Source organism: Sylvia atricapilla, chromosome 8, assembly GCF_009819655.1.
Source record: "Sylvia atricapilla isolate bSylAtr1 chromosome 8, bSylAtr1.pri, whole genome shotgun sequence".
Classification (NCBI taxonomy): Eukaryota; Metazoa; Chordata; class Aves; order Passeriformes; family Sylviidae; genus Sylvia; species Sylvia atricapilla.
The window spans coordinates 4,930,580-5,074,758 of NC_089147.1; the positions used below are offsets into that span (position 1 = coordinate 4,930,580).

At 42.1% G+C, this 144,179-nt stretch overlaps 1 protein-coding gene across 1 annotated transcript; it reads left to right on the forward strand.

The window, feature by feature from the left end:
• The first annotated feature begins 6,868 nt into the window (after positions 1 to 6,868).
• On the forward strand, positions 6,869 to 85,648 carry FGFR2 (fibroblast growth factor receptor 2). Its single transcript, XM_066323476.1, is given in 21 exon segments — positions 6,869 to 6,919; positions 9,107 to 9,363; positions 25,066 to 25,332; positions 26,034 to 26,108; positions 33,011 to 33,180; positions 39,224 to 39,347; positions 55,672 to 55,752; positions 55,755 to 55,787; positions 55,790 to 55,804; positions 55,807 to 55,858; positions 58,441 to 58,586; positions 60,764 to 60,960; positions 68,847 to 68,998; positions 71,602 to 71,723; positions 72,349 to 72,459; positions 73,274 to 73,464; positions 76,719 to 76,841; positions 78,116 to 78,186; positions 79,926 to 80,063; positions 80,853 to 80,958; positions 84,519 to 85,648. Coding segments are annotated over 20 exon segments (2,514 nt in total). The 5' UTR covers positions 6,869 to 6,919; positions 9,107 to 9,188; the 3' UTR covers positions 84,684 to 85,648.
• The last annotated feature ends 58,531 nt before the right edge of the window (positions 85,649 to 144,179 follow it).

Below are 144,179 nucleotides of genomic sequence, written 5' to 3' on the forward strand. Positions count from 1 at the left end.
GACAGTGTGTGACAAATTCTTTATGAGGGGATACATAATAAATTGAGGATTGTCTTTTATTTTGATTATTTAGTATTCAATATTTGCATTATGGAAGTGCCTGGAGGTTCCAGCTGAGATCAGTGTCCTATTGTTCTAAGCCATGCATAAAAACATGGTCAGAGATGAGGAGCTTACCATCTAAATAGATGAACTAGATAAAGGGTAGGAGACAGGAAGCATCTATTATTCTCATTTCATAGCTGGAGAGCTTGGACGCAGACAAATTAAGTGCCTTTCCCAGGAAAGCCAATGGAGAAGCGCAGAAATCATCAAATGTCCAGAATCCCAGTGTAATACCCCGCTCAAATCGCACCACATTTCCTGTTTAAATATATCTTGCAACACTGTAATGAAAACAACAAATATTTGTTTGGAATATTTTCCTTAAGACACACAAAATGAGAGGAGCAGCAGAAAGGTTACATGGCTACAAGGCATAACAATCCGAGGGGAGTGTTGATACTCAAATGCCATTACAAGACATTGACACAGCAACAGTGAAAATAAGATTGTTTTTCTCAACTGGTTGGCCTCACTGCCTGAAGAATTTCCTAGAATATTCAGCCGTTCATAATGCAGAGGAAGATCAAAAATTGATAGACAAAAGCAATTATTTTGCCCTCTTCTCTAGCTTAACCAAAATGAGGTTTTCTTGTTTGATAAACACCCAGTAAAACTGTCCCTTAATGGGCCAGAAACTGCAGCCCCCCCCTTTCCCATACACATTTTGCTGCAAAAGAACTTAGTAGCCCATCTGCTTCACATTTTCATGGATAATTATTGGATCTATTGGCATTAAAATAATTAATTGTAATCTCAGTGTTTCAGTTTAGCAGCATCTTGAAGTAATACCTGGTGAGAACTAGTGATGGAAGCCTCTCTGTAGTAGCTTTTATTTTAGAACGGGGTTGTTTTTCTATGAAATGACTTTTCCCTAAGACATAGGAAAATCTATAGAGCAACTTCGCTTGTCTTAGAAAAAAAAATTTTTTCAGAAGTGAGATTCTGTGATTCACCCTTTGGTACCCTAAAAAAAAGTTTGAAGCTGCCTGTAAAGAGAGCCATAAACACTTTGGAAACCAGGTAAATATTTTAGTTGCCAAAGTCTAGGTTCAGACACTTAGCTTTGGAAGTACTTTAAAGAAAAAAATAATCAGAAAATAAAAAGAAATCTTAGAAAGCACTTAATCATATCCAGCATGGACAGGAGAAAATTTTGGATGGGAAAGCTGGAATGATGGGGAGGAATTGTTGATTCCCATTGTCTTTCGTGGAGAAAACCCTTGGTGATGTGTGTGGTTGAATTTGGATCTAGAGGATTTCTCCCCATAGGCCTCTAAGAATTGAAAGCGTAGACTTTCATTTTCTTTCCTTTTTCTTTCCTAATTTAACTGCCTGTATTTTAATCCTATTTTCATCAGAGGGAACTGAGGCATGTTAGCAGGTCCTGCACCAGGAGAATAGATCAGTGCTGCAGAACTTCCCCGGGTACCCATGGCCTCCCTTGCCATCTGTGCCAGGAGCTGGGGCTGCTTCCTCCCTGGAATTCCATGGAGGAGCCGGTTCCCGCGGAGCCCTGGCTGCCCTGGTATCTCCAGCACTTAAAAGAAATGTCAGAGAGTCTGCAAGGATTAGAACTGAGAGTGCTCAGAGGCTCTGTGCTGTGCTTTTTGCCGAGGTGACTTTTCCCACAATTACTCGGAGGCATCGCTTGCCCATCTCACCCCATCCCTCCGCGGACACGAGCTGTTTGTCACCTGCTGAACCTTCTGCCTTCATCCCTTCGAGCTGGGCTTTCAGGGATGAGCTGGGCTTTTTTATGGATGAGCTGGGCTTTTTTATGGATGAGTTGGGCTCTGCTGGGTCTAGCCCAGGAGCAGCCTGAAGTCAGGCACGTCTTCTTGCCCCGCCAGGTAAAAGAGATGTCGGGCGGGGATTAATCCATCTCCTCACCTCTGCGTGCCCCTCGCTGGGGATTTGGGCGAGCCCAGCTGTGCCCCGGCTGCAGCTGGAGCGGGGTTTGGACCCTGCCCCTGTTGAACATTAACTGCATCCCTCTGCCTGCGTGCAGAGGGAGGACCGGAGTTCGGCTGACAGCAGCGACAAAGAGCTGGCAGGGCTGAAAGATTCAATTTAACTTTCTTTCTCCTCTCCCGCTTCCATATGCGAGGGCACACAGCGCTGTTCCTGCTTTTGAATCTTGCGGGGCAAAGGAGCATTGGTGTCCTCATTTTCCTTCCTCCCTATTGATGTATCATTGCCAGGATGAAAAAGGACGTCTCAAGAGCTTTTGAAAAAATGGGTGACTACTCAAGACATTTTATAAAGGAGGAAGAATGGGAGAGAAAATAGGACTCGGTAGGGGGTAGAAGGAGCCTGAATGTGTGCCTTGTCTGTCTATTCTTTCGCTTGAAACCTGGAGCTGTTGTTCCTATTTCAGTTCAAACTGTCACCTTTAGTTCATGATGGCTTTACTGCCCTTGCTCCTGAACCTCAACAGATTGGGGCTTATTTACCTATTCACACTCTGCTGTGGAACCTCATTAATAGGCTTATTAGCCACACCATTCACGTGCAGGAGGGCTCACAGAAAAGATCCCAGCCACTTTGAGAGGAGGAGGAAAAAACTGTAAAGAGATTATGCTCTCATTCAGCAGCCTAACTGCTATGAAAGGCTCCCTGGGCCCACTGAGATCTCTTGAAGCCTAAATATGATGACAGAATTGATCTCCCCCCCCCACCCCCACCCCTTTAATTCCAAACATGCTTCTGCTTTTCTCAGATTGAGGAGCTGGGCTGTTGTGGGCCACTTTGGGAGAATGTGGCTCATTTAAGAGAAAAGGCTGCTATTGATAGACTGCTATCTTTTCATCCTCCAAAAGAATAAATTCTGACAAGTGCTTCCAGACCTTGGAAATAGGTGTTCTGATTTGTCATTTTTTTAGTGGAATGCTTCCTTTTCTTTCAGAGTATGCAAAGATATCGATGAATGGGGAAAGGTATTGCAGCTTCCTGTGCCGGACAATAATTTATGTGAGAATGTGTTAACAATGTTTTCAATGGGCGATGGACATGCCCGGTGCTGGGAAAATTGGATCTTGACTGTGACATCTCAGCTTCTCAATTAGAACATTCAGATGTCTGTTGCTTTAGGAGAAAACAACATTAAAAAAAAATACTAAACCTGTGTTTCCAATCAATTACAAATTTGTCTGCCCTCCCTCATAAAGACTGTGGTAGTGGTGGGAAAATACATGCTGGGAGGTAAGTACATATTCTACAGAAAACTTGTTTCCAACTTTTTGGTGTCTAGGTGTGTGCAAACAGAGCTACACTATGTGTGGCCTCAGTCCTTGAAAATCCCCTTGATCAATACCACACACAACATATAAAACGTACAGCTTAAATAAAGTAACATTAAATTGATCAACACTGATTAAATTTGAGGCAACCACCACTTATTGATTTTGTTGTCAAGCTGACTCTACACAGGCAAGCGTTACACAGATTCCATATTCAAAACCTTTTAGTTGATGGTGTCTAAAGCAAATGTTTCATTAAGCAAGGATCAGGCTAAGCAATATTGAATTCTGAATACCCATATTATGCAGTTTTAAATCCGCGTGTCCAAACAAATGATGTTTGCACAACTTTTCGACAACTTTTCCCATTTGGAAAAGTATACACAGACAGGTATTGAAAGCGCAGCGTCAGACCAATTCACGGGGCAGCTGGAATCAGGCTTTGAACTGAGAGGCTCCTGAGGGCGATTTTTGGAGCGGGTGTTATCCAACCATCCTCCCTAGACGGAACTGGCCACAGGCCAGCCATGGCTTCTGAGCCAGAAACACTTCAGGAGAGGTTTCGGCGACCGCTGCTGAGCTGGTACCGTTTTTGTATGAGGATGCAGATGCTGCCCAGCGCCGCGGTGGCGGTGCCGCAGCCCAGGCTCAGCCCCTGCGGTGGTACCCTCCGCTCTCCCCACCTTTCCTTTCCAACCCGCTGGAAAACTCTCAGCGCAGCACCCGCCCGGGAGCCGTGCGGGGCTGTTCCCCGCAGCCCTGCGGCGGCACTGGGATGAGCCGTCCCGCTGCCCCGGGCAGGCAGCGCCCGGAGCGGGGCATCCCCCGCTCCCCTCCCGCTGCCGAGGGGACATGGGCGACCCTGGGGCGGGCCGGGGGCTGCCGGCTCCGCACCTCGGAGGGCCGGGCGGGGGAAGGGGCTCGGCGGCGATTGGCAGAGCCCGGCAGCGCCGTCCAGGAAACGGCTCGGGTTGCAACGGGGGGAGTGACCGGGGGAGGAGGAAGGAGCCGGAGGAGTGCGCCGAGAGGGGGAGAGGGGGGGAGAGAAAACCCACCTCCCACCCGAGGGGGGCCGTCGGCGTGACAAAGCTGCGGCGGCTCGGGGCGGGCGGCTGGATGGAGCGGAGCGGGACCCGCGGCGCGCTGCTCGGCGATGCCCGCGCGGGGGAGGAGGCAGCTGGCGCCGGGCACGGCGGGCTCGCCCCTCTGAGGCGGTAGCCGCTGCGGCCGAGCCAGGGCACGGCACGGGACGGGGCGCCGGGCCGGCTCCCGCCTCGCCTCGCCGCCCTCCTGCCTGCCCCGGGCGCGTCCCGCGGGGGATGCGCGGCTCTGCGCCGCTGCGGGCTCGCCAGCCGGGGCCGCCCGCGCAGTGACCGCGGCCGCTCTGACGGGAGTTTCGCCCCGTCCCGGGAGCCGCCGCCGCCGCTCGGCACCGCGCCCCAGCCCGGGAGCCGCCGCGGAGCGGAGCCCGCCCGGCGATCTCGCCGCAGGTAAAGGCAGCGGGCGGGCCGGGGGAAGGGGCGGCCCCGGGGCAGGGCCGGGGGTCCCGCCGCGATCTGTGCCCGCCGCAGCGCTCCGCGGGGCTCGGGGTGTCCCGGTGCGGGGCTCAGAGTGTCCCGGTGCGGGGCTCCGGGGTGTCCCGGTGCGGGGCTCGGGGTGTCCCGGTGCGGGGCTCCGGGGTGTCCCGGTGCGGGGCTCGGGGTGTCCCGGTGCGGGGCTCGGGATGTCCCGGGCGGGCTGTGCCCATGCGGAGCTCCGTTCTGCTCCCCGGTGGAGCTGCGGTCGGTTTGTGGTCACTCACACGGGGGAAGCCCGAGCGGCGCCGCTGTTCCCCTGCCTTGCCCGCATCCCCGCGGGTGTCTCTGGGGATGGTTCCAGCGGTGACAGCAGGACGGGCAGCTCGGGCTGGGGACGAGGGGCTCGGTCCCGGAGGAGCGGCTCCACCTCGGTACCGGCCCCGGGTCGGAGCCCGGTGCTGCCCCGCCGTGCTGCGGGAGCGGGGCCGGGGGCCACAACCGCCCCGTCTGAGATAAGGGGGGAGAGAAATCGTCAATGAGATATAGATTTAAATGCAAAACGGCCCCTTCAAACTGGGACCCATTATGCGTTCGGTGTGAAACGCTATCAACATTTAAAACTTCATTGTCTCCTTTGTACCAAATCCCTGTAAATCTTCCACTAGCCTTTTCTCATTTTCATCTGAAAAGCCTGTTTGGGCTGAATAGCAGCAATCAGCAGCCTCTGGACTTCTCCCGCTCTCTGGAATGTCAATTAAAATGCAGATTTTTTTTTCTCCCCCCCCCTCCCCGATCTCTTGGTGGCAAAAGACTTGAGAAAAACAGGATAGTCCTGGAAAGCAAATGAAAGAAGTTCAAACAATGAAAAAGTACTGAAGCTGCCAGCCGGTTCCCATTAGTCCTCCAGAATTAATGTTTAATAGCTGTGATGCTCAGATTTGCTAGGAGATTGAACTCTGCTGAAGAGTCTTGTTAGATATACATGTGTATATATATATATATATTTTATAGACGCATGGATATGGCTGGATTTTCTGTCCATACAGGATTTCTCTGTCAGTGGAATTGTGTATATAAAGCTGTTAGCTTTAAAGCTTCATTTACCTGATGAAGCTACTGGGCTTTTAGAGCGCTTGAGGTTTCTTTGTGGAGGGAAGATCCCTGTTTCGCTCAGATTTTGCTATTCCCCGCCTAATGGAGAAAGATGCTGAAAAGTTATACAGTGAGCAATGTATTGATTTGGTTAGTATACTCTACAAATCGTACTGTCCCTGGGGAGTGATAAACATCTTATAAACAACAATGCGAGCAGATTAAAAAGAACACTGAGCATCGAATTTAATTAATGCCACTGCTGAACAAGTACTACTTGTTTGTGTGTGCGAGTGTGTTTAAACTGAAGTACAGCTTGGAGGAATTTGGTTGGGCTCCCAAACCAGTCTGCTTTCCCATGCTTGTCAGTTTGGCAAAGAAAATTTGGGCAGGTATGTGACGAGGTGAAAATTGACTTGATGAGCGAGTGGCAAGGAGAGCCATCAATCATTGGGGGCTGACAACTCCTCCCCAAAGTGTAGGCTGAGAAGAGAGACAGAGTTCCCTTTCAAGGGGAAAAATAAACACTACGTGTGGCTTTCACTGAGTCTGAGACTCCAGGAGGGATTATGGTATTGTAGTCAGGAAGCCAGAATTGTGGAGGCCAAAAAGCATGCTGGGGCTGTGTTCCAAACATTGAGATAGAGGTACATAATTATCCAGCCCAGGAGGTCTTTCCAGGGACTCGTCCCCCAGCAACTGTGGCAATTAAACTATGAAAAGAATTTGGTTTCGTTTCGTCTTCGCTGGACTCCACTTCTTTTGGGAGAGGGCAATCCTTGGAGCGTGTTTGCTGTCCTGGAGGTAAAGAGTGGCTTGGCTCCATGGATGGCTGCAGAGCTTTGATTTTTGCGTTATTGCACCTTCTCGAGCCTGGATTTTGAGTTTGCTGCTGCCCTGTGGGGTGAAGGATCCCTTCTTTCTGCCGTCAGATGTTGAGGTGCAGGAGCCAACAAAAATCTTCAGGTGAGGAGACGCGTGGCCAAGTCCCTTGTGCCACACTTCAGGGTTTAGGATGAGGATAGGAACCACAAATGTGCTTTCAGTGGCATTTAGTGTAGTCTGAAAACCTGAAACTGCAGGAATGTCAGTGGAATTAATGCTCTTGGAGTCTGAAATACACGCTGGCGTTCTGGTATGTTTTCTTTCTGCAAAGCCATGATAGGGTTTTGCGTTTATCAACATAGACTTTAATCGGAGTTTACAGGATGATTTATGGAAATTAAATCAGCATTACACCCAGGCTCTTAATTAGGGGTTTCTACCCACTTTACAGCTGGATAAACTGAGCTGCGGGGCTGTGGCTGCCAGGCAGCGAGGTGGGCAGTGGACCTGGGTGGCAGCATCCAGGGGGGTTTGCTCTGGTCCTGCTCCAGACACAAACTGAGCTCTCTTCAGCTCTACACCTGCTCTGTGCTTGTTTATAAAAGGGCTGGGCAGGCTCTTTGCAAATGTTTGTGCAGTGGTCTGGTGGTGTTTTCAATGGAAATTTAATGGTGGTTGCTAGCTTGTGGTGTGGGATGCTCGAGCCAGGCTGAAATCTCTCCAGGAGGGACAGGGCTTTGAGGTGATACGAGTGGAGTTGAAAAAAGCTTGCCCTGAAGTAGCAGGGATTCACCTGGGATGCCATGTATTAATTGCTCTCCTGAAGTGACTTATTTATTTTGTCCAAAGCTTGTTTCTACGGACTCCAGAAGTTACTGTGTACACTACCCAAGATAAAAGATGCCTCAACACATTTTTCAACTTTGTAGCAGGTAGCACCAGGCTAATGAAAATCAGAATCAACTTTTTTGAATGGTTTGCTTTACGAAAGGAGTATCTGTGTCCCTGTTTCTGCATGCTGAGGTGCCACACCAAATCCCAATGACAAGGAGTTTGGAGAAGTTTATCTCCCCATTCCCTGTTTATTTTTTTTAGATTTTCAAGTATTGAGGGCAGGAGACAAAAAGAGGTTTTGTGCTATTTTTTCCCCTTCCAGACAAGGGCTCTCCAAATTTCAGTTGGGTTTCATCACGTCTAAGATGAATCATTGACCAGATTAGAACAATTGCTGCAGTTACTTGTTTTATCCATTTACTGAGGTTTTAGCGTCTTTTATTTCTGAAGCGGAAAATCAGGTCTAATTTTCTGCTTGAGTGGTTAAATCGCCCTGCAAGGAGGATGCTCTTCTGACCCTCACCTGGCATCTCAGTGTGGAGGCAACAGGGTCCCCTGCAGGGAGTGCCAGTTCCTCAGGTGCCACTTCTCTGTCAGACCATGCCTGGATTACCACTTAACTCCAACCATTTAAATTTGTTTTATTGTGAATAAAATAGACTTAGTTTTCCCCCCCCCCTCACCGCTGAAAAATATATCTCAATAAGCATCATTGAGAGACTGAGAAAAGAAAGGTTTGTGCACACAGCTTGCCATGTGTGGATGGAAAGTAGTGCTGGGCAGGTCTCCTGTGAAACTGCCCTCTGGACCATATTTTGTACAGATTTTAATTGCCTGTAATACAGTGTAGCAAACAAATACCACTGCAAAGACTTGAGCCTTTCACCTGTCCAGGACTCAGGAGCTTCCAAAAAGACACTGAACTGTGTCAGAAGACAGTGCATCCATGGAGGAGCTGGAAGTCCTGGGTTGAAATAGTCTTGCAGATTTTTCCAAGTCTAAGGAGTACATTATTCAGCTGTTTTCCTTGTGGAAAATTACTGAATTCCTGCAAATTCATCTGGCTGCAGAACTGCCTAGGTGAAGGAATGAAAAACAAGGCAAACTTACATAAACCTTCAAACAATAACAAGAATATAATTTGTATAATTGTGGTAATTTTGCAGCATTACAGGTTATGTGCCTGCACATGTGTGTGCCTCTCATTTTTGAAATCCTGTATGTTTTTCTGTCAGTAAAATAGCTCTCAATATGTGCTGAGAAGTGATTTTGTGAAAACAAGGAGGACTTGGTTATGCCTCAGGTGATGATGGAAACTGCTAACAGAAGATGAAAAGTCACTCACTTTTCACATATTCTTGAAGCTGGAAAACTATTTCTCCCATCCTCCTCCTCCCCTCCCTCTCACCTCAGCTCTGTTCGAGGCTTTATGAAGGTTTTTGGTTTGTGTTTGGAGATGTTTGTGCTGACAGTGTTCAATCTCTCTCCCCGCAGCAGCCGCCGTCGTTCCAAGGGAGGAGGCATTACCCTGGCCGAAGGCACGACTTTCTCTCCATGCTTCTCTAGAGGAGTTCAGATGGGATTAAAGTCCACATGGAGATATGGAAATGGACCAGGAATTTACTCTAAAAAGATGGTCAGCTGGGATTCGGGTTGCCTTATCTGCCTGGTGGTGGTCACCATGGCTGGACTTTGCCTGGCTCGACCTTCATTTAATTTAGTCGTTGAAGACACCACGGTGGAACCCGAAGGTAAATCACTCTAGAATACTTAATTCCTTACAAGAAGTTAATTTTAAATGCTTGGACGTCTGAAATAGAAGTCAACATCTTCCCATGTGCTCTGGTAAATCTAAGGCAAGTAACAGACCAGCCCTGGAGAGTTACGGTTTCTGCCTTTCCCTGCTCGCGCCTGGGCTGTGTTTGTACAAGCGTGCGTTTGTTTATTCTTGTGCAAGCCAGTGGTGTCAGTGATTTCACTTGGGACTGTCATCACGTTGTATAATCAAAGTGTACAGATGAAAGTTTTCAGGAACGAGCCTTTAAGGAAACGGGTCTGTGGCACTTTGGTGCTGTTTATGTGTTGCTGTCTCAAGGAATGAAGCGGATGAGTGGCTGCTGCTCTTTGGGGTTGTCTTAACCCGAGGAGTCCAGAGAAGAATGAATCTCAGTAGTTTTTATTTGTGAAGGTTCAGTTTCGCCAGGCACTCTGCAAAGACGCTATTGCAGCTTTGTTGGTGTTTGTACTCAGGACAAACAGTTCCCTGTTGTTAATATCCAAGCACAATCGGTGATGCAGTGTCTGGATCACAAGTTCTGGAGGTGTAAAAGTGGAGTTCTCAATAGAAGGGCTGTAGTTTTTTGCTGTGAGAGCAAAGGCCAGTCTAGACCTTTATGCTGAAAGAGGTGTTTTGATAAAATCTCCTGTTTTGAGCTGCACCTGTTGTTATGTTTTTCTAGGTTTATCTGTTTCTCAAGCTCTCCTTTTCTTCTCTGGAGAGCTCAGGAGGGGTTGCTTTTTTATTGTTGTGAGCTGATTGTATTGCAGAATGGTTATTACTGTGTTGTGCTGGATCAGTCCTGCTCTCTGAGCATCTGGGGGAGGAAGTGAGGCTTCTTTCATAAGGTTGTATCTGTCTTTTGGAGGAGTGAACACGATTCTAATAACTCAGCTGTCAAGCTGATCTAATAGTCCACAGAGCATTTCTGACCTGGCAAGCTTGATGCAGAGAGTTTGGCCTTTACACGTTCTACTACTCATGTCCATGGATGCAGCTTCGTTTTTATTTAATAGTTCTTCATGCAGAACTTTTTTTTGTTTCTATCCACTGCCTCTAAAAATAGACGTCACCAGCTAACACATTTTTAGAATCCGCTCCAAGTACATTTTTATTGATGGCAGGGGATGAACTATTTAGAGATGATGAGCCCTCTTCCCTGGCAAGCATTCCTGAAAAAAAATTGTCAAAGAATAGTGATATTGTCATCTATCAGCCAGAGAGATTGTTGATAGCAAAATTTTTTTCTTTTTTTTTTTTTTCTTTTTTTTTTTTTTTTTCTTTTGAAGGTAACCTGAGATTAAAAAAAAAAATGCCCAACTCTTGTTGCCACTTATTGTATGATTTGTTAATTGAACATCTGGTGCCTTTTTGGCTTTTCAGGGGAATGACAAAATCATGAATAATTCTGGGTTCAGACTAGCTTTGTAGTAAGGTCCTGTAGTTTTAGCGTTAAGTCAGAAAGAATGTGATTGAAGATTGGTGAAGTGTTTTGTGAGAAGAGTAATATTTTTTGAATGGTGACTGATAATTTTTCAACTTTTCGGGGAAAGAATAACTTTTTTAATTTTGGAAAGTGCAGTTTGAGAATATATGTCTCTTACATACGAATATGTAGGGGGTGGAATCTGGGTTTTATCAAAGAGTAAATTGTTAAAAAAGATTTCAAACTTCTTTCCTGGGTAAGAATGTTACTGGCGTGAAACAATTTTAGATGTGAGAACCCAAATCATTACCAGAAACAAGAAAAAAAAACCCAGAAAATGCTTCTAAGTTAATGGCACAATAAGAACTTTTATGCTGCAGAATACAGGGAATTGTGTGGGATTTATATCTGAGATTTGGGAAATAAAACCTCTTTTATGTATTTCATTAAACCCTTTGATAAGGAAAAAAACCAAAACAAAACAAGACCAAGTTTTTACACAATCACCTTCTCTGGGTTCTATCACTGCCACCCACAAGCTTTCCAAGCCCAAACCAAAAAAAAAAAACCAACCCTTCAAAAGATCTCTTCAAAGACAAAGCAGGCTTCTTTTTTTTTAATTTAGTAAATGCCAAAACATTTTGGTCAAAGCTCATTTGGGGGGGCCAGGTGCCCTAATAACGTAAATTTTCAATGGGGCTGCTGACTGCAGTCATTAGAGCTATGACATTTCATGCCAGCTGAGAAGGTCGGCGGGGCCGTGACCTTTGGTGACACTCACTGGTCTGTTCCCGAGTCTTCCTTCATGGACATGCCCTGAATTGTCTGCATTTATTTATTTATTTTCAATACAAGCTGCTTGGATTGTTATTGTTTATTGCCCTAGTGACTCAGACTATTAGAAAAACTGGACACAACATCAACAGGAATTGAGATTTGTTCCTTTGGTCGTAACAGAGAAAATACCTTCTCTCAGCTATATGTAACTTCAGGGACATTTGCAACAGTTTTCTTGAGAGTATCTGGCTGTGTATAAAAATACTAAAGTGTGTGCTGTAGTTCAAGCAGTATTTATCTAACTCTTATTATTTATCTAAACTTTTAGTATTTATCTATCTAATACTATCTAACAGTATTTATTTAACAGGGTAAGATCATGTTGCATGGATTTGTGCAAGATGTCATGCATTATGGTGCTGTGCTCTTTGGCTGTTCTCAGTCAGTCTTGAGTAAATAAATATCCCTCTGTGACCATTGGACACTACTCTGGTCCATAGGAAGGTGTTTACACTGAAAATGGCATTTTGATCCATTGTGAGTGATGGTGTTGGTGCTGATGTTGTGGGTGCTCACTGAGGATCCAGGATGTGAATCTTTTTGGTGCAAACAAGAGGGGGAGATGTTGGAGTCCAGGACATCCCCTTGGATGATCTGGGGCCGAGGAAGGGAATCAGCTGTGGTGCTTTATTCCCAAGCAGAGCCCAAAGCTGTTGAGCTGTGTGAGCAGAAACAGGACCTGTGGGACTTCTGTGGGGACCATCACCTCTCAAATTATTTATCACATCGAGCGTTTGCATACGTGTTTTTTGTCTTAGGGAGCAGAAAGACTTTTTCTGCTTTTAAATATTTAGAAACAAGCCTCCCCCAGCGCGTACAAAGGCACCATTCTCTCAGCCTGTGTGTGCCCAGGCCTTTGATGATGGCCAGCGTTTCACAAGGGCTCTGACCGCACACATGGGTGGAAGGGTTACTTTGTGAACTGAATAATTAGTTTAGACATATATTTGATAAATAGTGAGCTCTCCCTTGACCTCTCCTTGCCCAGGCTGTGTGTTATCATCCTGCTGGGTAGCTAATTTGGTCTCTTACCCACATGCAATGCCTTGACGCCGTCCTTGGAGCACCCACTCGGAGCCCCTGACAACGCGTTTCAGTTCTTTTAATTTAGGTCAGATTTCAAAGGATTAATTTAAGCTTTCCACAAGGGACAGCCTATTTCTGTGTCCTGTGGAAAACACAGTAGTTGAGAATGGTCCTACATTTGGGAGGTTCCCAGGAGTAGCAGGGAAGGGGAGAGACCCCTTTTAGGGGGTGATGTGTGGAAGTGAGTAACGAGTTTTTCTTTGGGATTGAATCAGTCATAGCCACTTACTGACACTAAACAACATCCAAAAAGAAGTGTGTCAGCACGGTACCTTCCTTTCTGTAAAAATGTTGAGTCATGTGAGCAAGGTACCTTCATTTTTGTAAAAATGTTGGCAGTGCTTGAGGATTAATGTCACCTGTGGTCACGGTGATCAGTGCGGTCCACTTGGAGATCCTTCTTTAGCTGCTGTGACCTGCCTGAGTCAGGATGTGGGATTTTCTGAGGTGCTCCAGTGTGTGGAGGATGTGGAGGATGTCCCCTGTCCCACTCCCCAGCCAGGGGTGTCCCCATGGGTCCTCTCCAGCCAGTGCCACCCTGCTGAGAGGTCACACGGCTGGGGGGACCCGGAACATCCATCGCTTTCCTGGGACAGAGGTGGTGTACAAGCACCAGAAGGTTGCTTCTAGTTTGGTAGGAAAAAAATGGAGCAAATTGTTCACCCAGGGCTCCCTTTTGACTGTTTTGTTTTGGCTTTTTCTTTTTCTGAACATGAACAGCGGCTTTAATATCTGCAAGTTAAATTAAGACTTCAAACCAGATTAGTTAAACCAGAGTCGGCTTTATCTTTTTCATTTATTTTCTTTTTAATTTCATTTCCAGGAAGGGCAATTATTAAAGCCCATTATGGAGGAATGTGACATCCCCACAGCTTCGGGTGAGGGCTGGATGCCCTTTCAGGGATCCGGTTCAGTAAGTTGTTTGGCCCAGTACAGGATTTGCTAGCTGAAATTCTGGGGAATTGTACGAGCAGCCAGATTAAATCAGTCTAAATGTGTCCATTCTGTGTTTAAAATCTGCAGCCCTTTAGCAGGGGCATGGTCTTGAGCTTCAAACTAATTGGACGTGGGTAGGGTTGTTATTTACAGTCCCTGTTGATGAGACACTGGGAGTTGGTAGTCTCTCGGTGTGGCTACTATTTTGCAAAGCAGCAGAAATAATTGCATGTTTTAGGCGTATCTGCCGTACAGTTGAAGCTTTTTGAAGGGGTATAATAATTATTAACTTTTAGGAATTCGATTCCTTTAGTGAGGGTTTGTTTTCTGGGATTCTTTTGGGGTTTTGTTTTTTTGAGCCAGAAGATTTTCAAATATGCTGAATTGTGAAGTTTTTATATATATATATTTTTTTTTTTTTTAAAAAAACCACTTGTATAGATAAAACCCCAAACTGGTGGCCGACTCCAATGAATGCATAGTTTCCTAATGTTAAAATAGTTCTTCCTTGGCAGGGAAATAGCAACAAGTTTCAGGCCATAGCAACTTTTTTACAGGCAAGTTTGAAACCTCTGAAAGCGGAATTTACAATGAAAATGCTGACATCTCCAGTTATGCAAGGCTGTGTATGCATGAGACGATGGACTATTGTGGTGTTTTAATAATACCCATAGCATGGCTCCTAATGAGCTTATTTCTATATCCAGCTTCCCAGCTTCACTAGAAACGATCTCTAAATGGCTTTAAACAAAAACATTCAGAGATTGGTGTGTTCTTAAAATGGGTATTTAGTCTAGAATCAGATGGGTATGCTAGAAAAATAATTAATTACGTCTTTTTCTGTCGTTTATTGAGAAAAATTCCTTAGTGGAAGTCTCAGATTTTTAAGTGTTAAACATTTTGAGATTTTTCAAGGTTGAAGCTTTAGACTGAAAGAGACTTTCTTCGAAGCAGCGCTCCTGAGCAGTTTAAATGTTGTGTTTTTAAAAGAACCATCACCCACTTTGGCAAGTCATGTCTTGTCTGTGTGCAATAGCACACCTGGTTTGACGAGAGGAGAAAATTTATTTCGGTGTAGTTAAAGAAGTGCAAAATTCAGACTGAAAAGGGCCCGTGAATCCCAGCTGGACAAGTGGGAGCATCTTCTGCAGAGGACACTGGTTTGTGTTTGTGGTGGCAGTGGGAAACGGGGCAGTATTTGGTTTGGCACGGAGCCTGCCAGTGTAAAATCATCCTCTGAGCAATTTGGGGACTGATTTGGAACTCAGACCTTTGAGTTTAGGCTCAGCACATTGCAGTGTGTGTTTGCAGTGGGGTTTTTTTTCAGGGAGATTTGGCACAGCGTGCTCCCCAAGTCACAGATGCCGTCTCGCAGTACCAGGGACTAAACTGACTTCTAAGCTGATTGAAAGAGAAGTTGGAGCAACTGAGCAACTTTGGAGCGACTTTGTAAGAGTCAGATCTTAAATAAGGACCAGATTTGCAGGAGTGCAGCAGCCAACAGCTCCTGTTATAATTACGAAACGTGCGCTGGGAGTGCCAGGGCTGTTCTGGAAGTTTGGCCCTTCGGGTTTCAGTCGGAGCTGGGAGTGTCAGCAGAACTGCCTTGGCATTTGCTCCTTGGGGACTGTGCTTCCCAGGACAATTGCAAAACAAGAGATTCTGTAAGAGGAGTGGATTTTTTTTTTTAATGTGGATTTTTTTTTTTTTAAACTTTCAAAACCGGCTTATAATTCATAAACCGATTATGTGTGACTCCAGATTGTCCTTTCCCATCTCTTAATTATGGTTTCTTTGTTTTGTTTGTTTGTTTGTTTTCCAAAGAGGCCTTTTTTTATGGGTTTGTTTTTCCTTGGCTTCTGAGTATCAGAGCACCTGACACTGGGATACGTCTTGTGGTCTTTTTTTCTGCTGGTTCAGGTTTTTGTGCCTCTTGTCATCACACAAATGCCATTATCCATATGAAAGAAAAGGACAGAAAGTTGAATTCTACAGTGCTGCTTTGTTCACTTGCTGTGCTATTATTATTTTAATTGTATTTTGAAAGTGACTGTAAGTGAAAGCATTTGGTGAACCCCAGTGAAGCTGAGGAGTTGAGACCTGACCTACTTTCATTCCCCTCCTCACACGTTGCAGGTTGTGTGTAATTATTGCTTTTCCTACCCCACAAAAGAACTGGCTCATCAGTTTGGGACGTTCACCGTGTCAAGCAAAGCCACAAGAACTGGGAAGAGGGGAAAATTCCTTTGTACCAAGGAAATGGCTTGCATTTATGAGGGTTTACTGGAAAGGGAAATGTGTTGAAGGCCAGGAAGGGAATAAAATGAGCATGAGAGGCTGGTTGAGGATGAGAAAATCATAGATAGTTTGGTTGTATTTTTGAATTCTTTTTCCTCCCCCTCTTAGCTTTTCTATTTTGAATAGAGTTTTGTTACATGAAAGGAAGAAAGTTTGGTGACACCTCAGGCTTTCTCCCAGGGGACTTGTGGCTGTTTCTGAGTGGGGTTTGGAGTGGGATGCTGTGGCTGAGGATGCCTTGGTGGGCTGCAGGAGGTTCAGCTGTGGTTGGATGGACAGGAATTGATCAGTACAGCACGCAAGAACTTAGTTTTTAAACTGTAGTAAAAAGTTACGGGGTAGAAAACCTTGGTGAGGTTCATGCTACACTTCCTTTAGGATGGGCTGTGTGGAGAGGTGAGCTGCTGGCAGGACCTGCTGCTGGGCAGGAGCAGAACCTGCTCTCTCTTGGGAAGACTGGCTTTGCAAGTTTGGAAAGCTCAGTGTCTCAGTGTTGCAATATTTAATTTGTTTCAAGGAAAGTAATACTACTTCTAATTCTGAATGCCACCCGACAATTCTTGAAAATAATTTCGAACACTCAGTTCAAATTCTGAGTGCTTCTTGAGCATGGTTCTGTTAAACACTGTTTATTCATGAAAAATAGTGCTGTTGAGATACTACAGTATTGAAGGACGCAGGTTTCCCTGATCTTGTTTACTCAGCAGGGTAGCACAGGTATTTCAGCTGTGCAGAATTAACATGGAGACTCTCTAATAAATCTGCAGTGAACCACAGCTCAGTAATAGCTCTTGTAGCAATCCAGAAGCATTTGAACTCTCTTCCATTAGTATGGCAAAGTGCCCAGGAGCCACTGGCACCGTCAGGAGTGACGGAGGTGTCTGGAGGTTCAAGTGGAGCATTGTGTGAGTGATTTTGTGCCACCTGGAAGGGCAGGTAGCCAGCCTGGCTTTTCACTTCAGGGCTTGTGCTGCTCTTTGTTCCCACTGGAGTCTGTCCTCTGTGTGGAGCTGGAATTAAACAAGCTACGATGCCTCTTGCCTAAATGTTGCTCTCGGTTGAAAGGAAGCCTGGTATGCCTTGAGGCTTTGAAGTGTTTGGGGAATATCCCGTGGTTTGTATCCCTATGAGTTGTGCATGGGACTCTCAGAAGTGCTGAGAGGATGTTTTGGGGTTATTGTTTCCAATGACTATTTTCAAATCCCGCTTTAGGAAGTGGGGGCAGATGAATTTCAGGGGAACAGGCAAGATGAGACTTCCAGATGAGCTGCTAAAATTAAGAGGATTTGTATAGTCAAGTAAAAATGGGACCGTGTACAAAAGAAACAACTGCTGACTTGCTTGTAGGGAATCTGAATAGATGTTCTCTGCCTCCAGAACTAACACTGCAACATTGAATTGTGCAATTTTTAACCTCCCAGTTGTAATTTATTTCTTTTGCACATTGAGCAGTAATAGTCTTGAGCGTGGCCTTTGGCAAACCTGGAAGAAAAAGGTTCTGTTTTTATGTTTGGATCTGTGCTACGTTCTGTTCAGGTTTTATGTTACTCTTGAAATGCAAATAAAGAACCTGAAAAAGAGCTACAGGTTGGAATAGATGGAAGAAAATTCTAAACCCAAGAAAAACCTTTTGCAACCAAATATATGTGCTCGTGTGCTTTCCCAGGGCTGTATATCTTATTATGGAGCTATTCCCAAGCAAACTTTTAAGGCTGGGTTGAACAACAGGGGCTGGTTTAATTGTTCTGCCACTTGGTTACGTGCAGAATTTAGTTGGGGAGATTTGAAGTTCTGCTCTTGCTGAAAGAAGAAACAATAAGAAAATGTTCCTAGTTTCTAATTCTGCTTTTTAAAAAAGAGAAGATTAATTTTTTTTCAGCTTTTCATTTGAGGTTCTGGCAAAACGTGATTAATTTCCCCTTTGTATTGTATAATAGATTACATGAGAAGACTCTTCTGTAATGAGTTGGAAGAGCAGTTAATTATTTTTGAGATTGTGTTACATGCGTGTTAGGTTTGTTGTACTCCTCAGTTCACTTAGCAGAGAGACTCTTGCTCTGTAACTTTAGGTGGATAGTGGAGTTTATGACTTGAACAGAAATGTTCAAGATTTGGTGCCTGGAACCAAACATTCACATCCTGAAAGATGGCCTTTAGTTTCTCATCAAACTGATGAAATTACAAAAGGCAGCACAGTAATTTTCGGGGGTTTGGTGTGGTTTCTCAGGGTTGGGAGTGCTCTTTCCCTCCATGGCTGCCAAGTCTTCATGCAGAAGCCATCCTGGTGCTTTCCTGTTTCTGGCCCTGTCTGGAGATCAGTCCTCTGGTGCTGCTATAAAGAACTCTCCATCCTGCAAGGAGCAGACCGTGAGGACAAACAGGAAGAAAGTGGCAGGGAAGTTCCCAGCAGCAGGAGGTGGCCTCGCTGGTCTCTTTGCTGTTTACTTTGAACCTGGCATGCTCTTGAGTCTTCCCTGGCCTGGCTTCCAGCAGCACAAAGCACAGGCCAAGCCCAGGAGCATGTGATAGTTTGGTGTTCTTGACGCAGGTTGTGAGGTTTTGCAGCCGTAACTCAACAGTCACGTCTATAAACACAGGTAGGAGCAATCAGGCTACGACCTGTAGGGATTTTTAATCTCTACACGAAGCCTAGATGAGTATGTGGGTTTGCTGAGGATTCTCAAAGCCTGACAGAAGGCTCACGTAGCATGTACCTGTGTGCAAGCATCGAGATAGAAAATGAGTTAGAAACGCCGTGGAATAGGACAGACATTGTTGAGAGAGAAATGGAACCAGAAACAAGTTTCAAATGGTGGCCTTACAAATAAGACTGGATACTTTGGAGAAATAGAACTGTGAAAGGTGAATTGTAGTAGGACCCATGAGGGGTGATTTTAGATGATTGGCTTTAAGGCATTAACAGCATTGTGGGGCAAAAGCTGATAGGCCAAGAAACGCTTATAATGTATTGTAATTAGGAAGTAGTTGGCTTCTGATTGTGATGGCGTGAATTGTAACATCTGTATTGTCTCACCCTTCACATGAGACTGAAAATGGAATAAAAACCTTTAAAATGCCTCTCAGTTGCCCCATCTCTGAGTCAGAAAAAGGGCATAATCCGACACAAGTATAATTTCTCTCTCTTTGGGAATGAGTCTTACCCGTGGCGTGAGCGAGACACATCCACCCAACTGCTTAGCAGCCATCAAAGCTGTGATGAAACTTTTCATGTCCCTCAGCCCGTGTCAACCAGCTTAGCAGGGGACCATCCTCACAAGGTTTGGTCCCACTGCTCTATGCTGGGTGTGATGGGGCCTGGTGGCTGTAGCCAGGGCCAGATGCTTCTTGGGGTCTGTTACCTGCTGCCAAGGAGTGTGACCCAAGACAGATGGGATATAATCACATGGGGATCATTTTTGGGTGCCTATGAAGAGACATTTTTTCCTTGTCCAAGGATTCCGGCAAGTGGCAAAACGCTTTGTTGGCCACCAGAATTTTTTATTTTTTCTGAGCTTTCAAAGCTTAAGAAAACAAGATATAGTGCAGTGTAATATTTTCCCTTACCCGTGATGACATTGGCAAGTTACTGCAATTGGAGAAGGTTCACTTTTTTTAGATGGTTTTATTATATGTAGCACTCAATAGCAGTTGACATGGTATGGAGGTCCAAGCTCCAGCAGGTCAGTGTGGCTGGAAGCTCCACACTTGCTGGAGCACCAGCCACGTATGATGTGGCAACTTTATTTTGCAAATGTTCATTTCCAGGACAAGAGGATTATTATTCCTGTTCCTTACGTAAGTTTTTTGGGGTCTGGTTTTGTCTCTTTACCCGTCAGATGATTATGTCCTTATTCTATAAGAACAACAATACTAACGAACATGCCAGGAAAAAATGATTTTGAAGAATCCCGTGCTTTGTTTTGTGCAAGTCTATCAAATACAGCAGCCCAGGAGTTTGTGTTAAAGGAACAAGTAAAGACTTAAAATCTGCCATGTATTTATGTTTGTAACTGTCATAGGTGGCTCTTTCAAGTTTTGTGTTTGAAGCTTTTCTACTAAACCCAGTTCTTTTTCATCAGATTTGAGCAACTAATGTTTTTATACATTAGATGGGGGGAAATTATTCATGCTCTTTGGAGTCTTGTTCAGGGACAAAGGATTTAGAAAAAAGATAAACTGTTAGTGTTTTAAAATTATGGGAGGAACTGTAGCAATTTGGAAAGGAAAGTGTTTTATCAGAACAGAGACTTCCTGATGGTGCCTGGCAGAGGCAGAGCTGGGCAGAGCTGGGCAGAGCTGGCAGCTGGCTGACAGTAACAGTACAAATGGGACAGCAGGAATCCAGTGGCTTTGGAGCAGCTGATGGATGAATTGCAAACACTGTTTTGTGCCCCTTTGTCTAAGGAGCCTTTGTTTTGCTGTTGGCTAATGGGAGGTGGTCACCATGACCAGGAATGACTCTCTGCGTTCTTAAACTGGTGGCCATGTCTTTTGCAGGCTGATTTTATCATCCGTTGTCAGAAGAGGACATGGAGATACTCTGAATGTTGGTCTGCCAACTTAAATTAAGGGAGAATCCCATCATCTTGTCCCTGGGAGGTGGGAGGGAAGGCTGCCAACCTGACTGGTGATACCTGGGCTGCCTCCTGAGGAGAGCCTGAAGCCTTGGGCTTGACTTGCAAAGTCATGAGACCTATTTGACATCCCCATTCCATGCTGTTCGTTCAGTGTGGTCCTGCTGGACTTCCCTCAATGGCAGGAAAAGCATGAGGAGGGGTAGGAGAAGCAGCAGCAGTGGTGGTGGTGGTTGGCAGCCTGGTGTTCCCTGTGGGGACATTCAGTTTTGCAATGAACCTCTTGGATTCTTGACAGGTCAGGTCTGTTGACCCTTCTGGGCACACTGTGGTGAGTGTTTAGTTATTTACTAAAGCCTTTTGAAGTGAAAGTGGCTTGATGGGGTCTGAGGCTTTTGTGTTCTGGAGAGTTGTGTGAGAGTCTTTGCTGGGGTTAGCTATTAGCTGATTGTTTCATTATTTGGCTCTGTAACTAAGTAACTAAATGACTTGGGGTTTAAGATAAGCAGCTCTTTGTTAACATTTTATTAGATGGAGACAATTAATAATAATAATAATGATAATAATAATTTAAAGCCTAAGGAAGTAGAAATCTCTCAGTGACTGAATCTGGAACAGAAACATGACTTGGAATACAATTGCATATCTTAATAATCTGAAATAGAGCAGTCAGAGTGTCCCCAGTCCTCTATTGTGCTCCTGGCTTTTATACAAACAGTCTTTACTCCACTTGATGGCTGGATGGCATAAACCATGCTGTGAGGCTGTATGAGCAGGCAGAGAAAAAAGTTCAGAGCTGTTTATTTAACAGCAGCTTGGTTTTCCATGGCAGTATTGTTCAACAGCTCCACCTATAAAGTCTAAATACATTGTGTGCACCACTGTTACGAATAAGGATGTAGCTGAGAGCAGAAAATAGCAGTGTCTCCTGTCCTGCAGTGTTTAAGAACACCCAGAGTCGTTCTGCACGTGCCTTTGTTGCTTGTTTGATGTTCTAAGGGGTGACAGACAGGTGTAATTCACGTCAGGTAGTGCACCTTTGCAGGAGGAACCAATGCCACAGTTAGAGGATCTGCAGGATTTGCTTGAAAAGGAATCTTGTGCCTCCTTAGAATCAATGGATAGTTTAGATTGGAAGAGACCTTTAAAGATCTTCTTGTCCAACCTCTCTTCAATGAGCTGGGACATCTTCAGCCAGACCAGACTGCTCACAGCCCTGTCCAGCCTGGCCTGAAATGTTTCCAGGGATGGGGCATCCACTGCCTCTCTGGTGCCAGTGTCACCCTCACTGTAAAAACTTCTTTCTATCTAATCTGACAAACCCAGCAAAGGGCTGGTTCACAGGCCTCTGGTGATGGCTGTGGATCCAGTTCCAAGGCAGAGCTTCCAGGAGGGCTGGAGGAGCTGGATGTGAGAGCAGGGAAAGCTGGATGTGATAGCAAGCCTTGTCTGGGGACCAGGGAAGGAATCCTGCTGTCAGCCACAGGGGAGCCTTTGGTTTGATGGTACAGCATGGACCATGAGTTCAAAATTTGTCCTTAAATTTCAGAGCAGTGCAAAATTCCATGTGTAGTGTCCCAGGGAGAGTTAACTTTGCAGGATAGGTTGTTTACGTGCTGATGGGAATTTCTGAACAGTTTGAACTGGTTGATTTTCGCAGTGAAGCTGTTGGGTGGATTCATGCCTCAGAATCCCACCTGTTCTCTGTTTGCTTTTGGGCACCATTTCAAACCCACACTGGAAAAAAGTTTATAGGCAAACATTATAAAAAGTGACAGTCTTAAGTGCTGCTACATTCTAGTTTGGCAACACAAAGGCTTACCTGAAATAACTCACAATTTCCAAACATGACTTCATTATATCATGACAACACTTTGCTTCATCTTCCCTGATACTCTAGAGAAAAAGAAATGGAAAAGGATAATATATACCAAATGCCTGTTTGAAACTTGTTTTTCTTTAGCGTACTAGTGATTTTCTTTGTAAAAGGCATTTTCTTTAAATTGTTATTTTGAAATAAATTGCTGTTCTCAAGTTTGAATTTGGATTTGTGTTCAAAGATGCCATGCAAATTTGGGGTAAATAGTTTAAAAAGAGATGAAATCAGGGATGTGGTGTTAAATTTTTTTTTTTTCATTTTTATTTCCTTTTAATTGTGTGTGGGCTCATCCTGTGAGTTTCCTGGCACTGCTAAACAGAAGGCTCTAATACACTTAAAGAAGGGTTGAGGTATCATCACCCAAGGTGGCTTTTAAAACAGTTAAAACAGAGACATTTTTAGACTCCACTACACTTTTGGCACAGTGTAAACTCTGTAAAAGAAGTTTTCTTTGCAGGTAGAGCATTACAAAGAAGTCTTACTAACTTCAAAGTAAATTAGGTAACTGGCTTCAGGTACCTTTTTTATTTGACAGTGAAATCTAATTAAAAAAAAATTCTCAAGCAGATTCAAACACACTCATTACTGTGATGAAATATATGTAGAAAGGAGCCCATGCTCCTTCTGGAAATTCGATTTCTAAGAGCATAATGTAGCACTCAGTGAAACACCTGCATTGCAGATCTGTGGGTTCGTGACTGTATCAGCGAGACTGAATTAATTTAGAAGGGGTATAAATCTGTATTGGAGCCTGTCCTAGACTCTTAAGATGGAACTCTGCTAGAAAGTTTAGAGACTTTGTTATAAAATCCAAATCCAAGAAGCTTTACAGTCTCTGTAACTGGTTGTGTTGGGTGGGTTTTATGTGCCACCTTGGTGTGATGTGTGTGTCAGCTCTGTTTCTTCGAGAAAACATGTTTGCCTGAATGAAAACGGCAGGAGAGGCTTTGATAGGGCACATTCCTGTAATGACAGGATTGCAGGGAGACAAACTGAGTCTCCGAGTCTATCAGTAGAACCTGATATTTAAAGGCACGAGCCCCCCACCATGCTGGGCCCTTCTGGTGCTCATAGAATCATATTTCCAGTTGGAAGGGACCCATGAGGACCATCAAGTCCTGCTCCCTGTTCCTGGCAGGGCTGCACAAAACTCAGCTACTGACAGAACTTCAGCATTTCCAGACTCCCATCCACAGACCTGGTGCTTGTTTCAGGCAAGCACCCTGTTGAAAGTGTGATACAGCAAATGACAACCCAAATTCCCAAGGATGAGGAACACTGGTTTCAAGGTTTTGGCATTGTTTGAAGGAAGTGTGGACTTCAAAAAGTCACCTTTTAGTATTCCTCAGAGTCCCAAGCAGACAGAGAGGTGTTTTATTTATTCCTGGGTGCACAGTTGGTGCCTGTGCAGGACAGGACGTGTCTGGGGTGCTCGGAGAGCAGCTGTCTGTGCACTCTGACCCTCCCCATGAGCAAACAGAGGATGCCTCTGTGCTTTTTTTCCTTTATTTACCATTCCTGCCGCCCTTGGCGAGGCCCTTGGGAGAGGGATGGTGTGGTGGTGGGGAGAAACCATTTCCAGAAGCAGTGCCTGTAGGTGGTTCAGCCTGAGTTCATCCTAGGTGTGCTGAGCCTTCCCACTGCACTGTGGAGACAGTCTGGAGTGCCCGGGGCTGCAGTTCTTTTTCCCCTGCTGAGAGCTGGCCCTGCGAGGGAGGGATGAAGCTCTAGTAACTATAGGCAGATGTAGTTTCCCAAGGATGTTTTTTTGGAAAAAGGCTGTGGTTTGACATTCTTGTTACTGGGTTACAGAAGGGAGCTGACGGATGAGCCATTTCGTTCTGAACTTCTGTGCATACTTTGACTTTGAAAGCTTCGCTTGTGCTCCTGGGTTTCTGCTGTATTCCACTTGGGAGAGGTTGTGAAATAAGTAATGAAGCAAAAAAGAATTTAAAGGAAAAAGTTGCTGTCATGGAGAGAAATGCTGGTAGTGTAGAAGGGAAATGTAGAGGCTTTGTGATGGGCACAGGGAGAAAGATTAAAGATATCATATATGCTGTGTATAGGAGGAACTCATGTTTATTAGCTTAGTGAGTGAAAGAGTTTTTAGACATCCTTTTTTGTTCAAAACAGCACCACTTCCTAGGTTTTAAAAATTAAAAAGAAACTTATAATAAAATCAGGTGGGGAAAGATAATTATTCCTTTGCATTGTGGACCCAAACACTAAGATTGAAAATGGAATTTGCGTTTTGAACCCCTCCTGATCCTACAAGCCCTTAGAAGCCTCCAGGTTCTGCAACCCTCATTGTCTGTGACTGGTGAGAAGAGTCATGTGTTGGTGTGGCACTGGGGACAAGGGACATGCCAAGACACTGTTCAGTAATGCCTGAGCTTTACCTGTGGTGAACTTCTTGAAAATAAACCTGCATGTGGCTGGTTCAGTTTTACAACACAGCATACTGGGCTAATCTGGATGTGTGAAACCTTTTTTATTTTTTGAACGTAACTACTTTTTTTTTTTTTTTTTGAACATAACTTGATTTCCGTGGATGAAAAGGGACCTTCACTGACCTGTGTTGGAAATTCTCTCCTTTCTCTTTCTTCTATTTTTTTCCCTCCTTTCCTTCCACCTTCGCAGAGCCGCCCACCAAATACCAAATCTCTCAGCCAGATGTTTACTCGGCGCTGCCAGGAGAGCCGCTTGAGTTGCGCTGTCAATTGAGAGACGCCGTCATGATCAGTTGGACTAAGGACGGGCTCCCTTTGGGGCCTGACAATAGGACAGTGATTATTGGGGAGTACTTACAAATTAAGGATGCCACGGCCAGAGATTCGGGCCTCTATGCTTGCACTGCTGTTAGGACCCTAGACAGTGATACCTTGTACTTCATTGTAAATGTTACAGGTGAGTGAGTCCAACGCAGGTTTTTTGCATGCAGAAGATGTGAAAGTTTGATGTTAAGACACGTTGTGACCTAACATGTAACACTCCACTTGGGCACAGCTAGTTAAGATGAGTTCTGTAGCCCTTTGGGGCATTATTCTCCATGTCCTGACCCTGAAATGGGCTCAGTTTATATCTGCTCCTTTTTGCTCCGTGGGCTCTACAGTCATTAACAGCTGCTGTAGAGCTCTCTGTTTTATGCCACTCTGACAGGATTAAATTAGACAGCTGTGATGATGATAAAGCCAGTAGAATGAATACAGGTTTTTGCCCCCTGTATCAGAAGAGGAAAATGTGTGCTTTACAGCCTTCAAATTTAGAGATAAATTGTTCTGGAGATGCTCAGTTCTGTTCAACTGCATTCCTTTAACGGAAGTTAAAATATTAAGTGGAAGGAGATTTTTGCAATTAGCAAACTCCCTTGGGAATCTTTGTAGCACTTCAGGAAGAACTATTAGCTAGATTTTTTTAGGTAGAGTTTTATGTGGAAATAGCACATTTTGTGGCTGGATTTTCTTTTTCTCTAGCTTCTGCACAACTAACACAAGCACTTGTTCTCCTTGATACACTCTGTAGTCTAAATGATGTAGCTTATCGATTTATTTGTCTGTAAAAAAAAAAAGATAGGCTGGTTTAAAGACCTGGTTGTTTTTAATGTGCAGATGCTCTTTCCTCTGGGGATGATGAAGACGACAATGATGGGTCCGAGGACTTTGTGAATGACAGCAACCAGATGAGTAAGTAACAACGAACTGCCAGAAGTCACTAGCAAGATCCACGTGGAAAATTATGTCTCATCTTCTGCACTCCTGTCTTCAGAGCTTCTTGATTGTTAACTGCATGTACTGTCCGATAGTGGTGTCTTTGTCCTTCTCTGTTTTCTGTTTCACGTAGCTCGTAACTTGGAAAAGAAAAACAAAAATAAACTAATATTCTTTTGAACGTGCTTTTCTGGTCTGTACTTTCTTTTTTCCTGTTCTTCCTGGCATTTCTGCAGTTTCCTTTCTTCCTGAATCAAAGTTCGGTCTTTGTCTCTCAATTTAGTCTCTCACAGATGAACTAACTTTTCCTGAACCTGAGCAGAAATTCAACAGAAGAAACAAAAATCCAGTTCGTTTTATTAAAAGGTGGTATGAAAACTTTTTTTAAAAAAAGTTGTTATAAAAAAAATCCTTCAATCCCTAATCTCCGCAGAAACCTCCCCAGGGAGAATGAATTTGGAGGTTCTTTTGTCTGCAGAGGACCTTAGGGTTTGTTGCAAAGGAGGCAATTCAGTGCTAAACCCACATTTTATGTTACTTATGCATGATGAAAATGGGCTAAAAGAGTTCTTAAACCTATCTGAATGCGTTAAACTTCGTCCCCTTTAGAGAATTCATAAAGCTATTAATAAGCTCTAAATAGAGCACTGTTAGACAGGAAAAAAAAGTATATAAAATTCATATTGGCCCCTTATGCCACTGTGCAGTGTTGCAAAACCCCCTTGGTGACTGGTTTGCTATCGCTGGTATCGCTGGTGCCTGGTAAAGTCAATAACAGAGGGAGCACAGAAATCCTTCTGGGGAGATGTCAGTGAGTGGCACCCACAGTGGGCAGGGACTGTGTTTGCTGCCCAGGCTGATCAGGAGCTGGCAGCTGCCCTGCAGCTTGGAACACTTGTTCAGGTGATAAAGCAGGAGCCTGATTTCAGCTCCCCTGGTTAGTGCCTTTTGTGTGCCGCTGCCCCTGGCCTGAAGCTGTGAAACATTAGATGCTATTTAAAGTGATATAAGTTCCTAGCTGCCTGTTTGGCCTCTGCCATCTGTTAATGTGATTAACCCTGGGCTGATGCATAGGTGCCTCTGGAAGGGGCTGAGATCAGGCAGCTGGAGGCTGCCCTGAGAGAGGAATGCAGTGGCAAAGAGAGTTGGAGAGCTTGGAAAAGGGACGCTGCTTTTAAAAGAGGTCGTCTAGGCAAAACCCACCAATCCAGGCAGTGTTAGCATTGCCCTGAGATGGAACCATGGTTAGAAATGCCTTTTAGGAAACATTTCCAATGTTTGCTGGTCCTTAAAATCTTTACTGATGGTGGTCAGAAAAGGGCTTGTGGTATTTTCAGTGATGATTGTGCTTCTGATCTGCACTGATGGCTTAGGTGATGCATTGTGAGTATAAATGGCTTTTGGAATAAGTAAAGGACCTGCTCTCAAGGCAGCTGTGCTCTGTAATGGCCTCAGAAGGATTCCTGCCCTTCCAGCAACAGGGAGCAGTGCCCAGTGCTTGCGCTAATGACGTTCTTGTAAAATGAGCTATCATTTTAAGCTACTGTTAATCAATCTTGATTGGGGAGCTGGTGAAAGGCCCTTGACAGTGTCCATCTGCTGGGACAGGGGTGTGTGCTGCAGCAGGGGCCAGCACACTTTCCCTGCTCTCAGTGAAAGATTCCTCTCAGGCGCCAACGTTTAAACGTCGTGGACAGCGGGGAAAGCGCAGCCACGGAGATGGGAGGGAGGAAACTGCAAGAAAACAGCTTTGGGCCTGAGCAGAGTGTTCCACAGGCAAATCTTTGTTGGATTGCTCTTTAAAAGGTGCCCAGTGTCTGCTGAGGGAGCAGCACAGCCTCCCTGGGTCTGGTCTGGAAGCAGGACAATGACTGAAGGGTCACGGCACAGTGTCCCTCCCAAGTATTCCGTGTTCAGTGAAAACTTGCATCATAGTAACACCCTTGGGTTAATACCAGGCTGGTGAAAGAGGGTTGTGATTTGAGATACGTGTTTAAGTCAGGGCTGGGAGTTGGTGTGGTGTGCCTAGTGCCTTGTAAGCCTTCTTTTCCTCTTCCAAATTTTCTGTCGCACCCAAGATGCCACATCTAATTGAAGATACTGTGTTCCAAGGCAGATGGAAGAGTGAACCAGGAGCTGTGTCTTCCTGTGTGTGCTGTGGGGCAGGCAGTGAAACACCATGGCCAAATGCCCTTTAGCTTCCCTGCCTATGAGATGTTGAGCCTGGGGAAGTCCATGACCTCAAGAGAGTCCCTGGCTGCTGCTCTTTTACAGAAGTCTTTAAGCGTTTCCTCAATCATGGTTTGAGCTTTGCAGATCTCAAATGATTTAACTGATAATTTACATACAAATTACAGCTGCGATCATTAAGGATAAGCAATGGAAATTGGCCTGGTTATGCCTTTACTGATGGAAACAAAAGGCCATGGTCTTCAAAGGTTGTTGCTTTTTGATGAAACAATTCTGATAAAGTCCAGCTGTCTTGGGATGTTAATTATGATGAGATGAGGCAGGAAATGGCTGTAGTGCCTTCAACAGGAAGCTGAACCTTGGCATTCTCATTCCTGCATACTTAAAATTAAAACAAACCTTTTAGAGCTTTAGAGTTTTATTTACACTGCTAAGTATTCTTTTAAGCTGTTTTATTTTCTTTGCCTCTGTTGCAAATACATATTTCGGAGGCCAAGCTTTCCAAATGCAGGTGGAAGAGGCTGTTGAGGAAATCTAGTGTAATTTTCAAAGCTGTCCAGAAAATACAACTGCTCTTGAAGTCAGTGGAGGCTGTAGGTGACTCTGTAGCTGTGAGGAGCAGCTCCTCCTTGGAGGAAGAGGGCACTGGTGTGTACCCATGTGCATTTGACCACTGGCCATCTGTGTATTTTTCAGTAAGAGGCACGCAGAGCAGATTTCACTTTGCGTTTGCTGTCTCTTTAGCTTGACAGATACTTTAACTGTCTGAAAAAACACTATGGTAGATTTGTTCCAGACTGCATCCTGAATAGCTTTTTATTACTTCCAGCTTTTGTTGAATGGATTAGTGCTTGTGGGGAAGGTGCAGGATTGGTTCCACTGCAAAAGTTCCCTTTCTCCACAAAACGGCTTTGTTGGCAACTCGATTTTCCCCTTTGTTACCCTGGAGATGGGCCTTTGCTTGGTTCTTGGAGGGTCATCTCCAAGGATTTGCTTTTACAAACTTGGGTGCTGATCATCATTCTAGCAGCAGGAGAAAAAGACACTGGTGGCACTTCCTGCCTTGTCCTCGTTGTGATTTTGAGAGGTAGCCCTAATTTGAGGGATTTCTATAATCCTGACCTGATGCTGGCAAGGCAGCATGTCGTGGTGGTTGCAATCAAGTCCACCGACTCATTTATTTATTCTGTAGACCTCTGGGTAGCTCTGAAGATGTTGCTGCTCTGCCTTGAATTCTGGTCAGGCAACTGGAAGCTTTATGACTTTTTTTTTTCCTTATCGCCCTTTAAACAATTTCTTCTGGGCCAGGCAATGGTAAATTGGCACCAAGAACAAAAAGTATCTAAATGTAATTCACATGCTGTTCCTTTCATGCTTTGAAGAGTTTCAGAAAGGATGAAACAAGGTTCAAATTCATCAAATCCTGTAGAGTGGAAACCCACTCAGGGGAGCAGCAAAAATTGGATGTTGCCTAGAAGTGTTTTTTAATTAAAGGTCAAATACAATAGTACTGAAAGCCTTGGAGGGGTTTGATGTGGTCACTTATGGCTCTCTATTGCCTGCTTGAGGTGCTTGTCAGGCAGGCTTGGAGCTGACTACTTTTGTATTTCTTTGTATTAGATAAGTCTAAATAAAAACTGAAGAGTCCTGAAGTGAAGTGGTCCCCTGGGCTTCCTAATTTCAATTTCACATGCAGGAGATTTGGCTGATTAGATGTAATGTCTGTGCAGTGGGGGTCAGCAGGATATTTTCTTCACTAATGAGAACTCTGAAGGCAATCAGGAATTCCCACCCGTTCCCCTGCTGCTCCTTGCTGCTCCATGCTGGAGTCTGCCCTGTGCTTACTGTGAACTTTAAACAGTGGTGCCACCTTCTTCTACCTGTCCTGGGAGCAGTGATGGGATGTGATGGACATGACCCGTGAGAGCAGTCAGCACCTGGTGGTATCTGCTCATTAACTCTGTTCATTTATTTTAATGAAGCTTGGTGTTTTTCCTCTCGAGACAAATAGAAGCACTAAAAGGTGTTTTAGGTTATGATGATTTAATCTGTAGAGAAGAATGCTGTGTGTCAATCATATCAATCACTGGATGAAAGCACAATTTGAGGGCAAGTGTGATGGTTTGTGGATGTCGCTGCCTTTTCCTCTTTTCCTTGAACACGCTGAGGAGCTGCCAATAATGAAAAATGTAGGATGTCTTGGAGCATTTTCAGATGGTGTTTTCCATATGTGATGTCTGCATGTTTTTCTCCAAGTTGACCTGTAATTTAGGAGCATTGCAGGTTATGCTGAGAGTTGTGTGAGAGGAAGATTTCCAAACAGACCTTTCTCCCATTCTGGGGTGTTTCCTTTCCCCTCCTGTGGGACAAACCTGAGCCTCTTCTCTTCACTGCTGCCTGCATCTGCCTGGTCTCTTTTCTGCACCCATCTCTGTCAGAGATTTTCCTCTGTGCATTTGTTGTGTTGGAGCTTTTCCAGGAGCAGATTGTTAAAGGAAAGGATAGTCCTTTTCAAGAAAACCAGAGGATGGGCTGCACTACAGCACAGTACAAACCTGGCTGCATGGAGCAGCTTTGTCTGGGGGGCTGCTGGTGATCCTGACTGACTCTGGTCCCAGTCTGCAGCCTGATGGGAGCTTCCCAGAGCTTGGCCCTTCCCGTGGGCTGCAGGGCAGCTGTGCCATGGCTGAGCTGTGCAGCCCGTGGCTCAGAGGCTGTGCTTGCCAGTGGCTGCATGTGAACTCTTCATACGTGTGAGAAAGGTTCATGTGATGGATGTGATGAGAAGTGACCGTGCTGGCTGCTGAGTTGCTGGGTTGGCAGTGCCTGTTTGGAGGCTAAAGTAAGCACTCTGCTCTGGCTGGGATGCTGATACTACTGGTTTGGATGATTGATTGTTTGAAACCTGCCCCAGTTTGCTTTGATTTTGTGGGAGCTTTGTGAGTAGGGCACAGCAGTGGTTGCCTTGTAGAAGACTTTGTAGCAGTCCCGGGAAAACAGATTTTAATCCTTTAGTACCAGCATGTAATTCTGCCTTTGCCTGGTGTATTTGTAATGTAATTTGGCCTTTGCGTGTAGCAGTTAATTCCTCTGGTTGGCTTTGTTTAAAGTCTTCTGTTTTTTAATGTGATCCCGCTTTTAGCAAATAATGTTAACAGTGATTTTCCTTGCATCCCTAATTCACTTTAGTCTGCACAACAAATTCTTAGTGTTGCAGTTAAATTTTCAATAGTTACTTGATTTTCTATTTTGATTACATGCACAAATTTGCTTTGCTTTTCTACTTCATTAATTTTAACACTAATTGCCACTTCGGGGGGGGAGGGGGGGGGAACCCAAGCACTTATCGTTCATAGCATCATTATAGGACTTGCATTTAGAATGTTTTCTTTATACTGAGAGAGACTTTGTTAAAGGATTTATTCCTGTATTTTCTGCCCAGCTGTATTTTTATTTAGAGAGGGGGGTAGCAGGATTTCTGAGTTTGCACTGATTGTAAGAACTGCTATAAATATTTGAGGAACGGAAGAGTTTATTTATAGTGGAGTGTTGGCCTGCTAATGAAGGAAATGAAACAGGGCTGAGTGAAATGGAGTTATTTTTCTGGACCCCTCTAGTCCTAAAAATTCCAGGCTAATCTGATTTGCTTCAGGAAAACTCCATTGTAAAAGAAATTAATGTTTCCTACTATTAAATAGATCTTGAATCTTTAACTTTTTAAAAAAAACCTCTTATGGTGAGATGACTGAAGCAATGCCATCAAGACATTAGGAAATGTAGATGAAGTGGTGCAAGGATCCATTTGAGATAACCTTGTCTTTGGACCTCTGTATCCAAGTTTACTTCTGTGAGGGTAAAAACATAATTGTAAATTTTGTTCTGCTGTGTTTCCTCTGCTGGTACAAGACGAATATGCTTTTCATGATGTTCATGTGGGCACAGGCTGGGCCAGGACATGGCAAGGAGTGAGTGAGAGCCAGGAGAGCCATGTCAGGGTCTGGAAAAACAATCACCTCAGAAAATGTGGGTTGAGGGAGAGACACTCATTTTGTGCGTGTTTTTGGATGTCACTGACCCTTTGGACTTCAAGAGGCTCATTAGTGTGAGAGACCCTGCCAAAATGATAAATGTTTTTTGCTGATCCACATTTATTCATTTGGTTTCCCCTCCCTGGGTTAAGATTTCAGAAATACGTTGCATTTGTAAATACATTTTAATGGTTTCTATGGCAGTAGCAATACAGTTCATCATCTCACACTCAAGCTTTAGCATGCTGTCAGACAGGTGCGTGCTTTTATCCCCCTTCTCACAGAAGGGGAAAGGGGAAGGCTGATGCTTCCAAGCATCTTCTGTTTTGGTCTGTCTGGCTTCACACCGAGGGCCAAAAATTCCGCGTTTGAACCATCACAGTAACTCAGCTCGAGGTCAGAAGTGTCTGATGAGAGCCTGGTCCCCGTGTCTTACTTGATGTACGCTGAACAAAGATTGTGGTTAGTTATTGTGATTTTGTCTCAAATTAAATACCCAGAGCAGCAGCCTGTTTGCAAAGCCCTGGCTGACACTTGCAGCACACTCTCTGCAGTCGTTCACTCACTCTTTTTAAACCGTGTCTAGAACGGGTCCATGGGGCTGGAGATGGGCCTCAGTTTCCAGGTTCTGACGTTTCTGGATGTGTCCCTTTGGAACAGGGGCTCCTTACTGGACACACACGGACAAAATGGAGAAGAGGCTCCACGCTGTGCCGGCCGCCAACACCGTCAAGTTCCGCTGCCCTGCCATGGGGAACCCAACGCCGACCATGCGGTGGCTGAAAAACGGCAAGGAGTTCAAGCAGGAGCATCGCATTGGTGGCTACAAGGTAAGGGCTGACCACGTCGTTTTGTGATTTCTCTTCTTGACCAAAGCTGTAAAAGAAAAAAAAACCCAAAAATGAACAACCCAAAGCCGGCCCTCCTCCCCTTCAAAAAAAAACCCAAACCAAAAACGCGCCGAAAAGTTGCTGAAGTCAACAGAAAATCTTTTAATGGCCTTGGATCAAACGTGGAAGCAAAAAGAGGTGGTTGTTTTCTTCTAGGGAAGGGTGGGTGGTTTCTTTGGCGGTTACTGAGCACTAATTCTATATTTGTTTTTTCTTTCTGAAATTCAAGCTTCTAGCCTAGCAGTACAGCTAAGGATTATTTATAGAGACGTATTTGGAAAACTAAAGACTGACTTAGCAAAGCAGATTAAGACTGTTTTGCTCTGTTCATTTTTGGCTGCTTTGTTAAAAACATGACCATCCGCTTTGGTGAGTGTAAGGCAGTTTAATAAAGGAAGCCTTGGAAGTCAAAAGTTATTATTTTCTATAGAGTTTATGGCCTGTGAAACTGAAATGGGAAGAAGAGAATTTGAGGGAAAGTAACAGCAATTACTTGGAAGGGTTTGTTTGAATTTTAAATAGCTGCAGATTAGATGTCTTATTCCGAGTTGGTGGTTACTGATTAAGAGAGAGTTTTAGGGAGGCCAGCTCTCTCTGTGTGTTAGTGCACGGACCTTTAACCTCACGGTATCTGCCTAGGTCAGGTCAGAAGTCAGGATCCGGTCATCTGATCCCTCTTCTCCAAGGAGCTGGGAATGCGTGACTTCGGTGGCAAATTGCTGTTCAAGCATTGCCATTTCTGACTTCCCTTCAGCTCTCGTGTGAGTCTTCTCTCAGCAGTTTCCTCACATCCCTGACAGCTCAGCAGCTCCTCCCCGAAGAGGAGAAGTTTCTGGGGCGGTCACCTTGTGTTGGAGTTGGAATCCCCAGCTTGGAGTGTGTGCTGAGCTGCTCCAGCAGTTTGCAGTGGTGGTTAGACACAAATTAGCTGTCTTTGCTAGACAGAGCTCAGTTCTGAGTCCTGGGGCTGCCCCCCAGTCCTGCACCACTGCCTTGCCCCGATGGTTGCAGTGTTTTTAGGGGGGCTGCATTGGTTGAGCCATTGCTTTGTGAGCTGTTGATTCAGGTCCTGCTCAGTGCAAAAAATATGTTTTCCAAGGACAAGCCTCACTCTCCTTTCCTCTCTAGCTGGATTTACTGTAGAAAGTGTCAATTTTTCCAACATTTGTGTTAGCAGAGAGCAGAGCCCAGAAAGTCTACCCACATGAGCACTAATTATCTAAGTAGACTTTTCCATCTATGTTTGCTTACACCATAAATTTCTGTTGCTTATGAGTGTACACCTGGCAACACCTTCTGCCTTTCATAACGCTGTGGAGTGTTAACGAATTGGCTCCAATTCAGTGATTTTTGCCCTTCTCAGTGCTTTTTTAAAAACAAAAAAAAGTGCCAATTAAGGAAAAAAAAAACCCCAACCAAACTAATCCTGTCTTGGAAAATAATAGTAACTGTTCTGGTAATAACCAGGCTGTTATTTTGAACACTTTGCATCTGATGAAGGGGAAATGAAGATATCACTCTTGAAGACCATGAAGGAAAATGTGTGTAGAGTGGCAGGATGGAGATACCTGGTGCCTGCTTTGGGAAGGGGATCTTTGGTGGAGTAAATCAGCTCATGTGGGGCTCAGTGCTGGCACTGCTGGTCTGTGTTAGGGAGCTGGGTGAGATCATTTAGATTTGTGCCTGTTTAAGTGGCACAAATTAAACTTTTGGTCATGTGTATTAAACGTATGCAATTTCCTAGGTATGTATGTACTCTGGGAAGGAGCCACAGGTGCCTGTTCCTAAAGCCAGCTGGATATGTGAAATCTATACCCCTGATTCTAAATCATAACTTCTTATATCTCTTTAGTCGAAAGGGAAAAAAGAGGACACACAGTTGAGGGTTTCAGACTTTCCTGTTGCTCAGAAAGACATTAAATTTTAAATTATCTTGTGGGATTTACTTACCATTGTCAAATCAACCAAATCCATGTATATTCTATATTCTGTCATTCTGAATAATCATCTTTGAAGATGGAAGTTTGTTCCCAGTGAATGGGTGTTAAAGACTGAGGAGTTAGAGCTTTTGGAACCTGTGTCCTCATCTTCTTAAAAGGGGCAGGATGAAGTCACTGTGGGCTTAGGCAAAATTACACTAGAACAGAGAGAGAATTGCATTTTCTTGACACCACTATTGCAATGAACTTCAAATGAAGGAGTCCTCAGGAAGGACTGAGTCTATCAGTGTTGGTCTGTGTTCAACCAGGTATCACAGAAGCTCATGGTAAATCTTGTCTAATGGATCTGGGTGTTGCTCTCTGCAAAGTGTTCTTGCTGGAGATATTCACAATAATTTGGGGTAGAATGGCTGGAACCAAACCTGCCCTTATCTGACAGAAGAGACAATCATCCCTTGAAGTCTTAAGGGACAAAGGGAAGGGAGAGAAAACGTGAAGCTTTCCAGTAATCCTTCAGCCACCTCTTTTCCTGCTAAGAGCTGAGAAATCCCTTGGTGTGTATTGTTTTTATCTACATCAGATAGTGGCCTGTAGCACTTTGTCCCTGGGACTGGGGAATGTCTTGAGTCAATTTGCTCTCAGGCAGGCTAGCAGGAGGGTGTATGTGCTGGCCAAGATAGCTTCCAGGGTGGAATTCCTGCCCTATGACTAATTCTGGGTGGTGAATTTCAAAATTGATCCTTTTATGATCTTTCACGATATACCCAACCTCCTTAAAATAAAGAGAACAGGATCAGTTATTGAATATCTAAATCCCTTTTACTCTGATTTTTTGAAGCGATGATAACTCTGGTTTGTACCTTTAGAGGCATTTTATATTTTCTTTGCGTTGATAATCTAAATCCTCTCTGAGACCACAGGAGCCTTTTCTTTCCTGTGCACCACCCAGAAAGCAAATGCACTTCTATCAGCTGTTGCTGTTTAAGCATTAACACATGGGTGTTCTCACCTGTGCATTTGGATAAGCTTCATCACTGCAGTTGTCTTAAACACATTTAAATTCGGCCAGGAAAATACAGAGTAAGAAAATCTCTGATAATAGGAACAACTGCACAAGCCTATGGCCTTTTCCAGGGGTGTTCTGTGCTTGTTCCCTTTGAGTGGTATCATTGTGCCACTGACTGAACTGTGCTGATTTTGTGGAGAGCTGTGTTTTGGTTTCTAATCCTTCTTTCCTTTGAAATTAGTTTAAATTTGATCCACTTTAAGCTAAGTGACAACTTTTCGTGACATTTTCTCTTCAGTGAAGACATATTTTAGGACCGAACTGAACTGTCCACTGTTCTTTATGGGATACTCCAAAAGCAAAAATGAAAGATTCCTATGAAAAGTTCCTTGCCCTTTCCCAGTTCTCTGGCCAATATTTCTTGGCATTTTGATTCCAGTTTGTTTCCTACCTCCAAGCTATAACTTAGGAGTGCAATTTGTATGCGTTTGACACTGATAATTCATTTCAGAAATTGAATCTTTCTGAAGATTGTTTAGAAGAATGGTTAAAACCTTGATGGAGAGGAGAGGATTCCCCCCCCCCCCCCCCCCCCCCCCCCAAAATACTGTCAGTAATTTGCTAGAAGTGTCCATAACTAGTCAGGAAAAACCCTGTACTAAGGGATGTGGCATTTCACTTTAAAAGGCCACATTACCAAAGCTGGTGTTTCAAGCTGTGTGGGTGCAGGGATGTGTCTGGACTGTTGAATGTCTGAGAAGGATATGCTGAATTTGGAAATCTTCAGTGAGAGAAGAGGCAGCTCATCCCCAGCAAAGGGGATTTTCCTGGACTTTGCAATGCTGCACTTGCAGCCACAAAGCACTAAGCCAAGAGTCTCGTTGGATCCAGATCCCTGACATAGATCCTGTTGTCTGACAATGTGTCATAGCTGCTTTGGACCTCTGCAACAGTTGTTTAGCTTAAACCAAAGTGGCTTAAGCTGTTGTTTTGTTATAAAGATATTATCTCTGTCCATGGAGTTGCAAGAAGGGAAATTGCACAAATGCTTTTTAATATTGCTGTCCAGTCTATCCACTTATAGTGGATTAAATAAGTTAGTTATGTTTTCTTGTTGAACAGAAACAATTTCTTGTGTTTTCCTGTCAAATTAATTACCTGCAGCTTGGTTACAATTTTTATTTGTTTTAGCTTCTGTGGAGCTGTGATCTGTTCTTCTTGTTTTGCAGTCAGATTGGTTAAAAACTCTTGCTCTGATTCTGAGAAGTGCTTCAACATGTAATGACAGAAAGTTCAGATCACTTTGCCCAAGTGTCCTTCAAAATAAATCACAAAGAAGTAAAATACTCAGATTATGTAGCTGTTGTATTTGTTATTTACCAACAGTTTATGACCGTGGTTCTTCCTGACCCAAACTTTGACTTTCAGAGTTGTTTAGCAGAATGAGATGTTAAAATAACCTCTTCCTAGTTCTATAAGCTTATTCCTTAGCTCTTCACAGTGTGAAAAAAAAATCAAGATATCATTTTGATGAAATGAATATAATCGTTTGACCATCAACACAAGGGATGAGGAGCCTTAAGTTTGGGGTGGAGATTTTGAGGTTGTGTCACACATTTCTCTGAGATTTGGCTTAGCATCTTCTCTTCTCCCGCTGCTGGAATCTTGCCCACACTTCCTTTGCTTTTCAAAGCCCACATGGGCAGTTGTTAGCTAATATTATTAATCCACAACTGAGCAATAATAGTCATATCCAGCTATTGAGATAGTTACTAGCTGGGGGAACTAGAAGACCCAGGAGCTGCCTATAGAGGGAACTTCTCTTCCAAGCTCTGAACTGAAGGCATTTTTACCTCCAGCAAGTGCTCTTGGCACTGGGATGTGACCCTGTGCAGCTTTTCCTGCTGGATAAAGACCTAGAAAATAGTCAGGCACGATGCAGGATTTCATAGCTATAGTTGTAATGATATTTTAAGAATGTATGGTTTACTGGAAGCATCACTGAATGGTCCATAAATTTTTCTGGTGTACAGCACTGAATTACTGCTTTCCATTTGGCTGATTAAAATGACTGTACCAGATTGTGTTTTATTCCATTTGCTGAAATATGTACTTTGCAGTTGAAGAATTGTATGTTGCAGCTACAGAGAATGTTAAGCTTTCTGAGCACTTTGTCAAAAATGTAATGCTGAAACAAGGAATTAGTCCACAGCCAGCAAAAGGTCATTTTGGGAGCCAATTCTGATGCAGGAAATAAATGTATGTACCGGATGGCTCTGTATCCTTCCAGTACTGGGCTGGATCCTATTTTCTGTGAGACCAATGCCAACACTCCTTTGGAGTTCAAATGGGAACAGAATCAGTACCTTTAATAAATTCTGCCTGAGAGGGATTCTGTGAGATAAGTGTATATCCTTACGTTCATGTTTCCATGAGGGTTTTTTTCAGGCATTTTTCATGAGGCAGCGTGATTCTAGGATTCATTTCTTTCTTGTGCTACCCCAGAGCAGCAGAAGGCCCGGGGGAGGAATCCCAAACACCACCTCTCAGTTTCTCTAAAGCATGAGCTGTGTAATTGAGTTTTTAGGAAGGATGGAGACCTAGATGTTGGGGGATCACATCCATCCTGGTTGCTGATGGGTAGTTATTACCAGGTGGCTGTTTGGAGGCTGGGAATATCCTGAGGGTGTGACTTCACTATAGAGTGGATTGAAAGGTAAAGTCCAGTAAGACAACTGTTGCTAATTTGTGCCATCCTGATCATCCTGGAAGGACTGAGTGTGCACTGACATTTGCCGTGCTTTTGGAGCAGGGTCCAGGTAAATTTATAGCAGGAGGTGTGAAAACTTTCACTGCTGCTGTGCTGTCCTGAATCGAGCATAAATCATTTCAGTGTCCAGAACTGTCAAACAAGTACAGAGGAGGCTTTCAACTGTGGATTACACAAGGCTAATTATTCAGAGAACAGTTCTTTTGGAAGGGGAGAGGGTAAAACTCTGCTTGAGAAGAAGCCAACCTCTCTGGTTCCACCCCCCAGGTCCGTAACCAGCACTGGAGCCTCATCATGGAGAGCGTGGTGCCGTCGGACAAAGGGAACTACACGTGCATAGTGGAGAACCAGTACGGCTCCATCAACCACACCTACCACCTCGACGTGGTTGGTAAGTGAAGCTTCATGGGCAGGACAATGTTTCGCACTAATGACTTTCTCTATTCAAGCCTTTAGAACTGAGCTGATGCATCCCGTGTTTATTTTGGACATGGACTCCAAAGATAAGATTTCACTGCACAGCCAATTGCTTCATAACTTGATGTATTCATCTGTCTCACTCATGTCTGTAGGATTAATCTACCCCTGCCTTGGCAAATAGTATAATATCCATGTGTAATATCCACCCACAAGTTTGCCATGGTGACCAAATAATGAGTGCTGATGCAATTTTAATCATTAGTATTGCAGTTTAATTATTACTTGTACAATTGTAGTAACACAGACTTTAATAACTGCAGTTATGATAACTGTCAAGCAATCCTTTGGAGTCCTGTTATTATAGCTGAAATGATTTTTTTTTTAGTGAAAAGCTAGATATTGACTTTGCAGCTAGAGCAGATCTGGACCTTCAGGAAAGGCAGTTTGCATTCACAGCAGTCTGACAGAGATCTGACTGGAGCCTGTTGGGTGGGCTCTGAGCAGTCTCCAAAACACAGATGATAAAAATTCTGAAGAAATGTTTTACCTGAGGAAAAATTCTAAACAGATGTGTGAATATTTAAGCAGTAGCAAAGCCGTGATTACGCAGGACTATTAAACACAGGCTTAATAATGTTATCTTATTAATACCCAAATCCCGTTGACTTTAATAAGGCTTACAGATATTTATTAAGTGGTTAGATAAATTAGAGCTTGAAATCTCAGGAACTATTTCTGTTCACCTGCTGATTAGCCTGGATGGATGTGAGCAATTTTATTGACTCTGAGGGCATTGCTGTCCAAAATAACCACCGTGGCTTTTCCTGTAGGACCTTTAGGGATCTGAGCCATGTTTTCTGAAGTGTCTCTTGAATGGGCTTTGCTCTCTCCAACTTTGTGATCTGAGCATTATAAGCTCTGTGAATAGAACTTTTGATCAATCACAACTGAAAGCAAAAATTATTTTGATTATTGTATGCTATTTTGGCTGGTGACAGCCATCCCAACCCCATAGATTCTTTGTGCAATATCTTACTGTAAGTGTGGGCTTACATCACTTAAATGGTGACAAAACGTTCATTTCCTTAGTTCTGGATTGGTTTTACATGAGTAAAAATATATCCCTTGCATTGTTTGGATGGTATTTGAAAGCAGGGTCTTGTTTTGTCTGAGACCACCTAAACCTGTGGAAACACCCAAATCCAAGAGAAAAAAGTGCCAATTTCTTGGGTGGCACAAAAGGAAAACATTCCCTGTGAAAATGCCAGGGAGAGCTAGCCTTTGTGGGGCAGAGGAGGAGAGAGATCACTTTGTGATGAGGATACCACCAGACTAAAGCCCCACCACCAGCCCATGTCCTTTTAACTCTTCAGAGCCCACGAACCACCCCTCTCACCCATACCTGAGTTTGGGCAGTCACCACTGGAAGCACTGAGGCTTTCATAGCCTTGGCAATATTTTTATGGTTGAGGTGAGCTGGGTGGATGGCAAAGCCATTTTTTTTTTGTTTGAACACTTGTTTAAACAAAGTTTATGGAGGGTGCAGCAGCAACGGCTGCCGGGGGTGGCTGTCAGTGGTTGTGGTCAGCTGTGCTTCTCTGCTGGCCACCTCACCCAGGGCTCAGGCTGCCTGCAGAGGCTTGCCTCAGGCTCGAAACCTTTCCTTGCTGAAATGAAGCTGGTTCAAAATCCCCCTTCTCTACCCCCTCTTCGTTTTCCTGTCCCAGCCTGGCGTGTTTTGCGTTGACCATAAATTTCTTTGCCCATTTTTTTTTTCCTAGCAAATGTATTCATGGATGATGCGGTCACTTGAGCAAATATTTGTCAGAAGCCCTCTCACCTCCTCTCCTGCTTTGAGGCTTTTGAATGTCTTGCATTGAGGAATATTTTGCAGGAGTTTATTTTTCCTGGCAGTAAATTATAGTGACCTGCATGAATGAATGGAATGGTAGTAAGGATTATGTCATTTATTTAAATGTCTAGTCCTTTCCTATAGAGAGGCAGGAAAGTAAATAATGGGGTTTTCAAAAGTGATGAGAGGTTTGGGGTGCTGGCTACCCAGCTGATGGCACCCAGAGGACCCTGCTTGTGTCCTGTAAGAAATGAAACCAGAAGTCCAAAAATTACTTTTGCAAGTTAAAACCTGCATTTTGGAATCCTGCAAATTAATAATATTACCACTTTTTTTTTCCCATTTCATTTGATGAGTTCAAGGGTATAATTGTGAGCCTGTCTGAAAACCTGTGCATGTGAATGTGCACCTTGGGTTGAGTTTAGTGTGAATCTCTCAAGAGACTGGGATTTTAACCTAAAGGGGGGTTGATGTTGGAGTGCTCAACCATTCCTGTGTGGCTGGAGGCTTGCAGTAATTGTGGAGCATAAAATTGCTGAAGCAGTAAATTAAGGCTGGCCAGAAGGGGAAACTCTGACAGTTTTTCTAGCTGAGACAGTTCTACAGAGTTAACTTTATGCCTTTTTTTTTCTGTTTTCATATGAATTTTCTGTTCCCACAGGGTTGTGGAGAGTTATGAATGTTTGTTTAGAGGCAATTGCGTACGTAGACCGCATCTTACAAACTTCAGGTCGTAATTTTAGGTCGAGTTCTGTGTAGAAAACTGTCAGTTGAAAGCCTCTGAAATTACTTTTCCTATATGCTTTAACTGGTTCCAGAGCTGATTAAGTGTAAGTAATAGCAAATGGTATTAAACATGGTAACATATTACACTAACATGAGCATCTGACTATATGGTGTAATGTAGAGAACCCTCTGATTATGTCACAGAGTTGGGAGGTATCCCAGCAGAAATCGTGCCAAATAGTGACACAATGCTGGTTAGGAATATGCCAATAACTTTCCAAACCTTGAACTCTTTTGACAATTAAAAAGCCTGGAGCCAGCAGGGCTGAGAAATTTTCAGTCAGAATGTAGGTGTGAAGTATTCTCATTTTTACCTTGTAATTACTTGCAAGAACTCTTAAGAGTCAGCTCAGATGGTCTTGTTCAAATTTACAGACCTGGCAAAACCCCTGCACTGATTTTTTTTATTTTACAGTGGGAGTAGAAAATACAGATGAAAAAAGCAGCAAGTCACTGGCAGCCTCTCTGTTGCACAGGATCCTTGTGCACAGTGACTGTGTGAGCAGGGAATGGCCCATTCAAGCTGGCCAGGACAAAGTTATTCCCTGAATGTTTGGGATACCCCAATCAATAGCCTTTTCCTTCCTTCTCCATTTATTTCCAAGTGGGGATTGCAGCAGGGCTTTGCTCAGGGACTCAGATATGTTAGGCTGCAGTAATGGCAAATGGTGGTGATACAAAACTCCACCAGGATGCTGTGAAAGGGAGACGAGTCGATTTTAGCTTTTATTAGAGTAGGACCCAGAGGCTTCAATTAATATCGGATACTTATTGTCCAGGGCAACATGCCAGCACACAGTAATTGCTTACAACAGAAATACAGCAAGGCTGGGAGAGGGAAATGTCACTGTCCATTTTAGAGATGAAAACCCGAGCTGTGGAGTGATGAAATTTCTTGCCCTGGGTCACACAGGAAGCTGGTGACAGAGCCAAGAAGCAAAGCTGGTCTTTGAATCCTAATCCAGTACCTTAATTAAAAGAATGTTCTTTCCCTTGTATAGTTTAGCCCATCAGCTGGTTTTTTTTTTACATGCAGCTAAAGTGCCTTTTCTCCTCCTTTGTATTAACAGTAGGTAGAAACTTGGGTTTTTATGTTAAGCTTACTAATAGACTAACTCTCTTCTCATTAAAGGTATATAAAGTCGTGCAATCTTAAGGGAGAAGGAATGAAAACGATGTGGTTTTTCACTGGAGCTGCATTGTAGTGAATCCGGGTTGTAGGAAGCAACGTGGGAATGCAGCCACTGAGACTTGTATATAATTAGATCACTCTTGGATGGCAATTATTGCTGGAGTACAATTTCAGCAGCAGCAGTTCTGTTTGAGCATGGAGGAACTAATTGAATTTGGGTTTTAACGGCAAAAGGACAAAAAAAAAAAAAAGGTTACTCTTTGAGCAGTCCTGGGCCAGGTAGCTGTTTCTGCCCTAGTTAATGTTGTCATCCAGGGAGACAAAAGATGGTTTGGTTTCAGGTGAAGTTTGCCACATTACCTCATTTTACTGAGGTTTATAAGCAGCTGCTTTAGCACAACATCTCTGCAAAGGATATATGAGGACCCTGCTGTTTGCTGTAACAATGAATATATCACAAATACATTTTTTCCCCCAAAAGAAGCGCTTTTGCAGCCAGGTTAGCAGCACTTTGAGCAGTCCCTAATTTGCCTGATAGCCATACCTTTGGCTCTCTTTGCTGAGGAGTGAGCTCCAGGGGTGGCAGAGCACCATGCAGCTGTCCCTTAACAGTAATTCATATTTCATATAAAATCAGTGTGAGAGTAACTTCTCATCCAGAAAACATTTTAAATGACTCTCAGTTTAAAACTTGTGCCTCAGAAATCTCATTTATGAGTGATTTTACTGATGGCCATGCAGAAAAACACTTTTAGAGTGCTATAGGATAAATTTATTCTTGTTTTTTTTACAGCATGCTGTTAAAAATCTTATTAAAATGGAATCGACATTTTGCTATTGGTACTCCAATGTTTATGTTTCCCTTCATTTAGACAGAAGGAAAAACTTCTGCTTTTATTTCTAGTCAAGTTTTATTTTGGGACTTTCATGTTGCTCTCACAGTCTCTAGCTGCAAACATGTCATGAGCACATATTATTTTTTTTTAAAAGATACGTTTCCATTTGGTCATTCCCAAATTCATAAAAACATATGGATTGTTTGTTTGCTTTTTTTGCCGAGGCTTGTTGAAATCAAGTTCAGAATTAGTTTGACTCAAGTATATTTCTTCCCTTAATTTCCAAAGAGTTGTTTTAGGATTTGGGTTACATACGAAAAAGGAACAGACACCAAAACTCAATAACATGCCTTGGGTGTTGCATCATTAATGTCTGGCAGGAGTTAGGGGGGCAGGTATTACAACCAAGCCTAACTTGCATTTCTGGCAGATATTCCTGTAGTTGTTGACTGGCTCTTGACAAGGACAAGCTTTGGCTTGATGTCTTCACCTTGGCACTCCAGGCTGGGGCAAGATGAGGCAGGGACAGAAAAGCACGAAGGAATCCAGGCTGATGCCTGCCCTCAGGTTAAGCTGAGAGGGAAGATGCTTTTATTTAATGTGCTGATAAGCCCAGAGTGTGGACTTTACACCTGGCACCGGGATTTTGGCAAGGTGTGTGCATCGCAGGAGGAATTACACAAATTGTTTAGTGCTGGGGGCTGTGTGGTTTGCTCCTGAAAACAAAGCCCACACTGTGATGGTTCAGCTCAGGGAAAATGAAAGCTTATGGGTTTCCCCCCCTCCTTCCTTAATAAGGTAAAAAAAAATATTCCAACCCTGTAGTTTTATAGCATTAAAGCTTCTGATTTCATTGGAGTAGTCTGGCTAAATTACATTTTATGGACAAATACTGGTGTCATTACTTCATCTGCTGGGTGAACAGTGAATTTGTCATGTTTGGAACGCTTCCTGCAGAGTCTGCTGGGGAGGACTGGTCTCCCTGTCCCACTTTCTGTCTTATTACAGCCCCAAGGCAGTTATTTCTCTTTCTTTTGATGAGTGATGAACAGGATATTGTTTCAGCTCTGTTATTATCATTTTTAATCATGCCTTCTAATTTGTGCTGTATCCTACTTGTGGAAGTGCAAGTAGGAATTTGCAGGAGTTGTCTGAAGATGCAAACACAAGACTGTTGCCTTGTTAATGTGCAATTGGCATGTGTCTGAAAGCCATATCTGTGCCTGATAAGAGGAGCTTTCTGACCTGATCCAGCCTTTTCTCTCAGTTTTATTAGTGAAAAAATGGCAGTGTAATTGGCAGTAAATTGGTAAAGCTATCTCATAAAAATACAAAAAAAACCCCGACCTAAAAAAATTATTATAAATATAGAAAAGTTGCAAATGAACTGTGATACAGGTTGGATGATGACATATTGAAAACAAACACAAGATTTACAATTCAATAGAAAAAAAAAATTAAGGGGTGTTACCAGGGCGAGAAAGATGAAATGGTGAGGAATCTGGCAGTAGAAATGCATGGACAAATCAGTAAAATGTAAAATTCTGGGTCTAATAAAGAAAAAGGTCACACCTAGAACCTTAGTGCTGGTCTCCACTTCTCTCTCTGCTCTGCAGACCGCTGTGTGACCTGACATCCAGAGGTGGCTGTGATTTACAGTTTTTGAGGATTTTAAGCCATTATGTCATCTTTGGATTGCTACTGTTCCCGTGGTGCAGCTTCCACAGCTGTTGTTCCATTTAAACGTAAAAAGGCACATTAAAAATCAGAGTTTGGTAAACACTTTGGAATATTGAACTGCTCTGTAAATTCAGTATGCAAAAATAAACTGAGTTTATTGTTTTCAGATTGCTCTTTGAAAGGTAGCAGGAATAAGCTGAAATTTTTAACTTCTCATGGAAGTAAACCACTGATACTGTCAGAACTTTAGCAAAGGGAAGAACCCAACATGACAGTGTATTAATTGGAATAAAGTAATTTATCTTTTTTACAAGATGCTTATAGAAGTCTAAAATTACATCTACTTTTAGGGGGTTTTTAATCACCATCACAAATGAGGTGATCAAAGCATCAGGTATCTTGTGTATTCTGCATTTATAAATTAATCTCCATGCATTTATTAGTGTTTGTACCTGCAGCACTGTTTGTGCTATTCAACTGGATCATGTGCAACATCATTTCATTGCAGCAGTTGGTTTGCTTTGATATTTGTGCACCCTGGGGTGTTTGTGAGCACACACCTATGTCTGTATTTGAGTGAATATCCCAGCAAATGGGTTTTATTGCCCCAACTGCTTTTCAGTGACATTTTCTCAGAAAGCAGCTCTGGCACCTGTTGTTGCTGGTGCTCCTGTCTCTGCTGTCCATTTATGCTGAAAGGCAGGAAAATGGGGGTGCAGGAATGTTGTGGATTATCCCCAACAGGGAGCCAAGCCCACACAGCTCTTGCTGCTCTCACTGTGGGATGGGGGAGAGAATCAGAAGGGCAGAACTGAGGACTCTTGGGTTGAGATAAGTGCAGTTTAATATTTAAGTATAATGGTAATAATGAAAAAGAAAATAAGAAATAAAACTCAAGAACGTCAAGTGATGTAAATGACAAACTGTTGCTCACCACTGGCTGACTGGTTCTCAGCCAGTTCTTGAGTGGCTCCTGGCCAGCTCTCCCCACAATTTATACACTGAGTATTTGGTCTGGAATATCTCTTTATCTGTCCTGGCTGTGTCCCCCCCAGGTCCTTGTGTCCCCCAGTGTCCCCCCTGGCAGGGCAGCAGGAGGGAGGTGGCAGGTCCTTGACTGAGTGTGAGAGCTGCTCAGCAACAACCAAACATCAGTGAGTTCTCAACATTATTCTCATCCCTAATCCACACAGGGCACTGTTACCAGTGCTAGGAAGAAAAGTACCTACCCCAGCCAGAACCAGGACAAGAGCTGTAGAAAGTTAACAATCAACTTTGTATTTCTGGAGCACCAAGTGTGTGTCCAGCCTGTGAATGCTGGTGCATCTTGGGAAATTCACTTGGATTTACCCAAATTAATGGAAATCCAATGACAAATGTGTATAATCGGAGTCTTCTCCTGAACGTCTTCTTCAGCAACTGGTCCCAGCTTCAGAACAGTGGGTTTGGTGTTGCAGAAGAGGATGTGGTGCTGATGGAGGGATGTCTCCAAACTTCATCACCAGGGAAAGGAAGCCCAAAGGGCTGAGTGAAGTCCCTTGATTTATCATGAGGCTGAGCCAGGACTGTCCAGCACTGAAATTCTGGGTGCTGGAGCTTCTTTTCTGCCCTGAGACCTGCACAGTCAGTATGGTCAGTCAGCTGCTGGTTGGCTGTGCCTGGCAGGGAGCTGGGGAAGGGGCAATCCTGCAATGCTCCCAATAATTTCACACCTGCATTGCTCAATAGAGCAAGTGTGCTGTGTAAGAAAAAGGGGGAGAAGTGTAAGAAGTGCAAAGGAGTGCTTTTAAAGCTTTACATAATCTTTTCCATTTTACTTTAAAGGCAGAGCTGTTTTCAGGAAAGGAAATTTGGCTGATGAGAAATATGTAGTTGGGTCACAATACCAGCAGAAATAATAACTCCCCCCCCCGTGTGCTTTATGGCATCACTGGGTGCACTGGGGAGTTGAAGCCACTGCAGCTGGGAGAGGACATCATCCCTGTGGGAGGGATGCTGTTTGCCAGGCATGCAGTAAACCTTTGGCAGAGCCTGCTGGAGAGCCCATTGCAGTGATGCTGGACCCAGCATTGTCTCTGGTTATTATACAGCAGCTGAGTGCTGGGAGCTGTGCACAGTTACAAAGGATGATATCTCTGGGTGTAAAAATTAATGCAGTCTCTGGGAACAGCCAGAACAATAAAATTTTACACTTGTCTGTGACGAAGTCACAAGCTGTTTTTCATATTCTCTCGTAGCTTTTTCTTTTAGGGTACACTGAAAAGAATATCAATGAAAATTGTAGCCTCTCATTGTTCTGTTTCCCATATTTTTTTTTCACACTAAAATAAGGCCTCTCTGCCCTTTGTTCAGACCTGTATGAAGCATTTGCTTATGCATGCACTATGAAAGGGGACACTGCCAAGGGAGCTCCAAGATTAGTGCTGTACAACTCTTGCTGCTACGACTTTTTTTGCTCCTTGGGGCTGATGGAAACCCACGCTGTCAGCCTGACAATGGGGCTTTGCCTTTAAGGACAAACTGGTCTTAAAACCCTGTTGATAATTCCATGTTTTAAAACAAGAGCATTCATGTTTCCTGCCTTAGCCTCAGGCTTGCTGGATGTTCCTGTCTCCCTTAACCCTCAGATATGTGTGTGATTTGAAAGGATTGCTTTTAACTAGTTCCGATTCTGATTTTTATTTTTGAGGTGTTGTTTTCATTGACATCAATGGGCTTTGTATCAAGCCAAATAGGTCAATCTTGCTTGCTGTCTTTTCCCCATCTTGCTGCCCTGTGAGGAAGAGTGTGCAGATGCACTTCTGCTGTAAAGGTGTGCAGAGATGGATTTTAAGCTAAAATGCAGATAGGACAGAGAGCTGAAGCTCTGCTGTGGAGCTTTCCAAAGAGACAGATGGGATAACATCAGTGGGAGCTTTACCTGCTTGGGAAACATTACTTAAAATTAGAGGTGAAGGTGGGTTGAAGCCAAGGACAAAGAGTTTGAGTACACCTGCTTAACTTCTGTAAAGCTTTTTAAAATGCACTGCATTTTCTTGGCTGGCCTTGGTGAGTAGAAGGGGCTTGAGTGTCACAAGGAGGTTGGATGGAGTGGCAGAGGCTTTGCTGTGGGTAACAAATGGGTCTGCTTTGATATATGTGACAGAACTTTAATCTTAGCATTAAAATTCTTTAACAGTGTTCAAGTGTTTGACTTCTTGTGAAAGTATTCAGTGACAGCAGGGATATGTGGAGCCTGGTTCTGTGCTGAGTGCCCAAAAACCAGAGCAGAGCTGGGTGGAGAGGCCCAGTTGTTGGCAAGGATGGAGTGAGAGACTCAACAGCAGCAAGAAGTGTCTCAGATTTGTGCAGAAGGCTTCTAAATGAAGGACAGAGGGAGCTTAGATAATGGTGCTGGAGGTTGGCCCCAGGTTCCTGTGCCAGGCTCACTGGAGCTCCAGCTGCAGTGATGCCCCTGTGAGTTTTGGCCACCAAAATGATTTCCTCAAGTCGTGTTGGGCCAGTAGGAATGGAGATTCCTGCTGTACTGGAACGTGGAGCAGCGTGAACCATTTGTTGGCTAATACCTACTGGTTAAAAGATGCCAAAGTTCTGTGAGGTGTGATATCATCAGTACTGCTAATGCTGGGCTGATCCATAAGCTGTTCTGCAAGCCTGCCTGAGAGGCTCCTCTTCTTTATCAAGTGTTCTTGCCAGGGATGGTCTTTATCTCTTACTGTTTTATGACAGTGATGTTAATCCTTCCAAGCTTCAAGCATCTTGTGATTTTGCAGGGTTTAGGGAGGAGAGCATCGCCCCTGACTTGCTGTGGCTCTACCTTGGCATGTGTAAATTACCCAGGAAGTGATGATTGGAGGGTTTGTGTGTGTGTGTCTGTTCAAACAGAACATGACAGTTCAGCAGCACTTCTGAATTGGCCATAAACAACATGCAGTGCTTCATCTTGTGCAGAGAGAAACCCGAACTGACGTGCAGCTGCTGGAGGCTGCTCAGCTCCTGCGTCAGGGACGTCTGCCACGTGACATTAATTAGGAGAGGTGTTCTGCCTACACCTGCTTGGCTCTTTCTGATCTTCTGAATGAGCAGCCAGCAGCTCCTCCACGCCAGGGAGCAAGGGTGGAGCTAGGAGGGTTCTGCTTTCAGGGTTTCAGAGAGCACAGGTTCCCCTAAGTAGTGGCTTTGTGCTGGGGAGAGGAAGCCAAGGTTTGGCTTGGCCCATGAGCAGAGAGCTACCTTGGAGGAGGAAATTCTCTAGAGGCTGGCATCTCTTTGGTTGGACCCCTCTGCACCACTGCACATAGAGGTGTGGGGTGCAAGTGTAGCTCCAAAGGGGGTCCTTTGTATGAACCCAGACAATTCTGGCTTTACAGAGAAACCCAAGGTGCGATTCCTCATGCTGGAGCTGCTCCTGGAGCTCACCTCAGAAAGGCTCTCTAGTCAGAAAACAATATTAATCCAGCCTCTGAGTGCTTATGAATGGATGTGCAGTTAGTGTAGGGTGGGATCTTTCATGAAGGATGGTGACCCTTGTGTTTTTCTTCTTGCAAACTGGTTCCTTTGCAGTCAGCCAGCACAGCATAGAAACCTGAACTCACTGAACAGTAGGGGTTTTAATGATCTTATAATCTCTTATAATCTTGTAATCTTTGAGCCTTTATAATCTTGTAATGGTTGATATTTAGCCCAAATAGATGCTGATTAGGCACTAATATTCCTGTGGCTGTCCCCTTGGCTTTAGTAAATGCTCCAATCCTGTACCCACATCACCAAAACCAGCATCAGAGCCAGCAATAATAGTACCTCCATGTACAGTCTGAGCAGGGATGTCAAAAAGGAGCACAGAGACAGAGTGGTTTGCACAGATGGGGAGTTGTTCTCTCTGACTGTGTCTGACAGAAGTCAGGTTTCTTTGAGGATGTTGTGGGGTGCACTGTGGGAAGCTGAAGCTTCACCTGGGAGGTTTCTGGGAGGTGCTGCTCCCAGACCCCAGCAACCTTCTGAGATCTCCTGGGTTAGGTAGCTGACTGAAAATGGTGGGAAAGTGCTGCTCATTGGTGAGGATGAAACACAGGGGAGGGATGTTTCAGTCCAGCCTGCGATAGAGGCTGTGGTTAATTTTTTTTTTAAGGCTTGCAAGTCAATCTTGCAAGTTTACAATGTGAAGGCAAAGCCAATGCAAAAGGCTGTGATTACAGTCTGGCCTAAAGTGCTGCAGGATGCTTTTGGGACCCATAATTTACAGCATAATTAGTATCTTTCAAAGCAACAGATTGCAGCATCTGAAGGAAGGTGGTTGGGAGTGGAAGTGTTTTCTCCAAGCAGGGTCCAGGCTGCTGCTGATATTTCCCAGTCTTGGAGTCAGGCAAAATAAGCAACTAGAGCTGAGGGTGCTGTGCTGAGCAGGGCAAGGGAAGAAGAGAGGGTATGGCAGGTCTGTGCTTTCAGTCAATACAGTGACAGCTGGAACTACTTCATTTCTCATTTAGTGATGGCTGAATGCACAGAGCCTCTACCAGGGACTATTGATCCAGACCTGGTGCTCAGAGAGACATCATTTGAGGGATCCCTCTGTAGCTGCTCAGTGGCAGCCATCAAGATGAGTCCTTAGAATTCAGTAGCATGTCAAAACTGCAATCAAAGGCTCTGATAAATGTGTCTAACTAAAAATTAGGTAATTTCCCCCTCCCTCTCTTTCCCCCTTAATTGAGGATCCCTCCATTGTCCCAGAACTCAGGCTTGGTGCTTGGTCTTGCATTTGCTATTAAGCTTTTATTTTTCTAGCCCACACTTGAATCACACATTTGCAAGGAGAGGAAACAAGCACATTCAAAAGCAGAAAATAAAATAGTTTTCGTTTTCTCCTTTTTTCCTCAATGAATCGGATGCCTTATGCAAAGCCCATTGAATTCCATGTGAGTTTTCCCCCTGACTTCAATGAGCTTTGGTTCTGGCTTTTAGCTCCTGTGAAAGGTCCTGAACTATCTGTGCTAGGGTGACAAGGAAGCTTGAGAGACAATTCCCAGAGCTCTTCTCAGCCCCTGGCACAGCCAGGTTGCTAAGGAGACTTGGCCTGGCTGGGGGTCATGGAGCTCCCCTTTCCGGGGTTATTGTCTGCTCCCCCTGCCAAGGATCTCTGGTGGCAGCAGTGCCACTCTCTCAGCCACAATCCCTCCCACTGGCCCCTGGCAGCAGCAATTCCTGCCCCACGTCTCCCCTGTGCTGCTTGGACGAGCAGCCTCCCTTCCTGTGGCTGTTCCATCCTGCTCCAGGGCTGGAGGGATGGGGTGGTGTCTTCTTGGGGTCTCCCCTGGCTGTGGGAATTGGGGTTTGGCTCCTGTCACCCACCTCCACTCCCCATCATCTTCACTTGTAGGGTTGCATCTCTCATCTTCTCTCCTCTCTCCTTGCCCTTGGCCAGCAAAAACACCTGGAAATAAAGCCAAGGATGGGGAAAGTGATGAGGGCCCTTTTGTAGGAATCATCTCTTCAGGGGCTTAACTTCCTTGAAGAGCTACTTCTCGGGATTCTTTGGGGTGTGTGTAGGCTCCAGTAGTCATTTCCAGGCTCCCACCATCTCTAGGGGTCCTGCAGTGCTTGGAACTCTCTGGGGAGCTCCTTCCATTGTGCCAGGTTTTTTTTTGGAATTTGGAATTCTTCAGCTTTCCTGGATTCTTTGTAGTTTTATCTCTTGGAGGGAGGTTATTTTCAAGTTTACATTAACAGGCTAAATGATAGTTTACTCTAAGCCTTTTGGGCAAGGCTTCTTTGTCAGTCATCCCTTCAGATAGCCACTCTGTCTGCAGATAAGTGAGCAGAAATGCTCAAGCCCTGGGCACTTTTATGGTGGTGTAAAATTTAGGTGGTTGTGGCCTTGAATCTGATAATTCCTCACGTGAGCAATCATTTTGACTCTGTCTTTTGTAGATAACTGATTCCTCAGATGGGGAGGATGTTGGTTTTGTATCTAAGCTGCAAGCTGGTGTCTGTCTCTTATGGTGGGATCCAGCACGAGGCATGTTGGGGCTGATTTTCTGTATTATAGCATATGGTTTTGACTTGATTTTATAACAAACTGTGTCAGCAGTGAGATTGTAACGCTGAAATTTCAGTGTTCAGGCAGCAAAGATTTATTTCTCAAGGTGGTTCTTCAATATTAATGAACAAGAGGAATAGTGAAATCAGGCTCCAGAGCTATGAGATTTGTTGCCAGCTTGTTTTGTATGAAATTATTGTTAAATAACTAGAGATGTATATGGTCACTATGTTTTAGTGATGATCCTGATTATAATCATTAGGTAATGATAAAATCACTTTCACCACGCCCTTGGAAGATTTTTTCCAAAGGCAGCTTTGACTTTTTGCTGGTGTTCAGTACAGAGGAACATGCTGTTCCCATCTAATATTGGTGCAGCTAGTTGTTTGAGTGATGATATCTGCTTACAAATGTACAACTTGTATTTTTAAATGCTGAATAGTGATGGTGAGATTTATGAATATGGCTTTGACAGTACCTGTGCTTAACAGAGCCCTTAGATGTGTGTGGGTTCACAGAAGAAATAGGAGAACTTCAGGATATTTTTGGATAATTAACTAATACCAAATTAGTATTTCAAGAAAATGCGCTGTGCAAAATTAAGCTTGGTCATTGGTAATTAGTGGAAGTTTCTTTGTAGTTTTTTTCCCCAATCCTGAGTGTATTCTGTGTTTCTTTGGACCCAGGTTTGCCACAAAGCCTGCTAGATTTGGATGGTGATGGGTTTTGTTCTCCTGCGCTGTTTGCCTGTATGGGCACAGGAGTCCCCTCTGCTGAAGTGGGGCAGTGGGTGTGAACACTGATCCATGCGTGGAGGGCAACCAAAGTTTATTTTTACAACATGTGCCTTTAGAGAAGAAATGTCACAAACAGCCATGCATGGACACCCATACATATGCACACACTTGAATTTTTTTTTAAAATGAAATTGGGGACCAAGAATGTGAGAACTCTGCTTTTACTGCTTTGCTTTGCCTCCTCTTCTTTGTTAGAGGAAATGCTTGACAGTCATCAATGAAGATAAACGTGATGGCTATTGGGATAAACTAAACACATCTCATGTGTGGATGCTGGCATAGTAGGAACTTTTCCAAGAGTTTCAGGCCTCATTCTCTGGTTTGTAAAGGGCAGAGCATAAGGTCACAAAGGAATCAAACCCTGATGGGAGAAATGAAACATGAGGCCTACTGACTTCTAAAAACATGTTAAATAACATTCTCTAAGGTTTTCATTTTATACCGAAGGCAGCTGTAATAAGTTTTGGAAGATGGTGTAAGGTTTCTATTAGAGAGAGATTTTGCTTGCTGTTTTTGTACCCAAATGAAGGACATGAGGGAGATGAATTAGAGCTTATTTAGTATAAGGTGAGAAAGGAAAAGTTCTCTCCAGAACTGTAAAATAATAATTTATATGTTCTAATGCAATTACAAATTAAAAATATGAAACTGTTCCTAGATCTTCGAAAATGGCACCCAATAACCGTGGAATAATTTAGTACACTGCAATGCAAATGCACTTTTGCCACAAGTAAAATAAGACTGCTGCTTTGTAGTGTGCTGCCAGCATAGCCTCAGTGAATAAATCCCAGTAGATGTTTGCTGCATGCCAAATATATTGGACTGTCTAAAAGATCCCATTGTTCAATGGCATCATTATTTGCTATTATACTCACAATGTTTGCTTGTGAAACAATTTATTGGAGCCCAGTATGTTTACGAAGGAACGCTTGGTTTGAAATTCAGCTGATTTGGCTCGTAATGTCAGAGCTTTTACAGTATGTAGCCTCTAAAAATAAATATTTAGGTCTGCTATTTTTTACTTATCTTTGAAAGAATTCCTGGAGCAGGAGAGGACAGGGAGCTGAGGCTGGGGATGGGCAGTGAGCATTTCGCTTCTGATTCATGGAATTGTTTAGGCTGGAGAAGTCCTCTAAAATCATTGAGTCCAACCGTTAACCCACCACTAAAGGCCACCACTAAACCACGTCCCCCGATGTCACGCTACACACATGACTTTCAGATGCCCTCTCTGGGCAGCCCGTTCCAAAACTGGGCAACCCTTTTGGTGAGGGAATTTCCCTGATATCCATCTAAACCTCCCCTGGCACAACCTGAGGCCATTTCCTCTCCTCCTGTCACTTGTCACCTGTGAGAAGAGCCTGACTCCCACCTGGCTAAAACCTCCTGTCAGGAGCTGTAGAGAGTGAGAAGGTCCTCCTGAACCTCCTTTTCTCCAGGCTAAACAACCCAAATTCCCTCAGCTGCTCCCCTTGAGAGGCTGACTGAAAACATCTGAGAAATGCTTATGTATGGGCATGGGTTAGAAGCTGAATTGGCTCACATTAAACACACTTCATTTTTCCAGAGAATTCTGTATTTCCCTGTGTCTTGGTGACAATAAGAATGAAGCAGTGTTCTGCTGCTGTGTCTGGGTGAGGTAGGGAGCAGCAGTGGTGGTGGCATTGATGAGAGCATTTTAGGAAGTTGAGCTGACTGCTTTGTGCATCCTGCACTCTGAGGCTTCTGCTGCTACTTTTGGGAAACTCCCTTTGGTTTATTTTAACGCGTTTTTAAAATTAATCAATAATATTTCTTCTTAATGTGTGGAGGCCTAGTTGAATCAAGATGTTTGAGAACTCAGAGGTAACTTTATTACCATAGCTTAAAAAAAAAAACAAAACAAAAGGAGATATTTTACCTAATTAGGGTGAGTTAAACAAATGAGTAAAGTGTTTAAGCAGAGTTTTCCCCCCAAAAAATGTCTATCCTTTAAATTACAAGTGTAGCACTCAAGCCATCTCCTTTGAACCGGGGTTTTGTTACGCGCTTTGGCTGCGGCGTTCTTCGGAGGAGTCAGCCAACAGGCTTACAGGGCTTCTTGGCTGGGGCTCCCTTACAGTTTTCTTGGCAGCCCTGCTTATTTATGCATCTTTATTTCTCTCTCTCCCTCCTTCCCCCCTGTCCCGTGGCGGGGCAGAGCGCTCCCCTCACCGGCCCATCCTGCAGGCTGGGCTCCCGCCAACGCCTCCGCCGTGGTGCGGGGGAGATGTCGAGTTTGTCTCAAGGTCTACAGCGATGCCCCGCCCCACATCCAGGGATCAAGCACGTGGAGAGAATGGCAGTAAATACGGGCCAGATGGGCTGCCCTACCTGCAGGTGTTAAAGTGAGGCCCCGCAGATGCCAGCATGGTGATGCCTTCTTTAGAGTCGCGGCGTTTGTTTGGTGTGAATCTGAGGAGCTCGAGTTCTGGGCTTCTTTTGAAAGTGGAGATGTTTATGTTACAAATAGATAGTGTTTGCTTGTCTGAATGCTAACTTATAGACATTGTTTTGCTCCTTTTTGTTCTCCACAAAAAGTCCGTTAGATCTCAATGTTTTCAGGCGTGACTCGTTCGAAAAAAAATTGAAATCCTTCTAAAGGACATCACTGACATTTTTGTATGGGCAGAAAGCATCCAAAACATACCTGGGACAATCTACTCCATTTCTTTCATGTTTCTTCAGCCTCTTTGATTTCAAAGTAACATGCAGCTGCAGCTAAAAGCTTGCTGAAGGACTGGGCTGTCTGATGCTGAGCCTGCAGAGATGTCTGGTTCGGAGCAGTGTATTGGTACTGTCATTCCTGCTGGTTTGGAGCAAGCCTGACCAGGGAAACCAAAATTGCCTAACTCTGACAGGCAGGACAGACAGATCTGTACCTGCTTGTCCCATGCAGTACCTGCCTAGGTGGATTTCTTTTTCCCCCTCCATGCTGCTGTTTTCTAACCTCCTCGTGCGATGCTTCAGATGTAAGAAAACAAACAACAACAACAAAAGGAGACAGAAAAAAAAACCCCCAAACCCAGCAATATTCCAACCCCAAACCTTCAAGTTTAGAGGCTGATGTGGAATATTCTGGTGACATGTTGGTGGTGGGACCATAGACAGATTGGTGTCCATTCTGGGCAGCAGTGACGTTGTTCTCCTGTGTTATTGTGTCTATTCTAGCACTCGGGATAAATAATTCCAATGCTGAAGTGCTGACACTGTTCAATGTGACAGAGGCGGACGCTGGAGAATATATTTGTAAGGTCTCCAATTATATAGGGGAGGCCAACCAGTCTGCCTGGCTCTCTGTTCTGCCAAGCCTACAGGTACAACGTTTTTAAAGCAAGCTGGAAAAAAAATGGTGCGTTGGGAGACTGCAGGCAGCTTGTAGGATACTCTCTGGCCTTGGTGTATTTGTGTAATCCTCCTTTGGTGATGCAGCTGGTGTTACACTAGCAGCCATGGAAAAATTCCACAATATTCTCTGTGTACCAGAGCACTGCTTTGTTTCTGATGCTGATCTTTATTCTCTTTTTGATGTCTTGGGTCTGTGTGTGTGTCCAGTTTTGTTGTTAATTCTGCATACTCTGCAGTTCACACAGAGGAAACTCATGTAATTACACCCTAGTAGTGTGTATTTATGTATACACATAGGTGTGTGTATATTATGACCTGTTCACATAAATAACCCACTGGAGCATAATAGGTCAGTTTAGTCACTTCAAACTTCCCACCCTTGCCTGTGACTGTGCAGATGGAAGGGTTTTTGCAGGTCTTACTCACCCATTACTGACTGGGTTTTACTCAGCAGTAACAATAAAGACAGGCAACTGTGTGAGTACAGCCCACAACTAAATTTACATCAGAATGGTCCAATAAAAAGGTATTTATTGCCTAATTGATGTGTTTCAAGAGTAACATTTTTGAATGGAACAGAGATCAAAAGTAGCAGAAATTAATTTCTCTAAACTTCCATCACTGAGAGCTTGATGCTGATGCCCTGATGTGCTCATCCTGGGGCAGCTGGGAACTTCCAGGCCTAAGATTTGCTCCATTTGTGTGAATTTGGATAATCACTGATACTTGGATTGGTGCACAGTGTCAAGACAACAAGTCTGGAAGGTGACCAATAAAAACCCAAAACTTGCAGAGCTTTCTTTCCCTCAGTCTTTAAGATACAGGAAAAATATATTTTATTTCCACTCACCTGTTCTCAAACCTTGGAAGTCTTTTCTCTCCCATTTGTGAGTTGTGAGAGCCACAACTGAACAGATCTCTGATTTTGAGCAAGAGTTGGGATACTTTCCAACTGTGCTTCTAAGCAAACACCAAAATAATTCCAGATTTGAGATTTTAAACAAGATTTGGCAACTCTTCACAATGTACAGTAGTATGTTGCTACTTCGAAAATTTAGTGCAGTGGGGGTGATGCAAGGATCATACACAGTCTAGGACAGCTACTAAGTTGTCTTTTGGAGCAGAATTCACCCCTTTTTAAAAATCAGTTAAAAGAGTATGCTTTTATGGTAAATTCTTGCCCTCTGAAAACAGGTATCTACATGTGAAGGATCCCACATTCTGTCCTACTTTGTTTTCTCTTACTTTTTCTTTCCACTTTCTCTTGTTATAAAAGAAGGAGAAAAAAAAAAATCCCAAAACAAACAACATTTGTGGGTGATTTTTCCATGTCTTTCGATTGCATGCATGTTTAGGTGGGTGAGTTAGGTCTGGTGAAGGGTGTTGATTACTTTCTGAGGTGAGCTGGGACCTGTTGGTAAACGCCTTTTGGACGAGGGATTGTGGATGGGGAAAGGAGCTTGCATCTCTCCGCCTCTGCCTTTACCAAGTGCAAAGCCCTGTGGCTCCACCTCCCTATCCACAAGAATTCTTTCAGTGTCTAGCTTTTTTTTTCTCTTGCTTCCCTCTTGTTTTTTTTTAGGCTGCCGGTGGTTAACACCACGGACAAAGAAATTGAGGTTCTCTATATACGGAATGTAACTTTTGAGGATGCTGGGGAGTATACATGCTTGGCGGGTAATTCTATTGGGATATCCTTTCACACTGCATGGTTGACAGTTCTGCCAGGTATACACTGCTCTCTTTCTGTGGTTTTTTCCTCTTTTTTTTCCCCCCTCCCCTCCCTTGTTGATTGCTGCAGGATTAGCACGGCTTCTGTCTCAAAAAACAAGGATGTTTACAATGATATTTGGTTTTTTAAGAGCGGTTGTCTCAAGCCAGTGAGTTGTTCTGTCACGTATTTGCAACTCCAAAAAAAGCCAAACAGCAACAACGTTGAAAAAGGGGAGTGGAGTGTGTGGCTATTGCACTTAATTGAATGTTTTTACATCATCAGAAATGCTAAGGAGCTGCATTCCTAGCACTTCATGAGACACTGAAAACCAGCCCATAAATCATCGTAAACATTTCAAGAGGATGAAATCCGGTTCGTTATGAAGTTTGGAACTAATTTTGGCAATCGTTACATAATGGCTCATTAAAATACCTGAGCTATTCAGTGTACTTCAATTCTGTTCTACCTATCATGCAAATCTCTCATGGAAATTCCAATTTCAATGCCAGAGGATCATGTACAGAAGCAGTGCTTCCATATCTTGGGAATCGGCTGGGTGCATCTTTAAACATTGCATGCTCTAAGGGAACAAGTAGTCATTTGCTTTTACTGCAAAGCATGTCTTGCTGTTCTGGGGTTGATGATGTTTCTGTCCTTAAAAGAAACAAACATCATGTGCTTATTGCTTGAAAATTGTTATCAGCTGTTAGAAGATGTAACCATAGTTGGTTTTGACATTGGTCAAAATTTCTCATTTATAACTGTTGGCAGCTGCCTCAGGAGTTCCTTTGGAAAAAAAAACAAAAAAACCATGAACCACCTGAGGTTTGCTGGGTCATCTTGTGCTTAACATTTATTATTTGTTAATCCTAAGTAAGAGGTACAAAACCTGCATGTGCATATTGCTGAGGTTCACAGTGTGGGAGTTAAACGTTCCCACTGTCTGTGGATAATTTCTTACCTTTTATTGAAGTACCCTGAACAAGGCAGCTTTATTCCATCTCATTCTGAGCTGAGCCCCCAGCCTGTGAGGTGTCACCAAGCAGGCAGAGCAGTGCTTGTGTAGAGCTTGCTTCTGCTGGCAGTGTTTGCATTTTGCAAGTGCTTGAACAGCATTTTTTTTTTTAACCAATTTTCTTGAACAAAGTATTTTTATAAGCCTGGAAAGGCACAAGAAAATTTCAGCTTGAAACGTGCATTGCTTGCGGAGTGACCGCTGATGGCTGTGGAATGCTGTTTATCCGGGGGTTGAATCCCAGATAAGGGATTAGGGACACTGTTTGCACATATAACTGTCTTGAAGATAGCTTCAAAATGGTTTCAATCAGAGTCACAGCCCTGTAGAACCACTCCCTCCAAAATCTAATCTCATAGCCCAGTAACCACTGATGAGGTTACTTGAAAGACCACAGTCCTCACAGAAGAGGGCTCCTTAATTAACGTGTTGCTGACAATTTGGTTTTGTTTTGTTTTGCCTTCTTTTTTTTTTCACTTCAATTACGTTTTTTAATCCAGCACTGACTCCTCAAAGGACCTCAGGCATTAAGCACAGCTGGTTAAGCAGCCAGGTCCTTGAAACCCTTTTGAAACATGGACATGATTGGAGGGCTGATTCATCTTATGTATTTTGAGATCCTACTAAAAATTTTGAATAGACAGACTCAAGCCCAAACATTCATTTTCAAATTTACACACTTTCATTCAGACCAGCTAATTTCACAGTTTTATCTTAAGATGTGCTTTTGTGTGGTTCACAAGAATTGCAGTGCTTTAAAAGTTTTACTCAAGCAACAAAATGAACCCGAGCCTGGTTTGAACAGTTTTTTCTTCCCTCTAAAATTAACCTCGATCATGCAATATTTCAATGTATATGGATGTACTTTGCTAGGCAGTCAGGGGTATATATTTGTAAGTATACGTAGATGCACGAGCTCACACTCAGTGAAATTGTAATTGAGAAATTGTAGTAGAAATCAATTGAAACAGAGAAATTGTAATAGAAATCAAAGCAGTAATCTGGAAAAAAAGAATTCCTCCCAGATTGCAAGATGGCCTAAACATTCAGTGTTCTGAATAGCACACAAGAACTGGTTCTGTTTTACCACAACTTGCTCCAAATGCCGAACGCTGCCCGTTCCCTGTGCTAACCCTGTGGCTTGATTGTTCCCCTCCTGAAACCTTCCCCATCCAGCTCCTGAGAAAGAAAAGGAATTCCCAACCTCTCCAGACTACGTGGAGATCGCCATTTACTGCATCGGGGTGTTCCTGATTGCCTGCATGGTGCTGACGGTGGTGCTGTGCCGCATGAAGAACACCACCAAGAAGCCGGATTTCGGCAGCCAGCCCGCCGTGCACAAGCTCACCAAGCGAATCCCCCTGCGCAGACAGGTAACAGAAAGTAGATAAAGAGTTTCAAAAAACTTTTCTTTTTAACCCCCAACTACCAAGCCAGCACGTCCTTTCGCTGAGAGCTTTGGGAAGGGAAATGCGGAAATCAGTAAATGATATCAGGTTGGGGTAGGGGTGGAGAGAATGTCTTAGCACAGCGATGTGTGTCTCTAGTAAATCAGGGTAGGGATGTTAATGAGGAGAGAAATGTAAAAAACTGTATTAAAAAACTATATTAACAGTCTGTAAATGCAAAAAAAAAAATGTATTTAAAGTATTTTGAGGCCTGATCCCACTGCTTCTTGGAGTCAGTGGAAAAAATGTTACTGCCTAAATGGGCTTTGGAACAGAATCCTATTTAATTGTATATTTATGATGTTTCTAAGGTGATTATTATTGTGGTAACTAGGTACCAGATACAGAGAGGTATTTCTCAGGAAGGCATTTGAAGACCAAGAGGAGGGAGTTTCATAGCCAGGCATCCAGAAAACACCCCAAAATAGAAAAAAGACTGTAGTAAAGTAAAAATAGGGGAGATACTATGTCAGATCTTTGACAGCTTGATTAAGATAATGATGCTTTTGAGCAAGAAACAAAAGCCAGTGCCAGATTTAAAATGCACACAACAGCATCACATGAAATATATTTTACAATTGTTTGTGGCTGGCAATGAGCATTTCTGGAGAAGGGCAATGCTACGAGCAACAAACCAGTTGAACAAGTAACAGGACTTTGGCTTTATCACAGGCCACCACCTGCCAAAACAGCCTCCATTCCCACATATTGTCCTCTCCTGAAGGATTTGTGGTGCTTGTAGAAGCTGGAGTTTAATAGCTTTTGATTTTCTTGCAGTAGGGCTTGAGGGCAGACCTCTGCACCCCCAGGGCTCAGCCCTGCAGGATGGGACGTGTTGGAATCTGAGGCTGTGGTTCACCTCAGCAGCCAAAAAATCACTGTCTAGGGGGGGTTGGATCCAGGCTCTGGCCAGGGAATTGGGATATGAGGGTTTATTTTGTGTCCATCTGCACCATGAGTAAGTGGTGCAGGATTTCTGCAGATTTGTTTTTACAGCCTGTCCAGAATATTGTCACTGTCAGAGTAATGCATGTACCCTAGAAAGGGTTCTTCAGCATGGGTAAGTCTTTGAAATGAGATGCAGGGACACACAGAGTGGGAGATTCTGAACAGCATGACGTTTTTCTGCACCCTTGTTTCATGAATTTCCTTGGGTAAAAGCACCAGGCAGTCAAATGCTTTAGCTGCCTTCCTCTGAATTCAGTATTTTACAGAATCTTGAGGTGGAGCACCTGAACTTTTTCAGTCTGAAAGATACTTGGTTTGTCTTATGAGCAAAAAATGTTAATTCTTATTTTTTTTTTTCTGACTTTCTTTGCCACTTGACATTGTTTTGTTTTGGGCTGTTTGGTTGGTTGGTTGGTTTTGGTTTTGTTTTTTTGCTATTTTATGATCTTACTCATTTGCTCGAGTATCACTGGGACAAAGAGGGACTTTTCAATCTGAGTGTATCAGAAAGAGTGATGAGAAGCCCTCAGCTCAATTCACACATCTCTCTGGCTAGAAATCTGTGCAGCTTTCTGGACAAAGAAAGCCTTTCAGATGTTGTGTGCTCAGCCAGAGAGAGAGGGAGATATCAACTGCTTAGATAGGAGACATTTATTAGATTTCTGCTTAATATAAAAGCCTAATGACTCAGAGATAAGTTGCTGGTATAAAAAATACCTCGGGTTTGGTGCAAGCTCAGTTGTGTCAGCTGGAAATGGCTCCTCAAGGAGAAGAGTGTTATTTCATTGCGTGTGACAGCCGTGCCAACCACTGCCCTCAGTTTGGCGATTTATCCTTAAATGATGCAATATGGACCTTCTCCAAAGCTATTGTTTTCACAGAGGAAAGAAACTGTCTTACAGCATGTTTGTCACGTTGGGTTTTATCAATTTATTTCAGTATTTTAGTGGTTGTTTTTCTTTTTTTTAATTTTATTTTATTTTATTTTAGCCAAAGGGGCATTTTGATTTTAAAACTGGGAATACTTTTTTTGGAAAAAAGATTTATATTTGAAAGTGCAAATGCTGTTTCAACCCCTAAGCAAAGATTCCCACAACTCCCAGTTGTTCCTGGTACTGTTTTGTTAGCAGCAGTTGTTCACTGAAGATCTCTCTGCTTTTGTATCTGCATGGAAGAAAACTACTGTAAGCATTGTCTGAAATCTGTATTTCTGGTTTGGTGATTTCACTGGTCAGCTTGCAAAGGCAGGATGAGACAAGCAGTCCCTGAAGATTTGCTTGTGAATATTCCTGAATTTCTCATTGGTGCTGAGGCTGCAGCAGCTCTTTAGTCTCTGCATCTTTTAAAAAGATGCCTTTGGATTTCAGGGCTGTTGTCACAAGTGAAGAATTGAAAAATAATCCAGATGTTTTATTTAAAGGGGTGTGTGCCTCTGGATCATTCAACCCTGTTTTATTGTGCCCCCAAGCTCACTTTGTTTCAGTTTATTTGTATTTCAGAGGACTGTATTTAAACTTGGTGGGGTTTTGTCACTAAGCCTTTATTTATCTGGGGATGACAGAAGTTCTCCCTTTGTGCTGTGTGTGGGAGGGATGAGGTGGGAGGATGGGAGATGCCCGTGGCAGGTAAGCTGTGAGACTGGGGCAGGCATCCAGGGCTGGGTGATGGGATTTGCTGGAATTCCAGAGAAATGAGGCCACAGATTGGGAAATTCTTGATATTGTTTTCAAAGCTCTGCTGCTGCTGGGTCAGGGTCCCTGAGGGTCTGGGTTGGAAAATAATCCTGGTTCACAGAGAGACGTTTGTACGGCTCTGATGCCATCTTGTCTGAGCAGGAGAAGAGTCTTGCTGAGTAACATATGGTTTGGTTTGGATCCTCCTGCACTGTTCAGCCTGAGCTACCACAGGAGTTTATCATTCCCCACATGCAGGCGTTTTTCTCCTGCCAAAATGTGGCTCTTTTCACATTTGTAGGCAGGGTCAGGGTGAAGTCAGGAATTATCAGCTCCCATCTCCTACAGTCCTCATCCTCACCAGGATCTGGTGCTCAGTTTTCAGCTTTTTCCAGGGAAATGCAGCAGGCTCTTTTCATCAAAGCGGTTCAGGTCTTAGCCATGGTCTGCATGGAGGTACCAGCTTGAGAGGGAGAGGATGAAGAATTTGTGGGGTTGAGCCTCACGAGCTGATTTACAGGACAGGTTTTAAGTGACAGGGCCACTGAACCAAAAGAGTAAAGAGCAGCCTTCAATTGGATGTACACCTCTTTTGTAAAACCTTTATTTTAGCAGATTAATTTTAATTGAAGCAGGGAAAAACACAGTCCTACCTTCTGTGACTTGCTCAAAGTCAAGCACAAATGTTTGTCATCACTAAAGGTTTTTGTTAGGGCTGTCACAGTCCATCTGTCAAATTTGGATCCCCTCAACATGTGTTTTTCTTAAATAGGAGGTAATGGTCTTCTTTATGCTTAGTATTTAAAATACACTCCCATTCATTTATGTCTGTTGTTGTTGTTGTGGAGTCTAATCCTTCATAAAGCTGTAATGGGTGTGTTTGTGATGAACAAAGACCGATGGATTTAAAGCAAGGCTCGAGCTCACCCAGCAGAATAGTCCAAAATGGTAGTTCAATAATCCAAAATGATGATGGCAGCTAGAATGTGAAAAAAACCCAGAAAAGTGATCAGGAAAAAGGAAAGTAATGTAGTATTTCATGTAATATTAAGCAGTAAAATGATAATTTTTTTAAGAGGAATAGACTTAAGTACAAAGGTTAACACACAACTGTCAGTAAAATATTGTTGAATGGAATTTACCTTAAGTATTTATGATATTTTTTCTCTTTCTGCTTGGATTTTTCTATATGGAAATTGCTGTCTTGTCTAGTGGTACTTATTGGATATTATTTGGTGTATAAGTGTTTCCAAATGAGTTTCCAAAAGTGTTTAATGGAGGGGTGGTGCATGTGTTTTAAATGTCAGTACTTAACATTAGGATTACTCAGTTTTGTGTAGTGCATTTAACCTTGGATTTTCCTGCATCTGGTCACTCACACGGGCTGTTTTTACCAGCAGCTAACAGCATTATTTACTAATTATAATATACAAATATGCATATGATTTCAAATTAACTTTTCCAGCAGAGCCTTCAAAAAGGCTGACAGTTATAGGAAATCACTGCATGCCTGCTAAAATGTCCCAGCATGAGTGCCAGAACTGACAGATCTAGGCTCCAGGACATGGTATGAATTATCAGTGGAGGAAAACACCCTTCATAATCAATTACAGACAATTACACACTGCTCTGCAGCTGATTTTGCCACATGGCATTTAAAGATTCCAGCAAAGATTTGTTTGTTTTAAATGCTCCGCTGCTTAGAAATGCTTGTAAAGCATTAACTGAGAGCTGATTAAACACAGTGTGTTGGCCAGAGGAAGAAGATGGAGTTAAAACAGGGATATAATCATGCGCTGATGGGTGAGGTTTGGGTGCAGGGAGCTTTTCTGCTTCTCGAGGGCAGATGTGGAGCTGAAGGTGTGTGTGAGGCTGGTGCTGTTCTCACTCCTGCTCTGCTAAAAGCACAAAGGAAGCACACAGGGAATATTTTCTGGAGGAGCTTTGCCTTCCTCTTGAGGTTAACACGTACCATAATGCTTCTTTCAGTGCTCTGCTCAACTCAAGCTGACTTTCACCTTTCTTTCTTCAATTAAGCCCTCAAAACACTTCCCTAGTGCAGTGTCATCACTTAAAACAGGGTGTCAGCACACTGAGAGGGGACCCCACGATGTTTAATTCACCTGTGTCAGGTGAACCTGCGTGGTGAGGGGTTGGAGAGCAGAGCTGCATGTGGCAAGCTGGAAAAAAAAGAAAATAAAGTATATAGAAAGCTGCCACTTAAATGTAGATTAAAGCTGACCGTGTCTGCTGACCTTGGAACAGGTTGGATTTTCCTCAGTCTTTTCTAGTGTGCTCTAAGGCAGTGAAAAAAAAAAAAAAAGATGCGTGAGGGAGGAGACCAAAGGTTAATTCTTTCTTATTGCAGGAAAGGTGAGAGGCCATTTCAAAACAGAAAATCTCCCCCAACCTCAGGCCAGGCTGGGTTGGCTTCATCTTTTCTGGAGCAGATTTTTATAGCCCTTGAGCTCCTGTAACTCCTTGTACTACTCCAGTTAATCAATCAGGAGAATATTCCCTGGGAGTGCAGCCCATTTGTCTTCTCCCAGACACGGGGTAGCTCCTCTGGATTTCTCATCATTCCTGTTCACATTAATGCACTTTTTGGTTACCTCCAGTGTCTCTGGCCCATCACACAGTTCTGCTGTGAAGTAAACACATGGAGTAGTGTTAAAAGGGAAACTGGCAGAGCCTTTAATCTGCTTTTTTCTATACATTATTGCTATTTAAGCTCTGTGTTTAAAATGCATCACCAGAGTATTTCAGTTTATTGCAAGTTTATATTTATAGGCTTTAACCAGGCTGAGGCTGCTGAATGGTGAGTGTAAAAACCAGTGCAAAGATGAAACTCTGGAAGAGATCCAGACAATGTCTAGTAAAATTATTGTATTCATGAAAAAAAAAAACAAAACAAGACCCCAGAACCCAGAATTCTGGACCATTTCTGATACCAAAGGTATCTAAATTTTGTAGCTTCACTTCTAGGGACTTTCTGTCCCTTGGAAACAATGGCTGTAATAGCATAGACAGACATGAAAGTAAGGGGAATGTTAATGAATAAAGAATTGAAGAATCAAGATCTTGGTAGAACGATGGAGAATAGTAAGTTAATTTTTGAAATATGGAGGAAGTGGTCATAGAGTATTGATAGATTCGTGGTGAGAGATAAAAAACAGAAGCCAGAAATAACAGAGAAGTGGAATTCAGGAAAGTAGGGTTGGGGGCAGAGGAGCTGCCACATTGGAGATTTGCACATTTCTTGGTGCTGAGCTGATTTATTTTCAAACTGTACTGAAAGCATCATTTTCAAACTGTACTGAAATAATGAAAACGACCAAAAAAAGGAGGCAGATCAGATTCCAGTCCTGGTTCTCCTGTTGTCTGGTCCAGCAGGTGAGTTCCTCTCTGCAGGCTGGGCATGGCAGCATCTCTCTCTCAGGACTCCATTCAGTATTCACTCACTGATTTATTTACAGCTCCATGGTCTGCCTTAATAGTACTTTTCTGTTTGCATCCCAAGGGGTCACTGGATTTATTTTCCTGGAGGAATGTGCCAGGTACTTATATTTGCTGAAAGTAAATATTAACATTTGTGATGGTGGGATGAATGAGGCAGAAGCAGTCCACCTTTCTTTTTTGAATGGTGGCCTTGTGTTTGTGCAGTTTCACTCCCTCTTCCCATGGACACATCTTGTGTGCAGCAGCTGCTTCTGATATCAGGAAGGGTCTGTCAGCTGCAAATCTGGTTACCAAGATTAATTTTTTTGATAGCAATCCTTAACCTTTTCTTCCTTATGAAACCTCTTGACCTCTGGTTTTAGAAAGATGCCTTTTTTTAATCTGAGAACAAAACTGGTGCCTGGTGACATTTTACATAAGCCAACCTGGTGGTAAAGTCAATCCTCATCCAGATGATGAGGGTGTGGGTACTCTGCTGCTCCAGATGGTTCCAAGAGAAGAATCTCCTGCTGCCTGGTGTGAGGATGGGTGCCAGTGATGGCTTTGTGACAAAACCTTCATCCCAGCCTGGCCAGGACCAAGATTTGGGCTTGGCCAAGATTGTAGCATGAAGAGAGGAGGAGGATGCACACTTGGGAGGGGAAGTCTGGCAATACAAGCATTTCTATTTTGTGTTAGCATTCACTTGAAACTCTGAGGTCAGCAGATGTCAGGCTGCCGCTTGCAGGCTTGAGGAAAGAGCCTTACAGAAGGTTCACACCAAAATAAATTTTTGTTATGTGGATGGAGAGGCTGCCTCCTTTTTCAAAACATTTATCAATACGTTCCTTTGGTATTCTAAGGAAGATATCAGGGCTGGTGAGAAATCACACTCCAAAGTTTCAAAACTCTGAGTTATTTTTAGGACCTCTTCCCACATTTCCTGTAGAATCTTTAGCTAAGAATGTAGTTAATTGAAAACTGAAGTATTGTGATAGCTTTTTGATGCTTTCAGCATTGAATACTTGGAAAGATAGAAAGTAATAGAATTATATAGGTTGGAAAAGACCTCTGAGATCATTGAGTCCAAATGTAAGCCCTGCCAAGGCAACCAGTGAACCATGTCCCAAGTGCCACATCTACACATATTTTAAATCCCTCCAATGTTGGTGACTCCACCACTGCCCTGTGCAGCCTGAGAGTCCATCCATTGAAGGAGCTGTTCCTAATGTCCAATCCAAACCTCCCCCTGGAGGCCATTTACTCTTGTGCTGTTGCTTTTCCTTGGGAGAAGAGATGGAGCCCCACCTGGGTGTGCTGATTTGGGAAAAAACAGGGTGACATGGACAAGGAGTGGAAGAAGAGAACTTACTGGTCACCTCTGCTCATGGTATTAGCTCCCCACTTGGATATCTGAGAAAAGTGATTTAAATACTGCCAGTTTATTTAAAAAAATATTAATATGATAAACAAAAGTACCTTATGAGGGAATAAATTTAAAACTTATGTGGTTTTTGATTTATGGGACAGACAGCCTTGGCAGCCATTAGACTGAGTATGTGCTTACAGGGGAGGCTAAATGTGAGAACACAGCACTAGAATCAAGACTGTAGATTCAGCCACTTCCTAACACCATGATTCTGAGCTGGCTTGGTATCAGGTGGTTTTATTGGTGGTTTTCAGATTATTGGGCCAAGATTACATCTGCATCTTTCTGTTTTCCTCTTGTTGCATCTTGCATCGCAACCACAGGTGTCGGCCGACTCGAGCTCCTCCATGAACTCCAACACGCCTCTGGTGAGGATCACCACCCGCCTCTCCTCCACTGCTGATGCCCCCATGCTGGCTGGAGTCTCAGAGTATGAACTGCCAGAAGACCCAAAGTGGGAGTTCCCAAGGGATAAGTACGTAGCTTCCTTCCCCTGGCACCACCTCTATACATCTGAGCAACCTCAAAGAGCACGGGAGGAGGAGGCATCTCTCCTCGTGTCTCCCGGGGTTTCTCTAGTTTATAGAAAAAAGTCTCAGTTACCTGAAGCTGCTCTGAAGATCAAGAGTCAGTTCAATTGTCTGAAAGCAGTTTGGTTAAATAGAAACTAAATTTCTTCTGCCTGCAGTCCCGATTATATTTGCAGATTTCTTGCAGGTTTTCAGAGGCTCTGGTCAAATGTAGTTAGGGGCTGAGTTGGGAAAATTCGGTGTGATCTAGACTGGGAAAAGTATCCACATGCAAGCACTGTTAAAAATGCATTGATAATTTCCTCAAGCAATACCTCTGAACATTAAACATGTTTCTTAGTCGACTACTTAATTGACTAATATTTAAAAAAAAAAAACAGGTAATACAATATGTGTGAGGTAGAGAAAGTCTAAATTATGCTACTGGACAATCTTTCTGTCACATTTCTGGGTAGGATTTGGTGTTGAGTTTGTATTGACATGTATGGAGATGATTATTTTTAATTTAGGGGAACATTTTGCATGCTGGGTGCATGTATGTGCAACCTCTGTGGCTTAAAAGTGTTGGGTTTCAAGCAGAGTATACTGAATTTTGATATATTCAAATTCACGTGGCTACATAATATTTTCTTCAAAGCCTGCTGACTAACATGCAAAATGGGCTTTTGGATAATCTAATTAAAACTGTAACTATATTGCTTAATATAAAAAAAGACATGGAAAAGAAAGATAATGTTAACACAGGTAGAGCCGTGAGTATTTCTCAGAATTAGTGCTGGCTTTAAGAAGTCTTTCGGTGGCTTTGAGAATATAACACCTTTTATCATGGACAGTTCTCTTTGGAAGTTCAGGGTTTGTAACTTTTGAATAGACGAACTGTAATTTTGAGCCCTCTGATAACTGTTCTGGAAATTATTTTATTGGTTTGGCTGAAAACTGGAGTAAAAGGCTGTAATTGCCACCTGCAGCATTCTGGTCAACAGTGGGGGCCTGTATATGTGCTCCTGTCAGCCCATGCCCTGGGGGGATTCTCCAAATGCGGAAAATTTTAGAGTTGCTAAACATTTAAACCCAGTGTTCAGCACAAATGGAGGTGGAGCAGATCTGCAATGAAAGGAGGCTATTTAGAGGCAGTTTATTAGGCTGGGGGGCAGCAGGCACACAATGAGGGGTTTGTTACTTTGGTCCTAGCAGGGCAATAGCACATAAATTAACCAGTTTCCAATGCAAATGTTTGTTCTCTGCCAAGACCCTAAATTCAGTTTTAGTCCTGGAGAAAATGCAGGGTGATCTCAGCGTAGCATATGCTGCCCTTCAGTCTTTGCACCTTTTTAAAACTTGCATTTGCTTTAGAAACCAATCCAGAACAGCTCGAGGAATTCTCACCAAGCCAGAGCCCACATGTGACAGAGTGAGCTGGCTGCCCTCGGGAGGAGCCTCCTCACTTCTGCCCTGTGTCCCAGCAGATAAGCAGGGTTTGAAGTCACTGAGCCCTCATCTAACATTTCTGCTGATGGTATGACAGTCTCTCCCTCTATTTCATGGTGGAAGACAGGTGTCTATGTTTTCAAGAATGAGTCCTTATATCTGTGGTATCTGTGAAATCCTCCTGTTGACCGTGGAAAGTCAAGCCCTTAAGAATTTGTTTATAAAAATTATCTTGTCTCAATCTGGCCCCCTGTGTTGGATAACATTATCAGCATCACACTCACTGGGCATCCTCCTTGATTCCTGCCACAGCACTGCTGCTGGATGTCATGTGGTTTTCTCTGCAAGGAGCCTGGGTCTGGCCCTTTAGCACTTAGGCTGTAATCAAAAAGGCTTTCAAGTTTCTTTTTTATTTCATCTCTTTCTCTTCATGGAGACGAGATCGACATCTCTGTCTGTTAGAGATGAAGAACCTGATCTGAGCAGGTTCTGCAACCAGGAATATGCTCCACAAAATGCATTCTGCAGAGCCCACTTAGAGACTGCTCCTTTCAGGAGGGTTTGATGTTGGTGCTGTGATGATTACAACCGAGTTTGTTTTTCCCAGTCTCTGCTTCCCCTCTCTGAGCAGAGCCTGGGCTCTGTGGGCAGGAGGCACCTTCTGCTCCCCTCAGCCAAGACTCTTCTGCCTGCATCCAAGGAACAGCCACTGTGCTGGACCCTCTGTGTCTCTCATCTCCTTGTGGTCAGCCTGAGAACAGAGATCACCAGCAGTGTGACAGTGACAGGAGGAGCTACCCTGTTGCTGGTTGCTCCCCAATTCCAGCCATGCTCTGATGCTCTTTGAAAGCTCTGCCCCTCCACACTGCATCTCCCCAAAAGCCATCAAGTGCAGCCTTGAGGAGAGCTCAGAAGCTGGGTTTAGTGACTGATGTGCCTCTCTGAGATGCTCACTCCACCATCCCCGAGAAAACATAAAAACCGACGCACACCCAGCCCTGATTGGTTCCATATGATAAACTAAAGCTGGTGAAAGGTTTTTTATATTTAGCCCTGGAATTTCACTGGCTGCACCTCTTCACCAGATGCTGTGTTGTTAATCTGCTGTTTGCACCCCCAGGCTGACACTGGGCAAACCCCTGGGAGAAGGTTGCTTTGGGCAAGTGGTCATGGCCGAGGCGGTGGGGATTGACAAAGACAGGCCCAAAGAGGCAGTGACCGTGGCAGTGAAGATGTTGAAAGGTAAGAAAATTGGGTGATTAGGGATCAGAAGGGGCGATATGGCAGCTCTCAGCCACAGGATTTTCTTCTGTGGCATCTGAACTCTGTCATCGTTGTGGGGTGGGTCAAAGAGCGCATAGCTGACCTCAGCCTTCAGCAGTTTGGGGTGTAAATCTGCACCCTTGACAGCCTGTTTATCTTGAGCAGGGGGTTTTTGGGAGCCAGGAGATGTATTAGCATCGTGTGGGTCTCTCTGCTTTCAGTTTATTTCATGTCAGAGGCTATCCTTGTGCAGATCAGAGTCCAGGTGGTTAGTGCCTATTTATTTGGAATTTAATTGTAAGGTTAGTTTGCAGGAAAGGGGCTGTAATTGGAGGTTTGATAGCTAAGGACAGATTTTTTATGTCTGATCTTGCCGTGCTGCCTCTTTACATAATAACACTGAAGGATTGGTCAGTCCACCAAAGAGGCTGAGACTATTTTTTGGTAAGATTGTATGTAAAGTATATGATGTGCAATGTAAACTGGTAAACAAACCCCACATTCTGCATTTTGAGCCACACGTATTTTACACCAGCTGGTGAGCCCTACTGAAGCTCAGGCTTGGCACACTAAAATATATGAACTGAACCTGTGTCTTCTACAGATGATGCCACAGAAAAAGACCTGTCTGACCTGGTGTCAGAGATGGAGATGATGAAGATGATTGGGAAGCATAAAAATATCATCAATCTTCTTGGAGCCTGTACCCAGGATGGTGAGTAGAGAAAAGAAAGTAAACCAGGACTTTCCAACAGGTCTGCGAAAGTCTCATTAATCATAATTTTTCAAGCGGTTTTAAGGAAGCAGTCATGCCGTGATAGGATTTTTAGGTATTTCTTTAGCTTAACAGCAATATTTTAACTTCTGTTTCTCATTATAGTTGCAGCCTTAATATGAGAAAGGATCCTATATCACATGAAAACTCTCTAATCCCTTGCTGTAAGGAACAAATGACCTTTTGCAAGGCCTTTACCCATGTCTGCTGTTCTGAATTGTCAGCCTTGCTTTAGGACAACTTGCACCCCACAAATTTGAAATGAGCACTTCCACTCTTGGAAAAGCTAATTACACCCCATATAGTGATGCAGAATGGCATAACACTCTGTAAATTTAAAAAAAAATTAAACATTTTAGGGGAATGCTTCTTAATTTTAATTCTTCATCTAAGGGGAGAATTTTTCTTTTCCTTTGTTGGAGATCTCAGGATATTTTTTGACTGAAAATACTTGTTTTTCAGTACATGACTTACTCTGAAAGGAGCAGGCACTGGGGCAGGGTTTAGGTACTTTAAGGCACTCATTGTGGCTCTGCCACTCCTGCTGTGGAGCTTTGGGCAGTCACTTCCCCACACCCAAACCTTTTATTCTTTGTTTTAAAGCGGCACTTAGGGCTTTCCCATTTTATTGGTTCAGTTAATTTATTAGAGCGCACCAAAAGCTTTTTTACATTAAAAAAAAAAAAACAAACCATAAAAACCATTTTACCCTGGTACCTGACCCTGCTTTTCCCATGGTTCTTCTCACCCCAAGGCCCTTTGTATGTGATAGTGGAATATGCTTCCAAGGGGAACCTGCGGGAGTACCTGCGAGCGCGCCGCCCGCCCGGCATGGAGTATTCCTTCGACATCAACAGGGTGCCCGAGGAGCAGATGACATTCAAGGACCTGGTGTCCTGCACCTACCAGCTGGCACGAGGCATGGAGTACCTGGCTTCCCAAAAAGTAGGTGGAACTCGGCAGATACAGGATGGAAGACATGGGAAACGAAGATGTGGGGTTTGGACTTGGAATGTTTATTGTATCTCATCTATTTACAGTGTTTGCAGGTTCATGTGCTGTGAGCTTAACTAGCAAGCCGGGGAAACGAGGTGAACTGGAGAGCTTCTAATTCTTTCCAAGGCCTCTTAAGTGATAATTACCCAATACCAAGGTGGCACCTCTATTATTTATGTTTTTAACCCATAGTGAGCACCCAAGGCCTGCAATGCAGACCTTCTTCACCCAAATTAGAGAAAACCACCCAAACCTGTGAAGAAGAAGGAAGAGGAAGGTGAAGAAGAACAAAGACAACGCCCAAAATCCTCCATCTTGACTCTTATGTATTACTCTACACTAAAACCCCAAATTCTAAATTTCTAGGACTCCAAACACTGTCGTGTCTCATTTGTGTTCGAGAATTTTGCTGGGGGAAGGAGCTGCCTCAAGCAGGTTGTGCAATCCACACCCCTGCCAGATCAGTGGGAAAATTCATACACCTAGAGAAGTTTTTCATCTTTGTTTAGCAATATTGCTGAAGTGAGGCCCGGAGTGGATCATTTAAAGTAAACACTGTGCACGTATCTGCAGTTGGAATCCATAAGCACCGGTGGCCACTTGGTTGCACAAGTCACATCACTCCACCCATGAGGCAGCAGGCTGTTTGCCTCCTGTTTCCAGTCAAACCAACCAAATCCTTTCACATTGTGACATAAAACAAATTAATTTAGTGGCTGGAAGGACTTACAGAATAACAACAGGCAGGGTTGAGAAAACCCAAGACACCAGGGCTAAAATAGTGGGCAGAAGAGGCAAAAATATGTGGAGTGTATTAGTCACTTAATTGTGCATTTTACTTAAAACTGATATTTTCAGGAGTGTGGGCTTGTTGGAAGAATTCATTTATCCTGTCATGTCCCCAGACACTTATTTCTAAAACCTGTCTTCAAACATTTCTTTTTAACCAGCATTTTGATTAAATTATAGTTATAAAACCTTAAGTAGCCCTGTATAACTGGCTCTGTAAACACACTGTGGCTTAGTGGATGAGCAATCCTGGATACCCTGGGTGATGTTTAAACCCAAAGGCTAAACCAGAGCAGCAGATACCAATGATAAGTGCTTCCTGCGGGGTGTGGAGTGGTTAGTGGGATTTATACTGATTTCCAGTTATGTCCACTCCCAAGTATGGAGCTGTTTTTTAAACCAAAGACCAGGGCTGAGTGTAACCCTCCATTTCCATTGTGTGGAGTCATGATTTTGTTACTGTTTTTTCTGAACTTGTAGAGGTTGGAGAAGAGAGGGAATCCAGGTTTAATTTTGCCTTTATTTTTTTTTTTTGTTTGTTTGTTTTGAAACAGTAAATCTTAGCCCAGCAGGGTTGGCAGGGTGATGTGTGTGACAGCAAGGCAAAACTCTTCTAATGGAGTAAAGCAGGGGTATTGATTAGGTGACACACCTCAGGATATCTCTTTCTGAGATTAATGCAACTCCTGCCTGGCAGTGAGCCACATCCCAAGAAAACAGAGCTGATGTGAAAGGAAAACATAAATCTTTTCATTGGCCATCTTGAGAGCAAGTGTCCTCCTGAAGAGCTCTGGAGTGCTGCTGTAGGACACTCCCAAGTGCCACTGCAGCCTTTTTTTGTTTGCAGAAGCACTTGATTGGTGCTGTGCTGAGCTGGACAGATTGAGAGGCATTGCCCAAGGCAGAGGGAGAACAGGAGAGTGGAGCTGTGCATTCCTGTGCTCCAGATACCCCACCACTTCTGTTTGTATTTCACCCCTTCTTCCCCCCTTTGGCATCCATTTGCTGAGCTGGAATAATAAGAGAGCTGCTCTTCTCATGGTATTCCCATCATGCACGAGCTGTGGGAAGGGCAGTGTTCTTGTTATTTCAGTCCTATAAGGGGCTCACTGAGATTTCAATAAAGAAAAAGGTGAAGGTGGTGTTTGTTCACCTACCCTTTGCCCCATAAGAGGTTTTTACCTTACAAGCAATTGTCCTCAGAAACAGCATCCCATTTCCAAAGTTGGATGGATGCTTTTAAAAAGTCGGAAGTTTGGCCTGTGTTGTTTCTGCCACCACAGCACTGCTGATGATGGGCTAGAGGACTGATGGGATGCTGAAATCAGGCACTGTTGTCTGGTCCTGTGCTCATGGAGGCATTGCTGGAGCAGGTTTTTCCTGGCAATTCCCCATGGCTAACCCAGTGAGGAGCAGAGACTTCATTTTACCCATGTGGGGTAAGAGATCTCAACAGTTTGCTGGTTATAGAGCAAGAAAAGAACCTGGTTGTTATACAGCTTTTTGTAGTGGGTCTATGCACATACTGAAATAAAACATGCAACTTCAAGAGTTATGCAAAATTAAAGAGGGGGGAAAATATATTTAAGTTGAAAATAAATAAAATATCCTGCTGGGATTCAAAATGCAGTGTTTCTTACCATGTCCCCACTGCACCCTTGTATCAACCCTAATAAAGCCTCTTGAGCACAGGAGTAATACCCAGAGCAATCACAGAGTCCCCACAGTGTCAGGATGATGTTGGCATGAAGGAAGCATCTCTCAGAAGGTAATAGATTTAGTTTCAGTATCAAAGCTCTCTTAAAAACAAACAGTCAAACCCTGATTGTTTGGGGGTTTTCTTCTTTTCCTTTTCATAATTGCGTTTTTATAATCTTGTGGTTGAAGTAATTATACACACCCTAGACATCCTGCTGACAATTATATTAAAATCTTTAATATTAAAAATGATTGCACTGATTCAAACTGGCTGTCAGGTCTTATATAATTTAAGAGAAGCAACACAATAAAAATGTTCATTAACAGTATTTCTGATGAAACTGCAATATCTCTATCTGTGCACATGTAAAGGAGAGTGGATCACAAAATGCGTGGCACAACTTGGGTCACCACCCAGCTTTCAGCCTTAGCAAAAATAGAAGATTTAAGGGGACCAGGACTTTCTAAGACACCTTTTTAGGGTCGTTGTTCAGCTTGGAAACACCAGCTGAGGGTTGGATTGCAATAATTAAGAAAATCATATTTCACATGAATTATTATGAATATTACAATCATTTATGGTGATGTGACTTTCCCACCTGGTCATTTAGGTTAAAATCTGGAAAGGAGATTTAGTTATGGTCTTGAAGCACTTCTACTTTTACAGCAGTTTATTTCACTGGGCTGTTTTTTTTCTTCTTTTTTTTTGTTTCCAGTGCATCCATCGAGACTTGGCCGCAAGAAATGTTTTGGTAACCGAAAACAATGTCATGAAAATAGCAGACTTTGGTTTAGCCAGGGACATCAACAATATAGATTATTATAAAAAGACTACTAATGTAAGTGGATGGTTTTTTAATCTGTGGAAACAAGCGTTTCTTTCAGTGATTCATTTCAGAATTATGGTTGTAAACTTAATGGGTTTCTTGTCCAGCAGCCTCACTTTTCATTCCAGACAAAAAAACCAGGGATCAAGGACATGAGCATTTCTGTCTCCTCTTACAGTGATAGTTAGTTGAAAAGATAAGCAGGAGGCTGTACATTTGAGGATTAGAAATGCTAAAATACAAGACCTATTTTTTTTATTGTGTCCCTGACTCCAGTCAGTTGTAATAAGTGATGTTGGTCCTGTTGATGCCAGCTGGTTTAGCACCCAGCCTAGGATCTTGAAATGACTGTACAAACAATGCCAGCAACAACTACCACAATAAAAATCCTGTTTGCTCGTGGTGATGTCACATTCACCCTTCTGACTGTTCCTGTACTGAGCTTGTCAGGGACAGGGACCTCAAAGTGGGGCTAGAGATAGAGAAAACTTATTTGTGCTCCCCACACTGTCACTGTTTTGCTGCTTAGCCTGTACCAAATCAAGAAGATAAAACATTTGGGATGTAGCATTGATACCTGGTTTGAGCTCCTTACACCTTCTCAGGGGGTCTTTTAATGTCCTGTTGAGCTGCACTTGGGTTTTGATGGGAACTCTGCAGAGCTCATTGAGTTCTACGGATTTTATTTGTAGAAATGTGTCTTCTAATTAACAATCATGTGAAGTGGCTTATTTATGAAAATCTCTAAGTGGCATTTTAATGGTAACATCTGCCTACTTCCAAAAGCCAGAAGCACCATGTACAGCAGCATTGGAAGGGATTGAACCTTCATTCCAGACTCAGGGCAGTTCCTGGGCTCTGTGTGTGCAAAGCAACAGGCAGCTCTGACTGTGAGCTTTGGGTCACTGCAAGAGGAACAGGAACACAAAATTCTTGTTTAGTAATTAATTTATTTTTGCAGGCAGGCCTGCTTTTCAGGAGTTTATTAATTGTGGGGGGGTTTTTTGTCTTTAAAGAGCCACAGAAGAATGATACGATTTTGATTTGCTTATGCTATCATTCTCCTATCAAGCAGTCTGGGAAAATCTTGGGAGCTCTCAATGCTTTTAATTTTATTTTCAATGCTTATATCCATTTTTATAACAGTCTCTGTACTTTAGCCCGTGTTACTATTTTCTCACTGAAAATGCTAAATTACGTGCTGATTTGCATTAGCAGATAACTTTTAGAGAAACCATCCTGTAAACTGCTGCCATTTTAATTTCTCTTCCCCTCCAAACTCACAGGGACGGCTTCCAGTAAAGTGGATGGCTCCAGAAGCTCTGTTTGACAGAGTTTACACACATCAAAGTGATGTGTAAGTGGCCTGATTTCAATGGGGTTTTGGGGGTGGGAAGGAGGGGGGGTTGTTTTGCCTCGTGTTTGTTAAAGTTTGGGGTATTTCATACAAGTTTTGCTGTTGTCCTTTTCCTTTAAGAGTTTTCATTCTGCTTCACATATTAATAGATGGAACAGGACTTGCCCTTAGAAAGTGAGGATTTTATGGTAGACTGCTAACCAGTGCTCTGTTACTAATCTGCCCAGCTTCAAAGCACATGAAAGGTGGAAAATGCTAACCTCCTTCTGTCACTGCGGAAGTTTCCCCCCTTGAACTTATTTACGGATGTGCAGCTACAAAGAGTCTATCTAATTTGCTTGCCTTTTGACATACTCTGGACTTCCTTCAGGTTAAAAAAAAAAAAAAAAGGAGAGAGAGAAAAGAATAAAAAAAAAGAAAGAAAGTTCCTGAAAACTTCTTATAAAAATCTGTGCTAAGATTTGGTGTAATAAAACATAGGCTGGGTATGCTGGAAAAGTTTTCTCTGGTTTTCAGAAGTGCTTCCCAGCAGTACTTCACATGTAATAGGAAATCATTGGACTCTGACACTTCAAAAATCTTTTAATGTGTGCACAGAGCCACTGGCTGATGCAACTGCTCAGGGTTTATTCTGCTTCCTATTACAGTTCTGTGTGCATTGTGCCTGAAGTAGACGTGTATTTCTTATGCAATACAGATGAAGATCCTGGTTTTTATTTCTCCAAGAAAAGCTGTTAACTGTAAAGGGCTGGATGCTTCCCAGCAGAGGTGCAAAAGGTTATGCAAGTCAGTGCAGGGTTAAAAAGGAAAAGGGCAGCATGGAGAGAATAAGAAGTACCTTCTCTTTCTTTAACCTGGGTGCAGTTTCCAAGCTGTTCTCTCCTTAAGAAAACCATTTACTGAGGCGTTTCCTGCAATCTCTACATCATTTACGAAGGAAACTATATACACAGGTTAAGGGTGGATCAAACTTGTGCTTTAAAATAACATCTTGGCAAAATATTTAAGTGAATGTGAAGTAAACCACTTCACTTGGACTGAGAGCCAGCCTGAGCTCCTCAGCAGCCAGGGAGCACGAGGATTTCAGTGCTGAGGCTTGGAGACTCTTGGCCCCATGGTGGCTTTGAAGATGGCTAAAGATAATATTATTGTAAGTTTGTGCAAACAGTTTACTAAAATACTGTGCTGCAGAGCTGGGGGAGCTGCAGAGGAGCTGGGGAGCCAGTGCAGGCTCTGTGCTGGTGCTCACCTGGCAGAGCTGCCTGCCAGAGAGCCCCAGCTTGCCAGGCAGGCAGGATGAGGCAGGAAAACTGGCTTAAAAATTACCCCCCTTCATTTCTTAGCAGAAATTAGCAACAAAAAGGGAAAAAAAAAAAAAAAAAGAAAAAAAGAAAGAAAGGCACGGTGACGCAAAATATTTTTGTTTTGAGCAGTCTGCTTTTTCCAAAATATCCTGCCACATAATTGCCCCCCAGCTGAGCTGGGAGTGCTCTGTAAGTCATTAAGCTGTGAAGATGCAGTGCTGGGCAGCAGCTCAGAGCACACCAGGCAGAGGCAAAGAGGATCTCTGGGGACATGCTGGGGTCAGTCCCCATCCTAAATGCACTTCCCAGGTCCCTGTCCTGTTCTGGGCTGTCAGACCTGGGCAGAGGCTGGTTTAAACATCTCTGGGAGGGATTCTCTTGTTTTTTCCAGCAGCCAGGCAGATCTACTAATGCAATTTTCCCTTTGATTTGCAGCTGGTCATTTGGTGTGTTAATGTGGGAGATCTTCACCTTAGGAGGGTCACCCTACCCAGGAATCCCAGTGGAGGAACTTTTTAAGCTGCTTAAAGAAGGGCACCGGATGGATAAACCTGCCAACTGCACCAATGAACTGTAAGGAGCCTGATGTGCTGTGCCAGGGCTGAAGGGCACAGCTGTACTCAACCCACGTGTTTAATGCTCCTCCAGAAGGATCAAAAACACTTTCAGAAGTTCCCGACTCTAAAAACTGTGGATTTTTGTGAGGGTATAGATGTGTAAGGAAAAGGTGTGGGAAGGATTTCAGGAAACGTTTGGCAGAGGATGCTTCTTTGCACACCCTGCTGGGATCCTGTTGCAGAAAGAAGAAATCATCTACAAGCCAGTCTCAGGCAGTGTTTTTACACACATCTTTGTTTGATTTTGATGTTGCTAACGTAGAAATCCATAAATGTTGTACATACCATTGATTAAATGTGAGGTACATCAGGCTGCTTTTGTACACAACAAAATACATCTGGGAGCTCCTGTGTTAATACAGCATTATCTCTTGGGGATGTGGGGAGTGTGATTTCAGGTGTTTCGATGCAGACTTGAACTATATTTAATTTTTTTTTTTTTTTTTTTGCATTTTAATTTCTTCGCAAAGACTGCAATCCCTAACCTTTAATACCATAGAATTGCTGGGCCATAGAACTGGGCCCACAAAAAGGTAATTTAGACAATGAGCAAGGAAGAGACAGGAGCAGAAAGCCCCTCTGAGGGCAGGGAGTGTTGCCCAGGTTTGGGCATTCAGTGGTCCATGAGCAGAGCTGTGTTTGCTCTCTGCTTCCCCTGCGAAGGGCAGCACTGACTGTGCCTGAAAAGGTTTGTGAGGAGGATCCATGATTTTAATTAAGCCCACCAAATGTGTGTTTCTTCCAGGTATATGATGATGAGAGATTGCTGGCATGCTGTGCCTTCTCACAGACCCACCTTCAAACAGTTGGTGGAGGACTTGGATCGGATTCTCACTCTCACAACTAACGAGGTAGGTAAATTGTCCACCCCCCCATAAGCTGTTGATGGGGGGGAAATGGTTCAGGGGACAGGTGGAATTTATTCAATTATGAAATCAAGTTCACTCCTTGTTCTGTTTGTCATTGTCCTCTGAGGTTTCATGCAGCTAAACTATGTACCCTGTGAAATCCTCAGTCACTTGCCATTATGCCTGGAATTATGTAACTAAAAAGAACCACGTCTTTGAGGAGTTTTTGTTTACTTCTCGCTGCATCTCTGGATGTTTTTGGCATCGAGGGGCTGCGTGTGGCAGGTTGAGGGGCAGTGTTTGTGTTTCAGCAGGAACTGCTGAACGTGAGGGAGGGATGTGGAGCTCGTGGTGGTTCTCATTTGCTGGCTCAGTTTGATTCCCAGCCGTGCCTATGTAGGTCAGGAGAGGAGAAATCGTCAGTGGCAGATTTCAGATGCTGTGTCTGAGAGTGAATTAGGTTCACTGAAATAGCTCTCTGTGGAGGGAACGAGGACCCACGGGGGATGTGCAAACAGCCATCCAATTATCCAAAGGTCCTGCCTAGCTTCAGGTTGAGGTATGTGAATGCAGGAAGGTTTTGTTTGAAGAGTGTTCTTTCAGAGGTCTGAGATATTATTAGTTTTAGCAAGGAACACACTGATTAGGGTATTCACACAGGAATCCATCCTCTTATCACTGAACCACATGCACCTTTGAGGAAAATCACGAGTGATGGAAATGTTGATTCTTTTGGTGGACATTTCTTTTGAGAGAAAATACTTGGTTGTCCCAGAAATATTCTACAAACTCCTGTTACTTCTGACAAATGAAATGTTTAACAGGAGCAAATAGAGAACAAAGCAGTTACACAGGAAAGTTGTAACAACTTGATTTGACTATTTCAAAGCAAGATTTTCCTATTTGTTATTGCTTCTTTGTAGAAGAGAAGAGAAGAAAAAAAAGAGATTTGGATGACTCTATGTGGCTCCTCAACAGTATGTTCTAATTTTTTTAGAATTGTCAGAGAAATAAAAAAATGCATCATGGGGCAGCTTTGGGAGAGCCTTTTCACGGTGGAGATGACAGGAGAACCTGAGTGCAGAGATGGCATTTTTTTGTGATCACAGCTTGCCCACTAGATCTGGGCAAAGATCTTGAAAAAGATTCTTCATGCAGTAGCTGCTGTAAATTGATCTGGGTTCTGTTTTTAAGGCTTACTCTGAAAAAGTGATGCCTTCAGGCTGAGAGATGTGGCAGGAATATCCCTATGGATTCATGGATGTAGCTCTGTGTCCTGTTACCATTTTCACTGTGTCCAGTCCTGCCTACATCTTTTCCTGCCTAAATCATATATGATTTCACAAGACCAGTTGGAGGTGGGCTGGCTGCCACTGCAGAGTTCTGGGTGGCTTGGACTGGATGTGTGTTTGCAAATTCAAGAGGGAGGTTCTGGGCTGCAATTCCAAGCCTGGGAAAGGATATTGCTTTCTTTTTTGCGTGTGTTTAACTGTTGAGCCTTCCCAACTCCGTACTGCTCATAGGCCTGGAATGATCTCAAAGTTAACCTGAAAAGGCCTTTAGGGTTATGTAAATTACTTTAGACTGGAATTACAGCAAAAACGTCTGGAAAAAGCTTAGGAACACATCCAGTCCATCTGATGGGCCTATGGCAGGGCCCACTATACGTTTGTCATTCCTGACAGATGTTTATGTAACTTGTCCTCACAGATCTCCACTGCTGTATTTCGGCATCGCCTCCTGACAGCCTGTTGCTTTGTTTTCCTAATCTCTAATCTTTCAACATCAGATATTGCTTTTGTCCTATTTACCCTGGACATAGAAAGCAAATCATTCCACTTGTCTTCACAGCGCGTTTCATGTTCCCGAACACTTGTCATCATCTTGGTGTCTCCTGAGAGCTCCAACGTGTCCCGTTTTCCTCCACAGCTTTGGAGAGCTCTGGTTCTGTGCAATCTTTGCAGTTTTCCTCCAGACTGGCTCACTTCTGTTTATCCTTTCCCCACTCTGCCTTTCCCCCCAGAATCACACTATTGGCCCAGGCTCAGTCTGCTTTACCCAACAAGTCAGTTTGCTGGGGCAGCCAATAATTCCTTCTGCTTTTGTGCAAGTAATGATTTCTACTTAAATAGTACCATCTCGCTCTTTTTCATGTTCAATCATCACTTGTTGGGTTTTCAGTGTGTCTTCTTGCTGGGTTTTTTCCCCAATAGACTCTCATTCTCATGTTTATGTGACCCACATGAGCAGAAGTCACCAGGACGTGGTTGTGTTGCTTTGTCAACACCAGAAACCAACCTGGTGTTGGTTCTTATGCCCCTTAGTGTGATTCTGGCTGTTGACACTGGATAAGGATCCTATCTTCAGTACTGAATTCATACCTGAGTTACATCCAGTCTTCTGATATGATGAGCCATGTATGATAGCCCCTGGGAAAGCCTTGTTCCTTCAGTCTGGGCTCATTTCTTCTTCTGTGTATTTAGAAAATGTCTGGTTATTTCTGCTCACGTAAGGCTGATTTGCTGACCCATAAATACACATCAAGATTGCCCTTGTGGGTTTTTCAAGAGCCTGGGCAGCCAACATAGTCAGTAATCAATAGATCCAAACTCCCTCCTTTTGCTCCCTATTGAATTTTCCAGCATTTTAAAACTTGCATACCACACCCTCCTTTGAAAATGGTGACCATTTTTTAAGATGGTAATGACTGAATCTCTGACTTAAAAAAGGAATGTTAGCCAAAGGACTAAATCACCCCAAATCTGAGCACAGCAGCATAAAATACTGACTGAGGTGGAAGGCTCGTCTCGTCAGTACGATCATAACTTGTGGTTTAGCAAATGAAGAGATTGCATTTAAATGAATGCAGCTGCCTTTAGAAGTTGAAAGAGAAGGAACATTTCAAGGGGAAAAATAACTTTATTCTCTTGCCAAAACTGTTGTTTCTAGCAAAAGAGCCTTAACCCAAAACTTGGATTCAGCAGATGATATTTCCTTTTTTAATGACTGCTTTGGTCATGGCTACTCTGGGACGCACAACACAAAAATATGTAGTGTAAAAAACCCAAATCGTGTGAATTTGATTTTGTTTTTCTTTCAGATCTTTTTTGCACGTATGCCACTGCATGTTGAAACACAAATTTAATATCACAGAATATAAAACAGAGATTCAAAGTGACCAAAGGAATACAAAGTTGGAAGCGTCTTTCTCTCTCCAAATCACTACCATGTGCTAAAGAAAAATGGTTCTATTTAGGATGAAATTTCATTTTTATCATTGCGAGTGAAAAGCCCTCTTTTGATGTGGTTGCCATGTTTATTCCCACTGACACAGCTAATGCTGGTGATGTTAGACTTCAGAAAATACCGTGTTATTGGCTTGGTTTCTCTTTCCCTAGTCGAGCTCCTTGTTTTATGAGGTATTTAAGCAACAAGGCAGTTTTGAACGCAGTCGATTCGCGGAAGCGAGTGTCACTTCCAAGCTGCTCTTTACCAAAATCAGAGCAGTGGTGACGTGTTGTTCTCCTCACTGATTTAAAATGGGTTTATTCCTCTTGCCACAGGAGTACCTGGACCTCAGTGGACCTCTGGAGCAGTATTCACCCAGCTACCCCGACACGAGGAGCTCGTGTTCCTCGGGGGACGACTCCGTGTTCTCCCCGGACCCGATGCCTTACGAACCTTGTCTCCCCAAGTACCAGCACATGAATGGCAGTGTGAAAACATGAAAAGAGGAGCCAAGAGCTTGCCAGTACATCAAGCTACTTATGCAAAGCAAAAGCTTTTCCTCCAGGACCTTCTGCTTGTACATAGGAAATATGGGAGAAAGTAAAAAGAAGGAAAAGGAAAAGAAATGAACCAGAACCGATTTGGAGGAAAGCAGTCAGAACCTACATAAAAGATTCTCATCACTTGCAGCTTTCAGATGTTCCCAAGAAAGGAGAATGTTTATGAGCTGTGTCTAGATACCCATTGCTATCAATTTTCTGGCTTCCTGTGAGCTGCAACAGACTTTGTTTGTACAATGGACCAGTTGGACTTGAGGCAAACTCTGGGTCTGCCTTTCTTGTTTATTTTGTAATATTTGGAGAAAATATATGTTGGCACACACTTACAGAGCACAAATGCAGTATATAGGTGCTGGATGTATGTAAATATATTCAAAAATATGTATAAATATATATTATATATATTTACAATGAATTATTTTTTGTATTGATTTAAAAAAATGGATGTCCCAGTCCACCTAGCAAATTAGTCTCTTTTTTAACAGCTATTTGCTAAATGCTGTTCTTACACAGAATTTCTTAATTTTCACCATCCAAAGGTGGAAAATACTTTGCTTTCAGGGAAAATGGTATATCATTAATTTATTAACTAATTGGTAATGTACAAAACAGTTAATCGTTTATAGGGTTGTTGTGTTTTTGTAATTTAAATGGCATTTCTATGCAGGCAGCAGAGAGGACTAGTAGATATATTGCTCAGACTTTACTAGTTTTCAGATCTTTAAGAAAAGAAATATTTACAGTATATAACTAATGTGGGGGAATTAAACTTTTGATTTATTTGTGTTTAAAAACTGCAGTGTCAGATGATTATTCTTATCAAAACCAAACCCTTTAACAAGAAAGTCTTTTTCATATAAGGTTCAAAAAGCAGAGTCATTCCACTCCAAAAAAAAAAAAAGAAAGAGCATTTTGAAGAAGGTTCTTAAAGTAGGGAAAGACACGAGTTGGTCTATAACCACAGCAGAACAGACTGCTCTAAAAGGAGCTGAGCTTCTACCCTGAGTTGCACATGCATCAAATTACCTATAATTCTCTTGCCTCAGTTGGATAATAGGTTCCAGACCTTTTGGCCTGGATCTTTTGCCTTTATCCCTCTATTGTAACTTAAGTTAAAAAGGGAGAAGTTGTTTATAATGACAACTTGCCATAGGAATATCAGCCTCTTTTTAGGGGATTAATTCATGCTGACTCCAGTATTTCCTTCTGAACCATTCCATAACAGTAGGTGTAGCACTGGCCTCTGCTAGAATATCACTGTTGTTTGTATCTTTTTTTTTTTTTTTTTTTTTTTTTTTTTTTTTTTTTTTTTTTAACTTTCAGAACATTCACATTGATACGGCCATGGAATATGAATGCAAATTGCAAATTTCACTGTTTTATGTGGTGATGTGTTTGGGTTTTTTTTTTTGTTCTGTTTTTTTGGGTTTTTTTTGGTTTTTTTTAATAATTTTTAATTGGGTGAAAATAAGTATTAAAATCTGTTAACTTTTGTACTGACAATAAAATGTTTCTACAGATATTAATGTTAAAATTACAAAATAAATGTCATGCAGCTTATTTTTCCTAATCCTTTGTGTCATACAAAATGGTTTCCTGAACATCAAGTGATGGAACACGTCCAGGAAAGCTTCCTTTAGACCTTATCATAGATCCTCTATTACAAAGCAATCCTTTCAGGAATAATGCTTTTGCCTCTGCCTTGTGAAATGTCTACTGATGAATAGCATGGGTTATTTGAGTAAACGTATGTACACTCTTTGGTGGAAAATGGCTTGAAGTGTTCATAACGTAGACCCAAAATGTGTTCTCTTTATTTAGGCTGTATCCTTTAATTAGTGAGGTTTCTGATTGGTTCTGGAGAGGCTGGAGGACTATTTGCATGGGAGATTTAAAGAAAAAAATAGAGTAACAGATGGAAAGAGGCATCATGGCAAGAGTATAAAAGTTTTCTGGATATTTTTTTTCTTTTTTTCCTTTTTTCTTTTTTTTTTCTTTATTTAACTTGGAAACAGAAGGAAGACACCCCAAAAGAGCCTGTGCTTGAGGCAGAAGTAGGAACTTTGTGGTCACATTGCTGCAGGTTAGCCTGGAGAGGGATGTTGGCTGTGATCTTCACCACGTGCTGTGGAAGTGCTCCAGACACCAAACTGTTCTTGGGCTCCCTTTTGCCTCTTTCTACTGTGACTGAAAATCCAGTGCCAGCCCTAAGAAACTTCCTAAAAAAGTTCCCATTAAAACCCTGTGGTTTTCAATTAAGAATTATCTGATTGGAAAATTCCCATTGACTTCACTGGAAACCATAAATCCATTTCCCCACAACCTCTATTACCATTCGCAGCAACGGTGGCTACTGTGACAGAAACCAGAGTGTTTGTAATGACACATGTCTGGTTTTAAGAGTGTTTTTAAGGCTCTCAGAAGATCTTCAGTCTTGCTCTGCTTGTTTTGAAATGGATGTAAGTGCACCATTTGATACCTTTTTTTTCTTTGATACATTTTTTAAGTAATGGGACAAAAACATGCAGAAATGTGATGGAAAGGTGCTGTTTATCAATGTAAGCTTATTTGTTGCCCTGATTTTGTTTCAAACAGGTGAATTGGTTTTTCTCTGTTAATTTTTTAGCTCTCAGAGAGTTAGATTTGCACCTTGGAGGTATTCCACAGTTCCACAAATCTTATCTGAAGTCTGTTGCGCCATTTTCCTGATTTTATACTGTAATTCCTGGATAAAGTTTTTATTCTTTCCTACCATTTGAAGACTTACTTCTCCACTGCCTGCTGACTGATTTCCTTTTGTGGAAACCCTGGCTCTAGAGCAGGGCACAGAAGCCTCAGTTTTGGGGGAGAAGCAGAATATCCTCTGTGTGTGGAGTTGCAAGAGGAAGGTAGGCAGCCGAAAATAAAAACTGGCACTGAAATTTCTTCAGAGGGGAGATCCTACCTTTGGATCTTTCATGAACAGAAGGGTTGAGGATTTGGGATGGCTGCCTCATCTGAAAATAAAGTTGCCATTAACAGGAGCAGTAATGGAGAGAGCATTTTGCCAGGAAGTGGGTTTACGTGGATGTGGATAATGAGGAGTGTGTCCCGTGTACAATCTGTTCCCTTTGGCCCTTCCTTATGTCTTGTCCTTCCCTTAGGTGTGGATTTGAATCAACTCGGTGTAATATATAGGAAAATAATGTAGCAATGAGGTTTGTTACAGCTCAAATCCATAAACAAGTTCATATTGCCTCTTCTGGAGGGTTTCCACTTTTTTACTGTAATTTAGCAAGTAGCAGGGGTGATATATATATATATATCCAACAGGGGTGCAGTTTTTTTGCTATAATATACCAAGGAGCTCAGGCTGTATGCATCAGATAAGAATATAGCTTGTTCCTTTTTCTGTTGATGTTGCACCATCCAATATCTGGTTCATTTTGCCTTTACACAAGTAAGAGTTCAGCTGTGCTGTGAGTTTCAAGTAAATTGACTGGTTTATTTCTGGAGGCAAGATGAGCAAAGAAAGCTGTGTGCACGAGGTAGGAATTTTCATAGGAGAAAATTTTTCTAGGAGAAAAAAAACTCCACAGAACCCTGAGGTTTAGAGAGCATCATTTTAATGAAAGAATCAGTGATCTCAAAGTGATAAACCAAGAGAAGGTTAATACCAGTGATGAATTCTATAGATTTTTCTGTAGTCCGGGAAATTTTAAGTTTATGCCTGTTTATTAAAAGCAAAGAATTGTGAGAAGACAAATCCTAGGAACTTTAATATGTTTTGGTTTTACTTGCATTTTTTTAAGCAGCCAAACATACTTGAGGAAAAAAAAGTAAATAGTTGCTATTCATAAAACCCTCCCCCAGCCATAGAAAGGGGAGAAAAAAGCCAACCAGCACCTGTTTTTGAAAGGTCATCTGTCCATTCTGTAATCAGGAAGTTCTGTAGTTGCATAATTTGATCTAACAATTAAAAAAAACTTCATTGATTTTTCCACAGTAAATGTAATAAGTTTGTTGGGATGAAGCATGAGGTACCCCTGACAGTTTGTTCTTGGGAAGACTGTCACTCCTGAACCTATGAAAATGTTTGTACTTCTGAGCTTTCGTTGCTATGAGCCCTGAATGCTACAAGCAGCTTAAATGCAACATTCTGTGGAGCAAGTATTCTTTTTTATCCCCTTTTATCAGATTTACCTGTTAACCAGCTTTTCTGTAGGGCTCCTAGAGGACAGAGAAGATGCAGACAGTGCTGAGAGAGCAAGGGGAAGAGGTACCAGTTGCTTCAGTGTGTTTCTATCTGAATTTTAAAAGCAATTTCTTCATTTTGGGACCACTTGGACACTGGGATGAACTGCCTGGAGAAGCAGGGGAATCTTCCTGGCACTAGATATTCAAGAACTTGGCTTGCCAGGGCCGTGGATAACCTCATCTAAGGCCCTGCTTTCCACACAAGGTTGGCCAAGACAATCCCCAGGGTCCTTTCCAGCTGAAACTTCTCTGTGATTTTGCAAATCTGTGCTGTTGGCCAAAGGTAACCCAAGATCTGCAGCAGAGTCCTGGAAAGCTGTGCTGGCACATGTGGAGGCTGTCAGTGGGAATGTATTGTTCAGTAAATTCAGTTTAGCCATGCATTTAACAAGAAAGATCTCCCCCTATTAAGGATGTTAAATGTCAGGTTTTGGCTCGTTTGGGATTATCACAGCTGGCCAAAGGTTCTGAGATTGGATTTTTGTGCAGTGGAAAGCAGAGTTTTGTCAGAAGCTTTCTAGAGAATCAGTGCCCTGCAGAAGATGTGGAGTGTTTTGGCTTTAGCAGAGTGACATGACCCTATCAGAGTCAGAAGGAAATAAAGTTATTTTATGTTGCAGCTATTTCACAGTAGACAAGAAATCAAAGTAAGAAATGGGACTATTTACATTTTGTCAAACCAGAACAGACTAAGTGATAGCCAGGTACCACAAATAATTTTGCTTTTCAAGTGTTTCGTTTCCAGTTCAGGCTGAAGATGAGGGTTCCTTGACAAATACACTTTGAAGGACCAAAGATGTCCATATTGCTCAGACTGTCAACCAATAGCTTGACATATTTTTTTCCTGATGCTGCAGCATTTGTCCCCTGGAACCAGAAGCTGTGAGCAAGGCCAGGATATTTTGGGATGGTTTGTGAGGGACCTGGTCCCATTTCCCTTGCCCAGCACTGGGTGCTGGGACCAGGTTGTTTTCTTTGAAATGGTGAATTACTGGGAAAGCTTTTCCAAATTCCTCATTTCCAGGGAGGACTAATAATTAATTCTCTGTGGCAGGGAAGCAGCTCATCTCTTCTGCTGAGACATCACACCTTTGAATTGTCTGAGAGGGTGGAGAAGCAGACCAGCACACAGGAGCCCTGGTGCCACTGGCTGGGGAAATCTGTGACCCCTTGTACTGGAACCAATGGGAAATACAATTTATGGGGGGAACAAAAATCAATACTCCCAAGGACTGTTTTAAAGACATCTGAGAGAGGGTAGCCAAGGTGCAAATATTTTGTCTAGATGTGTTTCCCTGGCACAACTATAATTTATTTTAGGGTTTTTCAGCAGTGTGCGGGACCTTCTATTCCAAAACTTTGTTGGCACAGAGATGCACAAATTGCCAGCTGAATACTGCTGTGCTAAATCCAGTGAGTGAGGGATCTGCCATGGGAATGATGCTTTGGGTGTCCAGAAGAGCAGCTACACCCAGGCCTGGACAGAGTGGGTGTGACACTGCTGGAGAAATTGGGATTCCATCTTCTTTTACATGGTCCCAGAGTTTCAAGGGCCAAATCCTGAGTGCCAAAAGCACTTGAGAATAGTTTGCCATCACCATGAAAGCTCCTGGGGAAATCCTGGCCTGCAGTGACAAACTGAAGCTTTGTCTTTCATGAATATCCCCTGTTCTTACCATTTTTCTTGAGTATATTTCATTTTCAGTAAATCTCTTTTTAAAAAGTATTTGCATTTTTCAGGTCAGAGAATTCAGAAAAAACCCCAAACATTTGGGTTTCTGCTGGGAATTGTAAGTAATAGAAATTTGCCGGTATGTTTTTTCAAATTAGTATTTTCTCTCTCCTTTAAAATCTCCAAGACTTGTTCCCTGACAGCTGTTGTAACAAATGGTGGGGCTTCTTCAGCTGATGTAATCCAAGATGTCAGTCATGTCAGAGGAGCTGTAATATTTATTTATCAACTGGTCAATGAAATATAATCTGTGGATTTGTTTTTAGAGTAAAGTAGTAGCCCTTTTGTCATATTTTTCACTAAAAATAGTATATGCATTTCTAATTATGTATGCAAACTAGGGCTGTACAAGAAATTTTGTAAAGAAATTCAAAAACCTGTTTGCAGGTTTTTAAATCAGGAGACTAATCCTCTATAAGGTTCAGTAATCACATGGTAGATTATAAAATGATATAGTCATGACAGGGTTCTGAAAGAGACAATAAAATGTTACTAAGCAGACTAAAATGGTAAAATGGTAAAAAAAGGGAAAATGTTATTATTAGTTCAAAGTAGTGGGGTATTTTGGGGTTTTTTCCCCCTTAGTGTCTGGCAGTGCTTTGCTTGCCCCTCATTTGACTTTTTGCTTCGTTGTTGACAACTACTCTGGATCCTCATCTGGCTTAAAATTTGGGAAACAACCGTTTACATTCAGGATGCTTCCAGCAAGCCTTAAAATCACCGTGGAATTTCATGCCTGGCCTCTCTTGCGTAGCCCTAAACGTGAAGGATGTCACTTGGATGCAGACTGGAATCCTGTAACCTCTGTTTCTGTGCCTGTGTCAGCTGGCTCCTCATTCCCCCAGCGTGTGTGCTGAGCTCCCTTCACCCTTGGTGTTGCAATAAAAAAACAAAAGAGGAAAAACCTGCTGTGGTTTTCCTTCGCCTTTGTTTCACTCCCTGCAGGGAGATGAGGAGGGAAGAGGCAGCAGCCCCTGGTTTTTCCTGGTGCCACATTTGTTGTCTGTATTACTGCAGCCTCCAGCACCTTCTGCCCTCATCCCGGCACCCACCACATCAGTGGTTTAAAAAACACACATCCTCAAACACTCCTTATTTTGTTGAGATTTCTTTTATAACCTGACTGGACAGCCAGTGCCCTGTTAATCAACTCCCTCTGTTTGACACAGAGCAGATTTGTGGCTCTGGGTGGATGGAACCAAAAGGCAATTAAACACAATCAATCAGCTGGGCTGAAGGTTCCAGGTTCTGCTCACAAAATCCTTTTCAGATGTCATTAGTGCTGGGGCTTCGAGAGGCCTGGAGTGAAAACAAAGGAGAGATGGTTGTTTTCCCAGGTTTTTCCAGGGTGTTTTCAGCCTCTCAGGATATACCCTCAAAGGTTCTAAAAGGATTAAAAAAAAATATTAAGAGGCAAGGGGAAAAGATTCTTGTAGGGGGTTTACTTTCAGTCCTGGGGTAGAAGTGGGGGTAAAAGGAGCATCAGATGACAAAGTGGCAGGTCACTAAATCTGTGTGGTTTCTGCAGTCTCCTTCTCTGCTTTAGCTCTGAGAGGCACAGCAGACACGAACAGCGTGTTCCTTTTCGGGGGGAACATTCCCACTTCATTAATTAACAGCAAAGATACGATGCAAACACGACAGAGTTGTCTGCTGGATTTGTAAACCCTTTCTTAAACAGCTCTGCAGTTCTTGATTTCCACTGTGTTTCTATGTACAGCCTTAATCCACCAGCTGACTTCCAGGAAGCTACCATCAACCAGAAGCAGCTTAATTTCATTTTTTCCTTTATTTATTTGTGCTTTGTAGCAATCCTTTTTCTTCTTTTTCTTCAAAGCAGCTGCGATAGACAGGTAATGAAACAAAAAAAACCCAAAAAGTAAATTTTTATTCTTCCACCCATTGTATGTGTTTTGAGGAGAAATGTTTGGTATTCCTTGAGCTTGCACACGTTAACAAATGTAATTTTTTAAAATTTATTACCACTACAAACATATGTGAATTACTATGTGCTCTTCATATAATAGGAAAAGAGAAAGACACCCAAGTATTGGTGCCTGTGCTCCTATGCAGTCCACACATTGGGTTGATTCTTATGAAAAAGGAAAGAATATATTCCTGTATACTCTTGGGAAGCTGCAATGACCCATTGGAAAAAATCCTGACAGTTTTTTGACAATGGGGGAAAAAAAAGGGAATCAACTTTCACAACAAATCAACTTTCACAAAAAAAGCAAACAAATTTTTTTTAAATAAGTTTTTGTCCTTCTGCTTGATCTCTATGTTAGGCTACTTCATAAATCTTTTGGTGTTTCTGGAATCTAGTTCTGTGTTTGCTAGTCAACAAAGGCCAATTCCCATTTTTTGTATATTTATTTTTCCTTATAAACTTATATTTATCTGAACTACTTCTAATTCTGCAATGGAGCCAGTACTCCAGACTCCCCATTAAAAAAGGAACAAGGATCTCTCTCAGCAAAGTCCATGGGCATTTGATGCCATTAAAAGTAGGCCTTTTGCTAGAAGCCATATGATTGAATTTCTTATGGTTTCAGGATAAAGAGGTGGAGAGGTTGTCTCCATCTGTAAATCCCCACTTTATGCTGTGCTTAGAGAGGTGGGGAGGGTTCAGTGCTTGATCCCAAACACACTGCTTTGAAAAAAAACAGCAATATTCTCCTGCTGATGGAATAGCCACAGACATCTGGATCGTGATGGTTTTGCCATAATTGATAGAGAAGTGTTGGAGTCTCTCAATCCTGCAGTAACCCTGTGAGATGGTGAAGCTCACATTGTGATGGGTGGTTTGCTGGTTGGGATCCAAATCTGGACCAGGGTCTTGGACCACGGAGCCCAACAGCTGCTGCTCCTGGTGCTCCATGCCCAGAGCAGTTTGCTGTCTCCAGAAGGGCTCTGGGAGGATTGGGAGAAAGGCCCTGCAACTCCAGATCCAGCTCCTTGACAGGATCGTTGCTTGTAAGGTTTATCTTCTCTCTCTAAACACCTTCTCTGCTTCTTGTTGCAGAACCACCCAGCAGAGCTTCCCTGCCTACAGCAGCAGCACCAGGGGAAGAAGCAGCTGATGGGGGAAAGTGTCCTCTCCTTCATTTGCCCTTTTTTTCCCCAAGGGGAACCCCATCCGTGTGAAAGCTCCCCAAGACACGTATGCCAGACCCACCTCAGCACTACTGACTTCAGCAGCAAGCAGCTCTCATCCTGGTGTTACTGATTCCCGTTTTACCTCCTAAAAAATGCACCCTGCTTTTATTTTAGAGCAAAAAGCCTCACTTCCAGGTGATCTTCTGAAGACAGCTACTGCGTTGACCTGGACATTGCACGTACTCAGCTGGATTTTGGATTGGTTTTAAATTTTCCAATTGTTAATTTTATAATATGTCCCTCAGGTCCCTTATTAATGGACAGCTTATGGAGGAGGTCTGGGTAACAGTTTACCACAGCCCTCAATACTTTGGCATCCTTTGAGTCAAACTGAGCTCTCAGGCCTCTGCCTGCCAAGTTAAATCCTTTTAGCATTTTTATAATCTCCAAACACACGTTTCTTCATCTCTCAGACTCCGTCTCTGCAGCTCAGTAAGCATTTGTTGTTTGAAATCAGATCATGATGAAATCGTTTAATAGTCGGTCTATGAAAATATTTTGCTTAAAAAACACTCAGAACTTAATTGGAATGAAAATACCAGCAGCTGGATTGTAGTTTGGAGTCAGAAGTCTGAGAAGCAGCTGGAGCAGCAGGATTCAGAGGGACACTTCTAATTCTTCCCCTTCCTACAGGAACATTCCAAGGCTGCTCTGTTTTGGCAGGAAATGAAAAGGACCCACTCGTGTTCAGCCTTCTCTGACCAATATCATCTGCTGCTGGTACATCTGTCCCTTGGCTTTGCAGATAGAGCACCAAACCCTCCTGGTCTTCTTTTTTTCCAATGCTTTATGGAGGGTTCTGATGAGCTCCATGTACTACCACAACATCCTTGTCATTACTGGCATATCTGAGCAATGACTTGCTCTAGAAGAGATATTTAATTTCTTCTCAGATTCCCTAAGGAGACTGAAACAAGAATATGTGGTAAAGAAAGATTTTGGGTGACTCACTCAATGGATGAGGGGTTACTCCTTCAATTGCATTGAGTCTGGCTCTGTGATTTGTGAACTTGCTGGACAGCTTTTGTTGTGCTTTATTTACACTTGGTTGGAGGAGTTGTTAAGGTTTAAATAGTTGGAGGCTTGGATATGCACAGTAGTGTCCCTGCTATGAGTTCGTTGGCAAAATACTAGAAGTTTTTAGGCCAGATCTCTGTCCAATTTCTACTAGATAAAATTCCTTCCATCACAAGAGTTAATTGATAAGGGTGGAATTAAGTGGCTGGAGTAATTGCCTTCTTGGGGTAGAAATAATCTCCAAACACAGCCCAGCAGCTTCTTGTTTATATCAGAAAAGACTGGCTCTTCAATTTGCATTTGGTTTTAGATAAAGAGGAAAATGAATGTATAAAAAATGTAGTTTTGACACTGAAGATCTCGAAGGTACATGCGAAATATCCCTAAATGAATGCAAAATTACTGGAGCTGCCTTTAGAGAAATTATTCTCATTGGATGTTTGCTTCCAAATTGCACATATGACCAGCAGGATACCTGGATGGCTAAAACCAATTTTTTTTAAAGTTACAGGATATAGTAATACAAACTTGGCACAGAATGCAGTGAGAATGTCAGCAACCTCAGAAGTCTAAAAGGATCCAGTGGATGAAGCACCCTCCTCTGCCAGCAGCAATAAAGGAACAACTCCAGTGAGGACTTTTGGGGATTTAAAGAGGCATCCAAAGTTATTTAGCCACGACTGCAATCATCACAGTATTGACAAGCTTTTTGATATGTGTTTGTTTTGGTTGGAATATTTTATAACCTGGCATGCAAACTGAGATCAGGGAACATAAATAACAAAGTGTAGTTGCCAAACTCAGTGATTAAGGATATAAACCAGGCTTCTAACTTGAAGGTGTTGTCCTTAGTTTATCTCCTACTGAACAATCTGTTTATCCTAAGGTAATCAAAACCATGAGGATGAGGAGAGGGAGCAAGCATCTTTTAATGCAGAAGGGGAATTATTATCTTCTGTTAACCTTCAATCACCCCTGACCATACTGTAAAATATTTCCTAAAGTGTGCTCCATTTACATATTTTGCTTGTTCTTTCTCAGCAGTATTATTTCAGTGGCTGCAGGCTTCATGAATTTAACACAAAACTAATTTTACATCAGCAGGGTGGGTCTGGGTTACCTGTCTGGGGCACCTTCATGCTGATGCAGACAGTGCTCAAGCCAAACCCATCCCAAGGAGGAGAAAACAAATATAAAGAAATCACTTCTAACCACTGACAACTAATTCTGGAGGGGGTTTTGTTTGTTTAATCCCCTTCCAAATTCTGCATTACAAAAATGTCATTTCTGGACAACACTGTAGACAGCAGGAGTGTCTCACTGGTTTGGCAGTGAGAAATGGACATGGATTAAAAATGTGATGCAGACTAGACCTGGTGAACAGTCACCAAAATATTCCATGAGTATTTGCTTTGGTTTTGAATTGAATTCACTTTGGCCTTTTTCTTCCTTCTTTGGACCTCACACACCAAGAGCATTCCAGTCTTGCCACCCCTGACCACGTATAAAAGCAACCTTTAAAATAATTCGCATCAGCAGAAGCTGAATTTTTTATTTGCCACTTTTGTATTGCAGAGATTTGCCCAACGCTTCAAAAAGAAAGGAGAAAAAAGTGAGTGCAGCACTTGTGTCGGATCACAGCAGCCACTGCAGTGACAACGAGGAAGGGAATAATGCTTGCCTTGGAAGAATAGCAGGAGAATAACTTCGGGAGGGAAAGAAAAAGCATAGAAAATGTATTTGTTCCTGCCTTTTGCTGAAGGTTGCATTTCATCCACAGAATGGTCACGCCAATCCTGAAATCAGTGTAGGATGCCAAAGGAGAGGCACATCTCAGGTGATGTTATGGGGGTGGAAGTGTAGAGCTGGGGCTCTACAGCAGCATTTTTGCTGCCACTGGTGAAAGTTTCTGTGATTTTAGGTGATGTTTTTGCCCTTGAGTGTAAGCTGTGCTCAGGGTCTGCCCCCAGGCTGTCCCACACAGGCTAAATGTGGGTATTGGTGTAAGGGAATGGGGCACAACAACCTGGTAGCAGTGGCTGGAAAAATTTATCTGGGGAGACAGAATTGGACCAGTGTTACAGAAAATGGCTTCAGCCCAAAGAGTTTAGCAGCTCTATGAACAGCTGATTAAAAAAAGGCAATAAAGAAATGAAAGAAAAGTATTCTTGCTGTGGTTTTCCTGAGGAGAGCATCCAAACATGGTGCAATGTGTTCATGGAGTCTCTGCATTCAAGGAAGTGAAGCCTGTCAAACACTTTATTGTCTCTGACCTTCAATTGAGAAATCAGCTTGTTCATTCAACTCCTAAATAAGCACAAAACCCGACAGGTAATCTCCAGTTTCTAGAATAACTGAGTGTCATGAGGAAGAAAGCTGAGATTCCCAACTGCAGCCTGGTAAATCTGTTTTCCTTTATCCTTCTGGAGAAGCCAGAATCCTGAATTGCTAGATTAGGTTTACCTTTCAGACGAGAGTGATTTAAACCAAAATATTTTATCACACATGCCCCAGAGCTCAGCACAAGCCCTCAATTGTGCTCTGCTGAAATTCATTCTGAATGCCATCATTGTATTGATCAGTTGACTATCACTGCAGATGTTTGAGGGTTATGGATTCTTTCCTGAGATCATATTAAATCTTAAATTGGGTTTCTGAATTACCAAAGTAAATGAATAAAAGGGTATAAATGGATAACCAAGGAAGCTGCATCAGTTTACACAGCCCGAGGTTGTGAGCTGTACTTTGTTTTGTGCCAACTCTGTGTTCCTACATCATTAAGTTATTCTTGTGGTATCTGGTTGTGGCATTTGATTACAAAATAATTCTGTCATAAAAAAAAGAAGCTGTCTTCTAATATAAGCCTATGTTTAGTGTTCAGGATTTTCATGTGCTGTGAGGATACGAAGTAAGAAAAGCAAACGTTTTCTTCACGATTTCGAACATACTCTTGAGCATAATGGACTTAAAAATCCACTCTAACCTTTTGCTATTGGCACACAGCATGTGTCTGACCTCCTGACCTCACAGCTGTATTCAGGGAATTGTATACCTCAATGATTTCTTTTGATACAAACCTGTGTTTGGTTAATCTTAAAAATAATCATTCTGAGTTTTCATAGAAAGAGGAGTCAGAGATGCAGCAGCTTCCAGCCTACAAGAGACAGCTACTGAAGCACCATGCTTAAAAACCTTATTTTTACCAGCATAAATGCTATTTACGACTGCCTCTCCTTATCAATGTGAGTATGGATAAATATTCCATTTGTGACTACAGTGCTGCTCTGCTGTTCTTTAAGAGTAATACCCCATGAAACAGAGCTGGAGTGGGTTTTTATTCAGTGATACTGAGTCTCAATTGCTGTAGGGCTGAGAGGATCAGATGAATTATTCTGGATTACAAGGAGCTGTTTTATGCCTTAGTGGGGAATCAGATCAGCTGGCAGAGAGTTCCCTTTGCAATGAGTGGTGTGAAATCCCCTAATCACAGCAAGGGCTCTTTGAGAATCCTGTTCTACAAACAGGTCCGGACAATGGTTGCACCCACATTTTTGCTTCCAGTTTTATAATTTTTATGACTTCACCAATACAATTTGTAGCAGACCACTGCAAAATGCTCTACTGGTGCAAGTGGTGGGCAGTGAACAGTGATGTTGGGATGATCAGGTGTGAGGGTGTGAAAGCAGAAACCTTTAGAATTGGTTTTGTTTTTGGAGGAAGGCTGATGTTGGTACATCCTGATTGCCAGACTCAACCTGCAAACGAAAATGTGAATATTTCAGAACATTGAATAGGAAGACGTATTCAGGGTTATCAGGTTCGTCTGTGTACATAGGCAAACACAAATGTAATTAAAGTACTACTGGTGGACATCTGGAAATAGACACATTTGTTTTGGAATTTGATGTCATAACAAGGCTTCTAACAAGAGCTTTAAGCTATTGGAAACCCTTGGAAAGTAGAGCAATATTCTGAGTTTCATTTTTACCTACATCTCCAAACAAAGCCAGTTTTCCACTGAGTATTGCTGTAAATAAAGCAGGACGAATCTGTTTCCATGTAAACCTTCTCATTCTTTTCTGATTTACAGAATGAAAGCTGCTGTTTCCATCTGTCATCTTTGTTTCTCTCTCCTGAGAATGCAGAAGGACCTTGGCCTCATCCTCTAGGCAGCATCCAAGCAGATCCTTGCTCTATCCCACTCAGAGCACTGCCTTTGCTCTGCCCACCTGATGTGCAAGGTGTGCTCTGCAATTTTTCCAATTATCAGGGTGTTCACAGGTTGTTTTAGAAGGGAACACAATCCAAGAAAAAAAACCCAGCATCCCCATTCATCTTCAGCACTGCCACATACTTGACGTGGTACTTCATACAGTACCGAGTAAAATGAGCCTGTACAAATGGTATGGGTGCAAAAATTAGCATTACATAGTTGATAAATCATGCAAGGAATTTGGTATCTGTGTATTTAATCTAAATTTGTTAACACTGGCAAGATAAAGGTCATTTGGACTCCAGGCTGACTCTAGAAACTGGGACGCTGTTCAGAAATTTGAGGTTTCTCCATCCAGCTGTGTACATGTGCCTTGTTATCTAATACTTTAATTGCTGACAAAACACTGGGTAGTGGAGAATATGCTGGCCTGTGTCAATATTTAAGCAGGACTTTACTTATGGCTGAAGTTTATTCACCTTGGAGAGGGAAAATTTTTTGCCTCACTTGAATAGTTGGGCGAGGAAAAGGCAAGGTTTCAACTTGCTCCTGTGGTTTGTGCTTACTGTAGGCAAAGAGAGAAATATGTCAGCTATTTTTGAGACCTGCATTTTTTAGGTTTTTTTTTTTTTTTCCTTTTCTTTTTTCTTTTTGTTTTTTGGATATTTCAAGGAACTGCTGAGACCTCAGAAGTGTTTGGGACCTTTCTCCTTTACCTTCCTGAATGGTAGAGGTGAAATAAGCTCTCTGGCTCGTTTCTGATTAATATTTGCCCAAATTCTTAAAATTCCTCCACAAAGGAGTTTAGGAGTTGTAATTGTCTCTCCTCTCCTGTCCTTCTCATGACTCCTTGAAAAGCTGAGCCTGGAGATGGGGACTCCTGCAGGCTTCCAGGGAATGGCACCTGAGAAGGGACAGGAGAACCTGCTGAGGTTTAGGTACAGCAACCACCCCCACAGTCCACCTACACCCCATTTCCAGAGGCTTTTCCCCAAAGTCACTTTCCTTTAAGTTTCTAAAACCTAAAAACTTGCGGTTTTTATGTCCATGTCCAAAAGTCTGATTCTTGCTGTGAAGGAAGCTAAAATAAGGGATGTCACCATATTCACATAAAGCCATAAAATTTTGGAATGACGATGAAGGAGGGGGTTATAGAGATGGATATTTTCTTATGCAAACTGGAGCTGCCCACGAGGGAGAAGCAGCCATGTGGAGCTGTGAAGTCTCTGCCATGTGCAGAGGCTCAGTCTGGGTGATTTTTCATGGAATCTGTTCACATGGCTAAAGGAACTGTTTGTTTTTCATGCCTCATGTTCACCAACACGTGGTAACGTTAACAAACCAAGTCCTGAGGAAGTTCCATACTTTGATCATTCCTTTGTGCTTCCTGAAAGCCTCTCCTGGGCTGATCCTGCTTCAAACTTCCCCTTCCATACTGAGAGTTTAATCCTTGCCTCTGCTTTTCCCTATTTCTGTGCTGCACTGGGTCTTGAAATAAATATGTAGCAAAAGGCACAGAGGGTCCATTCAGTCTTTGTGCTGAAATAAGACAATATTGAACCCCAATTGCAGCACAGCTTATGGCTGCTCTGTTCATCACAGGACACTGGAAAACAGGAACCGAGGTACCCGACTGCTGGTTTTAATAGAAATCTCATTATTAGTGTAAGACCTGGCTTATGGCCATAGAAGTGGTGGTTTTGTTTGGTGTGGGGTTTTTTGGGGGGGCTTTTGGTTTCTTTTTTCTCTAAGCAGAGGAAATGTGCAAAGAGCACACGCACCATAAGTCAGAGCTGTGCGCAGATGATTGGAGAGAGGAAGAAGAGGCAACGAGCTTTGAACAAAGAAACTTTTCTGCACAGGAGATGTGCACATGGGCCATGCCTTTAAAAACCTCTGCCAGCTCTGGAGAGGATTCCCAAAGCCTGACTGAAAGCTCACAGAGTCTTGTCCATCTGTGTGCAAACTCTGAGGTAAGGTGACATGGAAAGGTCATGGAATTGAGAAGATGTTGTTGAGAGAGAAACTGAACTGGAAACAAGTTTCAAATGATGGCCTCCCAAATAGACCAGATATTTTGGAGAATTAGAACTGTGAAAGATGCATTGTAGCAAGACCAAGTGGCATAAAATAATAAGTGATTGGTGTTAGAAGTATTAGCAGCATTGTGTGGCAAAAGCTAATGGGCTGAAAAACATTTACAAGGTATTGTAACAAAGAAATAGTTTAGCTTGTGACAAAATGGCTTTTACATCTGTTGTGTCTCACCCTTCTACGAGACTGACAATAAAATAAAATCTTTATAAACACCTCTCAGTTGCCCCATCTCTGTAGGGATGGGTTTTCCAACAAGCTCTGACCAGGCTGCTCAGGGAATGGGCTGGAACTTGTCCGTGTGTCCTGCAGTAGTGGGGATCTGTCTGTCCCTCCAGGGGGACCTGGGAAGGTTCAGAGCAGGGATTCAGGAGTCAAGGCTGATGTTTGTGCTGCATGAATAGCTAAAGAGTTGGAACAAGCTGCATTTAGCAAGTTAACCGACAGTTTTTAGCCTTGTTCTATGACAGTCAGCCCTCCATTGCCTCTCAAGGTAAATTTTGCACATTTTTTGAGCTGGTTTCAAGTGTGGCTCATGTTTGCCAACCAGAATTTTCTTCCACATCCTCTCTCTAATCCAGATTTTTCAGCAAGTCACAGCAATTCTTATTATTGCAAGTCCAAATCCATAATAATTCCAGAACAGTAGATTTAAATATTTAACTGCTTTATAATAACTTCAATTCTCATTCAGATATATATCTTCAGTAGGAATATTATTGGAAGGACACTATTTATTTTGCAAAGTCACTACATTATGGCATGATGAGGATCTAAATTGTGAAGTGTTGAACTTAAAACCAGCATCATCTGCTCTGACAGTAAAAATTAAGTCTGCATCTCACTATTGCTAAACCTGAATATATAAAACCTCTTGTCTGTCCTTCTCATCTCTAATATTTAGCTAGGTTCTAGAACTAAAATCTGCTAAAATCTGAGATATTTTTGAATTAAAAGTCTGGGGTTTGGACTTTTAGAGTTTATCTTTACAAGACCTTTTTTTCTAATGAATCCTGAAGTTCTCATATGATCACTCCAAACATCAATACTTTCAGAAAAAGTGCCAAATAATTTTTAGAATATGGGAGGTCATCCAAAATGATGAAATTAGAAAGAACTAAGTTATTTATGTCAAAGAAATCTCCAACCTCAGCCATGCTGAAATGCTGAGTTTTACAGAGGCGTATTTTCTTTAGGATTTCCTGCCAAGAGTGACAGATCCAACATCTTTTATCGTGTCAATGATTTTTTGGCTTTCTAGGAGAACTGGACTGTGGTGGCAAGAGTCTTCCTACATTGCCCATGATGAATGTTTGGGCACAAACCACGTTTTGTAGTAAGGAAAAAGTAGTTTCCTTCTACTCCCAGTACTTTCCTTCCTGTATTCTCTGTGGTACCTTGCTTCTCAAAGTCAGGTTTTGTCTCAGTCAAGCAGACCTTTGAAACACAGGTTATTAGAAATGTTGTTTCTTCTTACGCAGTTAAATGCATGTCATTTTAGATTTCCTATGCCATTAATTTTAAATAAGCATTTTTGGGTCTTTTCCCCACTTTTGGGTATTGGCAGGCTCTGAAGAGCCAGCTATTCCAGCACGCCAGTTTTTCTCAATTATTCTTGTGACAATATTATCCCTGTGACACGGCCAAAGCAGAGTCTGTGTGGATTATTTGATGCTTAATTATCTGAATTACACAGGCATAAAATGTAATATGTGCAATCCTAAGGCAGGTAACCAAATTATTTGAGCACTTTTGTATTCTCCCCTACTTTATTCTTCTTCAAGGTTTACATTTGTGAACTACCACTTATAAAAACCAGAAAAAAATCCAAACACATGGTTGATGTTTCTGTGCTGATTTGGATTCTGATAACATATAAGGTAAATATAAGAGTCCATTTGAGGGCTCTCACCCTTTTCCATATTGTATTTAAACTCAGGGCAGCACAGTTGCTCTGGACCATTTGACTGTTAATTTTTCACATCTTGAGCCTTCTAATATATGTAATTTTTTTAAAAAAAATCAATGGCCAATGAATTACTTTTGTGAATTCTATGTAATTTCTTGTACGTGGTGTGCAAGATCCAGAGGCCCTAAAACTCTGGAGGTGTTACTGATGATGCTTGATGATGCTGCAGGGGAAATATTTCTGTAGTAATTTTAGAAATCTCTACGTCTGTCATCACTGGATTTGCTGGGAAAATGCTGCACCGTGTGCAGTGCCAACACTGACCTGGGGACAGCTTTGACAGAATCTCTCCAGAGGTTACTTTGGTGTGTTCTTGCCTAAACCCGCCAGATCCTTCAGAGTGGCAATCCTAGCACTGTCCAAATTTTATACTGGGGGAAAAAAACAATGTGGTGAACCCTTTTTTTATTTGTTAGGGCTGCTATATTCACTATAATGCTCACAAATACCCTTAAAGCCAAACTACCCTGACTTTCTGTGCTGTCTTAGCAAGTAATTATTCAGCTGATGGCAAATTATTCTACACAACTTCACAGTAAAGTTCAGTACTAGAACTTCTCTATGATACTTTCTTCTTCCTTTTAAAAAAAGCCCAAGATTTGAAGGCAGCCTTCATAGTTCTTTTCTAAGGCACTGCTCTTAATCTCTGTGTGTTACAAGCTGCTCTTAGGTAGTACATTCCAGATAACAGGATTTTAACAAATGGTTTCACTTGCAGAGACTATCACTTAGAGCTAAAATCATTCCAAACTCTGTGTTGCTTTGAGACTTTAATCAGCCACCTTTTGCAGTTAATTGCTATTTTGGCAGGCTGGAGAAAGGAAATGGAGATTTTTAACAATTTCATATCAACACAAAGCAAAAAGAATTTGATGAGACAAATAAAAGGTCTTTTTCCTGACTCAAAGATGCTCTGCTTGCCAAGTGCCAGAAGCTTTTTGCAAACATCAGAAGTGGGAGAGGATATTTTTGAGAAGAGCTTGCTAGATCCCTCCCTATTGATAGATTTGATGCAACATAGGTAAATTCCATTTGGAGCACGTCCTGCCCAATGCATTTCACCCAGGATGTTCCACCCCAGCGAGGAAGGTTCTTGGGAGGCTTTGTGGAGTCTGATATGTACTGGAAAATAGCAAAGCTGGGTTATTTTCCCTCTCTGTCCATATTCTAGGGGGTATTTGCTCCAGCAGATGTGCACCACAGCGTTTCTGACCTTCCCCTCAGTGACCAACACCACAAACTCAAGAGTTATCAGCAAGCTCTGTCCTCTCCTGATCCACACAGCAAAAAGCCGTGGCAGAGCTGACAAATCATGAAAGTTTGTCATTAATATCCACTTCACTTTAAACTTACTGAAGGGCTGGAAACCTCAGAAGCTGCTGTTCCAGTTGCTCATAATGTGCTCTTTGTTTTGTGCTTGGCTTATCTTTGAGCACAATGCAATCTGAAGGAAGTACACCCACTCCCTGATGTTTTCCTTGGGAGCCAGAAATGTGTGTGCGGCGTATTTTTGGGGGCAGTGGTGAGTAAAAGTGGAGTGTGTGTGTTGGGAAAGGTGAGGGGGATGGTGCTGGGGGGGATGCAGGAAATTGTGCTGGGCTTTAAAGGCTGCACATCCAGGCTAAAAGCAGAGTTCTGACATTTTCTGCTTTAAAATTGTACAGCCCGACTCCAAAAAGCTCAACCAGCAGATGCAGAGCTGTTGCAGCTTGATGGATGGTTTTCCAGGGCTGGTACACCTTGTGCTGTGAGCACACCCAGCCTGTGGAAAGTTCAGCAGCTAAACTGAAACTAACCATTGTTCAAATACTTCTGAAATGAGAGAATCTTGTTTACTTTAATGGTTTCCCTTCCTAAGAGGCAGGCACTTTTCCCAGCCTGAAATGTTTCTCCTCTCCTTAGCACTTCCAAAAGTGACAGTGTCCCTGGATCCTTACCTAACTATTTCTGATCTCTTTGCAAATTATTTGATCATTTTTTTTTAAAAATAAATCTATGTGAAAAGTCCTAGATTTTATTTTAGCTCATGATGAATCCATTAATGTGGAAAGGTTGACTTTACATGTGGCTGGCTTGGGAGGCCTGGATAGTCCAGATTTAGTATATTTAGTGTATGTATATTATTTATATTTATATTTTTGTATTATAAATATATTTCTATTTATATTTTTAATGGGGAGTAGAGAGGACCTAACAGCACAATAAAGTGCTTAAGGAGTCTAAACTTGCAGAAAGCACCATAATCCATATTTGCTACCCATTCTTGTTTATGGACAGTGGTATTGCAGCTCAAATCCTGCTGTTGGTGTGGCTCTAACCTCACACATGTCCCCTTTCATGGCTCAGCTGGGAGAGAAGAGAAGGGCAGTCCACTGCTCTGTTACTTACTGGAGATGCTTTTGATTTGAGATAGTGAATTTTGATCTGAACATCTCCCTGCTCTCCAAAGCTCTGTGGGATTTTCTGCCCCTGCACTCTCAGCCTCTACTGGGTTTTGCCAAATGACTTTTCATTTTCTGCTGCATTTGGATATAGTTCCGAGGCATCAAAGAAAAGATTATAAAAAGTGATTGAATTCAAAATAAAATCATGTGTCCCCCTGCTGCTTCTTTTTTTTTTTCTAAAAATAGGAAGACAAAACCATATACAGACACCAGGTATAAGCCTCATCTTAGAGTTCCTTTAAATTTCTCAAGGACTGAATCTTAAACAGTGAAACTGAAAAGTCATTTGGGGTTTATTTGAGTGACAGGTAAACACCATTGGAGTCCTATTTGCAAAGTGCTAAAAACTCAGTTTAAAAGCTGATCTTGGGAAAAAAAATGATCTAACGAAAAAAAAAATGTTAAGGAGTTTTCTCTTTCTCTGAATAAAATTCAAGCCTTGATTTAGATTTCAATTGTAGCTCTGGGGTTTTAATACAAAATGCAGTTTGTGGATTTTTGCTGATATCTTGCTCTATCTTGAGCAAAGCAAGTTAGAGACCAGGCTGTTTTCCTTTTAAATAAATAAACATTGCTGTTTCATTGATGGTTCCTAACAGAAGAGGTCAGTCCCATTGTTTCTGGAACAGCAGTATATTAATCTGAAACATAAATTATTAGTATCAACAGCAAAACCCATGGTGTAGTCAAGCATTTGTCACAATGAATGAAAAAATAAACAAGTTATTTCCCCAAGATTTCAGTGCTATTTAGAGATGAATGAAAACTTCATTGAAGAAAATAATCAGCTTGAATATTTTTGATTGTTCTGTGATTGTTTGAGAGGTTATATCTTGTTGAGAGATCTACACATAAAATTCTTAACTTAGAAAAATGCTTCAAATTGGAGGTTAACTATTAAATCATGTCATTTCAATTGCACTTTTATACCATCTTAAAGTTTGTAAATTATTTCTAATTAAAAAATCTTAGTGAAATAAAAAAGTTGGGCTTCCTTGTATTTCTAGTATCTCATCATCCCTTCTGGAGAGCGAAAGGAATAACAGAAGGCAGAGGAAAAAACTTAATATGGAGAAAGGAGAATTGAGATTTTTCAGTTTTCAGAACCTGAGATGAAATATTTTGTACTGAATTTGAAGCATTTTATTCAGTGAAACACCTGTTCCTGCAAAAGGGATGACTGCAATTCCTTTGATGTTGTCTTCTACTTAAGTAAGTAAAAACTGATTACTTTTCCTATGTTAATTTTCATGGATTAAGTGAAGACTCTTGTATATGTATAAGTGTAATTTCCATAACTAAATCTCAGACTGGTGAAGGCAATATACTTAAAATGGTATTTCCTCTGCAGCACCTCAGTGCATCAGGGCTTGGCCTGGGGCTTCATTTCTCAGGCTGTTTCACAAGCACAAAGGAGCTGGCCTGAAGTTTATAAACAGCTTTAAGTAGCAGCTCTGTGCCTTGCTGGAGCAGCATCCATCACAGCTACGTCAGGGATGCAGCAGGGAGCTTTGCCTTGTCTCCTCTCTCCCCAGTCGTGTGCTCTCATACCTAGACAGTTGGCTCATCTAAACAAGTGTGCTATTGCTGAGCACAAAAAAAAAAAAAAAAAAAAAAAAAAAAAAAAAAAAAAAAAAAGAGAGAGAAAGAGAAAGAGGAAAAAGGAAAAAGAAAAAGAAAAAGAAAAAGAAAAAGAAAAAGAAAAAGAAAAAGAAAAGAAAAAGAAAAAGAAAAAGAAAAAGAAAAAGAAAAAGAAAAAGAAAAAGAAAAAGAAAAAGAGAGGCTGTTTTTTAAGACTTGGATTAATAGCTCCATGTTGTAATCCGACATCACAGATTCTTTCACAAGAACCGTAAAACAAGTTTGCTCACGAGAAGGAAAAAGGAATAAAAAAAGACAAGGCGCGTTTGCTGTCCCCCATGAAACAATTGTGAAGTTCCAGTTTAGTGCAAGCTTGAGGGGAAAAAGGGGACGTGGCAGTAAATCATCTGTGCAGCCATAAAGTTTCTTGAGCAGTCAAAAATGCCAGGGCTCATTTGGATGACTTATTCCTAGGCAAGGTGGGGGGTTGGAAGAAAGTTTATAATACAACTGCAAACTTCTGCTGTCTCTGGTGTCACCACTGTTTACATTACGTGATAATGTGCTACAGAAATCTCCTTCTATTTCAAAGGTGATGTTTCTCTCGCTGACCTTCTTCTGTGTTGTTTCTCACACACAATTCCTGTGTGTCCTCACAGCAGGAATTTTGGAATTGCCTTGGCCCTGGTGCTCCTGGGTCAGGACTTTTCAGGGAGGTTTGGTGAGGGAGATGCACCAACCAGGTCAGGTCAGGTTGGGCTGGGGCTGAAGAGAGACCTGTGGGTCTGTCTGGTGCCCTTGAGTGCCTGGGTCCCTGTCCTGGGGTGACTTTGTGATGCTTGCATCCCCAATTGTCTGTTCTGTTCTTCCTATATAACTCCAAATGTGTTGTAGTTTAACTTTCCTAGTCTCTTATCATTCCCTCCAGTGCTGGAAAATGCTGGAAAACTAGGGCTGAACCAGGACTGTGTTCCTTTTTCTTCTCCTGAAATTCTTCTCACTTTTTTACTGTGCACTGTTACAAGAAAGACAGCCAGTATCCCAGACCTCTGACTAACGCTTGAGATGAATATCTTTTAAATTAAACAGAACTCAGCCTGACCTGTCTCAGTCTTCAATTTCTTATAACATGAAATGTACCCTTTAAACCATCTTAGACCCGTGGTTCCCCCTTCTCCCCTTAATCTCAGGTATGATTAGTGCTTAATAGACCTTGAAAAGCACCTCTATTTCTAATGGCCACAGGTTGCTCTTGCTTAGATATGATCTCCAATTTTCTGCTTTCTCTTGAAATGAAACCCCAAATGGTGGGACACATACTTGGTTATTATGTTCATATATGCCACTTTCTTTTTTTTTTTTTTTTTTTTTTCCCAGAACCACAGTCTTTGGTGAATGATTTAATCCATATAACATTTTGTAAACCCAAAACAATGGGCTGCTTTGTTCTGAGCAGCACTGATAACATGGTATCTCTTACACAGATACACCAGGGTATCAGGTACCAAGGGGCTCTTTCCATGGAGGACATCTGAATCCAGGACATTTATTCTGCATCTGAGGAGGTGCAGTGAGAGCAAGAGATAGGACTCTCCTATCCACTACATTTTACTGCACAAAACAACCTCAGAATCCCTCAAAAACATCAGTCAAAACTGATTATCTATCCTGTGTTATTTGTTGGAAAACAGGGATAAAATACCCAGGACCCAGTGCTTTAAGGAAATCATCCCAAGCAGGCAAAGACCCAAACTGTGATTCCAGCATCATTTCTTGTGTTGAATAAAACCTTGTGGGTAAAACTGCAGACCCAAACTGTGTCAGTCAACCCTGAACCTCTCCTTACTGAGCACTTTTCCAAGGAGCAATCTCCAAGTCCCACAGCCTTTCCCAGACCTTCCTGACTCCACTCAGACTGGAAAATGAGAGAGGTGAAGCTCTCTGAGCTGGTAGATAATCCTGAGGGATGAGATAAACAGTCATTACCTTTGCTAATGATGGTGAATCCCTGTGATGTGCTAATCACGGAGCAGCAGTGCCCACATCGAGCTGCCTAATTAAATTTCCTAGGAATAGATTACTGTGGGATTACTGCTTTTCTTCATAATGGCATTGGATCTAATACAGCCAGCCAAAGTTCAGATATATTTGCATTGCTAATGTGGCTGGGACTTATTTCTCTTCTATTAACAGTGATGTTGCAGTAATGGCTGGAGTTCTGGGGCTGTACCACTCTCAGGAGTGGGAAAAGACTGGAAAAGTTCATCAAGCCCAGTGAAAAAAAGGAGCCTGTATCAAATCTGGAGAGAGCAGTAACCATCTCCAGAGCCTCTGCCCAGTCAACCAGAAGACAAGTATATTGTTTATTATTTTGTATAATGCACAAGCTTTAACACACAATCCTTGCTCACTCGGATTATGTCATTTTCAGCTATGCTAATTTTCTAGTAATTGGTATCCTCAGGGCTGGGTACCATCTGTTTTCCACAGTTCCTATCACCTGAATATCTAAAGGCAGATTTAAAATATAAAAAGAGCTCCAATGGGACATAAGTGCCTATAAAACATGGGTTTTCATGCTCATCTCGCTACCAGCACATTCAAAGTGGTTTCTTTGATTCCTCTTCTCTCCCCAGCGTCTTTCCAAACACAGCCAGTGTGCTCTCCTTTTCTCCCTGGCCAAATCCTGGAAGGTGACTTAATGTGTGGAGACTCCCCCTCAATCACTGTGTTTTAGGCTTCAGTGCATGACTCAGTGGATAAATATTCAAAAACAGGGCAATTTCTCAGTGCTGTTTCACTGAGCAAGTTAAGGAGGGTGACAAGGCCAGTGAAGTTTTGATTTCAGATGATCAGCAATGGAATGTGGCCCTGCAAAATGAAAGCGGTGAAAAATCACTGGCTGCACAACATACCTAAATTTGCTTAAATGTATTTCCAAATTAGAATAATTTGGATTCTCCATAAGTGAAGGCTGTTTCAAAAGTGCTGTCTATTTTTAGATCATTACTGCTATTTCAGAATGTTCTAATATTACATGATTTAAGTCCTTGCAGCAATTACACTGGTAGGCAAAAATTGCATGGAAAAATGAGGCAATTTAAAATGTGTCATTTGATAAAAATGAGTGGAGAAAATAGAAAATATTCACCCACATATAGTATCTTGTCAAAGGACAGCTAGTCAAGCAACCTGCAGACATTAAAGCAGTCTAAAGGTGAAATAATTAATGGCTGCAGTAGATTGAAAGGTGAAATAATGGTTAAGAAACAAGAACCACAAACAGTAAGACAATAAGAGAAACATGATGGAAAGCTGCAGAATAAGACTCCTTCACTCTCTTCCAATCCTAGAGCCCCTTATACTTAAAAGGGTGCTTTGTTATTCTCAGTTTTCCTCTTCTAAACACTCCTCATGATGATAGCTGCGGGTTTTAACTCTTGGGTAAAATATTTAGAGAGCAATTCTATAGATCTCTCTGATGTTCGGTGATATTTTAAATAAGAGTAGCTCAGTATCTAAAACCTCAGGTCTGAAATCTCAGTGTCTTCACCACTGAAAACAATGCTGTGAAGACTCAATTTTGTATCCTATTTAGTGTTAACTTTTAATAATCCATTAGTTGGGTGTTTCCATGGTAATTTTGTGTATAGATATTTACATTCTGATGGATATGATAAGGAAAAAGTTCTTTTTTTATCGCTGATTCCTGATATTTGAGGTATGTGAAGTATTTTTATGCACTGCTGTTTTTAAAATAATGCCGAAATTATTTGCACATAAATTACTGATAAAGCCCAGGATTTTATTTTCACTGCTCACTGAAAAAAATGTTAAAAATGTCAATCTGATTTTCAGGGCTACCCACATTATCTAGCAAGAGACTAAAAAACCCACAACTCCTCTCCTTTCTTCCCCAAACACATATGAGAACCAGGCCAAGGATGCTGTGGTACAGAGAAATGGACAGATGGGTCCTTATCCGTGCTGTACATCCCAGAAAATAATTTTTATTTCCACGATTCATAAAAAATAAAGTTAAAACAATGAAATCAGCTTCAATAGAGGTTCAGCTTTTGATATTACTGAACTATGCAAAGGGCTCCTCTGCAAGTAACTTAATTCTCCATATGGGATATTGCTGAGGCAGAATGAACCCTAAAAGCCTTAAGAAGAATAGGGCAGGGGTTTTTGAAGGGGATCTGCCCTTGAACACACGATGCTCTCTGTCTGGAGACAAGCTCTGAGCTGGAGGAGGTGTGTTTGAAATGCTCCACCTGAGCTGCTTTACCCCTTTAAGAAGAAAACCCTGAGTTCTGAGGGAATCCAAGCCCTGGTGCAGAGTACAAAGGTTGGGAAAGCTTCACTGTCGTCATTTTTGTTTCGATGCCTAAAGACTGTACCCAATAAATCAGATTTTTTTTTCTGCCTGTTGCACTGTTAATGCTCTGCACTGAGACTCTTCAGCTCAGGTTGCAGACAGAAATGCTCACCATGGGGCTGCTCAGACTCAAAATCGTGGCTTGTATTTGTGATGGAATGAGGGATCTTTAACCCACTGGACACAGAATTTTACTCACTAGTTGTTAACTACTCCAATTAGTGTTTATAATATGAGTTTCTTGATTTCTGTATTCTGATTTCTTTATAGCTTTGTTACTCCCTGAGTCACCTCAGTGCCTTCAGCAGGTACAGTCAGGAGACAAGATACTGTTTTTAAGGGTGTTTCAAGAACTGAGCCACTTATTGAGTAAGAAGCATGGAGGCTGTGACTTAAAACAGTCAGTTGTTTGATATTTATCATGGCAGGGACTGCAGTTACCACAGAAATAAATTCTCCCTTTCCACAAGTCTGTCAGTGATGAATAAACACAAATTACGAGCATCACACCTCACAGAATGCTTTAGTTTTGGGAAACAGCTCTGGGGGCAGAGCAGTTCTTTGGTGGAGTTGTATATTTTTGGGGTTTTTTGTGTTTCATCTGGTGCTGGTTGCTTTCCCAAGTCATACCTCTAAAATAAGACGAGGTCTAATGCTGTCTAAGAGGGGCACAACACCTGATGTGCAGCAGGCTTTCTGTGGTTTTCTGGAGATGGGTTAACACCTGACTTGCTCTTGTTGGAGATTTTGTTCTACACACCCTCCCAACAGTCTGAAAAACCTCCTCCAGGGGATTCTCTGCAGATTTGTGACTAATCCAGGGATGCTGTGCAAGTCCCTGCACCTTGCACGGCTGGGATTGCAGCACTGTTCCTCGCTGACAGATCCTGCTCTGCTGATGCCAGCAGCTCACACCTATCCCTAACTCCCACTTTGCCCCACGAGAGATGATTGAGGCTGAAAAAAACCACCCCATTTGCTCCATTTCTGCTTTCCTCAGATTGTTTTCTCTTTGAGGACAATTTCCTAAACAATCTTGCTGCTTCTAATGAGCAAAGCCCCGAGTGTTTATTGTAACCTGCTTTGAACTGCTGGCAGCTCCAGAGCAGGGAGGGCTTTGAACAGAGCCTGTCTTGTGCCAAAAAGTGAGTCCTGGGCAGAGCAGGGCCGAGGTACAGGAGCAGGGCAGCGTTAATAAAAACACTGCAAATGAAACGTTAGCGCGGGGTGCTGAAAGAGCTCAATTTTATTTTGTTTTCACACATTAGGTTTTGCTTAAAGCAGACAAGTACCAGGGAGAGCGTTCTGAAAAGAGGCTTTGTATAGGAGCTGGGGCTCTATCCATCAGATTTGTCATTTCAGGAATGCAGCCAGATGTATTGACTTACTAGCAATTGCATTGGTGCCATCTGGCCTGCTGGAGGCTGTATTAAAGATGGAAAAAACTGAGCAGAAAGAAATGAAACTTGTTCATCACGCCATTACCCTAGCTGCTTATTTAAAGAGGGAAAAAAATGTAACTTCTTGGCAGGGGGTGTGCTGTTTGGAAATAAAATAGGAGGTCTTAAGGACCACAAGTCTCAGAACTGAGCACTGGTGTTTATACACCGACTTGAAAGTTGGGCCTTGCGCTGTTGTCATTTTGTGTATTTTTTCTTTTTTTTTTTTTAATGCAAAAATGCTTTCAAATCCTACTGTTCCCAGTCATGGAGCAAAATGCTCCCAGAGACCACTGCCTGGTCCACTGCAGCGTTTATCCTGGCTCACTCTCAGTCCTCCCCATATCAGTTGAGCTCTCTGAATCTCCTCCTCTCAGGAGGAATCTCCTCCTCCTCCTCTCAAGAACTGAATTTTTAGGTGCTGCACTTCCTATTGCTGTCTCAGGAATGTCTGCATAGATTTTGGATTGTTTCTTTTCAGACTTATCAGCATCACTATCTGAGCAGAATTCCTGCTCCTAGTACAGCAATAGTAATAATCCATTCCTTAACACTGAAACTCCTAGATGTACTTAATTTAGTTAATAAATCAAATAAATTCATGTCCCAAATGTTTCCTTGCATTTCATGTAGCAAAATAATTTTCTTAATATTTTAAGATCAGGGCTAGTGTAAATATTTTTTGACTTTATAGAACTTTTTCAGTATAGAAATATATTCTGGGTGGAGGGTAAGATATGCTCACCCACCTTGCTGGGCTATGATTTTAAAGATGCCTATATTCATATTTAATTCTACAATTAGTCTTCCTGAATCAGTGCCATCTTCTTGGCAAATTATTCCATTCATTTCACAGAACAAAACTGTGGTCTGAACCACCTCCCACCAGAGCTAATGGAATTTGGACTGACTCCTATAAGAGCCCAGGGAACGATTCCCAGGTATTTTCAACCTTCAGCCTTTGTTGAAGGACAGCAGAAAGATTTTATTACTGAAAAGTAATTGCACATAGTTTTATATATAGTTTTCAGTACTCTCTCATAGACATACTAGTTCATTTAACGTCTCAATAAAAGTTGTTTACAACTACTGACAAAAATGATGAAACAAAGGACCAGAGTCTTTTTTAAAAAGAAATATTTTTGCAGGTCTGCTCTGTTCTCCTTCGCTTCTTTTGTTTTTTGCCATTTAAGATAGAAAGTTCTTGAGGGCAGGGAAGTGGAACTTGGTAAAATGCTGAACTACTTGTGGGTGAAGTCAGTGCTTTAGCACTCTCAAACACATGTGTTAGAAGAATACACGATAGTTTTAGGATTTCTACAACCATGAAACCTCCACTGTAGCACTGCCAGGGTCTTCACTGTGGTTTGTTGGTTTTTTTTCCAACAAGATGAGAAAAGCTGGCACCAATGCTGGAAAAGTCAACAGTGACTAAATACCCTTAAAAGAAGATGTAATGTTCTTACTCATACCAAGTCATGGAGCTGTGTGAAAAAAAGACCCAATTTAGCCCTCATTAAAGGTCAGGATAAAGATTTCTGTCCACTGCAGTGAAATCTGGTTTGTTCTTTCCAAGGGAACAGGGAGCAGCATCCCCTGGGCAGGAGCATCAGCTGGTACCACACTGTGCCCTCGTGTAGCCCCTTTAAAGGTGCTCCTTAATGGGACTGGACTGAAAAATCCCCAGTGCCTGGCCCAACTCCGGTGAACTCCATCTGAGTTTGGGAATGTGCCTGTGATATCTGTGACAAAACCTGTTTGTGTTTTGTGCTGATTTTGCCCCATCATCCTGCATCAGGACAGAACAGAGCCCATAAAGTGGATTTGGGGTTGCCCTGAGCAGCTGCTGCTTCTGAATGCCTGCTGAGGAACACGGAGAGGGTTTGTTGCCACTTAGCTTTTAGGGATTTGCAACGTTCTGAAAATTGTTTTAAACCATGTTGAGGGTTTTTTCTCCCCGTCACAAAAAAATCAGTATCTCTGGTAGCAATGTCTGGATTATTCCCCTCAAGCATTAATTAAAGGACTTAATCTCTGTGCCTTTTATTTTGTAAATTCAGAATGTTGACATTATTATTGTTAGCAGTAATCTCATGATCCCAAGCAGGAAGGAGGGAGGGCTCCAGCATATGACACGTAGGACAAAGTGCTCCTCTGGCCAGGAACCGCACACTGAGCGGAACAGCGAGGGGACACAACATTCTGGGAAAGGGAAAACATTCCCAGTCCTCTGCAGGGAGCCTCTGCCCATGCAGAGCCTGCCTCCAGACACTGGCAGCCCTGCCAGGAACAGAAACAACTCCCAAAAATCGTGGTTAAGTTTTGAGAGAAAGAGGGCAGAGCGCAAGCTGGGAAATTTAAAGAAAAAAAATTGGAAGGGTGGCAAGAGGAGCTGTCAGATTTACGTTGTGGAAGAGGTTGCAAAGACTAAATGTAAGAAGAATAAACAAACTAACAAGAAATGCTAAATAAATAGAGGCAAGTAAATATATTGCTGAGAACAGTGAAAAATGTCAAATCTTCCACCATTTTTATCATGCACTTAACATATTTTAATGTTATATACCTGCACAAATGGAAACATCTTCTCCGTGTTTTTTTAGCAGTATGACATCCATATATATAGTAAGAGTCAAAAAAGGTGTGAGAAGAGGCAGGAAAACTTTATTCCTTAATAATAAGGAATAAAGTCTGGAGTGGTTTATTGTTTGATTGTTTTTTTTAGTGCACTTTTAGCACCCAGCAACAGACAGTGAGAGCTGCTGGTGCTCAGAAGACACAGCTTCCACCTTATCTGCTGAGTTAAGCTTCCACCTTATCAGGGTTGGGAAAGTTCATTGAACACCAGAAATTTAAGAGAAGATCATGTGGAAAATCCCTTTAAAAAGGTCTGGAAAACCTGGAGAAGCACATGGCCATATGTAAATATTTAAACCAAACACAGAGTTTTAGTAGCCTTGGACCACTCCGAAATCAGTGGATATTTTCTCCGTGTATATGAGAGCAGTTTTTGTCAGTCTGCTTTTATTAACATAAAAGGCCAGTGGTAGTGACATAGGTAGTGACAAAAGGTGTATTTATGGTAAATAATGGACTGACAAAGGGGAGAACTGTGCAAGGGACAAACTTTCATGTGTACTTTTTTGGTGATGCATGACCTACCCTTACTCCACAGGTCTTTTATCATCTCTACATGAAAGAAACATGTTTTAACCGAGTTCATGTGGACTTGATAGCTCTATCTTTGTAGCCTTTTCTGCAATACTCCGCAATGGCTGAAAATATATGTGCTTAACCACCTTTAGGCCTCTGTTGACTCAAATTGGAAAAAATACAGTCATTTCCAAAACTTAAAACCCTTGCAAAGGTGACAAGACAAAAAAGGAAGTGTAAATCCAGGTAAAATCCTCGAGGTGGCCAACAGGTTAGTGGCAATCTGAGGGGGATTGAAGGTCTCATTCAAAAAGGGTCCCCACGTAGACTTGCTGACAGCCAGCACCATTTCTGCTTTTCTGGTTTGGAGTTTGCACTTTCAGGGAGAATCCTGCTGCCTGTGGAGGTATGTCCAAGTCAGAAACTTTAAACCATTGTGTAGAGGAAGATAAGACAAAACTCAGCTGCTTTATTCCTTAAACTCCCCTGGAATGAATGCCTTAGGGTCAGTGAGGAGAAGGTCCTGGTGTCACCCTGCTTTATGTGAAAATGGCACCATGACTCCAGCTCACCAAGACTTTGGTCCTTATACCTGTAGATGCAGTCCTTTGACAATATTTCTTTGACAATATTTCTTTTTAAGTCCGGATTTCCAAGATGAAGCATTCACTTTGTGTATTAGGATTAAAATTGATAATTCAGAACTTAAAGAGAAGTAGATCCAAGTCTGTCACATCTGCCAAAACCAGGGTCTCATAACTGAAAGGGCTGCTGTTGTCTTTCTCCTTGATGAAGGTCAAGTTTCTATGCTATTAAGTGGTTTATTGTGCTTAGGTGATGTACTGAATTTATTTTTTAAAGTCATTGTTGCTTCCTTTATTTTTTTCCAATAACTGGCCACGTCTGCTATGTGCATTTAATGCACACTGACAGTAGTACTTCGAATTTCAGGAAATCGAGTTTCTCTTATTCTTATGCTGCTCTTTTTTCCCCACTCCATAATGCCTGAATTAAGCACAAAGGCAACCTGGATTTTGCAATTAAAGGAAGTAATTTGATGATGCACACACGGAGCAGTGGGGCACGTGTGTGTGCACATAAACACCAGAGTATCACATGGAAGCTCTTAATGAAACCCTTATGATATGAATAATGCTCAGGTTACAAATGCTACAGCTTATCTCCTACGTGTGGTAGGTGATAATAACTCTGCAATTCAGTCAGGGTAGGAAAGCAATTTTAGTAAACATAATACCTGAAAGCAATTTTCAAATTATTCCCTGATTCCTAACGCAAAATAATCTCCAAAACAGTTGGGTTATTTTTCAGATCCCATTTCCAGTTTGTGTTGGTGGATTTTAACCATGAGTGCCACATCGCTTGCCACCTGAAATCCTTCAGTTTCAGCATGTGATACTTTCGAGGGCTGCAGTGACAAGATTCTCGTTTTCTGAGCAAAACCCTCAAGCAGAATGCTCCTTACACTGAAAACAAAAACATGATGTGGAAACAGGGATAGAACAATTATGGCATGGATTCAAACGCAGCATAAATCAGCTTCTCTGCACTGAAAGCCTTTAAGAATTTTCTCAATGACAAGAGAACTTCTGAATATGCAAATAGGCTGCTAGTGGAAAACTTGGCCATTTTTGCTTCGCCTTTCCTCCAAAAATTTAGAGCTCCTTGGAAGATGGAGAAATTGCATCTTTCCTACTGCTCATGCTACAATTGTGCTTCTACCTTTTCCAAAAGTTGGTAAGTAGTTGTGTATGCCAGCTGGTAGATGGGTCCGCCGCTTGGGACCCAGAGAGCCACAGCCACCCCAAAGGAAGTCTCACTAGAAACAGCTCCTTGGGGGGTCAGGGCGCTCCTCAGCTGGGTAGAGGGGCTTCTCAGCATCGGGCAGAGCAGTGATTTTTCAGCTTAGTGATTTCAGCTTTCAGTGATTTCAGCTCAGTGCTCTTAGCTTATGGCCTTGCGAGTTAGCCCCTCTTTTAGCCGGTCGTGGTGAGAGAGAGAGAGGTCTCGTATGGAATTTCCGCAGGGTGGTACTTTATTGAGAGGGTACCAGCGAAAGGGGTCCAGGGACGAGAACCTCTGCCGACCAGAGGAAACCCAGGGGTTTTTATGGGACACCAGGGTGGGAGGAAAAGGGTACAGGACCAATAATTGTAACAGATCTACATAAAATCCGAAGGGGCTTGTGGGTCTCCGGACAGGTCGCCGTGGCTAGGAGGTTTGTCTTTGTCTTAGGTGCTCTGGTTGAAGTTGCGAAATTCTTCCTTACCTCCTCAGCTTGGCTCCCTCCAGGGCAGAGCAGCCGGGGCTCCGCCCACCTCCACAGTTGTGAGGAGAAGAATCATGTCTCTGCACCGCTTTACTTTCTCTATCCTCTGTGCCCTTTTTGCCATAGGCAGGGAATAATTGTCCTTCATCCCTAAGTATGGTGAGGAGTGATGCTCAGCTCTTCCCTCCTGCTCAAATACCCACAGGGACAGTCCAGCCTTCCACTGGTGCAATTGCAGAGTTGGACATGAGCAGAGCAGTATCAACAGCATTCTCAAAGACCAGTGTTACTGTCCTGACATAAGGGCCTTACACTATCAAAAATTTTTCTTTAACCATGACAGGAAAATAATTGAAAGCACATTGAGCTGTGTGGATGTAGAAACCTACAGGAATTTCGTTGGTCTTGTGGTTAGTGAAGGAAAGATGTGGAGAGACATTTAAACCAGGAGTTTCTACAAGCCATATATTCATGTTCCTGAAATTTGAGAGAATACACTTGACAGCACACTCACTTTAAAAACTGGGTATGAGGTTCTTTAGGATTGTTCTTGTGTGCCTTTGTCTGCCTCAGTAATGTTTTTGGAGACAAAATTTTGGGTCACTGTTCAGGGTTTGTCCATGGAAGGCAACTTAGACCTATTCAAAGTTGATGCATTTCTAACTTGACCACAATTAGAAGCTTTTCAGGTAATCTTTCAGCTGAGCTGAGACCTTTTTTCCCCAAGTAGAATGTCTCTGAATTTTCAGTTAAAGCAAACTTTCCATTCAGATCAAAGTGCCTAGGCTGGCTCTGTGTTATCACCTGACAACATTATCGTTGGGAATATTAAGCTGTCAGCAGCATATCTGAAGGAATCACTTTCCAGTCTTGCAGTGAATTATAGGAGGATGGGAGCCTATCACACATAAAAGTCTTTCCATTTTCTAAGACTGTATCAAATTCTAATAGTTTCAATCTGACCTCAGACTGGATTTTTCTCTTGTTTTAAATCATGACCAAGAGACCTTCTAAGAGCTTAGCTACAAGATTCGTAACCACTCAGAACATTGTGTATTGCATTTATATTGGTTTTAAGGGCGCATTTAAACCTGCATGTGGCCAAACCTGTGCATGGGAGCCAGTGGTGTTCTTTTTGCTGGAAAACTCCTCCCCGCTGTATTTCTTTCCTTTCCCTGTTGCATTCCTGATTAATATGTTGTTTGCATGGCTTGTGCTAACACACATATTGTGTGGGACTGAGCGTGGGTCAGTGTCAAGTGGGACAGGATTAGGATGTGGGAGGTTGCTGGCATTAATGCTTAGCAGTAGGATTAGGATAAAGCTGTAATTGAACAGTTCAGCTAAGCTGGGATTCATCAAGAGATTTGCAAAAGCACATTATAGTGGCCAGTGAAAGGAAGTTTTAAATACGAGGCAGCATGGTTTTGCAAAGCTGCAATTGCAGAGAGCAGGGTTAGAGCCCTTCTCTTGTCTTGCATGTACAATGTGAGATTCTTTGCTGGTTTTGGCGTCCCAATTTGTGGTTTCTGAATGCTCAGAGATAGTGAGAGGATGAGAAATGAAAAAAAGTGTTTTGTCTAAGAAACTTCAAAAATGGCAAAGGTACCATAGTGTTTAATTGCAATCTTATTAGGGACGCATAATCTGATTTGAAGGGAGTTGGAAGTGATTAAAAAAAAAAAAAAAAAATTCAAAGGAATTTTAAAGAATGACTCCAGCAATTCACTATTTACAGCCCCAAATTTCATGTATTTCTCTAATCCTGCCAGCTTTTGGACTAGGGAGGTGACACTGGCCAGGGCAGGTACCTCAAAATGTACTCACAGAACACAGGCTTTGTGGTGGTGCTTTGGGCAGGGCTGATGTGTGATCCTCCTCTTAGCCCTGACAGGCCACCCCAAAACTATCATGAAAAGTCCACAGTGCTGATAAATCCCTAAAAATCCACCTGTTTTCACCTAAATCTGCATTCCAGCCACCAGGCCATTGGCACGTGTTAATACAGAGAGAGCAGTTCCATTATGTGCCTTCTCTTGGCTGTGTTCAAGCTTTTAAATTTTTTTTTAAAAAATGAGAATGAAATAATAGCTTTTGATGACATCATAGCTGTGGCTGAGATTAACCCTGCTCCCCTGTGGGGTGTTGGTGGGGTTTTTGCTCCATCAGCTCCAGGGATGTGAATATTTGTGCTGTGCTGGCAGCAGGCCAGCTCCTATGATTGTTTTATTGGGTGTCCACTGTTATTAAGCCCCTCTGTGTTCTTTCCCCTTTCGCTTTTTACTTCTGAGCTGCTTTTCTGTAACCAATTTGCATTACTTTATGTTAAATTTCACGTGCCATGTGTCAGCTGAATTGCACATCAGATCTAAAGATTCGAAGTCCTTTGAATTCTTCTTGGTGGCTGCGCTGTATTTACTGTTCACTCACTCGTGTGTGATCAAGGAATTTAACAAGTTTTCAACTGTTTTCCATGTTTCAGGGTATCTATGCACAGTATAGATTAAAAAAAAAACCTGTAAAAGCTCCAAAAAAAGGAACATTTAGGGATAACTGGCAATACGATTTATACCCTGCTTTATAACAATCCTCTTGTGTTCTGGCCTTTATGTGCATTCAGCAATTGCATTATTCTGCTGATTTAGAGGACAAAAAAATCCATTCTTTGTGTCTGTGAAATGCATAGCAGAGAGAAGTCTTGATGTTGTCTCAGGAGAGCCAGAGGGCACTGAAATATACAGATCATTAATAAATTATCATCGTAATAATGTCAGGTTGCTACACACCAGTCTCCATGAAATCCAGAGTGGGCTTGAGGTTGTAAAAATATGTATCTTTACTTAAAGCCTTCAAATAATTTTACTGTGGTTTATACTATAATTTAGCCACGTCGATGCATTTCTATGGCTCAGTAAAAATAATATAATGATGTGAGCTGTAGCCCAGTCTCAGAAAGTCTGAATTTCTAAAGATTCAGCAATATCACCAAATCTGACATCTTACTTTTCATCAGTTCTCTTGAGTCCTGCACGGGCCACCCATGAAGTTGCCCAAATTTTTGTCTGAGGTTTGTCTGAGCTGCATTTTCTTGGGATTATAATAGGTGTGTTGAGTTTGGTTCCCACCTTTATTTCTGGCATTTCTCTAGATCATGGACAACACAGGGTTGAGTTTCTCCTGCTCTCCATCCAGCTGAAGTCAGCAGAGTAAAGATGGTGCAAGGAAGGTCGGAGTCAGGCTCCCAGTCACGATAAATTTCTTTGTGCTGGTGGCAGTATGCTCAGAATGCTTTGAAGTGCTGGTTTGTCAGAGTTCACAACAGTTCATTTCAGCTCCAAATAAATATTATCTGACTTTGCTGGCTTTGCAGCACCAGGAGAGGTAACAGTAGAGCTGCTCTAAGCCCGTTTTACGAATCCAGTTTTCCTACACTGGTTCTTTATTGGAATTTGTACAGACCTTTCTTTAAACACAGCTTTGCACTGAAGGAAAACAAGAGAGTGTTTATACAAGACATAGGGCAGACATCATTTACTGTGTAGGGTTGATTTTGAGTTTATGCAGCTAAGACAAAGGGAAATGAACATCCCCATGTGGTATAACCTCTTCAAGGGTGTAGCTTTTGTTATTTTAAGGCTTGAAACACCATACTTTTTAAAGTTTGAATTATTGAGGAATATACTCCACAACATGTACTTTGTTCTGCAGAACACGAGCACAATAGTTTCCTTATGGCTTTTAATTTAGAATATACTCAAAGCAAGACAACATCCTCCTTTTCTGATGCAGTTTGCAGCATAGCAGAAAAGTAATTTATCCCAGTTCTGAGGCTTCAAGAACTTTCAGCAGCTGATTTTTTAATACTTTTGGGGTTTTTTAGGTCTAATGATGTCAACACTAAGGCTTAAAATAAGCCCAGTTGCTGAACAGGATCCCTTAAATATTCAATCTTTAATTCTGATGTCTCTATCTTCTTTCCTTCTCTTTGTCTGCTGTGTGAAATTCTGAGAAATAGTCCCGTGGGGCTCTTTGGAAGCTTATGAAGCTGTGTGCAGGAAAGGGTGAGGACAATGAGGAATTTCAGGACCTGTGCACATGGAGGGATCCAACAGATTGTAGCTTTTCCACTTTCATTTTCCAACTCCACTTTGTTTTGGGGTGAAGAAATAATGTTTTAAGATAATTGGGTAAAGCATAGAAAATTGTAAACTAAGAAAAGGGAAATATTCCCTTAATACATTAGTGGCTGCAAAAATATATGACTCCAAAGTTATATATATGTGGCCATCATGAATCCCCACAAAACTGACTCAAAACAGCACTAATATGAAGCTATAGTAATCCAAAGAAATGTGTATAGTGTCTGCAAGATTAAGAATTTATTCTCCATATTTTTATGTCTTTTGTCCTGGAGGTCATTATATATTATCTTGAATGCTTTCTGCACAGAGGGTCAGGAATTTCTTTATGTTGTGGCTCAGGTCTGAGAGTGTTTGTTGGCCTTGTCTAAGCTCAGGACCAACTCCATAAATCATATTTCAACTAGCAATGCTGTACCTACCTATATAAATACAGATTATCTGAAGTGAAAACTCTCAGAATCTGAATAGGTAAGTGGAAACCTGGAGAGGTCAACTGGTCCCAGAGCAGTCAGCTACTGCAAACCAGTCCTGACAGAGTTTTGCCTAATTTATTATAAAATAAAATAAAATAAAATAAAATAGAATTTTTTTAAATGGTAGAGAAAAGGGACTATTTTATTATAAGGGTCTCACAGCATCTCTCAGTGGTTTAACTGCTAACAGATAAATACAACTATTTGAACTGCAATATGTGCAGAGAGGGCACATTTTTCCATTAGTAATGTTGAATTTTCTCAGAAAAAGTTCAGGTTCTGCAAATCCATCTCACAAATCAGCTTCAGATGGACTATTTATTACCAAGAATTTGCAGACTTGAATGTGTAGAAGACATGATTGCTTTCCAAAGAACAAAAGAGTAATGCCCCAATTGTTCTCCTAAGGGCTGAGTGCTCCAACCTTACCTGCCCCAGCTGCAGCAAGGCTATTTTTAGTGAGCTAGAGACTGAAAGTTTCATTTTGAGAACTTCAAGCAAAGTATAAATCAAGATAGTTCAGTGATAAAAAAGCTTGGCTGGAGACTTCTATTGGCTTTTCGTTATGAAATACAACATGAGTGGTTTGGTTGTTTTTTATTGTTTTTTTTAAATGGGCATAAATGTTACTTTTCACTGGCTGTCAAAATGGTCTGCTTCAGCTTTTTGTACAGTTGACCATTGTGATAAGCCAGTGAGTTTGCTCTTTTTATCCACTGGAATGAATAAACACTGGGATTTTATTCATCTTTTAAATCCATTATATGGTATTTCCCAGGGAGGTAAGCTTTGTATTTATTTGTGTGACGACTCTTTGAAATATGACATTTTGAATTGTCACCTTCTTCCCAAAGAGACATTTCCAACAACCAAGTGTTTGGCTTCATATGTACATTTCAAGGGCTAAAAAAATTCCTTAATGTGAAGACACACTGTAAGTTTAATTAAATGCAGGGCTACTGCCCAATTAGATCAGTAGTCTGTTTATATCAGCAGTGCTTTCCAGAAAAAGTTTTGACAGCCAGCTGCTGAAAATAGCTTCAGAAAACCCCCAATGAAAACCAGCAGCTAAAAAAAAAATCCCCAAGACTAATTCACAAGTAAAGAAAGAGTTGCTGAAGACCCTATCTCAGCTTAGGTTAATGCTGGCCTCTCTGTGGAATAATTTGTTTTGATGTTCTAAGGGAACTGTCTTGATGTTTTATATACTTGTTTTTCATATCTCTTTAAAGCTACGACAGAGATTTGAGTGTGAAATGCTTTTTCAATTTGTGACAGACCCTGGATGAGGACTGTACAAAGGAGATATTTCAAAGAGACACAATTTTACAGTATTTCCATGTGTGACAGGTATTTCTTTGGTGAAGTCTTGAAAAAGTTGTAACAAGTCATAAAGAGAGAGGAGGTGCCACAAAAAAAACAACCATCTTATGAGGAAGTACCAAAGTACCAAGTTCAAGTAGAGAGATGCTGTCCTGATTTTATAAACATTATCAACGTGCCACAAACTGACAAAAAACTCTTCTGCATTATTGGTGCCACCAGTGTCTGAGCAATTTATTTGTCACTGAATAAGTTAATCCTAATTTTCTGTTTTAATGCACTGGCATGAAAACTTAATCAGCCATTGCTTGAACAAACAACTGCAGTTAACTACTCAGATAGGAGAAAAAATTCAACCTAGGCCAATGCATTTCTAGTTCAAATATAATCTGTATTTAACCTTTCTCTGCATGGGTCAGGATCTCATATTATTGTCTCAAGACTTTTATTCTTGTTTTCCTAAATAATTATCTGGACTACCTGACTTTGTGCTTGGCCATCAAACTTGCTGAGTTAGGAGCACTGAGGGAAGGTTAATGTGCTATCCTGCTGCTGATTATGTCAGAATGGGCTAGGTCTGTGAAATATAAATACCCAGGATGCCAAAGCAAATATTTCGATTCCCTTGAACTCATTAGCAAAAGTTTATCTTAGATGTGATGGGATGCAAGCTATTACTTGGAATAGATGGATAGATTAGGATGGATGGAATTCATGCCCGGCAGGTCAGTATCTATTGGAACTTAATATTTCCTTAATGAAAGCTCAAAAATGGCTTAATTTATGAATGCGTTCTTAGATACCAATATTTTGTTTGATATTTCATCACTCACAGGCAGAACTTTTTTTTCTTTCAGTCTTTTCTGAGTTTTGTGCTTGAAAGGAAATAAGGTAAATATTAACTGGCTCATATTTCATGCTAAAAGGGAAATGACAGCCATAATTCAGCATGAACAGCACATGGGAGCATGAACACCATGTAAACTTCACATAACTTATGGAGCCTAAAGTTAAAACATGAGCAGCCCATCAGAATCCAGGAAAATATCTAGTGCATTCTTGTTCCTCTTGGTTAACAGTGAGCTGCCATTCAGCCTCAATTAAACTGCCAGAGTCCTGAGATAATAACAGCAGGAAATTCTTGAAAGATAAATTCGAGATGGTAGCTACAACTGGACTTCTCTGAACTGATTACAGTTCTAATTGTATTGTGTAGCATACTTATAGTAAAGCTGACATATTTAAATTTTTATTAAAAAATGTAGTAGAGGAAAACATCTCACTTCACTCCCAACACACTCACTCTTGAACTTTGTTTGCAGTTTGCAGAGGACTGGGTTTATTTGAGCTGGTGATGTTTTGAGCTCCTCCTGCCTCCCAGTGCAGAATGCTCTCCACAAGTCCTTGTGTCACTCTGCCTGGCCACTCCTTCTGCTGCCCTGCCAGGGTTTATCACCACTCACTCCTGGACAGTGTCAGTGGAGCAGCCACTTCCTCTCTGCCAAACAACCCAACATTCACCAGACTTCCCTGCACGTTACAGAGGTATCATTACCTGAAATGGTAAAAAAAAATTAAAAACCAAAAAATGTTAATCCTGTTTATAGAAGGAATTTTGAGAGATGCTGAATGCCCCTTTGAAAGATCAATGCAAGGAAAAGTTGTCATTTTGGATATCTTAGCAGAATTTCAACTGAGTGATACTTCACAATACTTAGATTTTAAAAAAAAACTCTTACGGAAGCAAGCAAATTTTTTTTTATTACCAAAATATCTCTATTTTAAATGGAATGAAAGCCAAGCTAACAAACGATGGAGGGGTGAAGCCAATGACGTGTCACTGCCCAGTGCAATGTCAGCAGATAGTGTGCTGTAGTGGAAACTGGCAATCCTCAACCAACCATAATTCCCAAGTCATCTTCTTTGGTAACAGACAAAATGTGTTGTATTAAGGGAGCCACATGGGAAAGGTGGGAACTATAAAACCTCCAAGTGAATGCCAAGGTAGACAGAAGTGTTTGTATTTATGCAATTGGAAATCTGGGGTGGGGTGGGGGGAAATGGTAATTTGGGGAATCCTGGGAAACTGAAACAGCTGTAGAACTTCTGTTGAAGATAAACATTTTTACCTCAAAGAATTTCTTAGTGGTTGGTGACGAGATACTGATGTTTACCTTTGGAAAACAACCACTGTGCTGCCAGCTACACCAAGGAGTGTGTGAACATTCCAAGTATTAGATCTTTTTATTCACTTAGGCTTGACTCCATGCAAGAAAATAATTCCCATTGCTCACAGATGAAGGGAGAGGTTGTAAGTCAGAGTCTCCCAGTATTCAGGACAATGAATCAAGCCAATTCAAAGCATTGGCACAGAGGATTCCCAGCTTTTCTCTTGATACTGGCTGGAAAATTGGTGTCTGAAGAACTTTGTTGGGTAAAGTAACCTTGTGGCAGAGCCACCTCCACCATGTGGAGAGAAAGAGAAGCCAAAATCCTAAATGGGAGGTAGATAACTCTTCTGTGATCATGGCATTTTTTCCAAAATGGATTGAAATGGAATTTCGATCTATAGGTATATTCAGAGGGGAGTGTTATTCTAATGAGACTTTTTAGAGTGGATCCTTTCTTTCCCCTGGGTTTGGACTGGAAAACCTATCTGAGGCCAAAGAAGCTTCATAATGGAAGTTTGTGAAAACCAATCTTCCTCATGAAAATGTTCTATCAGACCAAATCTGCATCTCCTAAGTTTTTTGAGCTCTATTTTGGAAAACCCATTACCTACAAGGTTCTTCCCTCATGGATTCAGCAGTTATTATATCTGAGGGAACGAGAAGAAAGAATGTGTTTCTCCATCTCTGGAATTTTTGGCAGCTTCTGTGTATTTCTGTGTATTAGGCAGGGCAGCAGCCACCAGGCAGAGCTTGCAATACTGAAGGATTCCACCTGCAAGCTGAAGCTTGGACATGCAGAGCTTCCAAGCAGTTCTGAAACACGGGGAAGGAAAAAAAAGTGAATTATTTTGCATCTCCCAACCTTCAGTACTCCATGGGCAATTTTGATTGACCATGCACAGCTATTCTTTTCCCAGTTCAACCAGTCCTACCTGGGGAGGATGGAGCCTGGAGAGGAAGACTCTGAGAGATTCCACTGCCCAGAGAACCCAGCTCAGGATTTGGCACCAAATCTGAACTAAAATACTAAAAGTGACTTTTAGGTGATCCAGAGGCCATAGGTAGCTCTGATGTTCAGCCAAAGGGGACACTTCTGAATCTGTAGACTCAGAAAACAGCATTTTCAAAGGAAATTAAGAAATGTTTCCACAACAGGTTAATGCTAATAGTGAGATGTCAGAGAAATGCAAATTTAGTGTTCATTAGACACTACATTTTCTTCAGCTTTAGTGGAAAAGCTCTCAGGTTTAAAGAATAAAAAGAGCCAAATATATTATTCTTCACTACACAGTAGCATCTGGTTTGCTGTGATTTACAACCACTGTTGGTTTATTAATTTTTTTCTTTCTTTTTTTTTTTTTTTTTTTGTGAGTAAACTGAAAGTTTAACCTGTGCAATATCTGTGGTCAGAAAACCTTCGAGTTCGTGAGATATTCAAGGGTCTAAAAACTTATAAAGTGACAGCATTTCCAAGTAAACAGAGATGATTATTTCTCAATATTCCTATAAAATTGAGCAATGAGGCAATTGATTTTGCAACCTCAAGGTGAGATGACATCTCAGTAGCTGATTAGCTTCAACTCTTCTGGCACCTGTCTTAGAACAGAACTGTGTTTCAACAGTGAGATTTTATGGAGAACTGTATGCAACAGAGGCATATATCAGCATGCCCTTACATCCTTTCTTCCAATGAAGGGTGTTTCTGAAAAAAAAACCTGATTCATGTCTTGAAATGAATGCAAGATTAATGTATTGTAAATTCGATCTGCTCACGTCCGTCAGTGTCACACTCCCTGCAGCAGCAGCAGCTTTGAGAGTGGATGAAGGCTGGATGGCCACTTGAAGCTTTGGAGGAGAGACCCTGCAGAGCCTGGGTGTGAAGAAAAGAGATTTGAGCAGAGCCCACTGAAGCACAGATCAAAAGCCATCGTCAGTACTGAGATTAAGCCTCATTTCCCCAGAGACATCGGAAAATGGAGAAAAATCAGGAGCTGAAGTGGTATTTCTTTAGTATATTCTTGAAGGAGAACAATATCATCTGCAGAGTTAGCTGGATGGATGGAATGACCTGCTAAGCCAAGTCTCCCTCTTTCCAAATCCTGGGAAACTAACACAAAACAATCCTTTAAAATACAGTTTTATGACCAGACAAAAATTAAAGTGTGGAAAATGTATCAGTGCAGGCACATCTACTTGCTTGCCCTTTGCTGCGGTGGCTGATGATAACTTCCCTCCTTCCCAAAAAAGTAAAAAAAAATAATAAAACAAACACAAAAAGCTCAGTCAAAGGAAAAGTTGTCTCATCAAATATTTTTCACTTTGTGCAAGCAGCCTGCAGGATTCAGCTTGAGTTTAGTAAAAGTAATTCCTCTTGAATTTAGTGCTGTTTTTCACTGACTGTAAGCTACAGAGGTGGCAGGAAAATCCAGGCACAATCCCAAATGAAATCCAGGCCCTTTGCCTCTTTGACCTCAGCTGTTGGGATCAGGTTTGATGTTTTGCATACCCACTCTGGTCTTCGAGGTTTTGGGGGTTTTTGGGTTTTTTTTAACCATGCAAATAATACAATTAAAGAAGTTCACAATGAGATAATGAAATACTGCATGTAGCAGAGATAAAATGGACCCTTTGGTTTCTCTATGGCCTATTTCCCAAAAGATTTTGGGGATTTTTGTGGCCCTTTGACTCTCTGTTATGTCTTTTTTTTGGTACCATGAGATGTCATGGTCTCACAGGGGACTTCAGCTTGCCAGGTCTCTGTTGAAAATACAATACAGCAGAGAGGAGATTGTCCAGAGGTTCTACTGGATAGTTTTTTTTTATTTTATTTCCCTGGAAGGGATTATCAAGCATTGGCACAGGCTGCTCAGGACAGTGGTGGATTTCCACCCCTGGAGGGATTTAAAAGACCTGAGGTGTGACATCTGGGGATGTGGCTTAGTGGTGGGTGTGGCAGTGCTGGGGGTTAATTATTGAACTTGTGATTTTATAGGTCTTTTCCAACCTAAATGACTCTATGGCTCTGTCATAGCATTTTATTTTTCATATGCTGATAACTTTGCTGTGGACATTCTTCTTTTTGGGGATACCATGAACAACAAGGCATCTGTTTGTTTATAGGGGTCCTTTAAAAAGGAGGTTTATTAGGTGCTTGTCCAACTGCTTAGAAGCCTAAAATGGGCTAAAATTGAAGAGTGGAGTGAAACACAATCACAGAATTATTGTCACCAATTAGGTGAAACTCATCCTGAAAATGTTACTGGGGGGAGTCATCAGGTGTGGCACATTTCCTGCTAGTGATAGGAACACTTTCTTGGCTGAGTCATTTATTCATACCAGAGGTGTGTTGGCAGAGTTTGGCAGGTTTAGAGGAAGTCTGTGAAAAGAACACAAGAACTCTTACCTGTAAATGTTGGGAAGACCTCTCCCCTCTATTGTGCCTGTGCATGACCCAGAGCCCACTGAGGTGTGCTTTGATCTTCACCTGCAGCACTTACTCACAAAATGTGGTTTAGAGCAAACTGTTGCAAGTTGCTGCTTGAATGTGTCACCTTGCAGGAAAAGACAAAAATCCCTTAATGTATGTTTTTCTCATGTATTCTGGCAGAAGATGGGATGGTAGCACCCGTGTGACTCGACTCTTAGCAGTGTCAAGGTTTGAGAGAATGGGTTTGTACCTTGGAGCCATTTCTTCTGTCAGTAAACTTTCTCTTCATTTTTTTTTCCAAGTAGAAAAAGCAAATGTGTGTAAAGGACCAAATAGTTTAGTAGTTAATAATTCATTCCTGACTAGGGTCATGCCAGTTTTTGGTATTTTCAGTCTGGTAATCACAGTCAACCCATAAACCCTTAAACATCCTTTTTTTATCACTGCATGCAAGCAGCTCATATTCCTGAGCAGCTCATGTCACCATAGCTGCTTCTCTTGCAGTGGTTTAAGACCTTTCATTTCTTTGTAAGCTGTTGCTGAAAACTTTCAAGGAACGATTTTTAGGCAGTAGGCTGTTGTCAGGATGATGTTACTTTGAGAAGGTCATGCTTTAGCCAAGTCCCTGGCTCAGTATAAAAGTGCTGGTGTGTGATCTGCAGGCACCAAGCAGAGGGAAAATCAGAGACCCTGAGGGTGCTTGGGAGAAGTGCTTGAGCGAATGAGATATTCCAAAATGTCATTACTGGAGACTGCTGTTTCATGTCAGGGGTGTTGCTGCCAGTCCTTCAGAGCAAGCCCCTGTCACCCCAAACCAGTGATCAGCCCTTGCTGGGTCACTGCTCAGGATGGTCTTGGTGAGGAGGAAAAGGCTCCTGGACACATGTTCCTGGCACAGGCACCCTCATTCCAGCACTGCAGACATGGACAGAATTCTTAAATTCCAAATTTCTGAGTGGTTATTGATGTAACAGTGCTGTCTCCTGGCTGGGTGGCTTTGAGGGCAGCAAGAGAGTGCCCGTAACTCCTGGGAAGCTTCTATCAGGAGTTTTGCAGAGCCCTCTGTGGTGAATTATTTTTGAAGTTTGGAAACAAACCTTAGTGCTTGGAAAAGCTTTTTTTTTTTTTTTTTAATGCAGTTATTTAAAGCCAAGGTTACACCACTCTGCCTCTATAGCCTTGAGACCAGCCTTTCCACCAAGCAAACACAGACTGTGTTGTGCAATTGAGTCTAATTTTGTGAGAGATAATGAAAAAGGATCCTGGGTGTTGAGACCCTAAGGGTTAGGATGAAGGCTTAGGTTAGACACTAAAGGGCTACAATGTAATTTCCTGAATACGACATCAAGTTATGGGGCTGAGCTCCCTACATTTGGCTTCCCCTCTGGACAGGGCCTGGATTGGAGAATTCAAGGTGCTTGAATTCTCATAGTTCCTGAGAATTATGCCTGCAAATATTCTCAGGTACAGGAAACATTTTAGCAGCTGCTCATTGATTCTGTTGGTCAGTAGCTGAATGATCAGAGTTCCTCTGATTTGTTAGGAAATAGGGATGATGAGCTGTGAGGATCCGTCACTGATAAACAGTAGAGCCTCATCCCATTTAAATCCCAGGAATCTGATGCATGAGACAGATGTGAAGGTTGGTTTTGATTTTATTGGATACCTTTTATTTTGTTTAGTTTGGGGGTGTTTTGGTGGGTTTTTTTGTTTTCTCCCATGTCTGGGAGCAGATATTTAGGTAGACACCATGGTTTGATATTTTGGTAGGCACATACCTCAGGATTGAAATACCTGTGAAATTCAGCATTGTTTAGGGAATGAAGTTCTGTAGATGCCACTTTTTGGGGAACAACTTTCCCAAAAGCAGATATTGAAAAATGGACTGGAAAGAAAAGTACAGACATTCTTCTCATGCTGGTCACTTGTATGGGTTTCTCATGCTTTTATTTCCCTCTTTCAGTTAAAAAATAATAATTAAAAAAAGACATCTCAGATGGCTCAGATTTTTCTTGGCAAAAATATCACTCTGTTTGCCTTGATTTTTAAAAATTTTCTCAGAAAGGCTTTGGAGATGTTTGGAATTTTATAGGAAAGATGCCAGAACAAGGGACCAACTAATGGTGTGTGAACTTGCACAAAACAACATGAAAAAGCAATGCCCAAACTTCTCTCCTCCTGGAAGGTCTGTTACATAATTCATGGTCTCTCTAGGGTTTCTTGCAAAAACAGGATACAGCAAAATCTTTTAAGATATACAAAACTGCTATTTTGGTGCTGAAAATATGGGAAAACTAAGATTATACTCCATGGTGAATGTCATAGATGGAAAAAAAAAAAAAAAAAAGAGATGTATTAAATGCCTGAGCCTCTTTAGGGAGAATATGACAGACTCAAGACAGATGCATGTGAATAAATCTTCTTTTAATGAACGACACTTAGCTCTGCTGGGCTCTGTCAAAAATATTGCCATGGTGTCTGTGCAGCTTCAGCAGCAGGAAGCTGAATTGCCAAAGAGGTAATATCCTGAGTCTGATCAGTGTATCATAATCAAACAGACTCTAAGCAAGAAGGATGGAGTGTCTCACAAGCCAGATTGGATTAAACAACTTGCTAAGTATCTGTAATTTCTGTGAGCTCCAATAACTCCCTTAAAGGGCCAGGCAGGATCAGGGAGTGCATTATTTTGGAGGATCAGCACCTCCCTGAGCATTGCCCTGTGCTGAGGAATGCATCACTACAGTTAATATTCCACGATAGGCCTCATTTTCCCAGGGTCTATAACTCACCCATAATAATTTGCTGAAGGTTGAAACTTGGCAGACGGGGCTGCAGACCGGGAATTAATTTTGGTAACGCTGTAATAAGTGTTCTTTAATTAATGTTAAATGAAAATGGAATTCCTAAGAAATTACACACAGCAGTCATGCGACATGCTGAATGAATTCATCGTGATTAATGTTGCTAAAACGAAATCAAAGTGGTAAGTGGGAATTTGCCTTTTATTAAAAGGTGTTGCCAGCATCCTTTCGCTGATATTTGGCACCAAACTGCTTTTAAAGAGACAGCAGGAGGAAAGCAGCAGCTGTTTAAAGGGGGAAGCAAAGTGAGCTGCAGGTCTTGTGTGAGTGTGTAAGAACAGCTCAATCCTCTGGGCCCTGGTTATTCCTGCAGTCTGGAGTCCTCCAGGGTAAAGCACCTGCAGCCTGAGTTAGTGCTGGGACAGTTCTGCTTCATTTGGATCAAAAACTTCATCAATCCCTTCATCATCCCCAACACTTCATGGATAACTGAAATGTGGGGTCTGAGTTATACAGAATTCTATATGCAAATATTGGTTCATAAATTTCATTTCAGGGATGGAGAAATCACCTCTTTCAGGGCAGAGCTCTCTCACAGAATAACTGCTGATAATGATCCCCACGTGGCAATCTGGGAAAGAGCAAAGCAGAAAGGAAAACCCCAAAGGTTTTCCAGGAAGTCAGCTCACAGAAGGTGAACCTGTTTTTCCCTGTTATTTCCCTGTGTTTGTGAATGTTCCACCCACACTCTTTACCTCACCTTTAACTACCACCATTACCTTTCCAAAATTCAGGGACTTTTAAATTACTTTTCCCTGCTCAGAGATACGCATTTATTCACTAATTTTGCTGTTAATTTTGTGTAACTTTGGACAATGGATCACAAACAGTTCGATGCATGCTGCTGCAGCTTCTACATAAGATTGTCTGGGCTACCAGATTTCCCTTTTAATAAGGGTTTAGGAAACTCTGCTGGGTAGAACTGGCATGGAGGGAAGAGAGCACCTGAGAAACAGCAAAGTTCATTAGCAGGGAATATGGGAATAGATTCTCTGCAGCCCCCAAATACTCTTTGTGACTGCCTAGAAGGAATCAGCAGCCCCAGATGGGGATGTCTGAGCAGCAAGGAGTCCCTGTGAGATGGACCATGGCTTCAGTGAGGTAATCACATGAGTCATCTGCTCCATCAAATGACTCCACCAGAGTGTCACAGTCTATCCCAGACAGGATCTCACACAGAGGCCATAAATCACCTGAACTGCTCGTCCCAGTGAGCAGCTTGGCAGACGTAGTTTGCTAAAGAGCTGTCTTGGAAAAAAAGAAAATCATCATGCAGTTCACAATGTGAAATATTTGAATTTGGTTGAATTTACTCGGAAAAAATCCAGCTTTGGGAATAAGAAATCAGAAAAAAATAATATTGAAATAATCTGAATTTTAATCTGCATTTCAAGAGATAAAATGCTAGTTTAACAACAACAACAAAAAAAAAGCATGCACACACATTTCCTCGGAAACTTCTCACCAGTTGGAATATGGCTGCTCAGATAAATGGTGGAACTTATTCCTAAATTGACTGTTACCTTAGGAGAAAACACCAATGACATTATTCTTATTCCTCCTTGTTTTTTTTTGCAAACCTTAATATTTACCTAATCATTGTTTTCTCCATATTTTTGCCAATTTGTGCTTTACAGTCTGTTACTTCATGGTGACTAACACTCTGTTACATGGTGACCTAGCAAAGTATAAAATACAGGTTAAAACATTCATACATCGTAATTGCTAAAATAAATAAAAAATTAAAAATAACTCGAATTAGCTGCTTCAGTAGCCTCTAGGCAAGATAATTTATTTAGAAAAAGAGCCAATTTATTGAGATTTTTGGAATTATTCTGCTCTTGCAATGAAGAAAACCAGACTTCAACAGATGGCTTTTGGGTCCCACATGTGCACCTCTGTCCAACAATCTGTTTACAGCTCAGGTTTATTTTTCTAGTGATCATTTATTTGGACAGGGATAACAGCATTGCTTTCCCCAAAGAATGAGGTATGCTCTGTGGGGTGAAGGAGAAGGCGGAATAATTTTGGCCATATAATGTTAATTTTGACATGCACAGAACTGCACGTTCTCTGAATTTTGTGAAAAGCTGTAGGGAGTTTGTAGAAAATGTAAAAGTAATACACTGTTCTGCACAATGTATTCCGAAGAAGATGGTTCAGAAAATCTCTACAAAACCATCAAAATGGTCGAAAAGAGTAGACCAGAGGTTTCTCCACTTTTATTTCCCCCTTGCTGACAATGGCTTGTAGGAGCAACCTAAAGAGTTTTGGACTAAAAAAATTACAACAGGACTAAAGTTGTAGGCATCCAAATTTTATTAGCAAGAGGCAACACCAAAGGAGTGTACCTGAACTGATGGTGGATAGTTTATGTCTTGCTTTTCAATAGCTCATGGTTAAAAAATAATAATAATGCCTCAAAGAAAAGAGAAAAAAATATTCTAAACTCAAGTAGTCAAAATCTGTCAGAGATCCCAGCCTGCCTTGCACACAACCACAACTAGTGGGGAATGACATGGAAATTTTTTTCTGAAAAATCCAACCACATTTCATTTCCAGTGTCATCCATCACACCACACAATTTTGTACCTAAAGCTATATGTTGTTCTTGGACTTGATCTTAGAGACATTTTCCAATCTAATTGATTCTGTGATTCTGTGATTCTCTGTATGGTCTGGAAATGGAATGAGACATCAATATTCCATGAATGAATGAATGAATGAATGAATGAAAAGTAATAAAGACTAGCATCCCATTTTGCCTTAAAAAAAGAGTTTATACCAGACTGCATTGGTTTTCCTTTACTCAGAGAGTATCCTACATGCCCAGAGAAATGACACAGTTAATGAAAATAAGCTCCGTTCCTTGAGAGTACTTGAGTTTATTTCACTATAGAAGTTTGCAAGAAAAGGTTAAAAAAAAAAAAAAAAAAAAAAAAAAAAAAAAAAAAACCCCAAACAAACAGGCCTTCATGTCTCAATATTGATCACTGGAAGTTGGAGAAGGTTTGTGTGTGCTGTGTCTGAGAAATGTGGGACAAGATCACACCTTAAGAAACCTCTGAGTCCTTTGGAACGTGCACAGAGGTGCATTACACAATAAAAGATGTTTTCCTGCTGAGTGGAATGGCCCTGGGTACAGATCTGACCCGGGGTGGGGTTCCCAAAGAGCAGGGCTGGAGAAGGCTGGGCTGCCTGGTTACCCAAGGGGCTCTGTCACACAGCAGGAGAATGCAATCTGAAGGCTGAACACGGCTGGAAAAGATCCAACACTTTAAACTCATCAGTGTGGGAAATAATTACACACTGACAGGTCTCCAGGGCAAAGAAAACAGAGAGGGAGAGAGAGGGAAACAAGACCTTTATTAACTCTTCATGATTTCAATAATCAATCAGTTGTTATTTAATTGAACAGTGGGTGTAGACACCTCCATACTTTGTACAAGAATGGCACTTATTCCAATAGAAGTTTGAACAACACTCTTGGGCACAGGGTGGGATTTTTGGGGTGTCCTGTGCAGAGAGAGGACCTGGATTTGCTGATCCTGACGGGTCCCAACCCAACTCAGCACATTCTGTGATTCTGTGATACCAAACCATAATAATTTCATGTGGGATGGCTTCAGGCTGGGCAGGTTTAGATTAGATATTAAGGAAAACTCTCCCTGTGAGGGTGATGAAGCCTGGCACAGGCTGTCCAAAGAAGTGTAGATGTCCCCACTCCTGGAATTGTTCAAGGCCAAGCTGGTGGGACTTGGAACAACCTGGGATAAGTGGAAAGGAGTGGGACAAGATGATCTTGAAGCTGCCTTCCAACCCACAACCACTCTACGAACCCATTTAATTCCTTGTGGTACAGGAGATAGAGGTGTTCAGGGAGAACATAAGGAATTAAACATGATGTTTTGAAAAAAAAAAACAACCAGCTTTGCAGTTCTACAATTTTAAAAGCTACATGGACTTGGGTAGATCTTTAAAGCTAATTGTCAAGTGTGCTGTAGAAAAATTGAGCAGATGGAACAAGGGAAACAAAGTGAGCTCAGTGTGAATCAGGTTATTTGCGAACTTATTCCAAATGAGAAAATTCAGCTGTTTGTTTCCTATGGACTGAATTATTGTTAAATTTTGAGGTACCGGTGCAGGTACAGAAGACTTTAAAAGCTGAACTAAAGACAACACTCAGAGTACTCAGGTGATAAATCCCTGTATTAGTGAGGAAGATGCATGAACATGAGACCTCAGCTCCTCACAGTGACAAGTTTCTGGATCTTAATATATATATATGTATATATATATTTATAGATATATTTAATAATTATGCTAGGAAACAGCAATATTTAGTGAAACTAGATGCAAACCTGCTTCAGGGAGAGTGAAGCACGTGCCATTAATCTTATTTGCAGGGCTGGTGCCAGAAGCTCTGAATTCATGAGCACACACCCGAGGTTTATCTGATTGTCCTCCTCAGCACACAGCGGCTGCAGCCTATAGCAAGCAAATTAAATGTAATCATATCACTGCGCGAAAGTACACTCTCTTTTCCATATGGGCCTGTGGGCACTAATCATGTTGTTATCCAGTTATCTGTTTCCCTCTAGGAAGTTTCAGACTAACTAGCCAGAACAAATTCGAAGGCTCTGTCCTAATTTAAGGAATTGCATTGCCAGAGGGTTTCTAACACCTCGGTATTTCTGCCTTTCCTGCCAGGGAAGGAGGGGCTTCTAGAATGGGGCGGTTCTTTTTTTTTTTTTTTTTTGGTCATTATTACTATTTTTTTTTCATCCCATGCCATAGTTTCTTGTATTCCATTCTCAAGGTGGAGAAACTAAGGCTGCAGTGTTTGCCCATGGTTACGCTCACAAATGTGTTTCTCCAAATGCTGATATTATACAAGGTTGAATGACACCACGTTGCTGCTTCCAGTTCAAGGGCAAGACTGTAGGATGAGTAATTTGCCAGAGAGACTGAAAACTGCTGGGGAGCAACAACAATTGTGAGTAGGGTGAGTGGGCTCACTGTTCTGATTCACACATTTTGGAAAACAGCCTAAAAAAATATCCATCGCAAGAAAAAATATGCCCCAAATCCAGACCTGGGGCATTTGCTAGGGCCAGACATTGGTTCCATTTAGACCCTAAACCATTCCACGCTTAATTGTAGGTCTGCTGCTTTAGCTTGTAGGAGTAGTGAAAGCATGTAATTCGATCTAATCAGATGGGCACAGGAACCAGAGCTCCGTGCCAGGACAGTCCCTGGAACAAAAGGACAAATGTGGCTGCAGGAAAGTAGTTTTACAGCCCCGCAGGAAATTCTTGCAGGGCTACTAGGTCCTGCACAGAAAGAGCCAAACACACCTGAGGAGGACTCCTGGAGTTGAAGCTCTTCTTGTCCTGTCCATGTGAAGATGGACAAATGTGACTGACAGAGATTCTCAGTGGTTCTTTAGGTGTTCTGTGTCTACATTTTAAAAATATAAGTAATCTTTCTTTTTTTTTTTTTTCTTTTTTTTTTTTTTTTCTTTTCCCCTCCTCCAGTCTGGTTAAGTGATTTACTATTACAGAAAACAAACACCAAGTGAATGGGGGGAATAATGGGGGTTGTCCCCTAGAATCTTTCAGCCACTTTGTGATGGTGCAGTGGGGCAGTCCGGCTGTCACATTGGATTTCTCCTGTTTGCATTTAGAAGTTCAAGAGAGTTGAGGAAAAAAAAAGTGTTTTCTCTAACTCTGAGAGGAATGTGGAGAAAAGAGAGAAACAATAATGAGTCAAAACTTCAGTGAAATAATGCCATTTGGGGAAAAAAGAGAACAGGGAAGGGAATGGAAGGGAAGGGAAGGGAAGGGAAGGGAAGGGAAGGGAAGGGAAGGGGAAGGGAAGGGAAGGGAAGGGACGGGGGAAGGGAAGGGAGGTGAAGCGGAAGGGAAGGGAAGGGAAGGGAAGGGACGGGAAGGGGAAGGGAGGGAAGGGACTGAAGGGAAGGAAGGGAAGGAGGGAAGGGAAGGGAAGGGAAGAAGGGAAGGGAAAGAAGGGAAGGGAAAGGGAAGGGAAGGGAAGGGAGAAGGAAGAGAAGAAGAAGAGAGAGAAGGAAGAAGAGAAAAGAGAAGAAGAAAGAAAGAAGAAGAAGAGAAGAGAAGAAAAAAAAGAAAGAAGAAAAAAGAAAGAAAAAAAGAAAAGAAAAGAAAAGAAAGAAAAGAAAGAAAAGAAAGAAAAGAAAGAAAAGAGGAAAAGAAGGCTGTTGGCTTTGAGATGTGAGATTAAAGCAACAAGCAAAGAAAGGCTGTTTGGCTTTGAGATGTGAGATTAAATAGCAAACAAGCAAAGCTTACAATGTGCTTAATTCACAGTGGAATCTGCCGACCAGAAATGAGGAAAATGTGGGGAAAGCAAGTACAGTTTGTTAAAACTCATGTTTCTTTTAGGGTAAGATAATTAGATTTTTTTTTTTTGTCTGTTATTATTCACCAATCAACTTATTTGCAGATGCTCCCTCCTAGGTCCCTTATTGGAGCAGAAAAACAAACCAGAGGTCAGCGAGTGCCTAGAAACAGAAAATCCCTTCAGATGGGAGAAAGCTCTGCTGGATGGCAAAGCCTGGCTTGGCCAGAATCCCAGTCCTTCCAGCAGGAACCCCTCAGGAGCTCAGCCCCAGCAGCTCGGGATGCAGTCCCCAATCCCTGAGGGATATCCTGGCATATCTGTCATATCCTGGCAGCAGAGGCATTTCCTCTACATCCACTCCTTTCTCTTTTCAGTGTGCCCGCGTTGGAACATTACAACACGGCCTGTAAATTACAGCATCACAAAACCTGACACTGGAATTATCTCGGGATGGAAGTGTGAACAGATGAAGTGGAGCATTTAAAAAAGAGAACAATCTGATCTGTCAAAGTGCAATGGCAAATCCTGTGTTTAGGGACAAGGGGCATATTGTAGATGTGCTACACGTTTGTTTGAGTGTGCGTGGTTTGTAATAAACATTTAAATAGAAGTTCTGCCTTTGTCTGCGTGACACTTTTGTTTCTTGCATCCTAAAAAGTGGCCATTAAACAAGGCAGATATTAAAGGGGGAAACCATGACTCTGATTGTGATATAATTCAGCAGGCTGTTAATTGGTAATAAAGTCTGGGTTGCCTTAGCTGGAGCTAGGACTGTATCATTGTTATTTCTTAATGATGATCTGATAAAATTATTAGACCAACACTTAAGGAAGTAGCAAGATTTTCAACAGTAATGAGCACCCTTCAAGACAAATAAAAAATAGAACCTTTGCATTCTCATATTTCAACGTCTTTTTAAATTTCATTTTGGCAGAAAATATGCTCAAATGAAAATGCTTTATTATGAAATCAATGATCTTATATATATTTATATATATATATAATATATTATGAAATCAGTGATCTCACATATATATTATGTATATAATATATTGAAATCAATTATTTTACATATATATTTATATATATTATATATTATTAAATCAATGACCATACATATATATTTATATATGTAATATATTATGAAATCAATGATCTTACATATATATATTATATATGTGCGTGTATATATATATATATATACACACATATATTTGTGTGGGTGTATGTGGGGTGTATATATATATATATATATTAAAGCATAGTTTTCTCATCAAGATAGTATCTCTGGAGAACAAGTGTCTGCTGGTTTTATAACTGAGCCCCTCCAATTCCCTGTGGCTTGCTACCCAGCTATGCATGGCTCCTTGCTAAACTGTGTGGTCTTTCCATACAGCTGAACCACCACAGCACCTCGTTAAAATTATTTAATTTTCAAATTTTTTTCCCTCTTCAATTTTCTTTGGCCTGGTCTTACTATGCTGTCAATTCAGAAAATATTACAGATTGTCCTAATAAACCCCAAACACAGTAATATTACTTATTTGCCCAGGTAACCCATGCTGTCATTTCAATTTAATCACTTGGATTGGTGATAAACTGTCACAGTCCTTTGGGTGGAAAATATCAGGATTAAGTAGGCAGGAGCATCAGTGGGGGAGGAAGAGGTGCTTGGATACATGTGGTGATTTCCAGACGTGCTGTGTGCTGTTAAACCATGCTGTGGTTTACCCTGGACACCCAAGGCTACTTAATTCCTGGATTTCGTGATCTCTGAGTCCCACTTTTGTTCAGCTTTGTCGTTTTGGCAAGGAAACCATTGCTCTGTGAGGTGCTGCCCACTGGCTGGGGAATATTTACACACTGAGCTGCTGAAAGTAAAGGCATCTTTACATTCAAAGAAGTGCAAGTGTGTGACTACTCACCAGGACAAAAACCTGCTGCTGCAGAAGCATCACCCTGGCTTTTATAGATATTTTTATTGCTCTCTGCAGAAATATCTTTCCTTTCTTTCCAGATAATAGGCAGGAAACATTTGCTTTTTTTAGCTTTTATTTTGACTAAGAGATAGACAGAGTAATATTGCAGTCAGGTTTAAAAACAGGAGAGATGGGGATGATAGTCACAGGTACAGAGAGTGTCACCAGAATGGAGCCAGGGGATAAATAAATGTGCCTGGTGCCTATCCCAAGAGGTATTTGTGTTGCTGCTAACATGACATGACATGTTGGCAGTGCCATTCTGTGCTGGAAACTCTCCTTTTTCCTGAAAGTATTTTCTCCTATAACACGTTCACAACAGCACCAGTTAAAAAAAAAAAAAATAAAAAATGTCCTGTGCTGAGTTTGAACTTTACTGGGCTGAAGTTTACTTTTGGGGCTGGTCCAAGCAAAGCCTCCCTGCTTCAGTGCATCTGCAGACTGCCTGTTCATCCAGAACTGTTCTTTTAAAAACACTGGACTTGGTGGGTAAATGTTGGTGCAGAGTTAACTTCTTGTTGCAGAGGGGCTGGCAAACACAGAGCTGCACGTGTGTGGAGAGGAGCAGGGTCAGACCTTTGGTCAGCACCAGTGTCAGAGTAGATGAGATAGTGCTGCACACAGGGCACATTGGAGAAATCTGATAACCCCCACGGCAAAAACAGGCTCCTACTGTGTTTTTTTTACCCTTTAATTACAGCAGTGCAAGCAACACCAGGGAGTCTAGAATAGAAATATTGTGTGACAGCAAAACTGTGAATACAGCTGGAATGTGGGTTTATGGAATAAAACCCCAAAGAGTTGTGTTTCACACCCAAGTCTGGTTTGGTGTACGTGATGCACAGGTGGTGTCTGCCCATTTCAGAGCACCAAATTCCCTGTCATTTTGTCTTTGGCTTCTCTTTTTTATTGTTTGTTGTGATGATAAGGAAATGGATTGTCTCAGAGCAGACGAGTGCCACGTGCACACAAATGTACCAAATGTACACAAAAATGTCAATTATCATGTTGTGCAACAAAGCAACTCCACTAGAGATACATTTTTAAGAGTTCAGATAATTTCTCCATATTTCTTCACGTTAGCTGGCAGCTGATATCCCTGGCTTCTGTGTAATGGTAGTAAAATCTCTTCTGCTGAATCCAAACTGGCTGATGTCTCAGTGTCAGAACCTACACTGAGTGTTCACTGATCTGGTTTTCTTAGATAAAAACAAGGGAACGATTCAGTGTCCAAGGTGTGATATTTCTGTTTGGCCTGACACAGCTTGGAAGTGCTTTAAAGAATATAACACAGCATTATCCTTGTCGTTTCCTGTACATTATTCAGGGGAAATTTTTTCGCTAAATAACATTATATTTCTGTAAGTAATCACAATAATTCTGAAACAAACATTTTATTTCCTCATAATTCTATGCTGATGTGACGCAGAGATCTTTTAGAGTTTATGTTGAAGTGGAATACAGTTCTATTTTTTTCTTTCAAATTTTGCTGCCATAGAAGATGGGTATAATCAACTACAGCTAATAACTGAACTAAAAATTTAATTTAAATTTTAAACTTTGATTGCTATATTATTTGAAATGTGTATGGTTGTCACTTTTCTGTTTCCAATTGGACACTCTAAAAAAGTAGGTGAGTGCTTTAATTAAGCAATGCAACGTGGGTGTAATTTTTTATTGCATCAGATTAGGAGAAGCAAGAGATTTCGGATGTTCCTCAGACCTAAAAAAAATTTGTATTTTCCAAAAAATGAATAAATATAAAAGAAATTTTAAGACCAGTTGTAAAGACTGAAGAAGGAAATTATCTTACCTTATTTGAAAATCACTGTCTCAGGGCTCCCAGGTGTAAAATGGGCTCATGATGCATCAACTACAGCCCGCCCAGAGAAGCTGTGGCAGCCCCTGGATCCCTGGAAGTGTCCAAAGCTGGGCTGGATGAGGCTTGAAGCAACCTGGGAAGGTGGAAAATGTCCCTGATTGTGGCAGGGGGCTGGAACTGCATGATAACTGGTTTGACCTGATGGTCTTGTCTATTCTTTACTAGAATAACCTTTCCTTTTGCAGAGCTGTGTAAATTATTAAAATTCTAGTATTTGTTATGAAATGCCAGAGAATTCTTCTGGGCAGGAAGAACAGGTGCCTTTCCAGATCTGTCAAAATCTTTTCTGAAGGAACAAACACGTGCTAGAGTTTGTATCTTCTGTCTGAGAAAGCCTGGCTACACTTTTGAGAGAGCACCAGGACTCTCTGAGTCCTTTGCCAGGTTGTTTATCAGGAGATTACAGCAGCAGACGCTGTAAACAGATATACATTTTCCAGAGCAGGAAAAAGAAACCCAGATGGAAATCAAGGTTTCACCAGAATACTGTAATTTTAACAAGTTGAATGGATGTCCAGAGCCTGACAAGCATTAGGACTTCATTTTCACAAAGCTTTTAAGCACAAGGGCTTAATTATAAACACATGCTTATGAATGTCACTGACCAGCCCTTGCACAAAAAATTAACTTCACAATAATATAATGGCTTCACAACAGCAATTTCTGCTGCACTTCCACTTGAAATCTGCTAATAGCTAATGTTAAAATAAATAACACAAAGGAAACGTGTATGACTTTGCCTTTCCGTGGCAAAGAGAGCCATAAAATAGTAGAGGTCGTGTGGTAAGTGTGATTTACCTGAACTTTAAGTACTTTGAAAATGAAACACCAGGAACAGCATAATCAGTCAGGAGAGCAATTAGGGACTCCATTACCACTCAAGAGGAGCAACTGAGACCGTAATCACTTGCCTGAGGAAATGGTTTTCACATACATTCCGAATTCAGCAGGTTTTCTCTGCGTATCAGCAGTGTGTGAGCAAGGGAGTGTCTTAAGCTCCTGACAGAGTAAGAATAATGCCCGGGCAATGGGGCTGTTGTTTAGGGGATCTGTCTGTTGAAATTTATTCCTTCTGCTGCATATCTGGAAATA